Source organism: Lissotriton helveticus, chromosome 8 (assembly GCF_964261635.1).
Source record: "Lissotriton helveticus chromosome 8, aLisHel1.1, whole genome shotgun sequence".
Classification (NCBI taxonomy): domain Eukaryota; kingdom Metazoa; phylum Chordata; class Amphibia; order Caudata; family Salamandridae; genus Lissotriton; species Lissotriton helveticus.
This window is the reverse complement of record NC_136069.1, coordinates 1,569,429,150-1,569,571,522: the sequence shown is the minus strand read 5'-3', so window position 1 is coordinate 1,569,571,522 and position 142,373 is coordinate 1,569,429,150. Positions and strand designations below refer to the sequence as shown.

General features: G+C 44.0%; 1 protein-coding gene across 1 annotated transcript; it reads right to left on the bottom strand.

Annotated features, from left to right (window-relative positions):
• Positions 1–23,773: 23,773 nt before the first annotated feature.
• On the bottom strand, positions 23,774–111,041 carry WDR73 (WD repeat domain 73). Its single transcript, XM_078658569.1, has 8 exons — positions 110,919–111,041; positions 108,683–108,750; positions 86,399–86,487; positions 83,188–83,276; positions 80,639–80,706; positions 69,822–69,986; positions 27,808–28,179; positions 23,774–24,085 (listed from the first exon to the last, which is right to left on the bottom strand). Exons 1-8 carry the CDS (start codon positions 110,978–110,980, stop codon positions 23,850–23,852), a joined length of 1,149 nt encoding a protein of 382 aa, XP_078514695.1. The 5' UTR covers positions 110,981–111,041; the 3' UTR covers positions 23,774–23,849.
• Between the last annotated feature and the right edge of the window lie 31,332 nt (positions 111,042–142,373).

Sequence of the window (142,373 nt, the reverse complement as noted above, 5' to 3'; positions counted from 1 at the left end):
TATGAACAAGTAATGTTACACCTGAAGCAAAAGGTGCCTGCGAAGGAAACGGATTGGACCAAGATAGATAGAACCACGCAGGAAAGGGACGAAACTGTGCACTCCTTTTATGAAAGACTGTTACAAGTGTTTAAAACGTACAGTGGTATAGATAACATCGAGATGAAAGATATGACCCACTTCATTTACAGGTTTGTAAACGGTTTAAGACCCGAAATTTGTCAGTGGATAAAGGACAATAAAATTTGTTGGCAGTCTAAGAAAATGGATGAGGTCTTGCGATATGCAAAGTATTGCGAGGACGAGATGGCAAACAAGCGAAAGGCTCTAAAGGAGAAGGTTATGTGGGCACAGGTGAAGCCAGCGGAACAACAGGAAAAGCAATTGAATAAGATGAATAAGAATACCCAAAATCAAGGCTCTGGGGGTGGAGGGAAGCCCAAAGTAAAAATGAGCAGAGAAGAAGCTAAAAAGAAGTTTCCCTGCCACCAGTGCAGAGAAATTGGGCACTGGAGAGACGAGTGTCCATATTTACAGCATGATAATACCCAAACCCCTGATTTAACTCCACAGACGCAGAATGAAAAACCAAGAAAGACCCAGCATCAGGTAAAGGCAAGTCAATTGCCCCGAGCGCCAAAACCAAATTATAAGGGAAAATCACCACAGGGTGATGATATAGAAATCTGGGGAGGCAATGAGAATAGAAATGCAGCAACTTCGCAGTTTCTGTTGAATGACACCTTTTTCTGTGACGATCAATACTGACGGGGCCTGAGAGGGGAGGACGAGGAGTGCGTGCTTGGTGCCTCCTTGCCGGTAGACCAGTCAGGGCCATACATTGAAGGAAAGGTTGACGGAAATGATGTCACCTTTCTATTGGACACTGGTGCTACCCGCTCTACTGTGAGAACAGCGGACGTTCCAAACCTACCCCTCTCGGGAGAAGCAATCCAAGTAGTGGGTGTGTCTAATCAATTGATTAGTACCCCAGTCACTGAGCCCATGGAGATCACCATAGGGAATTTCAAAGAAATGCATAGATTTGTAGTTTGTGATACCAGTCCAGTAAACTTACTGGGACGTGATTTGTTGTGCAAAATGAACTGTACCATCTTTTGCACACCAAAGGGCGTCGAAATTCAGACCCCAGATGAAGATGGCATATACAAATTAATGTTAATCAGACCTGACTCAGAAATTAAACAAATGACTATACAAGACTTACCTGAAGAACTCCAAAAGACAGTGAAGCCAGAGGTATGGGACTTTACTGGAAAGGATGTAGGATTAATGGCAAATGTAGACCCAATCCAAATAGCTATGAAAGAAAATGTAGTTTACCCCAATACCAAGCCTTACAAAATGAGTGCAGAAGTAAGAGCAGGAGTTGCCATTGAAATAAAAAGATTGCTAGAAGCAAACATCATACAAGAAGTGATGAGTAGCCCATGTAACTCACCCATAATTGGAATCAAGAAACCGAGTGGCAAGTACAGGGTAGTGCAGGACCTGAGAAAGGTAAACAAGATCGTTGTTCCTTGCTGTCCTATTGTCCCGAACCCGGCAGTAATCCTGTATCAGATCCCCTGGGATGCTGAGTGGTTCACCGTGATTGACTTGTGTCACGCATTCTTTTCAATCCCATTGCATCCAGACAGCAAATTTCTTTTCTCATTTGCTTTCGACAGTCACATGTTCGTTTGGAATCGTGTCCCTCAAGGGTACACAGAAAGCCCCTCGATCTTTAATCAGATTCTGAAAAAGTGCCTTGAATCCTTAGTTTTACCTGGAAAATCTGTTTTGGTGCAATATATAGACGACCTCTTGGTGGCGTCTAAAAGTCAGAAAGACTGTGTTGTTGACACCATTGCCTTACTGAATCACCTAGGTGAAAGAGGACATAAAGTATCCCCTGACAAATTGCAGTTCTGTACAAAGTCAGTGAAATATCTGGGGCACCAGATAGAAAAGGGCATCAGAAAGGTTACCTCAGAGAGAGTCAGAATAATTCGGAACATGCAGTTACCCCGAACTCAGAAAGAAGTCAGAATGTTCCTTGGGGTGGTAGGTTACTGCAGGCAATGGATTGTGGGATTTGCAGTCCTGGCAAAGCCTTTAATAAAGATGACAAAGAAAGGAGCAAAGGACCCAGTGGAATGGGATGATGAAAGTTTGACCGCATTTACTAAATTACGAGAATGTCTGTGTACAGCCCCGGCTCTAGGAATGCCTGACTATTCCAAGGAGTTTGCATTATTCTGTGACACACGAGATAATTGTGAGCTGTCAGTCTTAACTCAGGAGCATGGTTTGACTACACGTCCAGTGGCATATTTTTCTGCCACTTTGGATTCAGTGGCTGCTGGATTACCTGGATGTCTGAAAGCCGTAGCTGCAACTTGCACGAGTCTAGAACAGAGTGAATCCATTGTTATGGGACATCCTGTAACTGTGTATGTTCCACATGCCGTTGTAATTTTACTGACCAGAACTAAAACCCAGTATCTCACCTCTAGTCGGCTGACTAAATACGAGAGGATTCTCGTGGGTGCTGCAAATGTAGTCATTACTCGATGCAATATTTTGAATCCAGCTTCCCTGCTCCCTGACTCAATGATTGCAGAAGCCAAGGGAGAGAACGAGCATGACTGCATTGACCTGACAGAATTCAGTACTAAACCACGCCCAGACATTAAGGAGGTGCCTTTGCCTGTGGAAGATAAGGAACTGTTCGTGGATGGCTCATGTATGAGACACGAACTTGTAGGCCTAAGTGCTGCTTATGCTGTAGTCTCACTAAACCGCATTGAAGAAGCATCTTGTCTATATGGAGTAAAGTCTGCACAAGTAGCCAAATTGATTCCCTTGACAAGGGCCTGTAAAATTGGGAAGAACAAAAGAATAACAGTATATACTGACAGTCAATACTGTTATGGGGTTGTGCATGACTTCGGCCAATTGTGGCTACAGAGGGAGTTTCTGACTTCTTCGGGTACTCCCATTAGAAATGGAAAAGTTGTACAAGATTTACTGGAGGCAATCCAATTACCAAAAGAATTGGCAGTGGTCAAATGTGCTGCTCACAAAACTGGCACTGATCCTGTGATCTTAGGAAATCGATTTGCTGATGAAGTGGCCCAACATTGTGCCAGAAATCGTATGTCTGTAAATATCAAATTGGGGGGACCTGGAAACAGCTGCCAACTTATGGTGTTTGAGGAAGTGCCTACCTGGGAAGAGTTGAGAGATTGGCAGCATGCTGTGCCATCAAAGGAAAAGGAAAAATGGAGGAAACTTGGTTGTCGACAGAGAAGTGAGGATGGTGTCATTGTGGGCCCTGTGTTGCCTAGACATCTGCTTGCTTCTATGGCCAGACTAATACATGGAGATTCACACATTGGTAGGGATGCCATGGTTCTGGTTTTCCAACAAACATGGTATAATCCGAAGTTCAGGAAGGTAGCAGAGTCACTCTGCCAGAGGTGCTTGACATGTCAGCAGTTCAACGCTGGGAAAAGAACAGTAGTCGAATTGGGAAAAATTAGAAGATCAGGAGGTCCCTTTGTAAGAGTGCAGATTGACTTCATCACACTGCCTCGTTGTGAGGGAATGAGATATGTCCTTGTCATTGTCTGCCTGTTTTAAAAATGGGTGGAAGCCTACCCTGCCAAAAAGAATGACGCCATAACTGTAGCCAAATTGTTACTACGAGAATTAATACCTAGGTTCGGGGTCCCAGTCACAATTGAATCAGATAGAGGAAAACATTTTCAGAATGAAGTAATCGATCAGCTCTGTAAAGCATTCAAGATCACACAAAAATTGCACTGTGCGTATCGTCCAGAGGCTTCTGGAGTGGTGGAACAAATAAATGGCACAATAAAATCGAGATTAGGAAAGATGTGTGAATCTACCGGCATGAACTGGATAAATGCTTTACCTCTTGTTCTGATGGGACTCAGAAGTATTCCAGACCGAAAAACAGGCCTGAGCCCTCATGAAATCCTGATGGGAAGAGTAATGAGACAGGCATGGGTACCAGGATACAAACTGTTAAGCATTTCTGATGATTTAGTACTTGAGTACTGCAAGCAACTGGGTGACCAAGTGCGTTCTATCTCTCGCCAGATTGGGGAAGACGCCGTCGCCAATCCAACAACCCCAGTCCACAAATTGGTTCCTGGCGACTGGGTTGTACTCAAGAAACATACTCGTTCAAGTTGCCTTGCACCGAGGTGAGGAAAGCAACGCCAGGTGATACTGGTGACCACGACAGCGGTGAAGTGTGCCGGCGTTCCAAAGTGGATCCATGCCAGCCATACACAGAAGGTGATTCCAGACGAGAAAACTGACGCTGAAGGTTGTCCAGCTGAGGGGTCTCCAGATGATGGTCCTGAAGTAGCTGACGACGAACAACCGAGCACCAGTCGAGATGAGTGGATACCCATATTCGACCTGACTGACGACCCCATCAGAACAAGAAGTCGAACACAAGCAGATAGAGAGTGGGATAGAGAGGAAGAGACAGGCACAGGCGAAGACTATCAGATTATCGAAATCAATGTGAAATCTGAAAACGAAGAAGGTCAGACAGGGACAGAGCAAGTGATTGATACACCTCCACAAACTCCTGAAGTTGAAAAGGGACAGTCCAGAACTAGTGAAAGGGTTCAAGCAGAAGAAAATCAAGGGATCGAAGTGCTTGAACAGGATCAGACAGAACTAGAAGAACGTGTTCAGGACACAGAAATAGAGACACTCGAATACACCTGAACAAGGCCAGCTTAGTAACCAGGCAGAAGAAAAAGAAGTAAGACCTGGAACTAGTCAGACAGGAAGGGAAGAAACAGAAGCAGAAGTGCCACGAACCAGTGAAAATAAAAGAGCATTAGAAGAAAGCCAAATCACAGTGCCAGCTAAAAGACTCAAGAAAAAGAAAAATATCGAACCAAGATATATTAAAAGACTGAGACTGAGACTAAAAACGGTAGAAGAAAAACTTGAGGAAAGGAGGAGAAGTTCTCGTATAGCAGAACAGGCTGGAGAAAGCTCCAAAAGAAGAAGTGATCGAATAAAAAGACTAAACGAAAAATACCAAGGTCCTGAATGGACTTATCTGATATTGGAGGAGTTTGAGGATCTTGATATAACTGACGACAGTGACGAAGAACAGATTGCTGATCAGTCTGCTGAAGAAGAAGATCCAACCTGAAGTTGCTCAGTGTAAGCTACCTGTGCAAAGTTACAAAGAGGGGTTGAAAACTTCTTCTGAGCGAAAATGTCTGATTCAAGTGTGAATGGAAGACCTAGACGTAGTTGTTGTAAAACATGCTGCCAAGTATGTTTATGTAGTGTAGCAATAGTACTGATCCTTTGGATAGGACTAACTGTAACCCTTCCTTCCCTGATGAGTAAAAACCCAAGTTTGTACCCGAATAATAACTTACCTGACGACACTGTAGAAACACATACTAAGAATGCACCACGAAGAATAGATACCTTGGACAAACCCCTGAGCCTGAAACGGAGACAGTAACCACTTCCATGCTAATGACAAGGTCAGCTCGTCATGCAGTGCCCATTCATTTCAATGGAAATTACAGTAAATGTCTAGGCACTGGCTTAGCACCAAAGGGGTTACATTTAGAAGCACCAGATGAGGAAGCATTACACTTTAATAAGATTAAGAACAAGACTCATTTAAACGTTTTCGCAAACCTATTATTGCATTATGTAGAGACCATGGAAATAGACGACTGTTAAGTCTGCATGAAGCTACCTACTTCTGTAGCTGAAGGCGTGACCTATCATCACTTACCCTTAACCTATGGAATTTCCTGTAGTATACTGACTAGCTTATTTTACAAAAGAGGACCCCTACAGTATCTCTATTCAAATCATGACGTGACTTTTTCTGAACTTCCTGTTCAAAGAACTCTAAACCCTGTAAAGACAACTAGAAACGTAGCTAAGTTCATGAGTGATTATTTTCTAACAGTAGGAAAGATTAACATAGATGATGCACATAAAAATAACCTGACCTGTTCTCTACATGAAAAGGAAAAAGAGTTCCTGGACATGGTAGAGAAGAGAAGAGAGAGTTTTCAAAAGAAAGCCAAAGACAGGAACCATAAAGTTCCTAAATGGGCCGAAAATATAGCGAGTACCTCAGATGGTGGAGCTACTGCTGCTATGCTCCTTGACTTCGAGAAAAAGGGGAAACTCTGTCTTAAAAGGGAAATGACTAGTTATTAGAACAATGTTTTCATCGGTTCCAGTGAGTGCGAACATAATTACAAGGTAATTCGGGGTTGGGGTTTCAAAGATGGGACAGAACCTGTGTTTCCTGGAATCTATTTTATTTGTGGGAACAAGGCTTACTTCAAATTGCCCGACCATTGGTACGGGAGTTGCTACTTTGGTATTGTCTTCCCAAAGATATACCATGTGGGAAAAATCACTGGAAGCAATGAAGAAACTAACCCATTAGTACGCAATAGAAGAGAAACTGCTGGAGAGATTGTAGGAGATATTTTTAGCGCAATAATACCTGCAGTGGGAGTGGTTCTAAACTCGAACAAACTTTGCAAATTGTCTACAGTAGTAGATCGGTTATCTACCGACACTGCTGGGGGTTTCCTGATGGTCAATACCGAAATGGTTGCGATCAGATCAATGGTTTTACAGAACAGACTTGCGCTTGACACCTTATTAGCAAAAGAGGGCGGAGTCTGCAGAATATTGAAAACGCAACATTGTTGCACTTACATACCTGATAAAAGCGTAGGAATTCAAAGGTATGTGAGGAACATTACAAATTTAGAAAAAGAACTTAAACCACTGGAGGTTGACAGTGCCTGGAAAAGGCTCACTGATGGTCTCTCTGCTGTAGGACATTGGTTTGCCCAATTAGGTAGAGGTTTGTTGTTTAAAGTACTGATTCCAATTGCCATAATAGGTGTCATCATATTCCTTATATTTGTCTGTTGCAAATGTCGCAAACACACCAAAAGATACACTGTAAATAAGAGAGGTGTGAAAAGGAGTGTGGATGAACTTGAATTGGAAGAACTGAATAATCAGATTTACAAAAGGGTGAAAAATTCTCACCCTAACAAAGATGTGAAAATGAAATTGAATCGAATGCTGGAGGAGATTGAGATGAACAAAGTGTGAGAAAAAGTTGGCATCTGATTCCATTAGTTTGTGATGATAGTAAATATCATCAAAGAGGGGATTGATGAAGCAAGATTTCGCATATTACGCGACTCGCTTGAATTCATGAACCTCGAATAACATATAATATTGTAACTCAACCTGTACGTCTTACTAATTTCCCTTTTATTTTACACTTGGGGTGTCCTAGCGACGCTTGCCTATGTGTTTTACTAACTCCATAACCCTTGTTCCTAAAAATGGCCGCTGCTTGGCGGGTTTTCTCCTGCGCATGTGTTAGTCACACTCACGTGACGTAGTTGCAGTTCTGGTGGGAATCCTTGCGCCTGCGTACTTGCTTCTGAGATGGCTGTCTGTGTCCTAACGTGGTGAAGCTTGCGCAGATGCTTTCGTGCTATTTTCTGTTTGCACTAATCATACACGCAAATAGTATATTATAAAGTAAGGGGTGTAGAGTAGCTAATCACGGTATACAGTGAATCATTTATTTCTATGTTTTAATTTGTTTTCGCTTACTTTTCATGTACCGCGATATTGGAGGTCTGAGGGAGACGTGAACCATCTTGAAAGTCCCTTCTGCGCATGTCCGCATGGCAGAGAGAAGGCAACCTTGAGCAATGGAACTCAGCCAGCTGGCAGCCACAGTCAAGATGCTCCTGTGAACGCGACCTGCGACCCAGCAGGATGGAGCTACACTGTGCCTCAATCGATACAAATGTTATTTTTCCATTGTATTCAATAGAAGTTCTCATGAGAACCCCAAATTCAAATAGGCGGTTCCTAAGTATGTAAATAGGGGCTTGTAGACGTAAATTCTGATTGGTGTGTTGACCTAGCCTACTTGGGGACCAATCAAAATTGGGGATTCTAACACTTGCAACATTTGGGGGGTGGTACACTGACCCGAACACAGTATAACTAGCCTAGGTTTAGCTAGAGAAATTGTCCGACTTGTCTGAATAGCTGACCTGTCACTGACCCAACGCACTCAATAGGTGACTGATACAGAGGTGCTGCGGAGCACTCTGTCCGAAATATACCATAGACTCTGGAGGTTTTACTGAACCTTAAGTGCTGGCGAAGCACTTTGCTGGGGAAGTCGCTAACCCAATCGGGGTTCTGACTGATAGCTGCAGAGAGGGTGGAGCGCAGGCGTTGCTTCCAAACTGCGGGTGCTGGTCGTTCCTTGGTGGTCCTGTCCTGATCCTAATCTGGTTTTCCTGTCCTGTCCTGGGGTGTCCATTCTGCACCTGCTGTCCCATTGATGACTGTCCTTCCGTGGGGTATTTCCTGTCCTTGACTGATCCGTGGCCAGGGTTGGTCTTCACACCATTCTAGGTAAATATATATAGTGCTGAGAACTCTATACTACACCTTTCTATTTTTCTGTCTTTGCTTTAATAAAGACATACCTTTGCGCATAATTGATTTACCATGCTTTTCGCAAAGCTACTGAATGAAAGCACATATGTTATTGCTATTATTCTAGCATGTTCCTATGTTACCCTTCCTTTATACACCTCTCTCCATACTGTTCATGACATATAGATGTGGTTTATAATTTTCTCCTTTTCAAACTGATTGAAGTAAAGTTGCTAGAACTTAGCGTGTTCCATATTTTTTCCCCTACCTATAGATGCATAGGACTCTCCAAACGCTATTCAACCTTTGTAGTATTTCCCAGTAGTAAATTTCTAGTACGTGCATAAATTTGCCCTTTATAGTTATCCATTCTCGAATTCCATTCCTGAAATCTGCTTAGCATATTTTTCATGTTCTTACCCTCTAATAACTCATAAATGGTTGCCCTGATATTTTTCCTATATGGTTATGTGCTTTTCGTTATCTTGATTATTGATTGCCTTTTGACTGTAAACTTGATGCTCTCTGAATCTGAAATCTAGATAAAATCTTTGAAACTTCCCAGTAGTCCGTGGTTATTTGATGAATACAGAAGAAATAAAGTCGGTATTGTATTTTGCCTGCCTTTCTTTTACAGCTAGCTCCCTGATCCATTGTGGTCATAGGTACCCGTAACGGAGGATTGGTAAGTCGGGTACACTAGAATGAAATAGGAAGGAATCAGGGTTACTGGTAGTAGAGTTGTAAGGTCACCTGATTAATGTATATGGTGAATTGAAGTTTATGGGCCCGAAACGTATATGGTAAAATTGTTGGTCGGGTGACCTGCGATCTCTATCAACATCATAACATTCTATTGAAGTCATGGCATTCCATATTCCAATGATATCAGTCATCACCACATTTCTTCTCCCTTAACAATGAATTGTTATTTCTCTAATTAACCCGGTTTCTTCTTTTCCCAACAAAATTACAGAGAAAGGTGAGGAGGAATGATACAAAACAAAATGAAGAACTAAAGAAAGAGAAAGTAAAAAACAAAACATTGAAACTTCTTTGGTTTACATGAGACACCCAAACTTTTCCTACTAGCATTACTGTTGTTAGATGACATACAATTTCCAACAGTACAGTGTACATTGCCCTTGATCACCATTTTGGACTTCAAGACTGGGATCAAGGGCCACTCGAGTTATGCTTGATTAATATCAATCCCACAGTTTCACACAATTTCTCCATACAACAAATGCCTGAAGAGGTTCTTTGGATTTTAACAATCCCTTCTTCACAAGAATAGCATTTTTGATTCGTACCCAATCACCAACTTTCACTCCGCATATTTCTGTACTCCTACTTGTATTCATTCTTTTAGCACACATGTTATTGGACTTTTTACAGATATTTCCCATAACTCAAACATGTTTTTCTCTTTAGAATTTAACTTTACCCTCCAAAATGGACACAATTCTGTAGAAGCTTTTCTCACTCATTAACTCAGAGGGAGTGTTTTCTGTAGTAACATAAGGTGTAGTACGATAAGACGAAACAAAGTCTTTGATAGCATGATACACATCAATATTATTTCTAAGGGAAGAGTAAAAATATCCTACCAGGACTTTGTTGAAACTTTCTACTTTTCTATTCCGTTGTGGGTGGTAAAGGGGAAATTCTAATATGTTTGATACCACACCTTTTAAAAAATTCTTGCATTTCTGATGAAACAAACTGAACACTGTATTCTGTCAATCTCATCAGAAAAACCTTCATGCATAAAAAAGTTGAAAAATGTAATTACTCTCTTAGTTGAAGGAATACTAATTAGTCCTACAATGGTCTATTAAAACAATAAAATACCTCATTGAGAGGGCAAAATATAAAAAGGTCCTATAATGTCAATCCCTAATCTTTGCCATGCTCTTGCTGGACAAGGAGTAACAATCTACAGTACCCACAGTGATCAGTACGTTATCACTTATGTTGCATTTGACCCACAATTGTACAAAATCATTAATTTCATCATAATTTGTGGCCACCATTAATCATTTCCTATTTTCCATTTCGTAATGGTTGGACTTAAATGTGAGCAGGTTGAATAATTTTGTTATGAAAACACTCATGAGGTATCAATTTATCACTATGTCCTAACTTGTTACCCAAAATAGACTATCAGCTACTTTCCAAAAATCGGAAGATTGGCTGTCAAATGTTGTGCCATTGGCTCATCGAGATCCAACCAGATCCATTACCTTGCTCAAAGTTTCATCCTTACACACTTCATCTGAACATTCATCGTCTTCCCCACAAAAACTAATGCTAAAAAACATTATTCTATTTTTGTTTCCTAGTTTTGTTCCTCAGAGTCCTCTATGGATAACCTTGACAGACAGACAGCCCAAAATTCTTCCCACCAGTAATTATTCAATGTTAAATGTGAATTTCAACAACTGAGCTGACACGCTAGTAATATGTGCTGTAGAATGCTTAACTTTCTTACCAGCTAAAATATCTACTAAAGGACGATGATTCAAGTGGAAGGTCTGCCCCACAAATAATTACTTCATCTACATGCAAGAAGTTCTTTTTCTATTGCAGAATATTTTTGTTCAACTTGATATGAAATTCTGGTAGGAAAACTAATACTACTGTCAGAATTGTTGTCACACTGAGAAAACACAGCACCTAACCCATATCTGCATGCATCAACAGTAGCAATTGTTCTCTTTCCTTTCACAAAGGGTTGCAAAGCAGGTGCTTGTGTTATTTCTTGTTTGATATTTTGAAACATATTTTCACATTAATGGGACCATTCAAATGCCACTACTTTAAAAGCTTTCTGAAACAATTGTTTTAGCAAAGTTTATCATAAAATTTGCGTAAAAAGTGCAAAGACCTAGAAAATAAAGCAATTACTCATTGTTCTTTGGCACTGGAACATCCACTATGCTTTTAACTGAACTAGTTTTAGGTTTTATTCAGTTTCTGACAAAATGTGACCTGTATATTCAGTCTTAAAAACACATTTCTCTTTGCTGAGAGGTACTCCTCTCTTCCCTGATGTACCAAAGACTTAATTCAAAACCTTGTTATGTTCACGTTCACTTTTGATGAAAAATAAAATGTCATCTTGCAACACTACTACTTGAGATATTCCTTGAAACATATCGGACATTAACCTTTGAAGCACAGCTGCTGTAGATGCTAGGCCAAACAGTATCCTGCAAAATTGAGAGAGACCATTCAGAGTCGCAAAAGCAGTCAAATAGAGATTGTACATCAAACTCAACCTGACAGTAAGGTGCTCTTAAATATAACTTTGTGCACAAAAACACACCTGCCCAATTTGTATTAGTTTTCCAATTCTCAGTAAAGGAAAGTTGTCAATTCCAATAGCTCAAGACGTCTCAGATCTGCACACATCCTAAGGCCCTTTGTTTTCTTGCGGGCCAAAATAATCAGTGATAACCATAAAGTAACTGCAACTGTTCAAGGATACCTTGGGTGCATAAATCATCTAACATGACTGACAAATCCTTTCTTGCACTATATGGAATGTGGTACAATTTATGTTTGACTGGCAAAACACCTTGTTTAACCCTTATTGTGTGTGTGAAATCTGTAATTTTCACTAACTTTTCTGAATCACTTGTTTCTCTTCCCATGAAATCTCATTAAAAAGAAGCCTGACCGACTTTTTCTCATTAACATTAGGTCTTTTAATTCCGGGTTTTATTATTGTGTTAAATTCTGCTTGATGTAATTAACCTAACACTTTGATGCCTTTATTGCTATGTATACTTTTCTGTCAAATGCTTTCAACTAAGACTTCAATCTTGGCCCAGAAATAACCTACCAAACATATATTGCAACCTCCAAAAGCAACAGTTAGAACATCAGTTGGTAACAACGTTTTTTCATACCAAAACAAAATAAAGTTTGCCTGAGATACAATACTGATATGTGCTCCAGTGTCTACTAATAATAATAACAAAACTATTTTTTCAATAAATACGTCAATGTCAGGGTCAGAAATATTCTCATCCTTATTCACATTCTCACTTTTCACTACCAGAACCAGTACACTATTCTGCTGACTTCTGTCCTGCTCACTATCATTTTCTTCAGTAACTACACAGCGTACACTATTTGTTTTCCCTGCTCTACATACTCTAAAGAAATGTCCCACTTTACTACAATTCCTACATTGTTGTCCCAAAGGTCTGCAATTTTTAACAAAGAGACATAAGAAGACAACCAGCATCTGTAACAAACTCCTTGCACCTGTTTAAATTGTGTTCTTTGTTGAGTGAAATATGGCAAGCCTTTTATTTTTTTATTTTTTTAGCTGTCACCTCCGCTATTGTTAATAGGCTTATTGGTCACAGCTCCCAAAATAGTGGTGTTAGTTAGATAAAGCAATATTTCATTGTTTGGCATCTTCGTTAGAGCTATTTCTACTTTTTGCTATATCAACTGCCTTATCTAAAGAGGAATCCTTACACGTGAGGAGCCTTTCTTGAAACGTTTTTTATTGGCATCTAGCAATTGATCCCTAACTAATTGGGATATAAAATTCTCAAACTCACATTTTCAAGGCTGTGAAATATAGATCAATAATTTTACAAAAATGTTGTGTTCTTGTAAAAAAAACTATGTGCGACCACATTTCTTGTTTTGGAAAAGTACTTGTCCAACTGAGTAACACTAATTTCAAACATCTGGATCCTCACCTTCAGGAGGTACTTATTCTGGTAAATAATCAAACATGTTTTGACCCTTTACACCTAAATAGTAGAACATTAAGCTTCTCTTTCTGGTCTGAACCTTTGGGGATCGATAGTGCCAAAATAAGCCTTGAAACATTCAAACCATAGATTTCATTTTAGTGGTGCTTCAACAGGGTCTTGGAGAAAAGGAACTGGTGGTGTAGAGTTTTGAATGTTGAAAACAACAAACAGAATATGCTGCCCTTCATCGCTGTTGCAAAATAAAAGCATGTAGATCACTGATAAGATTCTACATTTTGCATGTATTCCTTAAATAAAAACCGATTTGGTAAAATAAATCTTCACGTTGCTGTAATTATTCACGAGTAACATTATACGTTCAAAGTATGTACACTACTGAAAATCTGCACGAAATATGACAGGACATTAGTTTTAATGTTAAGGCAGTGTGCCAATCGCTGTGCTATTATTAAATTAAAATCCACTCAAATGTAATGTGCAAATTGGCTTTAAATAGTGTGTCGCTTGTTGTGAACAAAATATTCCAGAGAGATCCAGTAGATGGCGCTGTTGTGCTACAAGAAAGCTTGTGACGGACGATAAAACGAGCTTCCTCTTGTTCCAGCGTTGGCTTGAAGAAAAGTAATTGGGAAGACAGCATAAATAATCACCAGTCTTACCTTTAATGATTTTTTTCAGCACAAATTCAGCTCAGATGCAAATACTTTCGAAGTTCCTCATGCCTCCCGCTGCTTCCTAGCTTGATAACAGCATCGAACCCAATCCAAGCACCGCTCCCTTGCTTCTTGCAAAGCTAAGCAGCAAAAGAGCAGAGCTAGGATTGGCTGGGGCAGGCAAACACAGCACTCTATCAGAGACTAACAGGGCTAGGGATGTGCTTGTGCTTCTCAGATGCATTTCAGCTGTTGATTGCAGAAGCCTGAACTGCGCATGTCAGGCTGGCCACAGTGAAAACACCAGCCAACTTGAACTGCGCAGTTTAGATGCCAGCCTCAGGTCGTCGGAATAGCTGTGATGTACTGAGGAGGTCAGGGGTCATTGCTCTCACGTCCATATGGACAAATCGCCCCTGTGGGCGTTGTTTGAAAAAGTATGCATGGTAGTGAATAAACAAACTGCAGACAATTGTAGGTGCAACAGGGCACGGTTGTGCTGACGATGCAGTGCGTGACACCGAAGTCCTCAGACTTAAACAGTCCCCCAAAGTGCTGAGAGATTGAGAAAGCAAAGAGAAACAATTTGAACTCTTGCTGATACACACATCAAAAAACCTTTACACAAACCAACGACCTATGGCCTCTGCTATAAGTTAAATACAATAAACATCACACCCTACACACATTTGGAGACCTCGTCCTGGATAGTCATGCTATTAGTGTGCTGCGGGCCACCATCCTGCCATACCTACTGGTCCACGACAAGCCTCTCTCCCCGTTCCTAGTGATCACTGAAGGCAGTCTCTTAGCTGCACCATGCAAGTGTGGCCATATTAGCCCCTTATGATGAGAAGCTTAGAAGTTACTGGGAGGCTGAGATGGGATGCCCACTGACTGACAAGATAAGTATGGTCTGCCTGCTGTGCTCAAACACCTCATTTCGCCGAACCACTGCCACAAACTTATACATTCTAAATTTCTGCATAGAGTCTAAATTGCACACTGCACTCTGGAACATGTTTGACCCCACAAGATCCTCTGATTGCCCCAAATGTCACGCCGCTGGGGCAGACTTTACTCGCATATCATGGACATGTGAACATAGTGAATCCTACTGGCGCACCATATTCTCCCACCTAGCTCAGTTGACAGACATTGACCCTGCTTCCGACCCACTGCTAGCGTTACTGAGCTATGGGCAAGACATATCGAAAGTATCTGACATTTTACTGCCCTCGCCTTACTTCTGGCCAAACGCGGAATTCTCTCCACTGGGAAGAAGATATTTACCAATGGCTAAAGCCTGGCTCATCAGTGTGGTGGACTGCGACACCACCAGTGAATTGCATGCTTCCCTGCAACCTCCAACCTCCAGGCCGAAAGAAATATGTCAACCCCTGCGAAACTACCTGCCAGCAATGGAGGGCGCAAACCTGTACTCTTGTGCATTAGTGTTGTATAAGCATGACTCATGTGCACCTTGCAGCCCTGGTCTATGTTTGTCTTGACGCACTTTACTCTCTGACCCCTTCTGGTCACTTGCCACTCATTTCCTCACCCATGTGTGTCACGATTGATTGTCTTTAATGTACTGCTTACTATTGTAAACAATCTCTACATTGCACCACTATCATGTACTATCATATACACACAACAATACTCCCCCATATGGTGGGCTATTGTCTGCCTTACCGTATCTTGTTAAAATGTTAAAGTTTGTTACAAAAAAGTCCAATAAAATAAAGAGTCTCGCTCATTGAAACAAAACACTCTTGCACAAGTAATTACTCACAGCACCAAAGAGCTTAAGCAGGACAGAAGGAGTCTTGATCACAGATAGTTGCCAATTTTTGTTAAGAAGCAATTCCCCACAAAATCTAAGATTATTAGGTGGATGTGCATTGCCACAAGTAAAACACATCCAGTACAGCAGTGGCACAGAGTCAACTGCCAGAGAGTCATGACATAATAATCTTCTATTGAAGTCATGGCTTTCCACATTCCCACGACATCAGGCATCACCACAAGACACTTATAAAAAAAATCAAAATCAAAAGGAGACAAGAACTCTCGATCAATCATCAATATTCAGGGTCCACGGGCCCCGTATCTTCTTTTTGTTTGCACACCCTCTCCAGTCATAGATCTTTTTAAACATACTACAGTTGTTCATGCCTCCGACCCAGACCTCTAGTGGTGGGGGTTCAGTATTTCGCCAATATCGGGTAACGTCTCTCCTGGCCTCCACAAACCCACCAAATATCCTCCGACGGCGTGAATCAGTCCAGACCTTCATGATCCCCAGTAATGCGACCCGGGGGTCTAGACCAGTGGACATGTGGTGCATACTTGCTACAGTGTTATGTATAGGTTGCCCATGTTTTTGGGGCATGTCCAAGATAATGTGGTAGAAAGTCCCACTGGGTTGTTACAGTGCATATATGTCATGGTAGGGTCTCCGCCCATTCTACAGAGTCGCTTGGGGCTATAGTAAAACCTGTGGCGGTAACAAATCTGGATCAGTCTTAATTTGGAGGGGATGGTCAACATTCGGGCTGACATCTTGGCCTCCTACTATCGTCATCTCCGACAACCCACTTGCATAGTTTGCAATAGGTCAGGAGGGTTGATGAGGCGGGATTTATAAAGTTCCAAAATTCCCCCACTGCCCAGATGATCCAAAATGAGTTTGGCCTCAAGTGGGTTATATTCTGGCAATGCCATCAACTTCCGACAGTATGTAGTCCTTGCATGTCAGATTTGGGGATACTGGAAGATCTGAGATATATGTTAGTCAAATTCTTCAGCAAGCTGAGGAACGGGTAAAATATAATTATGGTCCCAAACATCCCCAATCTGGAGATACCAAATAGATCTCCCAGACAGAACGCGGGCAACTGTTCCACTTGTTTTAATCTAGTTAAGAGCATAATAAAGAAAAGGAGGTTCGGCCTAAATGTATGTAAAGTGCTAATTTTTGGGGCACTTTTGCAAAGATCGCAGGATTTTTTATTAAAGTGCTGATTTTGTGATTATTTTGCTAAGCGAGATATCCTGGGGTGTGACTTGTGACACCAAACTAGTAGGTCGCCCACCATATGAAAGATCCAGCATCCCTCGTTTTGTCAAGGATTTCTAATTCCAGCCTCCAGGAGGAGTCACGTCAATCACCAAATAACCAGTCACCAATCAGTAAAACTTGTGCCTCCCAGTAGTAAAGCTGCATGTCCAGTAGAATCAAGTCTCAAGTCTCCCCCATATGCTGAAAGAGTTTCAGCGTAAAAATTCTAGGGAGCATGCCTTCCCTGAGGAACTTGGACGCCAGTTACTGTAGGTCTAAGAGAAAGTGGGCAGGAAATATGGATAATTTTGTAGGACATAAAGGAAACAGGGGTGTAAAATCATTAATAGAGTGTCACTCAACACATTGGGTTAAAGGGCACTGTAGCACAAGTTTCCAAGTCCTCTTGGGTATGTCGTATTAGTGAGAAAATATTCTGGTCCCATGCTGTTTGTTGATCCCTTGCACATGCCCAGATATTGAAACTGGCCTTCAGTCACCTGCAGGTGGTTGGATTTGGGCAGCAAAGGTGGAGCACCCAATTAACCGTTAGCCTGGGCGCCCCACTATAGACCGTCAGTATCTGTATCGGATGTGGCAGAAATATTTGTGAGTGCTGGAGACACAGCAGCATATCGTTAGCATAGAAGGATACCCTATCTCCTAAATCACTTAACCAAAAGAATCTGACCATTTGCACATTTTTCCTAAGTGACTACGCCAATGGCTGGACCACTATTGTGAAAAGGAGAGGAGACAGCCTTGGCTCGTACCATTGATTATTGGAAAGGGGGGAGGGGGGTGAAGCACCCAGTTAAATCTCACCTGTGCTCGCGGGACAATATACATGGCCACCACGTAAGCCACGAACCTAGGACCAATATTCATGATCTGCAGCAAGTGTAACAGGAATGGCCAGTGCACTGCATCGACGGCTTTTTTATAAGCCAATGTGAGTAAAGCAGCAGTGCTCTTAAGCCTCATATTTGGGACTGGGCCATGTGTGACCTGTGTAAAGAGTGTCTCATACTTCAACCAAGCATAAAGCCATTTTGATCCTCATGGAGCAAAGTCCCGACCACTTTCTCTGATCTAATGGCGAAGGCCTTGGCCAAAAGTTTAATCGCAACATTAAGTAAAGATATGAATCTGTATGAGGCGCAGTCATCAGGCAGCTTGCTGAGTTTGAAAATTGTAGAGAAAGTTGTGCAGTGGAAGTCATCGGGAGGGGAGCCTGTGTGCTCTGTCTCCTGAAAGAGGGTAAATAGATGCGGTGTTAAGAGTGGGGAGAATTTTCTAACAAACCCTACGGGAAAGCCATTGGGGCTCAGAATCTGGCCAGAGGGTGAGGAGGCTGTGGTTTTATGGATCTATTACAGGGTTAGCGGGCTGTCTAATTTGTCTTGGTCTGACTGGTAAAGGGAAGTCATTGCCAAGTCTCTAGTGATGAGATGCAGCAGTGCCAGCGGAGAAGTTCTCTCTCTATAGGACTCTCGACGATAATTTCCAAATCCTGCTTCAATCCCAACTGAATCAATAACTAATTGACCATCGGCTGCACAACTGCAGGAACTATGCTGGTTCCTAGTTCTTTTTGTGACAGTTAGTGAAGCAGCTTACTCGACTTATTCATAAATATTGTATTAGGCCATACTCAAGGTGTATTTGGTAGTATCTAATAGTTACCGCTTTAGAGTCTCAGAGAGATCTTCCAACTGCATCTTCACCTCTTCCATCTGCCTTTTGCTGTTCATGTTCTCGAGGTACTGCGTTTGAGTTTCTAATCCTGTGACCTGCCTTTTTCTCTTTACCGCATACTATGGGAAGGGCCTCACCCGATGATTTATTTTAAAAGCCTCCTATAGGTTTATAGGAGAGGGCACAGAGGCTGCCTTTTTAAGTAGTCCCTAGACAATTCTTGAAGAACGTACACGAATGAATCCTCCCTGGCATTTAAACGCCAAATGCCACATGGGCCACAACGGTAGCCATAGAAAAGCAATTCAACAGGCGCATGGTCAGAAAGACATCTAAAAAAAACGTAGAAACTGACTATTCTATCTAAATTGTCAGTTGGAACTACAGTTTTGTAATGCTAAATAGTATGTAAAGGTGGTTTCATACACGGGCCAGGTTTACCAGACACCCACGAGTTCCATGGAAGCCAACCGTTTACCCAAAGCCTGGGGGCCAACAGTTACAATAGCTTAAGTGGTCTAGTATGCTCTACCCAACAAAGCTTTGACGTTCAGCGTCAGTATGGGGACAATATAAACGAATCACCATGACGTTCATGGCAAATCATAATACATTCCCTCTACATAGCAAAGACCATATTTAAGCACACCACAATGAATGCTGTGAGATGTTCTGATCTCCACTTGCTCAAAGTGCCAAACTTCCTTGTGTACAGTCTTACTTTCATTCACTCCTTCTGCTCTACTGTCTTCAATGGATTTCATTATTTGCATTTCTGAGCTATATACTTATTAAACGACTTCAAATCGATTGCCTCTGTGAAGCCAAATAAACAAACATTTTTAACCGTAGTCTGCCACCAAATTAATGTCCACTCCATTGAGATAACCTCTACTAAGCTACTCACTTATCTGTCAGTGTTCTTCTGAGTTTATCGACATCAGAACTCTCTATAAGCTTGGTGGCTTTTTTCCACACCAGTATCTAAAGTTATATGATGTAATCGTGTGCTATACTGTGTACCAAATAAATAAAATTAATCCTAAACACATAAAGAGCAAATCTAAAAGCCCAAGTTTATACAAAACAGGTAACACATAATCCTAAACAGTTAATTTTGGGATAATTCCATACATTTAATAAACCTATGCAAACCTCCGTAGCCTAAAATGAAGCCTTGAAAACGACATAATTAGCTTAAAGCTAAATACTCATGACTAAGCTTGCATCCCAAATAAATAAGTGTAATTCCCAAAAGCATAACATAAGCATTTGAGTCTAAATTGTGTTAGTGTTTTTTTTACTTAATACAATAATGCCTAATTTAGACATGCTTAAGTCAGCACAAGTAGGGTTCGGCCGCAGGGGTGAGGAATTTAATAAAATATATGCTTGTCCCTGGGACAGGTTGCTTTATAAATGTGCTTGCCCTGTAAACATATCCACTTGCACCTTTAGTGCCAAATAGTGCTGAGACAAACTATGGCAGCAATATCGTTATTTAGGAGCACTGATAATAGCCTCTCTGGATATGCCAGGGCTCATACTATAGTAGGGTTTGAATACTAGCAACCTCCTTATTTTGCCACCTTTCTGCAGATCTACATACTGGGGCTGGAAGTACCGGTAAGCAATACTAGTTCCATTGTTGGAATGCCTTTTTTGAGTCTGCGCAAACCTCCTAACTAGTACGTTTTAGAGGTTTTCCCAGCTCTTCTCTAATCTTTTCCCATTCTGAGAAAGGTTAGAAATGTACTCCTGACAAGGGCAGAAGTCAAATTCTCCCATGGTTGGGGAAAAAAGTGTTTGTAGGTAAATTGAACTTGTAAACGCCCAACAGATTTTCGTTTGAGCAACTCTACACAAGCATATTTGCTTGTGCTGAAATGCAGTTCACAAATATTTTCTAGAAGTACAATTTCCGGGCCTACTTCTGTAAATTTTTTTGAATGTGTGAAAGCCGTATATCTGCACTAATGCAAGAGCATATACCATAGGTGAACTTTTGTGACTTACTTTAAGAATGGGGTCCCCAATTAGGTCTGGCGTTAACCAAGACCTTTTGTTTTTATTAAATTCTCTCTGTATCTGCTGGCTTTACTGTGAGGGGCCACATTGTGCTCTTGCACAAGAAGCATATCAGCACACAATGTAGTTTTGTTCAGTGCCAGTGACTACTGTGGCAATTAAGGATGGGCAACATATTCTGTTCTGCCTGAAGAATTCTGCCTACTGCACGTTACTCTTTAAAACAGAGTTCTGCCGAAATTCCTTTTGGTGTGTGTCGAAATATTTCTTCTGTGAGGCTCCAGAAAATGCGAACTGGCGAGTGCGATTTGGGGTCCCGTAGAGCAAAGTTCTAATGTGGGCAGTGCCAGCGATTGTAAGCGGTCATGGTCAGGAAGCTCCCTCTTGAGTAGATTTGCAGCTGCTCAAGTAGATATACTCGAGTGACAGCAAAAATCAACTCAAATGGGCATGCACTCTAGCGCAATACATGGTTCAGTTTGTGCTGATTTTCAGCGCTGCTCGCGCTACCGCCACAAAATTGCAGAGCAAGCTTCATATTTTTCACCCCTTGGCAAATTTCCACAGAAACTCACTGAGTTTTTCTGTAACCCCATGGAGTTCCGCTAACCCCTAGTGGCAATGTGTGCTTTTTTAGATCAAACATTATTTTTGCTGTTTGCCAATGTTTGTTAAAATGGGGAGGGCTTGGCAGCTCCCACAACAATAAAGTTTTACAAAAACCATGTCAAAACAAGACATGCATTAGCAAAATCAAAAGGCTAACCACCAATGTCAGGCATATTGGCTAGGCCAATGCTTGTTTATCTTCATGTTTCCCATGATCTAGTTGCAACTAGTTCCACTGATTTTTCCGTTATGTATATTTTTTGAAAATACTAGCATCCATTAACACATTTGACTAGAAATGGTATCAAAAATATCACAGTAGTTGAGCAAAACATTTCGTTCTTTGTTGTATTTTTTTGTGAACATTTTATTTTGAAAGCTTGAATTTGAAAGCAAAGAATCAATCTTGCTTTCATGCTTCTGCAAATATTGGCATCTAATCAGAGCATTTTGGGAGCATTACACATAGCCTCATATTGGTAAACTTTGCAAACTTGTGCACACAGTGTATAGTGGAACCACTGTTAGTGGTACAGTCCGAGCTTAATGAACCATAGGTACAAGCCAAACAGCATGAACACAAATATTACCTTAACTGCAGACAATATCCTTCACTGATCCATAATGTGATACTGTAAACTAGCAGCCAAAGGTTTTGTGCTGCATGGGGTTGGGTCTACTTGTCCCAAGGACAAACTAAACATGAAAACGTGTTATCCTTGACCCCACACAATATGTCATTAGTGTCAGGCTATAGGAATTGCGAACCTCTGGTCCAACTTCCATGGTATTTGTAGAAAGAAATGTAGACTCTTATATGTGAAGAAGCTTTTTATGTGCATGTTTCTCTGTGTGATTTTCCATTTCAGAAAATCAGCAAAATAGAAGTCTACTCCAGTCTCTGCATTACATACGTGTATTATTTTGTGTTCCCCTCCAGGGAACCATAGTCAGGATGTTTCTGTAACTTTCAAAGTCCTTTGCTCTAGTCTTTTTTATGGACCTTTCATTAGCTGAACTGTCTATTGTATTTCAGCAATATTTAAACGTCGTCAATTCCTATGGAACCCTCCTTCATTACTATGCAGTAGCGTAGGTGTATCGGGATTGTCTTATCGAATGTTTCTTATGTGTTGGAATGTTGATTAGTTTACGTGAATGATAAATTGCTAGGTCAACTCTATCGTGTAACATCTCACCAATATAGATGTGTGGCTTTTCTGTCTAAAACCCTCTAAAAGATTCAGAGTTGTGGACGAGTCAGTCGTTTCACTTATTTCTTAGAAAGCAGACTATAATAGTCGTTTACTGATTTATACTTACTTTCTTAGCCTTTCTATCTGTGCAGACTATGTTAGACTGTCAGTTGATTTTTACTTAGTTCTGGCTGCTTTTTTTCTTTGGAGTTGGAGCTTATGTTGATCCTCTCATTTTATTTTGATATACTTTTGGAGCATTGATTGCTATTAACTATACACTTTTTGCATTCTGTAACAAACAACATTTTGAATAATCCCTTGAGGTTTAAACTTGGAACTCCGTCTCATGTGGGTCTAAATGGGCTTGGAATTAGTAAGTCCTGATCTTATGTCTTGGTCCTCTTAATTATTTTAGAGTATTAACAAATATATCATCTTAAAAATAACCCCTTAAAGCCATATCCCAAAGCCTAAATTGTGTCACAGAGAAAAGGAGATTTGAATGTACATTTTTGAAGTTTGCATATGTGCTTTAGAAGATGTATGTGTGTGGCAATCATTGCTTAAATTATAAAAGTACTGCTGAAATTAATTATTCTGAAGGCAAGTACTTGTGTCTGCTTGTTTGACAGTTTGAATACATGTTAGTGTGGAGTTTCCATGGGTGATGTCTACGGGTTTGTGAGACTTTCCTAAGTACTGGCTGGGGGTATCAATCCAGATAAAGGATCAACTGGGTTTGCCGTATTTCAAGTACCCGGGCCTTCTGTTGCACTTCCGAGTCTCCCCCTCAACCTATCTCCTCTCTAAGCACCTTAGCCCAAATATGCCACATGAGGGTAGAGAAGTGGCTTGTCACAAGTTATTTGCATCTAAAAAATTTGTCAAGTCAAGTTATCCTCAGCGTATTCCAAAAATCTCAATGTAAGTGTAACTTCACAGGTCAGTGTGAGTGGTAACATACATGCGAGTAAGTCACACAGGCCACCACCGAGTCTAGTATGACAGTTAAATAGTAGTACAGCATGCATTGTACAGTTAAAAGCAATTCAGAAGACCTGGAGTAACAGTAATGCCTTCAAGTGAGGACAGTGCAAGAGAAGGTAAACTTTCGAAGGAAACCTTGGACACTACTGTAAACAGAATGAAGCCTCTTGGCGAAGAAAATGCGGTGGAGTGAGACTTGGCAGATGAAGTAATGTAAATGAAAAATAAATATGATACATCAACAGACTTAGATAGAAAAATATTTTAATTATAAAAATGTATACTTCAAATAAAAATAATATCAATGTCCATCAATTAGCAAGTCTCAGCAAGCACTTTTGCAATCAACCCAGTCCCACACATGCAAAGACCCATCAGTAGCTGCTGATAATAACGCTCTTGGTTTCCAGGGATGCCAAACATGGGTTGTAACTTCTGGAATGTTTCCATCTTCACTCCTACCCTCAATGGCATGCCCTTTGTGCACGAATAATGGCTGCACCTCTATTCCGGACACATTCCAGGACTTTGTGTCATATACCTGTACCGTTCCATCCACTCCTAAAATCCAAAATATTTGTGTTAGTTTAAGAAATGTATAAGCCAGTAAGATGGCTCAATAATGGAAGTGCTTGCTCCTGACATACGCAAGTGATGCGCAGGTTGTACCATTACACTTGGTAATAGCAACACTTATAACAGTAGATCTACAGCAACGTCGCAAATAAGAAGCATTAACAGTTATATAAAAACAAGATATGAACATCCTCAAACCATTGTTCAATTTAGTTAGCTACCAAGTTTACTAAAGAAGAGGCTGGAAATCATATGCTTCGACTACTTAAAGAATCATCTAAATCAATACATCTTCTCTTCTTGAACTAACCTCATTGAACTAAACCAGATAACATAAAATACAATATAGAACTCAGCTAAGCTCAGTAGTTACTTCGAGCTCTGCAACTGCTCCATGTCAAGTAAACATTTGATTAACAGCCCATTGACAGAAAATAAAATAATATTACAGTGTTTGCTATTCTTTGGTGAGCAACAGCAGGTCTCTAAGAATCTTAGTGCGAGTGTTTAGAATGTACTTCTACTGCAACTGTGATAAGTGTAGCATCAGGGATCTAGGTGTGTGTTACAAAGTATAGTATGAGCAAAATGTTTGCATATTGCCAGTTGCGGACACAGGTGCCACATCAAAAAGCCACCAGTGTCAGGCTAGGAAGATATCTTAGCAATAGGGGTAGCAGAGAAGTCATTCAATCCAATACAAAGTTTTAATATATTAGATTGGAGCTAGCTAATGATCCCACCCTTTACAAAGTAACTGCACCAACGATGACAAGCCCAGGACACACTAAATGACTGTCTACGTACCCTTTGGTTGCTACCATGAGGTGCTTCCTTCATCAAACATCATTTGCTGAGGCATAGTCTTCATCGTAGAAGAAGATCCGGGAGTATAGTATGTCACAAATAGTTCTACAAACAGTTTAGCGGAATTATTTTTTCAACATACTGCCCTCACTCCCAGGGTTTAACAAGTCCAACTACTACATCCAAGTAGGGTGTCATTATATTTGGTAAGTAGTACCTGGAACAAGAAATAACTGGCACAACCATTCTATCTACATGACTGGCTGACCATGAAGAATTCCAAGCAATGTCTTGGATTTCTCACATATTCTCTCTATTGACCAGCCTTACGTTCTGTATTAGCCACATCAAGCAGCGATGAGCAAAATGAATTACGTTAGGCACATTTGATCAACTAGTAAATTCAAAATCCACCTGCTATATTTAGCTAAAGCTATGGATTTCTTAGTGACAAGCATCATGCACTGTTACGTCAGTAACATGAAACACATCTTTATCTGGAAACTGGAGTATTAGATTGTTAAAAAAATATTTAAACGAATATACACAAAAGTCTACAATTATATTATTTAGTAGTACTTAAGGGAGATTCTCTTTAAAAGATTTAAGTAGATGAAATAATCTTAACATAATGTCACTTGTCATGGATCAGGTTATCTAACCAGACAAACTCTACTCTGCAGAAATTAATTTGATGTAAACTCCCAAGTCAGTATTAACATTCAACACTAGCCGCCCAGTAACCGCAGATGCAGTATGCAGCTACTATATATTTCTCTGGTTTGCCACTCCTAGCCTAACCTGCTACATTACATGACTTCCTCCATCAGTCCAGTGCCATCCTTTTCATTTCATACACACCTCTTTTATTCTTCCACTTGTTCCAACTGCATTCACCATCAAATTAGCTTTACTGCCTCTTGCTGTATATTTTACTTAATCTCCACTGCCACGCTCTTCCTCTTACCTATACAATGTTATTAATAAATGAATTGATTAAAATGCAAAATATCCCCTTTTTCTGAGTTCAGAAAATTAAGTTGGGGTTTACTTATGTGAAGCTCTCCCCTTCCAACATGCCCACGAGACACTAGAAACATCTACAGTAAAGAGCAGAGTGGTCCAATTAGGCAGTTCTCTTTGCAAGAACCATCGCAAAATTAAAGTTGGTTTTCCTTAAACTGCTCCAATTTGAACACTCCAAAATATCAGTGTCTTCTCCTGACTGGGTTGACAATAGACACACCATAAAAAGCACTTGACAGCAATGTCACTTCAAGGCCCTAAACCTTACATCTAAAAGAAGTACTACCATTGATCTCCCCCCCCCCCCCAAAAAAAGCCAAGGATAAACTAAAAATTTAGAACGGACGATTAAAATCGGCTATTTTTGTCCAGATTAAGACTGCAAAGATCTGAGATTCTCTAGTGCAAGGCCCATGCTGTGAAAGATCTAGTGGAGAAAACCTTAAAAAATGGGTATTTAAGAAAGTGGTAAGCAAAGGTGAAACTACGGTCTTGCCTCCTTTTTAGCTGTTTTTGCGATCTTTGAAAACCTAATGCCTCCTTAAATTCTAAAATGTAAACCTCACTCCAACTTGGTCACTATATCTTAATTTGCTACTGTTCTCATGAAAATAAAGGGAGTTTGCAGTTTCTCAACCTTAATTTAATAGTTTCATTACGCTGATGTATGAAGTGTGTCATAACCTGCTTTGGGGGTGGGCACAAGCCAGATAGGGGTTACAAGACACCAACAGTGGTGTTACAAGGCCCCAACAGTGGTGTTACAAGTTGTTTACCACTGGTGTCCTGGGGTCTATCCTTCATTTCTCTGCAATCTCGGCCAAGTACAAGCCTTTCCAACAGGACTATAGATTGCGTTTTGTAAAATTCAATGTCTTCTGAAGTGGAAATAGCACAACACAGATATTAGTTGGCCCGTGCGTTGTCCTAGTTAATATAGTTATACTACAACAGTGAGCTTAAACATTATCTGGTGAGCCTCTCCGCACCCACCTTGAGTAAAAAAAGATTCATTGAGACTCTAAATTGTCTAAATGGTTACAGATCAACAAACGCTAATCCTGCACCAGGATACTTCCTTCACAGACAAGCATAGAGTTACCACAGCACAGCTACCAACGTTAGCTTTAGAAGACTCGCAGTTAAAGTCGGAAGGTCACAAAACTGCCCCCGACACCATATGCGATAGTGTGGATAACCCTCATCCTCCAAATAATGCAAACAACAAGGTGACTCAGGCACAACAGTCCTTCAGTGGTAAACCTCAGCTGGATGAATCATAAATGCAGTTCACAGTCTAGATACATGCCAAGTAATTAGAGAATGAGGCACTGTATAAATACCTAGTAACATAACAGTCAATATTGAAATGCTAAATATGTATTTCTTGCCTTTTACCCACACTTCCCAAATAGGGCTCCAGCTCCACAGTTTAAAATCCACAGAGCAAGACACATTTATTTCCAGAAATTGCGATATAAGGGCTGCTTGAAAAACAAGTAAGGGAAATTGCTAATTAAGAACCCATCTAAATTAGCTGGCACAGCTCATCTCCAGTACTGTCTGGGTCTTGCCATTCGTAGTTACCGGTACATATGCACCTTACACGTTTGATATTGTGAGACTACGGCACACCCTAATCTCTGCTTTGAGTCTCCAACTATTCATAATAGCCCTTTTAAACACCCCTTTTTTAAGGCAATATATTCACACCTCAATACTTGCATTGTACATACGAGAGTGCTACATATTAGTGTGGTTAGTGATGAACAGAATTATTGATAGCTTTAATTTCTGTATCAGAAAACTAAAAAGTGTGCATAAATAGCAGACTATGTATGCATTGTACAACAGAAGTCTCTGGAGATATGTACCTGAAATGGCGAGACAGTCCTCCAAAAACGGTGCCCAGGTAATGCACATGAACTCCCTTCCAGTGTGTGCCTTGGAAACTTTGCACCTGGCCGCTTTCATTGGTGTAGACAAATTTCGCAAGTCTGTGAGCTCTACTCTCCCAGAGGAGGAGAGGCTTGCGATCATGTGCCCGGTGTCACTAGCATCCTGCTCCCTGCTCTGCAAACAGGCACACCACTGGTCACCATGTCTCAAGGGGGCCTCCAAGGTCGTCCCTCCACGCTGCTCCTCCCGGATGTCCACCAGATACATCTGTCCATTAACGCAGGAAGCGAGAAACGTATTGCAGTCCAAATATTGAAGGTTACTTATGGTGCTGCTGCTATTTAAGCCTACAACCAACAAAAACAGACAGACAAAGTTACATTGTTTTAACCCAAATGTACATTGCCTTAAAGATCATGGTCTTAGACCTTTTTCAATTATTTTGGTCACTTTATCTAGTATGGTTATGATGTACTGGCTGTCCAGCAGCTTGGCAAATCCCAAACCAGAAAAAACAACTGTTGAGTGGTGCTGTTGGTTGAAAAACGTTTCAAGAAGAAATATGAAGGACAAAAAAGAAAAGGCTATAGCTGTAAATATTTGTTTGGTATGACAGTGAATAGTCTGCATCTTGAATATTTGTAAACTGCTAGTTTGTGGTTACACCAACTGGTAACTGGGAGTATTAGGGAAAGCACCCACGTTTATTTGGACTACACACAGGTGTTACTGAAAGGGTATGTGTTGGTATTGGAGAGCTTGTGTCCACTGTTGCCCAGTTAAACTAGGGATGATATACTGAATACTGTTACCCATGAGCATCTGTAGAGTGGCTAAGAATTGGTACAGCAGAGTCTGCAAGTCAAGGTTGTCCGCTAGGTAGTCCTTTATGCACACTGTATCAATGCTCACATGTATGTACTGCATGTACAACCACGTGCACGATGGGCGCTCATATACCTCTGTCAATCATACTGAATTTTATTTAAATATTTCAAGTTTGATATAGCACAAATGTGGCCCAAGGGCATCAGAGCCCTTTACAAGATGTGAAAATACAACAATTTCAGGAGATATACAACAATATGATGTATACAGGAGGTGTAAATACCAGTAGGAAGCATACAGTAAAACTCAATATATAACAAGGGCGAAATATACAATGGGGGAGAAAAGGATAGTGAATACCTTTCTGAGGTAGTTGAAGGAGATTGTGAGGCATCAGAGCGCTTTACAAGGGAAGCATACATGAACAAGATTCATCAGATCATTCACTACAGCTCAGCAGCTGCAGATCAATGTACACTTTGAAGGAACACGACCAGGGAGGGCATGGAGACAAACCGGACATCACGGTAAGAACTGTGGCAGATATGGATATGGGACATTAATGGAAAAAGCGAGCTGGCCTCATAGGGCGGCCTATCCAGCAACCCATGAGGACAATCAAGGAGGTGGGTTGGAAATTTGAGGAATATGGAGACATCCACAATACCATACAGGAGAGATCAGCATGGGCAGCCTAGTTCTGGGGAGTTTGATTTTACTGGGATTTTATTGCAGGAAAAAAAATCAGCCCACCCGTGAAACATTCTACTTTGCTATGTTAAATGCCTTGAAAAAAGCTGAGTGGGCCCAAAACATCTGCTTTTTTTAAGCCTCTGCCATTTGGTACTGTCATCATTCGTATTTCTAGAGAGTTCAAGTGAGACAGTAGCTGGTTCCACATCAACAAACCCAGTGATGCAGATACACTGCCATAAGGTCAAAAGGATAGCCAATTAATGCTCAATTACATTAACTGTGTATCACAGCCAGGCATATCAACGAAGCCAAGAGGTTATTATCTTATTTTTTTAATACATTGGGGTGCGGATGGGGAGAGGTGGTCTACGCCTCTCCTCAAAACATAAGTGTGGCCAGAGGGTGCTTTTTTTAATAAAATTTTCCAGTTATGTTGACTAAAAATCTGCATGTTTGCAACAATGCCCAAGAGCAGATTCCTCCACACCAGCATGCAATGTAGGTGCTCATAAACAATGGCACAACTGATTAAATAAAGACGGATTACATTACCGGCAACAACTATATCGCAAAAAGAATAGTCAGTATAATCAAATAAAACAACGGCCTTTAAAAGAAAAATCCCATGCCAAGGGAAAGAAAATTCTGTAATAAATAATGTGGTATCCCCTAAAACCTCTGGGAGTAAAAGAGTACATCATAATGTCTGTCCAGAAAAGAAAATGTCATCAGAAAATATATTTTATGCAAGGGTGCTTCAATTGAATGCAAGGATTCGTTCTTACCACGTGAATATGAATGTTGCTCCAATATTCCATGATGTGGGAAGGAAAATATTACCCTGTAAGCATCTGTTCGTAGTGTGCATTGCTGTAAATTCACATGTTCTGCATACTCCTGCCATCTAGTGTTGGGCTTGAATATTTGTAAGTTGTTTTTCTTTAAAGGTCTTTTGAGTCACGGGATGCACTAGGCAAATAGGCAAGTTCATGGACTCTCTTCCCTCTCATGTTGCCGAGTTAGCCCTATCCTCACCAAACTTTACGGTGTTGGGAGATATAAACATCCATTTGGATGATCTCTCGGACCATCTAGCGAAGGGCTTTCTGAATAATTTAGCAGCCCTTCAAATTACCCAGAGGGGATTCGAACAAACACACAATAAAGGCCACCTACTAGATGCGGTGCTAAGTAATGATCATAGGCTACATGTAGGCGTTCCAATTCCCCTCCCCTGGACCGACCACCTACTGGTACCATTAGCAATTTGGGAGATCCCGATGTGGAAAATGACTAAAATTAGGTACACATAAGCGGCGTTCATTTATGTTCACCATAGCCACTTTTGAAAGTAAAGTGAAAATCACGAAACAGTGGCCACGCCATCTCGTCCCTTTTAGGCCCCATCATGCACGTAGGTGGCAGCCATGTTGTGTGTCATGACCTCTCTGCCCACTGCCAATAGCCTGCGCGTCTCTCCCCCTCATTCCCCGGCCTCGCAAGCATTCTCCCGCGCCCCGACAGCCCCCGGTCTCTCCTGCCTGGGCCATAAACGCACCTCCAGCGCGACCCTGCCTCAGAGCCACATCCCGTGCGGAACCCTTACACTCCTTTCATCTCCCTCACGCGAGCGGGCCTTTTGATAAACTCTCCCTCCTCGTCCATTGTCTGAACCGTTCCCAGGCCACCACCTAGCCTTGCAGCTGCAGTTTATTGCCCCTACAGTAGGAACTCACCCCATATCAAAGGAGCGGGGGTTAATCGATACCCTCACACCTCCAGATCCGACCGATCGCCCACTTTCCCGTTCCCAGCGAAATGTCCAGCTGCGCGATAACCACCACATGCTGAGATCGGGGTGGGAACTCTACTGTAGATGTGTGTGGGAACGGGCCTGGACCAGGGATTCCGAGGATGTCTTTTCTGGCCTTCAAAGAAACATTACGGATGCAATGTATGTAATAAAACCATAAACCTGTGTATAAGAGGCCAGGCCTCAGAGATGCGGTTAGAGCACCTCGAGAAGATACCCTGTTGTCTGATTTGACGTGTTTTTATTTATTATTTTATTTTGAAAGTTTTATATAGCGCGGACATGATCCTCGCGGATATCAGAGCGCTTTACAAGAGAAGTACATGGGGGAGCATAGCCGGACAGGTAGATCAATAGTTCACATAGTATACATGGTACAAATAAGTGGCTATAAGGCCAGCCTGTGTATGAAATAGCGCAGGTGAAAAGGCTACAAAGACCAACATGTGAATAAACAGGCAATTAATAATAGTAATGAAAGGTTGAGTGAGAGAGGTCGGGCGGGGAGGTGTGCGCTGCAATAGTGGGCAGACATTCTTTCATGTATGAGGTAGCATTCTGGGCATTACACATGTTCAGAATATAGTTAAATGAAAAAATGATACAATTATAGGCAGACATTCTATCACAAGAAGGTGTAGATACGTATCTGAGCCAAGTGTTCAGTAGTTGTGATTATTCTAGAGTGTAAAATTCTTAGCGAGTGTTCAGCTAAGGCAGAGAATGAATAATCCAGGAAGTCCGTCCCTGAAAGAGACTAGTCAAATATGTCCGCCAAGTAGGTGGGATAGAGACATCAGTCCTTTGTTTGTTGCAGTTTCCCTTTTCCTTCATGTCTGCAGGGGAGGTGTAAATATTAGTCCTCTGTCTGTTGTTATTGCTTTCAGCATAGGGGGAGGAGTTTCATTTTCCATCCGAGTCCGCATTGCTACAGCTATCTGGGAGGAATGCTGTGTGGGGGAGTTAAAGTTAAAGTTAGGAGCCTCGTGGACAGAGGTACGGGGGGAGGGTGGGGGGATTTATTGTTACAGGTTTATGGCTCCAGCCATTTTGAACAAAGGACGTAGATTAAAAAGTGAGCAGGCGGGAAGGAGACAAACAAATACCTCAAGTCTCTGTGTGTCCCCTGAGTCCGTCCGTAGAATCTTTCAGTAGTCCTGCATTAATCCACAATGTGCCTCAGGTCCTACACCGCGTAGGTAAACACCCGGTCTCCAACGGATCCGATGGGGGCAGACACTAGCCTTCTGTCACCGAGCCGGTCCCGTTGTTGTTGGTCCCAGGGCTCAGTCGCTCCCCTGGTCAGCGGTGGTGTCATACACACCAGGCTCATCCATCTCCTGAGCCCGTGACATGTCTCCGGTGCTGCGGTGCGATGCGGGGGGGGGGGGGGGGGGGGGGACTGCTCCTTGTTAGCAGCCGGCGTCCTCCACCTCGGAGCGGATGGTGGGGGGGTACTCTCAGTCCTCTGGCGTCGCTCGCTTTAGCTCGCAGAGACTGCAAATCCCTGCGGTGGAGCGGGCGGGCGGTTCCAGCACAGCAGGCTCTAGGGGGGCGCCCTCCTCTGTTGCCGGGGGTGCCCTCCGATGCTGCCGTGTAGTCCTTATGGCTTCCTTTGCAGCCGCTCTCCAGTGCCTTCCTCCGCCGTGTAGCGGGGGACCTCTTCCAGCCCTCCAATGTCGTCAGGCTGTCGGGAACAGGCTCTTGGCGTTTCAGCCGCAGTTTCAGCTGCAGTTTAGGGACGAGACAGCAATCGAGCTCCAGTGCCCTCCTCCGCTGTGTAGCGGGGGACCTCTTCCAGCCCTCCGGAGTCGTCGAGCTGTCGGGACTAGGCTCCTGGAGTTTCAGCTGCCCGTGTGGTGTGAAGTTGTGATGCCTTGGATCCGGTGCCGGGCTGGTGGCAAGGGTGGTCCGCGATGCCGGCAGGGTGTTCCGTGTCGGCTCAGCAGGCTCTCGCGTCAGTGATGAGGGTGTCTAAGTCGATGGTCTGATCGCGAGGCATTTCAGGGTACAGAAATCAATCCAGTTGTAGCTCTTTCATACCGATCTTCTTTTCTTCTTTCGTTCCGTCGTACTGGTAGTTCAGGGCACAGAAATCAATCCAGTTGTTGCTCTTTCATTCCGATCTTCTTTTCTTCTTTCGTTCCGTCGTACTGGTAGGCGCTAACAGGGATAATGCCCACATGGGATCCCCAGCACTGGGAGCTCCTCACAGGAGCTCCTACCAGGCGGCCATCTTGTTCTGCTCCGTCGGAATAAACTCCTGTTTCTAGCCTTCCAGTCTCCAGCGCCTGCCTCTTTGTTTGGTAATATTGAATGGTATGAGAGGCGGCTATCGCCGGGCAAACACTGAAGGTTCTTGGTTGACATCAGCCCTGCCGTTTTACACCGAGTTCTCTCATGGTTCCTTCCCGGGCCACCTCAATGGGGAGAAATTGGTCGAAGGTATTAGCCGACCAATGGTCAAAATCCCTTTCAGCAGTCCCTTTACCGGCAGGGGATGACCCAGACATACTTAATAAGCACTTTATTGAGTGGATTCAGAGATCACTGGACTATGTGGCCCCTTTGAAACTCCTCAAAGAAAAAACCAAGTCCAAAGAGGCACCATGGTATACTCCCAAATTGAAAGAGCTAAAGCAAAGCTGTAGAAAACTAGAGAGGGTGTGGAGACGTACACTAAGGGTACCGGACAGGAATTATTATAGGGACTCAATCAAGAAATATAAGGCCGAAATCACTCTGGCACAGTCAGCGTTCTATGAACTAAAGATAAGGACAGCAGCTAATGCCACGAGGGAAATCTTTCGGATCGCCAAATCTTTGATTAAAACCTTACGCACTCCCCCTGACCCAAAAGAAGCTCAAAACCGCTGCAATAAGCAGGCAGAGTACTTTTTTCAAAAGATTCAATCCATCTCTCTGTCCTTTATTTCGAATGAACAGAATATTTTGGACACAGGAAATATCCCCGCAAACTCCAACTGCCAGCTAGTGGAAATTCCACTGCTTAATGAGGAATCCCTGAACGCATTAATGCTAAAAGTGACTTCAGGCTCTCCTACCGATCCTGCTCCTCCCCGCCATCTACTGAAGGTTGCGGGGACAATTAGACCAACTATCCTGAACATCCTGAACACCTCTATCACTACAGGAGTCGTACCAAAGGCATGGAAATGTGCTCAAGTCAGGGCTTTACTGAAAAAACCTAATCTCGATCCAGCTATCATGGCTAACTATCGCCCAATCTCCCTTCTCCCCTGGGTAAGTAAGCTGCTTGAGAGGCACATTAATTCCACCTTGGTCGATTACTTGGAGTCTAACCATCTACTCCATGACTCTCAAGCAGGCTTTCGCCCTAAGCTGGGGACGGAGGTGGCTTTGCTAACAGTAACAGAGCTAGCCCGGAAGCACATGGATCAAGGCGGCACCACGGCAATTATGCTATTGGATTTGAGTGCCGCCTTTGACACCGTGAACCATAACATCTTAATCTCTCGACTAAAACATCTTGGAGTGGCAGGTCAAGCCCTTATTTGATTGCGATCCTTCTTAGAGGACTGGATGTTTTAGGTGTCAGAGGGTGCCACTCAATCCAAAGTTTGGCCCCTCAATTGTGGAGTGCCCCAGGGTTCCTCCTTAAGCCCTACGCTTTTTAATATATATATGGATCCTCTGGCAGAGGTGGTGCGTCCCCATGGCTTTGAAATTGTAACCTATGCAGACGGTGCCCAATTAGTGGTGGCTCTGAACCAGTTAGGGGACACGTCCAACAATCTGGGTAGCTGTCTAGAAGCTATAACAGAGTGGATGGCCCTGTCCCACCTGAAACTAAATGGGGAGAAAACGGAGCTTATGTTTCTGGGAAAATCCGCGGTTCCAAGAACCACCAATGATTGGCCGACTTGCATGGGTGCTCCCCCAGAACCAAAAGATCAGATCAAAAGTCTGGGAGTATGGTTAAATAACAACTTAAGCTTTAATCAGCAAGCCACCAAACTCTCTGTCACATGCTTTGGTCTGATGAGAATGCTTAGGAAAATCTTGCCTCTTCTCCCCTTTCAAGCACGAAGGATAATGGTCCAGGCTATTATCCTGTCTCGTCTTGACTACGGGAACGCCCTCTATCTGGGCGCCCCTGCCAGTACCATCAAAAAAATCCAGGTCACTCAGAACGCGGCGGCACGCCTTCTCCTCGGACTCTCTCAAAGACACTCAGGTGCGGCCGCCCTAAGGAAACTTCACTGGCTGCCCATACAAGCCAGGGTAAAATTTAAGGCGATGTGTATAACACACAAAGCTATGTGGCAAGAAGGTCCCGCTATGATCTGTTCCTTAGTCACCCCCTACCATCCACGGAGATCGTTGCGCTCTAGTACAACCTTTTTAGCTACTACCAAGAAAATCAAACGAGCCAGGTGAGGAGGCCGCTCTTTTTCGCGGAATGCGGCCTCTGACTGGAACTCCCTGCCGCTCACCTTGCGTAGTGAATCTGATCTCCTAAAATTCTGCTAAAACCTGAAAACACTTCTCTTTCACTAATCCTCAGCTGGTGGTTACTGTTTCCCACCTGTCCTCAGCGCTACGAGGCCTTCGGGTAGTAATGCGCTCTATAAAACCCTATTTCATTTCATTCATTTCACTGTTGGCAATGTCATGGGCACCCATTGTTTTCTGCACACCGGGTGAGAGCAGTATGAGTGGCAAGTGAACGCCGTTTGGTGCTCATGTGTACTGTGAATGGAAGTTAGTTAATAAGAAAGGGAAGAGGGTGGGCGCATGATAATCTACGGCAATACACACCACAAACAAATTCTTACAGGGCAAGCAACTTTCCCATTTGTAGCATGCGTTGCTGTAGATAAACATGCTCTGCATAGACTGCAAAGCAGTACTCTCATATGAGGGGTGGCTAGCACGTGGATGATACAGATATCTGAAATAAAGTCATAAGGGCAGTCTGGCCAAGCATAGCCTGCTGTCGGGCCTAAACATCCACAAAGTAGTGTATGGGAATGACCAAGTGGCTGCTTTACATACGCCCGCTAGTGGGATATTGCCATGAAATGCTTTGGAAGCTGCCTTTTTGTGTCTTGTGATGTTTGGCAAAGGCTACAAACTCGTCAGCTTTGCAAAAGGGCTTGGTCTAGTCAATGTAGTGCATGAGAGTACTTTGACATCTTGGGTGAGCAGGACTCACTTTGCTGCAGTGTTTGGTTGAGGGAAGAAGACTGGGAGCTCTATAGCTTGACTGAGGTGAAATGGGGATGCTTTGGAGAGGAACTCCGGGTTGGTTCTGAGCACGACCCTGTCTCTGTAGACCTGGATGAACGATTCTTGTTACGTGAGGGTCTGCAACTCCCTGATGCAGTGGAGAGATGTTATGGACATGAGGAAAGCTACTTTCCAAAAGGACTTACGAGAACAAGAGTGCAGGGGCTCAAAAATGGTCCCAGGAGCCTGGTTGAGGAGGAAATTGAGATTCCATACAGGCGCCGCTCTGGGAGGATGATACATTTGAGGCCCTCCATGAAAGCCTTCATCACAGGGTGGACAAATGGGAAGAGTGTACCTTCTTTTGCATGCAAGCAACTATAGTGGCTTAATGGAGTCTTATGAAAGTGTATGCGAGGCCCGATGCTGAAGAAGGAGTAGGTAACAGATAATATACTGGACAGGTTTAAGGGGGTCCAGGTGTTTGGGTACACAATAATGGATACATATCTTCCATTTTCCTGTGCAGGAGGCTCGTGGGGTAGACCTGCAGGACTCACCTAAGATGCCTATGCACTCCTGTGGAATGCACAGGTAGCCAAACTCTTGGGACCACTGGTGCCAGATCTCTACTTTGGGCTGTCTTGAGTCTGGGTGTTTGATATGCTCTTAGTTCCCTGTGGGAAAGTCTAGCGTGTTGAGGAGCTTCTCATAGGGACTGACTGTCATCTTAAGGCTTCTTGAGAACCATGCCTGCATGACCCATGGAGGCGACAAGGTTGAGGGTTTGAGATGTACACCTCGTTTACCACACTATATATGAGAGGAGTGGGAAAGGTCGAAAAGCATAAGAAAAGATTACTGACCAATTCACCGATAGTGCCCTGCCCATGGACTGTGGGTACCTAGAGGTGATGTATGGGCTTTTAGCGATTTGGGCTAGGTTGAACATATCTATTTGAGGAGTGCACCAGCGCTGGAGTTAGTGAAGTAGAACATGGAGGTGGAGTTCCCTTGTTGATGGGTCCTGCTGAGCAGGTCCGCTAAGTCATTATGCTCCCTTGGAAGACTTTCCGCCAGAAGCTGTATCTAGTGACAGAGCACCCAATGCAAGGTCTACTGCGTCTGTGATGACAGCGGGAGAGAGCGAATGCCACCTTGCTTTTGGAGATAGTGCATTGCAGCCATGTTGTTTGTTTAGATCAGGACTACCGTACCCTAAATGAGTAGAAGGAAGGCTTTGAGAGAGATGTCCGGCAAGGAGTTCAAGAAAGCTGATGTGGTAGCCCAGGTGAGGAGGGGGCCCTGCACGCTGTGTGGTCATATGCTGGAAGGGCACTCTCAGCCAGTGAAAAAGGTCCCAGTGGTAATGGAGTGAGGTTACAGTTCCACCACTGCAGAGGAAGATGGATGCTGGCCTTCACCAAAGCTAGGTCTTCCCAGTAACCCTCTAATTGTGAACAGTGAGCCAAAATGCATTCTTGCAACCAACTGACGCACATGGAGCTGGGCACTGGGCACTATGGCCATGGAGAAGGCCATCATGCCTACTAGACGCATGCAAATTCTGTCTGGGAGTTGACTGGGCTGAAAAAGAGGTAAGAGCTGCTGGAATGTTGACAACCTTTCTTGGGCTGAATTAGGCTTTGCCTGTGACTGCGCTCAGCAAAGACCCAAGAAAGGTCTGGATCTGGAGAGTTTAAAGGTGCAATTAAGTGGCCTTTATTGTGAACCCTAGACTATGTAGCAGAGAGATGGGTATGGCCTAGACAATGGTGCTTGCCTGTGCAATCGATGTGGGGAAAATATGGATCCGTCTCTCCAGAAGTGGACAGCTACCACTGCTAGGCACTTGTTGAAGACCCTTGGAGCAGTGGTGAACCCAAATGGAAGTACTTTGAATTGGTAATGGCAGCCATTTACCAGAAAGCAGTGGTAGCGGAGTGGAGGGATGGATAGCTATGTGAAATTAGGAGTCCTTGAGAACTAGTGCATCATGCCTTGCTGAAGCAGAGGGATAAAATCTTGCAAGGTTACCATATGGAAATACTCTGACAGTTTGTAGCGACTGAGGGGCCTCTGGTCCAAGGTTGAACAGAGGGAGATGTCCTTTTCGGGGATGAGGAAGTATACTACCTTGCCCCAGTAGTGAGGGAGCACTTGCAGCTCTTCCAGCAGATGTTTCAGATGTTCTCTGCTGAAGGAGTCGGTGGATGCTTGGAGGAGTTGTGAGAAGGTCTAAGTCATAGCCATGGTGAATCAAACCACAGCTAGCACCCATTGGTCTGATGTGATTTCCTCCCAGCGGAGGAGGAAAGGTCAGTCTCCCCCTTAACAGGTGTTGTGTGATCAGGGAACACGGGGGCAGGTCAGTGCTTGGAGGTGGAGGTCTTTTTACTGGAGCCCCCTTTAACCATATCCTTGTTACTATTGCCTCTGTAGGCACCCTTAATGTACTCAATTTCTGCCTGATGGTGGAAGAGTGTTGCTGCCTTTGGCAGGAGGAGGTGGGATCGGGGGGGGGGGGGCAGCCTTGAAATCTCCTCTAGACTGTTGCTTTCGAAAGGAACCTCTGGTAACCATGGTCTGAAGGGCACCATAGACTTAGCAATATGTGTCCTTCTTTATGTTTTCTTGCAGCTAATCAATCTGTGAGATGTTTCCCATTGAAAGGCAGGTTGGGGAGATGCTGTTGGACTACCGGTTTGAAGCCTAAAGTATGAAGCCAGGCTTGTGTTGACCACCCCCAGCCCCCCCTCCCCGAGAAGCATTGTCTGTGGTATCAAGGGCATAACCAATAGTGGCATTAGATATAGTTTTGCCCTGCGAGACCATTTCCTCCCTCTCTTCCTAAATTCCTCCGGGAGATGCTCGACTAGCTCCTACATCTCATCCTACTGTGCCCTGCCATGGTGGGAAAGAAGCCCCATGGAGTTAGCTGTTCTCCAGTGAGTGATGGCCCTTGGGTGGAACATGGTAGAAGGCTCATACTTCTTTTCGTCCCTTAGTGCTAGCACCCTGGCTTTCACTGGTTCTTTGATAGTGTCAGGGACTGACTTTTAGAAAAAAACTGGTTTGTCCATACAGACTTTAACAATGTCTCTACCAGTAAATGATCTTCCTTGTGGAGGCTGTACATATCTAACTTCTGAAAGGTGGATGCCCACTGCATTACTACGATATTCTGCGGTGTCATCTAGGGAAGATACCCCAAGGGAAATAGTCCAGATCTGGCTCTCCCAGTTCATCAACATCATTGTTGTCTCACAAGTTGTCTGTGTGCCACAGGTCAAAGGAAGCCTCCTAACAATAAGCAGTGGTGAAGGGGCTGCCAGGATCATAGGAGGTACAGGGAACCCCTCAGGTGACTATGGAGGCAGTGGGGCTGGTGAACGAGGCATGGGGTGGAAGAGATGGAATATAGGTTAGAAGGCTTTTGCCCCAGTCTATGTGCTTGTTGGATCTCCGAAGCAAGTTCCTTCTCAAAGGTAAGTATACTCTTCCAAGTGAGAGTCTCAATTGGTATCAGCATAGTCTTTTTGTCGAAATCTTCAGAGTCTGGGGATAGATAAAGTGTCTTTTATACCTTACACTGAACTCTTCCTGTAGCCTTTGTAGGATGGGATGTTGTGATTCACTGGGGCAAGCCGGCGATGGAGTCTAGGATAGGTTTGGTGCTGGCATCAAATAAGCTTTTGGGCTTCAAGTGGGCTCAAGGTGCAGTGAGAATCCTCTGGCCTAACAGCTGTAGAGGGTTGAAGCCCTTGGATGAGAACTTTTTCAGCTCAGACTCCTCTGGTCAGTGACATCTAGAGCCCAAAAGCGGGTGAGCTCCTAGAGGCTTTGAAGACTTTGGCACAGGGCCTGATAACCGACTCCCACAGTTGCGGTGCCCTATTTCCATGTGAGGCCTCTTTCGAGGCTTAGCATGTGTGATGGCAAAGATTGTTGCACGGATTTTGCTGGTAGAGCAGACCTGTGTATTAGGACGACAGGACATCAGAATGTAGGAACTAAGTCTCTCTACAACATTCTCATCTGTCGGTCTGAATCCTAGCTAGCTCACAGTGCCTCACCTAAACTCCTAACCTTCCCAGATCAACAGATAAGTTTGGAAAACTCTAAATGATACTCTAGTCCCAAAGAAAACCGTGGAAATCAATCCACCCCTTCCATAACTCACTCATGCATGTCCATAGTATACATAAAGAGGTCACAAAGAAAGTTTTCCATGCATTTATTGAAACTATTGTGGTCTATTATGAAGCAAATGTGCAGTGATCATTAGGCAGATGCAACTAAACAAAGTAATCAGCTTTACCAAGATAGTATAAAAACGAACATCTCAACCATGGCAAATTATTTATCTGACTAGGTCTACCCTTACTGTGTGAGCAAAGGGATATATGCTTGATCTTGGAATTGGCCCCAGACCCCAAGCCTGGTGTATGTAGTTACGTGGCCCGCATCATGAGTGTAAACTTAGTTTACGCAGGGCTGCATGTCAGGCACTGCTGTTGTTCCGTAACAGTCCTCTCTGACGGAATTCTACTCTCTGCACCCAAAGGGAAAGGTAACAATTTAAATGAGCTGGATGTAACTGTGCGGCAGTATTATGTCTAAAACTATGGAACTGTTGTTGAACAAGCAAACAGTACACTATGTTGTTATGTATTCTGTTAAACCTTGTACAAGATGTGCAGACTGATTACCAAGAAGAGTACTTGAATAACAAACAACATGTACAGCGCATTCCTAGAATAACGTTGCATAACAAACGTATTATAGGTGGCTATGCAGAGCAGAGGCAGCCCAAAACGTCTAAGACACGAATCTAAGGGGGAACCAAAATGTGCCCAGAACGAAAATCACTACAGGACCATACTCATAACCCTGGTGGAGATCTTTTAAGGGACGGTAGTTGTGGGAGGATCCTCTTGCTCCTTCTAGTCTGAGCTGTAGGAAAAGACAGCCTGTGGATTAGGTCAGTAGGGCAAAATACCTGAAGGGCCACTATCCTCACCTTCCTTGACAGAGAGAAGGGCCTGTTCTCCAAACACGTTGGGGCCTGGTAGGAGGATTGCTATTGTATTTTCTGATGTGCCCAACACCTCTACCTTCGGTATCAGAGGGTCGTCGTCGACTGAAAGCGAGGTAGGCCTTTAATGAGGCAACCTATATGGTCGGAGGAGAGGCAGAGGCTGCAGACCCTGTGACGGGTGGAGGACAGATACTTTGCATGGCACATGGGGTAGTACTGAAAGGGCATCGGTACCACCACTGTGTGCCTTTCCCTCAATGACTTTTTTGAAGACAAGGAGGCACATGGCTCTTGAGAGGGGTGTGGGGCACTGGCAGTTGGGGAGTCGATAGAAGGGTGTCTGTCTCCAAAGGGTGTTGCTGAAAAGTGCACAGACAACAACGTTTTTTCGGTTATTAGTGTTGATATTCACCTTGTGGGTCCTAATAAAATGTGGGAATATATTTGTTCTTGGAGCCTTGTCAGTACATGTTCAAACCGGATGGGAAAAAAAATCAAAATCTAACATGGAGTCTGTGCCCATGTGCATTGCCAACAAGAGGTGGAGTCAGAGTACATCCCACAACCCGAAAATACATCCTTAAAAGAAAAACATCTCACAAAGATCTGAGCCCAACACTAGATGGCAGGAGTATGCAGAGCATGTTTATCAGCAGCAGTACATGCTTCAAACCTAGGATTATGAAAATGTTTAAAATAATAGGAAACTGCTAACAGTTTGATGCGCACCATGTCAAGCATCAATGAACAGAACAACATGCAATATATTTGCTCTCTGAACAAGTCTGACAGGAATATTGCTGATTAGGTCGGGGCAGTTTTTGATTCACAGGAGCAGCTCAAATATGCCAAGACTGCTAAATATACTGATAACTGTACAAGAGTCCTGCTAATCCTGAGGTACTGCTCAGGAAGCCATAGGTGTTATACGTTTCTGATACTACCATACCACGCCTCATGCAGTAGTTATTGATCAGGTTACAGATTCTGCAGGTTTCCACCTATGTAAAGTAGACATAGTCATGTTTGTTCACATACATCTTCAATATGTAAAGTACAGCCTGTCATAACTGTTTTAGTAAGCACTGGCAAGGCCAACAGGTCTGGCTTGTTTTAACGGTAGGTGTTCTTTGTTGTAAAGACTGCATATTGTTGTGTTATGTTTGGATGCAATAGCAGAAAACACAGACAACAATATGTATGCAGACAGTAGTCAAATGCGCCAACACACAATGACACACATACAGTAATACAATACACCCACATATGGGGGCATAAAGACACAGATGGATGTTGATAGAATGCATGAATGTATTCTGCCAGCTTGCTTGCAAATGGTGAGTCTCGGTATGCTTCCTGTTGGGCTGCACAGTGTTACCTGTGGCTCAAGTACAAGGTCTCACAACATGATGTCTCCTACTATCTTGCTCAGTTACATATAGCCATATGAGCACTCATTGCAGGGACATGTACTTAACAACCTACTCAATGAGTTAGACTTGATTTCAGCCTTGTCCATGATAGACGATTCTAGAAAACAGCGTGTTCCTTCGTTTAAAGCCCATAATGGGGGCTCTTTTATAGACCATGTTCTTATCTCTACTGGCTTACAATCTTCTCTTATGGAGTTTAAAATCAGAAGCAGCATCTTTAGCAACCACAATCCTATATGTGTGCGTCTTGGTGGAGATTTACTGAGCCAACAAGGGAAGAAGGCAGCACCCAGTGTGTTGAAACTTACGGATGGTAGGTGCCGACTTAAGTGGTCCCAGGTGAACCCTGTAGCCTTCTATGATAATATTCAAGAATCTTGTGCTACCGATTTAGCAACATGTGTGTCCCCTGACTCTTCTCCTGGGAACATACTCAATGCCTTTGAGGCTATTGCCACTAAGGCAGGAACCTTGTTGTCTATTGCTTCACAAAAACCATTGCATAGAGACCCTAAGTGGTTTAACAGTTTATGTTCGAGTGCGGCGAGAGAGCTAAAGGCGGGGCTGAGGTCCATCCCAAGAGATCAATCTCGGATTAGGCTTCTCCGCCTCAATTATAAAAGGGCCTTGGAAACTCAAAAATCCGAAATAAAGGACACCATGTTGAAGGAGCTTCTTGAGCCAGATACTTTAGGCAACAGTTCGAAATTTTGGGGTATAATCAACCACCCCTTATTTGAAAGGGGGACGGGTGGACGCTATCAGTACAAATATCACAGAAGATGACTGGGTACATCATTTTGGGTCCATATTTAAGTCCACCGCGACCCAGCTATATCCCAAGCTGGGGGGAAGTAATGAAGCTCTGCTCCCGTTTACGCTGAGTGAGGTCAAGAAAGGCATTTCTGGCCTGTCTTGCAATAAGGCTCCTGGCCCGGACGGCCTGCCCCCAGACCTCTTTAAATCAAACCAGCCCCTCTGGACTCCGGTCCTCACTGCCGTGCTCAATGCAGTGGTGGTGGAAGGTTGCCCAGAGTCATGGGGTACCTCCACTATCATCCCAGTTTTCAAGAAGGGAGATCGTAATAGCACTAGTTGCTACAGACCGATCTCCCTTATTGATTCTGTTGTTAAGGTGGTGGGGGGAGCAGTCCTGAACAGGCTGTCCTCTTGGGCTGAAGATAATAGAGTTATTTCTGACATTCAGTATGGCTTTTGCCCAGGGCATTCTACCCTGGCACAATGCCTCAACCTGTATATGATCCTCGGGAAGAATACTGTCGCCCGGAAGGGCACCATCTACATGGCGTTCATGGACCTCTCCTCCGCATTTGACTGTGTCAATCGGGGGAGACTGTGGCAGTCCATGGACGCCATGGGGGTGGATGCCACTCTAGTTAACTTCCTGAGGGATCTACACAGGGATACCAGGGCGAACATTAGATTCTCCCAGGATCTCGGAGTATCAAGGGATTTTACAGTAAGGCAGGGGTGCATTTTAGCGCCCTTTCTTTTTAATCTATATATTAATGAGCTGGATAAGTCCCTGATTGAAACTGGGGTGGATTTCCCATATGTAGGGCGAAGGGGTCTTCCAGTCCTGCTTTACGCGGACGATGCGGTCCTTTTGGCTAGAACTGCAAGAGGCCTGCAATCCCTACCGAACACATTGCGCAGCTTCATGGCTGACCGCGATCTAGCCATTAATAACTTTAAATCTAATATATTACAGGTTGGGACCCGTACAAAGCAAAGTTATTCCTTTAGGATAAATGATGGAGAAGTGCCTATAACTACAACTTTCTCCTATCTGGGTGGAATATGTGACATTTTTCCGCATACAAATACCCCGCATACCATCCCTCCGCAAAAATGATTCCGCAAATACTATCACTCCGCAAATTAACACAACACAAACTTTTACAACGAATATGCCTTTACAACGCAAAGGCATGCATGTTAAAGGTATACTCATTGTAAAAGTTTTAAAGGTAAGTGAGTACCCTGCAAAAAACACTAACCTACACTACACCAACACCAAAACACTACCCACTACCCTACACTACCTTACACTACACTAACACTACCCTAAACCCTAAAAAACTACCTACACTACACAAACACTACCATACATTACACCAACACTACCCTAAACCCTAAAACACTACCCTAAACCCTAAACACTACCCTACATTACACATACACTACCCTACACTACAGAAACACTACCATAACCCTTAAAACACTACCCAACACTACACATACACTACCCTACACTACACTAACACAACCCTAAACCCTAAAACACTACCCTACACTACACATACACTACCCTACACAAACAACCCTAAACCCTAAAACACTACCCTACACTACACATACACTACACAAACACGACCCTAAAACACTACCCCCTGCATGACCCTACACTACACAAACACAACACTACTGTTACATTCTTATCCATTCTTATGTTATGTTCCTTTAATTTCTTAGAATGCTAGCAATGCTGACATGTTAGAATGTACAGTGAAGCTGAGTCAGTCTAGGATGAACTGTTACCGGAGCAGGACCTTGGGGGTTTTACCACCAATAAACTTGTGAAAGAACTTCTTCATTCGTGTGTGTTTCCACTTTGTAAAAGTGGCGACGAGGGAGAACCCACCTGAATTGACCCCCAAGGTAATTTCAAAAAAAAGAAAAGATGAAGCTTTTAAAAAAATATATAATTGACAGGAAAACGGCTCAACGAAAGCATCTTAAAACGCCTCAAGGAAAGCATCTTACTGAAAGAAAAGGAATTTAATCAATTCCGTGAACTTTTGAACCTGTTTCCATCAATTTGCGCGAATACCTGTCAACAACGTGTGCCTCATTTCTTCAAAGGACTGTGAGTAACTGCATTATCCTTTCTAATTAAATTTTAAGTGAACTTAAATGCTGTGTACTTTAAAAGCCGATGTTGCTGGAGGAATATGACGGGCATTTTGTGCAAGTAAACAGACAGAAAAGGAAAAGAAATCTTCAAGCGATTAAAAATAATTCATCGTTTTTACCTCGGATGTTTAATGCATGTGTGTCGTGGAAGCACTAATTCTTGGATGCGGGACTAAGTATATTTTAATTTCCTGTTGGTTTTAAAGTATGGACAGTGAAGCGCGAGAAAGTGGGAGTCCACGCATTTAGATTTAAACATGAGTAGAGAAGCGCGAGGTAGTGTAAGCCTTTGCGTTTAAATCTACACTGCATGAGCAGCGAAGCGCGAGGCAGTGAGAGCTGTCCATTTGAAATGTAAACATAGCACGAGCAGTGGAGCGCGAGGAAGTGGAAGCCTCTCCATGTGAAACGTAATCACAGTACGAACGAATATTCGCAAGCCGAACATTCTAATGTAAACAATGGAGGTCGAATAGACAGAAAGGGCATCTACTGGAGCAACTTTGTTTAGATAAACAACAAGCAATCGTAATTGTAATCGTACCTTAATTGTAAGAGGTTACACGGTGAACAGTGTGTCATCTTCGGAGGAAGCAGCCTGAGCGGCGCAGTGCATTCTGGAACGTATCATCATCGCATGGCATTCTGGGGCGGATTTCCATGACAACCAGGCACTAATAACTAACCAAAAGCATTGCGTTTCATTCCGGATTATATCGTTTACCATTTAAACTTCCTGTTTGACTATTTTAATCAAAAGACAGCGGTGACTACTTTTATTATTTTATTATTGCTTTACAGATGTATTTTAACAAAAGGTGTTAATCTAATTTATATATTGACTACTAATTGTTACATTATTCACTGGTTAATAATTTTATTTTTATAGTGAATTATGGAAACAAACACCATTTTAGCTCCTCCAAAATTTTTACAAGATCCTGGTGTTCCCCCTATGGTATGGGAGGATTGGCAAGAGTCTTTTGAAGCATATTTAGAAGCTATAGGTGGGGAAGTTTTTCTTCCATCACGTAAATTAGCTTTATTGAAACATAGTCTGGGTGTTGAAGGAAGGAAAGTGTTGAAAACTTTACCTATACGTACATCTAGTGCTAGTACTACCACCTTAAAAGTCAGTGAAGGTGGAGATGAGGATGGTAGTGATGAGGAAGTTGTGTTTGATAGTTCAAAAATTGAGCTGTTTTCGTCTGATGAGTATCTTAATGCATTAAAGGCCTTGGAAGAAAATGTTGGTAGAAAAACAAGCATTGTAGTAGAAAGGCATAAATTCTTTTCAAGAGCACAATTACCTGGCGAAACAGTTGAACAATATGTTGCTGTATTAAGAAGATTAGCTGCCACTTGCAAATTTAAAGATTCGCATGAAGAAATTATTAGAGATCAATTTATCAAGAGGACTAACAATGCTAAGATACAGGAAAAATTTTTAGATCTGAAAGATCCATCTCTTCAAAAGACTATTAGTATAGCAAGAAGAGTTGAGAATAATTCTCGTTACGTCAAGGAATTAAGTGGTGAAGATAGCAAAGATCGCAAACTTTCTGATGGGAAAGATTTAAGTGATGTGTGTGCTGTAGTTAACAACAAACCAAAATATTTAGACAACAAATATAACACAAAGTATGGTGGTGTCAAGGTTAAACCTCGGGCATTTTCTGGTAATAACAAAAATGCTATGCCACAAGGCAAATCTTTTCCAAACAAAACACAAGGTTTTAACAAACGTTTTTGTTTCAGATGTGGGAATAGTAGGCATGTTGCTGAAAATTCTTGGTGTCCTGCATCAAATGTCACATGTTTCAAGTGTAACAAAACTGGGCATTTTGCAAAAATGTGCAGGTCCAATAATCCTAGTGCATGGAAAAATTCTGTTAACTTGGTCGATCAATCATCCTATTTAAGTAGTGACAGTGATGTTGAAGTTATGGCGATTTGGGATAACGAAGTGAATGAGATATCTGAAGAAACCCAACCACCTAAATGTGACATTTGTATCAACAATTGCAGTATGTCCTTGTGGGCAGACTCTTGTTCACCATACACTATAATCGACAAAAATATGTGGGAACTGTGTGGCAGGTGTGACCTTACATGTACTGAAAAAACTCCTGTGGGTTATATGGGTATCAGATTACCTGTAATTGGGTGTTTTGTTGGTGACATTGTATTCAAAGGAAGGAGTACAAAAGGAACTATTTATGTTGTTGGAAAAAGGTAAAGCTTTATTGGGATGGAAGGAACAGAAGAGTTTGGGAATAATTCTAAACCCAAATCATCCTGATCAAGTTCTTTTATATCATAGTGATGTGGAATTCAAAGGGCATGCAAAAAATTCTGACCAAGTTTTATTGACTCAAAGTGATGCGGGGTTCAAATGGCACAAAAAGTTTCCAGAATTATTTAGTTCCAAATTGGGATGTCTCAAAAAATTTGAACACCGTATAATTCTCAAACCTGATTGTATACCTATAGTTCACAAAGTACGTAATGTTCCGTTGGTGTTAAGATCGCAATTGAGGATTGAACTAGATAGGTTATGCCAACAAAACATCATTGAGCCTATTGAAGCGTCAGATTGGCTTAGTCCAGTAGTTTTGGCACGCAAACCCAATGGCAAATTACGCATGTGCATTGATTTAAGAGACTTAAACAAAAATATCTGGGTAGATCGTTACCCTTTGCCTACAATTAATGAGATGGTTGCATCAGTTAAGGATGCTGAGTATTTTTCATCCATTGATCTATCCAATGCATACCATCAGATAATGCTGCACTCAGAATCTCGTCACTTAACATCTTTTATAACTCCTGAGGGGGCTTTCCAATTCTTAAGGATGCCTTTCGGGTTATCCTCTGCGTCAGCTGTTTTCCAAAGAGTTATGTCCAGAATCCTTGAAGGCGTGTCCAACATGTTAGTATTTCAAGACGATGTACTTGTGTGGGGAAAAAGTAAAGTTGACCAGGACAGGGTTTTGGATGAAGTTTTGTCCAAGCTTCAGAGTGCTGGTTTGACTGTTGCCGCTGATAAATGTAAATTTGCAACAAAGGAAATTGAGTACCTTGGGCATATCTTATCTGCTGAAGGCGTTAGACCTAAAAAAAAATTGTTAGATGCAATTAAGAATGCTCCATCACCATCTGACAAAGACCAATTGCGTTCTTTTTTAGGTCTAGCGGAGTTTTACTCCAAATTTGTGTTCAATTTTGCCTCAAAAGTTTTTTCTTTAAGGTTATTGATGAAAAAAGGGGCACAATTTTTGTGGGATGCTGAGTGCCAATCAGTTTTTGAGAGTATTAAGAGGGACATCGTGAATGCTGTGGCACTAAAACCCTTTGATCCCAACAAGAGGTCAGTGATTGTTGTGGATGCGAGTGCGTATGGTTTGGGGGCTGTCTTAATGCAAGGGAAGGACAAATTTGAATGGACAATAGCATTTGCATCACGTACTTTGAAAGGCGCTGAGCCTTCTTACTCAGTCATTGAAAAAGAGGGGCTTGCTTGTTTTTGGGGTGTAAATTATTTCAGGAATTATATTTGGGGAACTAATTTTGAATTAAGAACCGATCATAAACCCCTTGTGGATATATTTTCGACTAAAGGTGCTGGCAGAGCTACCCCTAGAATTGCGAAATGGATTTACAAATTACAAGAGTATGATTTTCAAATAAAATATGTGCCTGGCATTAAGAATGTCAATGCAGATTGTTTATCTCGCCTTCCGGTGTGTGAAGGTGACATCGAAATGGATCAGGATGAAGATTGGTCAGTAGCTACGGTAAATGAAGCTTGCGATGGTGTAATTGATTTGGAGGAATGGAAGCAAGCTGTACAGGAGGATGTTGTATTAAAGCAAGTGATTCCACGGACAACGTCAGTGTGCAATTGTCTTTCGTGGAGCAATTGTGAGTTATCTGAGTACAAGACGGTATGGTCAGAACTTTCATATGATCCTGTTGTTGGTATTGTTAGGAGGGCAGACAAACTTGTTGTACCATCAGGTTTGCGTACTAGGTTCTTAGGCCTTGGTCATGAGGGGCATTCTGGTATGTCTGGCATGAAGAGAAGGTGCAGGAGCGATTTCTGGTGGCCTGGTATGGATAAAGATGTTGAAAGATGTGTTAGGAACTGTACGGCGTGTACTTGTAGTGACAAGTCTCATGTCTCTCAAGAATCACACATCAGTCCTGTTCCATTTCCAGATAAACCGTGGCAAAAATTAGCTATGGATATTTGTGGTCCATTTAGTGTTGGTAACATTGCAGGGAAATTTGCCATGGTGTTAATGGATTATCACAGTAAATGGCCTGAAGTAGCATTTGTTAGAGAGATCAAAGCCTCTAACATAATTAGTTTTTGTGAAGAGTTGTTCCATAGGGAGGGATTTCCAGAAACTATTACTACTGATAATGGTCCACAATTTGTGGCTGAAGAGTTTCAAAACTATGTACGGTCGTGTGGTGTAAAACATATTACCACTGCAGAATATTGTACAAGGGGAAACGGTATGGTGGAAAGATTTAACCATGTTTTAAAAGAATGTATCCAGTTGGCTGTGGGAGAGGGTGCAGATTGTAAAATTGCTGTCAAGAAGATGATTTGGAGCAATCGCAATACTCCTCATTCTGCCACATTAGTGACCCAGTTCAATCTTCTTAAGGGTCGTTCTGCATGTAACAAGGTGACTCCAGCGTGTGGTGTGCTGCTGCAAGTCGGGCGGACTGCTTGCCTGTGTAACTTTTGGCAAATCCCTCATTGACCCAGCATACTTTGTCTACCTTGCCCACTTCTCGCAGCCCCCGCTTCGCGGGAGCCGCTCGAGTTCACCGGACTGTCACAGGGCTTACAACATCAGCGAGAGGAGCCTTGCAGAGGAGCCTAACCCCTGCGGGACTGCGAGGACCAGCGGGCGTTGCGGCTGGAGACTCGCCACAGCTGGTCCTCTTCCCGCCCCCCTCCCGCTCGGATAAATCTGCGGAGGGCTTGGGTGCTGTGTGTGCTGCTGCAAGTCGGGCGGACTGCTTGCCTGTGTAACTTTTGGCAAATCCCTCATTGACCCAGCTTACCGTGCCTGCTTGCCGGTGAGCGGCTGACCACCCCCTTTCCGCTGCGGGACTGCGAGGCGATTGAACCAGCTGCAGCCTCTTCCCGCAACGGCCACGCCCCCTTAACTGCTGAGGGCTATAAGAGCAGTCTGGGCTTTCCGCGAAGCGGGACGCACGCGGGACGAAGCGCGGGGCTAAGCCCGGGCAAAGGGTGGGCCCTCTGAGGCCCTCGTAGGCCAGTGTAGGCCGGGCTGGGCCTACTCTCTTTCGCCTGCTTTGTACTGGATCTGTGGACTTTGATACAGGCGACGGACATGGCATCGCCAGCTGTGGAGGGAATCACTGGGAAGGTGGGGGGAGCCAGAAATGGGACTTTGGACAATTATTTTTCTAGGGCACCGGGTGATGGGGATAAGGGAACCTCCCTGGCTGAGCGTAGGGCTGAGCGTCGTCGCTCTATTGAGAACATGAGAAATAGGCCCCTTATCGACACCGCTCTTCATCTTGTCGCCCAGGAGGGAGGCTCATCAAACATTAGTGAGGACCTATTATCTCAGGATGGCGTCCCTCTTTTATTGCGGGATTGTATTCCCAACCCCTGTTTGCCTCCCGACCAGGACTCAAGTGCCTCCCCCCTCCCCAGTCTCAGTTGTACGGCTGTTGATGTAACCACCCAGATCCCCACTGCAGTAAAGCCTAAGAGAACAAAGTCGAAGCAAGTAGTAGTGGTAGAGATGCATGGCCCACCTCCAAATAAGAGAAGAAGGAAGTTGAGGGGAGGGCAGGGTAAAACCAAAATCCCTCACTCCGATTTTGGGAAAGTTTCAAAGCCCCCTCCCATCCCTGATAGGGTAATAGTGGAGGTGCCAGAAGTTCCATCTGTCAGGGGTACCAACATCTTAGACCATGACAATGCTCCTGGGGATACACCACCGAATGCATTACCCCCCGTTACTTCTTTAGGGAACCTGGAATTTTTACTGAGGTCATTGCTCCTGCCCATCTGTGAGAGCATAAAGAAAGTGGAGGTTAGACTCACCATCCTGGAGACTGCCATAAGTAGTATGAAAACCTCGGCTATTATCCTAGGTAGACTCTCTGAGTCTAATTCTCCCTCTAATCCTCCTCCTAACTCTCAAATCCTTCCAACTAACTTAGGACCTCCCTTAGTGATTACTGCTCCCCCCCCTCCGCAACCTCTTATGGTCAAACCCAGCCCCGTTACAAAATAGCAAACCTATTATTCCACCTTTGCAACTAGTAGGTCCAGTCCACCCTACGACCGCTTCCAATGGGGCTATATCCAATGACTATATAGCTCCCCCACCCCCTGAAAAGCCTGCCCTTAGACCACGTAGACCCTACCTGCCCCCTGAGGCCAATCGCTTCATGGTAGTCATGGCTGGGGTCCCCCCTCTTGAGGCGGGCGAAGGTGAGAACTTTCACTCACTTAAAAGTAAAGTCATTAAATGGCTGAACTGGAATAGACCTCTCCCGGCCCATTTTAATAATGAAATTATCATGGTGAGAAGGGTACCTTGGCTGGGTAAAACAAGAAAATCTATAACTGGGAATTGTATTATGGTGAGCTTTCGGGACCCTAGGACAGTTCTACACATATGTGCCGGGTTTAATAGATCTCTCGATTCCACCATTCAGACATTGCCAGTGTCTTTCTTCTTCCCCCCTACCCATATGCACCATGACCAAGTCCTAGGTAATTGGACGAGGGTTGAGCGGAGGGTATGAAGCAAGACCGTTTTTTCTGCCCCCGGAGACCCCCTTCTATGATTATAACCGATTCAACTGCCTTAACGGGCTGGATGGTGTTGACTGACTGCCTCCAGCCCTAGTTCCCACCCCCCTCATTAGTGGTAATGGTCCAGTTGTAACATCGGGTACCAGCTCTTCTTTCATTCCCCCACCTGTAATGCCTCCTACTGCTGTCCCGGTGTACTCACCCTCCCAGGGAATAGAAACCATCGATAATAATTTAGTTGCAGATATGGGCCAATGTCTAGTAGCCGTAACACCTTCCATCTCTACACTGGTGCACATACACTCTCAGGGAGCTAATTCACCCGTCCCTGCCCATTTTCCCGCTACGATGGTTCCCCCAGTTGCCAACAAGCCCCCAATCTCCAATGTACCCGAGACCATTGAACCATCTCCCTGTTTCCCTGGTTTTAAATTTGCCAGTTGGAATGTTGCAGGTTGGAGCCGGCAAATGTCGTCCTTGGGCAGGAGCGTAATCCTTTCTGATTTTGATGTTTTATGTCTACAAGAGACTTGGGCAACCACTGATATCAACCTCGATGGATTTGTGTCATATAACAACTCGGCACAAAGGTCCAATATGGGCAGGGCCAAAGGGGTGCAAGTAATTCTACTTTCTGTGAATCTCCCTGTTTGTATGAAATTACACCAGTCTGTGGGTCACCATTCACACATTTTAATTCTGGAACATGTAAGGGGCCATGTAACCATGTTGATTAACCACTACAACAATTTGTTTGATGCTTCTAATACTACTGTGGTGGATGAGTTGGGTTTAGCTGTGAGTAACATTCGTAAGGGCATTCATAAATCTTTCGATATCATCTGGGGAGGGGATTTTAATATTCGTACCTGTCCCCATTCATTTACCAGAATTTGCGGATATGATGGGGATAATGGGGAAAACCGGGCACATTTTATTCACTCACCCTATGGTGATTCTCTTAATTCCTTTATGTTAAATATGGACCTTATGATTCACCCTCCGGCTGCAGATGCTGATGGTAACTCTGTCCCAACCTTTGTAGGATTGAATTCGGCCTCTGTTATCGATCATTTATTGGTTTCTACACATTTTGTCCCTTTTTGTACGGTTCCCATTGTTGCCGACCTTGGAAGTAGCGATCATAATGCTATTACCATGTCGATCTCTGTCTGGGGGCTACCAGTTAACACTCAACGCTTGATAATTGAAGATGTAACCCCCTGTAGGCAGAATGGTATCCGTATTAAGTGGTGTATGGGTAACTCCGAGAAGCTGCAGCTTAAAATCATAGAAGCAGGGTTTGCTGCAATATATAAATGTTTGGATCCAGAGGCATCTCTTGAGTGCATTATAGTTGATTTTGTGGAGTTAGGCACAATTATAAAAAGATGTCTTACCATTACCAAAGGCCAAATTAAGAAGGAAAATGTTGGTTGGTTTGATAGTATGTGCACTAAATCTCACCGGGAACTCAAGCAGGCACTCACTAAACAACCCAGAGACAGGGAGACTATTATATCTCTTAGACTGACATACAAAACTCATCTTATACGCAGAAAACAAGAGCTAAGGGAACAAGCTTGGGATGCTCTTAATAAAGCAGTTATATTGCACGATAGTAGGCTCTTCCGGACCACGGTTAATAGCCCCTTTCTTGTAAAAGAAGACTTCCCTATATTGTCAGCCCAGGTTAGAGAAGCGAACTGGGTTGCACACTTTTCTGAAATTTTTAACCCGACTAGGGAGGATTGCGCCAGTTCCCCCCCCCCCCCCATGTTCGAAATGAAGTTATCCTTGGACATTACACTACAAGAAGTGGAAACTGCTATTAGTCAGAGTAAAGGGGGAAAGGCACCGGGACCTGATGGGGTCCCGGTTGACCTGTATAAATCCAACCCGACACTTTGGAGTCCACTCCTAACACAGGTGTTTAATGCCTCAGTCATGGAGAGTACACCACCTACCTGGAGTGAATCCATAATCCTACCCATCTACAAGAAGGGAGATAGAGGAGAGGCCAAGAACTACCGCCCTATCTCCCTTCTGGATTCCTCCCTTAAAATTATGAGTAGGGTTCTCCTGATGCGTTTGGAGGAATGGGCGGAGGAAAATAAAATTCTGGCCGAGTCCCAATACGGCTTCCGCAAAGGCCTTGGGACAACAGAGCAGTGTATCAATCTCGACCTCCTCATCGGAAAGTACACGAAAGCAAAACAGGGCTCTCTAGTTCTCTGTTTCGCTGATCTCTCGAGCGCCTTTGATTTAGTGGACCATACTTTGTTATGGTCCACTTTATTGGACATGGGAGCCCCCCCAGCAATTATATACTTCCTGGCCAGACTCTACAATAACTTATCGGCTCAGATCCGTTATGGCCAGGCAGGTGAATGCACTGGGAAAATTAGGGTTATCTCAGGCATAAAACAAGGCTGTGTGCTGGCCCCTCTGCTTTTTTCCCTTTTTATAAATTCTATGGAGTCCGAATTGAAGAGGGTACAGGCTGACTCTCCGCAGGTTGGTGGTTACCCTGTGCCAGTCCTGCTATATGCCGATGATACGGTTCTACTCTCGCGTACTCCAAATGGGCTCCAAAATTTAATGAACTATTTTTATGACTTCATTAAGGGGAGAAAACTGAAAATTAACAACTCCAAGACTTACATTATGGCTTGTGGCAAACGGATGAAACTTTCCAAGCCGTTTCATTTTAATAATCACAAAATTGAGGTGGTGGACAGATTTTGTTACCTTGGAGTAACATTTAATAACAGAGGGACTTGGGCACCCGAGATTTTAAACGTGAATGCTAGGATGGGCAAAAGCTCCTCCGGAGCATTCCGCTTTGCATCTATGCTAGGTAGTCGCCGCATACCAGACATGTTAAATATCTATAGGCATAGATGTGTATCCATTGCTCTATATGGTTCTGGTATATGGGACTATTGTAACCACAGGGAACTAACTGCAAGTCACTGAGAATCGGTTCCTCAAAAGACTCCTTTGTCTACCCTCCTCGGCATCTAATGAACTGTGCCATAGCGAGGTGGGCATGAACCATCTTACAGACCTAATGGGAATGAGACCTTTAATGGTCTGGAGGTCAATCTGGGTTAAAGATGAGACTGATTTTACCAGGCGGATTATTTTAGATTGTCTCCATTTGGACAACGCCCGCAAGATTTCCTGGTTAAATTATGTCTCATCTTCCTTTAGTGAAATCTTTAACCTTGACATTGTTAATGACCCCCATAGTGCTGTTACTGTACCAAAAAAGGAACTCAAAAATGTCTTTATAGGGACCAAATCTAACTTACGCAGGGCTAAATGCAGCCTCATGTCAACTCATGTATTTTATTATTCTAATATGTTGGAAGACAGGGGCATGCCTATGTACCTTAAAACTATTACCAAGCAATCGCACCAGTTTGTTCTCACGAGGTTGAGACTTGGTATTGTACATAATCTAGTGGCTTTTCCAGAGATGAAAATTCATAGCCAATCCCCCTGCCCCTGTGATGGCCTAACTAGGCAAAGCACTTTGCACTTTATGCTTATTTGCCCTCTTTATATGCACCTTCGTCGTTACTATCTCAGACCTGTCTTTAAGAAATATTCTGTGTATACTATAGCCCAAGCATTGAAACGGTTATTTGCACTTGATACCATGGATATTTGTTTTTTTACTGCTACTTTTTTACTTAAAGCTGTTTCACATAGGAAAAGCCTGGTGTTTTAATACTTTTAATCTCATTATTGATGAGCTGTCTTTTTCTACTGAAATGTCTGTAGCCTGTGTTTTATATTGTGCTTTTGTGATTGTTTTTAATAATCGAATAAAGCCTTGAAATTGAAATTGACTCCAGCGTGGATGCTAAAAACTTCTTCTAGTAGTATTCCTAAAGAAAGTCTTAGTAAGAGAATAAATACATATCAGGAAAAGTATATCAACAGACACAATTGTAAAATTAAGAAAAGTGTGCAAACATTTTGTGTTGGTGATTGGGTGAGGACTTCCCGTGTGGGTTTGTATAAGGATGGTTCTTCCAAGTGGTCTCAACCTAAGAAAATTTTGGAGGTAAGAGGGAATTGTGTGTTGTTGGATGATGGTCGCAAATGGAACTTTAATAGTGTCCCTTTGTGCAATGATTTAGAACGTAATTACTGGTTGAACAAGAAAAGTGATGTATCTGTTCAATCGAATTTTGGTAATACTGGGAAAGTTCAACCTGGAAATGTTCAATCCAATACTGACATCTTGCATTCCGTTTCGCTACAGAAGACTGTTCCTAAAATTAGAAGGTTATCTGGGCGTATTGTGGCAAAACCAGTTAAGCTGAAAGATTATATTTTATATTCATGAGTGTATATTGCATATATGATATTTACTGACTTAGACCATTTCAAACCTTAAGCTTCATTTTTTTAAATTTATTTAATTATTTTTTGTTGTTGTATTTTGTTTGATTGGAAAGGGAGATGTGTTACATCCTTATCCATTCTTATGTTATGTTCCTTTAATTTCTTAGAATGCTAGCAATGCTGACATGTTAGAATGTACAGTGAAGCTGAGTCAGTCTAGGATGAACTGTTACTGGAGTAGGACCTTGGGGCTTTTACCACCAATAAACTTGTGAAAGAACTTCTTCATTTGTGTGTGTTTCCACTTTGTAAAAACTACCCTAAACCCTAAAACACTACCCCTGCATGACCCTACACTATACAAACACTACAAAACTACCCTAAACACTAAAACACTACCCCCAGCATCACCCTACACTACACAAACACTACAACACTACCCTAAACCCCAAAACACTACCCCCAGCATGACCCTACACTACACAAACACTACACCACTACCCTAAATCCTAAAACACTACCCCCGCATGACCCTACACTACACAAACACTACACCACTAACCTAAACCCTAAAACACTACCCCCTGCATGACCCTACACTACACAAACACTACAACACTACCAAAAACCCTAAAACACTACCCCCGCATGACCCTACACTACACAAACACTACACCACTACCCTAACCCTAAAACACTACCCCCGCATGACCCTACACTACACAAACACTACAACACTACCCTAAACCCTAAAACACTACCCCCAGCATGACCCTACACAAACACTAAAACACTACCCTAAACCCTAAAACACTACCCCCAGCATGACCCTACACTACACAAACACTACAACGCTACCCTAAACCCTAAAACACTACCCCAAGCATGACCCTACACTACACAAACACTACAACACTTCCCTAAACCTTAAAACACCACCTCTACATGACCCTGCACACCACAAACACTACAACACTACCCTAAACCCTATAACACTACCCCCAGCACGACCCTACACTACACAGCCACCACAACTCTACACTACACAAACACTACGCTACACTACACAATCACTACCCCAGCACAACCCCCCCACCCCTAAAAAATTAACCCAAACCCCCTTACCTCTCTCGTCGTCGTGGTTCCACACTCCTCCTGGTTCCACACTCCTCCTGGTTCCATCTTCTTGAAGTCTATTTTTTTTTCACAACGCATGTGCATTTACCATACATGCCTTTACAACGTAATTTGTTGTAAAGGTATGCGTGGTAAATGCACAAGCGTTGTGAAAAAATGCGGAGTCATGGAATGCGAGGTCAAAGACCTCGCGGAGTAATGGTATGCGGACTGAAAGTCCACGGAAAAAAAGATTCAGAGTAAACGTGCCATACCATCTGGGTGTCCTGTTTGAAGACCACCTAAATAGGGGTGCTTTAGTGGAGAGGAAAAGAGGGGAGATCACACGGGCGAATGCCGCTATCTTCAGTTTTGCAAGCAAAATGGGCAAACGCCCAATTGCTGCAATGCTGAAGATATACCAGGCAAAAAGCGTTGCAATTGGCAGTTATGGCAGTGAGCTATGGGGAGATGTAGCAGTGAAGGGCATTCAGGTGGCGGAGAAAAACTTTCTAAAACAGTTATTGGCAGTACCCAAAGGAACATCAAACTTAGTCACTCATGAAGAAACTGGGCTCCCTTTTATTGGTGACATTTTAGCCATGCGCCCTTTGCTTTTTTGGCTTAAGTGCTGGCTAAACAAAGATCTTACCCTTAATCACCAGCTGCTTAAAGAGGCCCTGACCTTGGATAATATGCTTAACATCCCGTGGCTAAAATATTTAAAAACCTGCTTTAGTGATTTGGGGCGCCCGGACCTTTTTTTAAGTCCAGACATGATCACCGTTGGGGATGTGGCCTATGTTAAAAAGACATTCTCGGGGGCGTGGCCAAGATGGCGACGGAGTAGGACGTGCTTCTAGTCCCCTCCGGCGCCGGGCCCTACAAAGCTCTGTCCAGCGTTGGCCCCAGGCGTTCCTCTGGGCTGTTGGTCGCTCCGGAGCCTTCTACGAGCGGTGGCCGGCGGAGGTGTGAATTCCGACGCTCCTTGAGCCCGTGGTCGTGGGACCGGAGCCAGCGGCGGTGCCGGAGACCTGTGCGGCGCTGCGAGCTGAGGCGCCGGACGGCGATACGGGGAGCTCTGGTGGTGTCCGGCGGACAGTAGCAGTCGGAGGCGCCTGGTCATTGCTGCAGGGCGCTGCGGGGGCCAGGCGGCGGTGAGGACGGACCTGGTTGGCGCCGAGACCTTGAGCCCCGGGAGGGGGCGGGCCTATCGCCCGTGGACGGCTGGTCCTGCGGCGTGGCCGGCGGCCTACTCGAGGCCGTGGATTGAGGCCTAGTCCGGGAGGCGGTCTGCGCTGCTTCCGGGACCCGCTCCTCTGCACAGCAGCCCGGACAGTGCATTGCAGCTGGGACGACCTCGGGGGGAAGACGGTCGTCCCCCACAGTGGTGAGCAGAGGCGGGCACGAGGAGGTGCGACCCGAGGCCTCCTGCTTGGTCCCGAGTGTGCCTGGTCGGCTTGGCCCGGCTGCTGGTGGCAGGGCGGAGGCACAGGGCAGCGTGAGCGCTTGGCCCATCGGCGATAAGCACTGCTGCAGGACGGTGATGGTGCATGCTGCAGGTACGCCGATCGACCGGGGAACCGGTGAAGAGACGCTGTGGCTGCCCGGAGAGGCATTGGGGCCCCTCTGATGGTCTACCTGGTGGTCGGGACCCCTAGAGAAGTGTCGTGGCCAGAGGGCGGCTTTCGGGACCTCGACCGGGCCTAGCCGCAGGCCTGCGTGACGTGGAGGGGGCACTTCGATCGGCTCTCGAGCCCAGTGGGCCTGGCTGGCGCTGAGGCCTCCGGCGGGACTGCTATCAATACACCGCCACGTGCCTGACTACCTGGAGTGCATCTCCTGTGTGTTGGAGCCTCAAGGAATATAGGCTAGAGACACCTGATTTATCTTGGACATTGAGGTACCGGGGGACGGCTGGTGATCGTTGGGCGGTGTCTCCGCCTGGCTCTAGCGGCAGGCTCTGCGAGCTCCGCTCCCCTACGTGACGCTCTTTCGACCTGCCGCCGGCGGTGGACTGCGACGGCGATGGCCACCTCCCTACGCAAGGGGAAGCCTGGCAAGGAGGGGTCAACTAAGAGCTCCCAGCCCCCGGCCTCCCCCGGCCCTTGTGCATCTCCGGGGAAGTCTGACGATGAGGCCCCGGCCACTAAGGCCTTCATGAAGGAACTCTTCACCTCCATCAAAGTTGATATCTCCGAGCTCCGAACCCAGCTGGCCTCGGATCTCCGCGAGGTGCGGAGGGATGTCGACGGTCTTGGGGAAAGAGTGGCCACTCTGGAAGACCATGACCTCAGCATGGCCAATGATGTCCATCTACTGCAACAGGACGTGCTCCGTCTCATGGAACAGAACATAGACCTGCAGGCCCACGCTGAAGACCTGGAGAATCGTTCCCGCCGGAACAACATCCGCATTCGAGCGGTACCTTGGGATGGTGAAGCGGGAGACCTCCGAGGATATGTGCAGGCGCTCTTTCTTCAAATCCTAGACGAGGAGGACTTGCAGGAAATCAGAATGGATAGAGTCCATAGAGTGGGGCTACCCAGGCGGAATGGGGGCCCTCCCCCTGACATACTTGTATGTGTGCACGATTTCCAAATCAAGAAACGAATCTTTAGGAAGGCGCGGGACATTCCCTCCCTGCAATTCCGGGACCATCGTCCTCAGCTTTATCAGGACTTAGCCGCTTCGACGCTCCAGAAGAGGCGCGAGTTTCGCCCGGTCACTGCCTACTTGAGAGAGCATAACATCTCCTACTCGTGGGGCCACCCTTTCCGCATAGTCTTCCGATGGCAGAATAGACTGGCACAGATCCGATCCCTCCGGGAAGCGAAGGAGCTCCTGGGGATTGAGGAAGAGACCCCTGCGCCGGAACATCGCAGTCCTTCACCACGGAGAAGACGCCGTTCCTCGTCTTGGCAAAGAGTGGGCCCGGAGACGAGCCGCAGGAGGCCTGATCACACGACTAGCCTACAGGAGCGTGGGAATGCAGTGGCGTCTGTGGCCTCTGCCACACTGCGTCGTCACAGCAGAGCTCTGGGGCGGCCTGATCTTCGGGCAGCTAGCCTTGGTGCCGGAGGGGCACGCACATTCAGGTACCGGGGTTATGTATGTACTTTTCGAGAAGACACCCCGATCTTCGGCCTTGGGAGATCCGATGTTGGGTCCCCGTCCACACCCCCTGGGAGGTTTCCATCAGGGTATGTTTCTTTCAGGACTCTGTTTGTTTTTGTCCTGGGTCTTTGGGGAGTTGGGGGGGATGGGGGGGGGGGGCGGGAGGGGGGGATGAAGGGGTGGTTTGATTGGGGAGGGTGTTTGGGTGGGGCTGGTGGTGGTGACGACGGTTGGCTGTTTACTTTCAGGAAGGATGGTTTGCGGGTTATGTTCTACAGGTTTTGGACGGCATCTGTCACTCCGTATTGTGCTCCGGGGAGCGGTTACCAGTTAGACTTCCTCCTCTGTGTCTGGAGGAGTTGGCCACTGGAATCTTGGAGCTGGGGCGGGCGGAGGTGTGGGAGGGACTTGCCCCGGGGTGGGCTGGGTGGAACGCCTGTCGTGAGAGAGAGTGGGAGATGCACGATCTGGGGAGTGAAGGGAATTGTGGATCTAGCTACTGGGAAGCGGGGGGGGCCTGACATATCATTATGCCTCTTAGCATCTGCACTTGGAACGTAAAAGGCCTTAACTCCCCGCAGAAACGCCGAAAGCTGTGGAAATATCTGCTGGATCATCACTTAGATGTCGTGGGCCTCCAGGAGACCCATCTAGTACGCAGGGACGAGCTCCGGCTCCGACATAGGCAGTATCCCCTCATCTATAGGTCCTCTGCCTCTACTAAGCACAGGGGGGTGGCTCTGCTATTTCGGGCTTCCATTCAATTCCAGCCTATGGGAGTGTGTTGTGACAAAGAAGGCAGGTGGTTGATGGTCAAAGGGATGCTTTGTGGCCGTCTATGTACATTTGTGGTTGTCTATGTGCCCAATGCCCAGCAAAATAGCTATGTCCAGGGCTTATTAGATAAGATGGGGAGCTTTGTTGAGGGCCATCTGGTTTCCATGGGGGACTTTAATATGGTGTGGGACCAAACTCTAGATAGTTCCCGGGCCCAGAGGACGGACTCTGGTGTTTTTTCCACCACGACTAAAGACAAGGTGGGGGAGTTGGGGCTCATAGATGGCTGGCGCGCTGTCCACACACAGACTAGGCACTATACATTTTTCTCCCACGTACATCATACTTATTCCCGCATAGATTATGTGTTTTTGAGCCAGGCACTCAGGGGAGATGTCCGCGATTCTAAGATCTTCCCGCTCTCGGTCTCGGATCATAGCCTGTTGGTACTTCTGCTGCAATGGTCGCTGAGGGGGGATGGATATCGGAAGTGGTACTTCCCGGCGGCGCTTGTACGGGATGACACCTCCTGTAGGGAACTCAGGAAAGCCATTCGGGAGTTCTTGGCGCTTAACCCGAGCTCGGACACTTCTGTGTTCAACACCTGGGACGCCTGTAAGGCCTCCCTGAGGGGCACCTGCATAGGTCTTAATGCGGCCCTTAATCGCTTGCGGAGGGTTGAGCGGGAGAAATTGGAGGCGGAACTTGAGGGACTGGAACGGGCTCACAAATTGAACCCTTCTCGCGCGACACTTCGCCCACTGTCGGCTGTCAGGGGGAAGCTGAAGGCGCATTACAACAATCGCTCTGAGCTTGCCCTCCTACGACTGCGTCGAGGATCGTACGCTCAGGGGAACAAAGTTGGCCGACACCTGGCACTCCAACTTCGAGAGAAGAGGGAGAGGGAATATGTAGGGGGGATCCAGGACTCGGGAGGCTCGGTGCATCACCGGGATGGGGATAAGGTGGATATCTTTGGCCGGTTCTATGCGGCACTCTATGATGGTGACTCGCTCGACCCGAGTGCGCAGGACGCATTTCTGTCGGGCCTCTCCTTCCCGCAGGTTTCTGTTAGTAGCAACGAACAACTGACGGCTCCCTTCACTAAGGAGGAGGTGCTCGAGGCGATTAAGGCCTTGAAACCTAATAAGGCCCCCGGCCCGGATGGGTACACCGCCTATTTCTACCAGTCGTTTGCATTTTATTTTATTTAAGGGATTTTTAGAGCGCATGGCTGCCTGTGAGCGTCCCAGCGCTGACAGAAAATCTGAAAGGGTCGGCGGGAGCAAAAGATGATTAAGGGAACAGCCAGGTCTTTAAAGACTTACGAAAGAGCAGTAGGTTGGATTGGGCACGGAGGTCCAGTGGAAGAGCATTCCACATCTTGGACGCATGAAAGGAAAACCGCCGGCCTCCAGAACGTGCTTTCTTAATCCTGGGAATTTGGGCAAGGCGAGTATAAGAGGATCGGAGTGTTCTAGTCGTGATGTGGGGAACAACCAGGTCCTTAAGGATAGGTGGGGCTTTTCCATGAAGGATTTTGTGGGTTAGGCACAGAGTCTTAAATTGTACCCTTTGCTCCACGGGCAGCCAGTGTAGTGCTCTAATCGCAGGTCTAGCTGAGCAGCGATTTTTGGTGCCCGTAAGAATCCGAGCGGCAGCATTATGCACAACCTGCAGCCTGGCTGTGACTTTCTTCGGTGCACCAAGATATAGGGCATTTCCATAGTCCAGTCTGGAAAGAATGAGGGCCTGTAAAAGGAGCTTTCTTGACTGGAAAGGAAGCAGGGGGAGAATCTTACGAGTAGTCCGTAGTAGGCCAAAGCAGATTCCCACCGTTTTCCTTGCCTGGGTATTTAGGGTGAGTTTATTGTCTAACCAAATCCCCAAACTTTTGATGTCCGTTTTGGGGATTGGGGGAGGGCCCATACACGGGGGCCAGAGAGATTCCGGACGGAAATGGGACTGGTTGCCCAACACCATTATCTCCGTTTTTCCCCATTGAGTTTTAGATGGGAGGAGTTCATCCAACTCACGATGTTTTTCAGGCATGAGTGCAGGTCGATAGCAGGATTGTCTTGCCGACTAAGGGAGACAACTAACTGAGTGTCATCCGCGTAGGTCAGAAGTTTGATACCATACGGGATGACAATTTTTTCAAGAGGCGACATATACAAGTTGAAGAGCGTCGGGCTCAGAGATGAGCCCTGTGGCACTCTGCAACGTATAGGGGTCTCTCTAGAGATAAAGTCGCCTTCTGCTACCTGGAAAGAGTGGTTATGAAGATAGGATTTGAGCCAAGAGAGGGCAGTCCCTGAAATACCAAGGTCTTCAAGCCGCTTTGCCAGGATGATGTGGTTGACGGTGTCGAATGCCGCGCTGAGGTCCAGGAGGATCACTGCCACTGATCCTCCTGCATCAATGATCTTCCTAGCCTCTTCGACCACCGCCACAAGCGCTGTTTCGGTGCCCTGGCCCGGGGGGAATCCAGTCTGGGATGATTTTAACAGTGCATTGGCTTCCAAATAGTTTGAAAGCTGACCATTGATGAATTTTTCAGCCAACTTGCTAATACCGGGGAGAAGAGAAATCGGCCTGAAATTGACCAGATTGCCAGGGTCAAGGTTGGGTTTTTTGATTAAGGCTTTGACCACAGCCTTCTTCCAACTTGCGGGAACCAATCCACTTTCTATGGAGGTGTTTATCAGGTTCACCATTGGTGCCAGAACGTTGGACGCAACCTGTTTCAGATGTCTGACTGGCGCTGGATCATGCGGGGACCCACTTTTAAGCGATTGAAGAATGGGCCCTAAAGTTGCCTCGTTGATGGGAGCGAACTCAATTAGTTCTGTGTCAAGGTTCTGGCACTGCAGTGAGTGAGGGGATGGGGGATCCACAGGAAGAAGGGGGGGGGAGATGTTGAAGTATATTTTGTATTTTCAAGTCAAAGAACGTGGCTAGCTCATTACAGTGGTTGTCCAAGAGATTATTCATGACAGTTGGATCCGGGATTTTTACAAGTTTTTTCACGATTTGAAAGGTTTCTCTGGACGCCCAAGAGGCCTCGCTAATTTTTGCCGTAAAAAACGATATTTGAGCAGTTTTTAGGGCCTTTTTGTAGATGAGAATAGTCCGTTTATAGTCATTTTTACTGTTAGGGTCAAAATCTTTCCTCCATACTCTTTCCGCTCTCTTACAAGTTTTCTTTAAGAGGCGGATCTCGTGAGAAAACCACGGGGAGGTGGCTTTTTTCCTCGGTTTCCGGTAGGGTTTTTTGGGAAGAACTGTATCCAAGGAATTTACAATCCAGGACGTGAAAGCCACGTCTGCTAGAAGAGGGTTCATTTCGGGTTGCGGCCTGGTGTCCTCTAATGCTTGTTTCCATTTGTCGATGTCAAGTTTCGCCCATGGGCGGGAAGGTCTGCTAGATGCTTGGATGGAAGGAGGAGAGGCCTGAATTTGCCACCTGAACGGAATGAACAGATGGTCAGACCACGGCACAGGGATCGGTGCACCTACCACCAGATCAGGAAAGTTGCAAAAGATGGGATCAAGCAAATGCCCACGATTGTGTGTGGCAACATGATTTTGTAAATGAAGTTGGTGGGCTGCTAGATCTGAGATCAGTTCTGTGGCTATATCATCTTTGCTATTGTCAAAGTGGACATTAAGGTCCCCTAAGACTAGGAGGTTGGGCAGTGTACTGGCCAAAGCCAAGGAGCATTCCAGAAGGGAGTTATGGAATTGCCCCATGGCTCCTGGTGGGCGGTAGATAAGAACTCCTGAAAGAGAGATACTGGGGGATATTTGGATGGTAAAATGCGTGTTTTCACAGTCCGACAAGGGGCTGTCGAAGAATCTACATGAGAAGGACTCCTTAAACATAACAGCAATTCCTCCTCCCCTGCCCTTAGGGCGGTTCAGGTGTTGTATCAGGAACCCGTGAGGTAGTGCCTGTACTATATCCGCATCTGAGTCAGGCGCAAGCCATGTTTCAGTAAGAAACAGAATCTCTAAATGGTGTTCCTCAATGAGTAGATGTATTTCATGAGCGTGTTTGGGCAGAGACCTGCAGTTAATCAGACCCAGATTGATGATCGTTTTAAGGTGATCCTCGTTTATAGACGGGGTGAGTTTGAAGGGACAGTGGGGGCAGTGAGTGAAGCAGGATTCTCCTCTCAATGATTGGGAACATAACGGAAGAGCGGGCAGCTTGAGATGACATAGGGAGTCTCTGGAATATGAAATCCTCGGCCGAGCCCCCGGGCCTGGTTCCTGGCTCGGTCTGGCGCGGACGGGAGCAGACGGGCTTGCCTTAGGCACGCCTTCGGCGCGCCATCGTCGCGCCCGCTGAGCTCGTCCGCTGCGCTTCCGGCAAGTGAACATCTTTATGGGAGTGGGGAATCTGATTGGAAGGGGCGTGGCCTGCCCAAGTGGGCGTGTCCGGTGGGACCAGGAAATGGCGGCATCTGAGCTAGTCGATTACTTGGTCTCTCTCTTCAACGAAATGGCGGCCACTGGGGAGACCTCTGGCACTATGGCCAAGGCTATGATCACCGTGATCCCCAAACAGGGGAAGGATCCCTCCAGATGTGCCTCATACCGCCCTATAGCCATGTTGCATGTGGACGCTAAATTGCATTCCTCTATCATCGCCCGCCGGTTGCAGGATCTGATGCCGGCCATTATTCACCCGGACCAGTCCGGTTTCATTAAGGGTCGGCAAACCCATGACAACTTACGGAGGGTGTTGCATTTGGTAGAGAAGGCCTCCAGATTCCGCCTTCCAGCCGTGCTGGTGGGTCTAGATGCCGAAAAGGCTTTCGACCGGGTCGACTGGGGATTCCTGTTTCGCACCCTATCCGCCTTTGGCTTTTCGCGCCACTTCCTCACAATGATTCGGGCGAACTTTAATCGTCCTACCTCGAGGGTGCTGATTAACGGTCATCGGTCTGCCAGTTTTCCTCATACCAGAGGTACGAGACAGGGATGCCCACTTTCCCCTCTCCTCTTTGCCTTAAGTATTGAACCCCTGGCCCTGGCAATACGGGAGAATGACCGCATCAAGGGCCTTCCCTTCACAGGGGAACAGCACAAAATATCCCTTTTTGCGGACGACGTCCTGTTGTCCCTAAGGGATCCAACCCAGTCCTTACCGCCTATTCAAGAGGAGCTCTCCCGGTTTGAAGCGGTGGCGGGTTTCAAAGTCAACTTTGACAAGTCACACATCCTGAACCTGACCCTGTCCTCTGCGGAAGTCGACCGGGTACGTTTGTTGACGCTCCTGCCATGGGCTCCCACCTCCCTAATATATCTGGGAGTGCGCCTCACACCTACTGTAGGATCCCTATTTGCGGCCAACTTTCCCCCCCTGCTGGATTCGATACGATGTGACCTGGATCGATGGAAGCCGAAATTCCTTTCATGGCTCGGCAGGATACATGCTCTTAAAATGGTTGTCCTGCCTAAATTTTTATACCTTTTTCAGGCCCTCCCTATACCTATTGATCTGGCCTTCTTCCGCAGATTAAGGACGTTGATGCTGAAATTTGTCTGGCAGGGTGGCCGGGCTCGTATTCCCTTTACGATGCTGCGCCGGCCGAGGGGAGAGGGAGGCGTTGGGCTCCCTGACATGCTCCTATACTATAAAGCTGCGCAGTTGCGGGTGATAGTGGAATGGTCCCAGCAGCTCTCTGAGAAACACTGGCTGCATATGGACAGGGCCGTGGCGGGGAGGTCAATCTGGGATTTGATCTGGAAGCCCAAAGTGGACCGCCCGAAGAATGCTTACATTAGCACTCCCACTAGCACGGTTCTGAAGGTGTGGGACACGGTCTCTGGCGACGACCGTTGGACCACATTTCCGTCTCCCTTCACCCCCATTCACTTTAATCCGGCCTTTCCACCGGCCTTACAGGAAGGACCCTTTCGGCAGTGGCGAGGGGGGGGGATGTAGGGCGCTTACGCATTTGTTTCACGGGAGGGCTCCCCTCACATTCCACAACTGCATGCGCGACTATGGACTTCCGGCCACGGATCGCAATTCAAAGGAATGGAGGGGGAATATTGGGTGGCTTGGCACAATCTATGGAGCATCTTGCTTGATTTGTCTCTCCATTGATATATTCGACTCTGTGCCCCCAGCCAGGAGTGCTTGGCCTGCTCCGCCAGCATCTGCTGATACCGCTGCTGCACAAGCCCCAGTTGCTGCTGAGCCATATGCCAGTTTACCCAATGGTTCTGTTCCTCTAGTGCAGGGTTCTCCAAAGTCAGTCCTGGAGGGCCAGATCCATGCCACATTTAGATAAATGTAGTTATCTTAAAAATCTGGCATGGTTCCGGCTCTCCAGGACTAACTTTGGAGAACCTTCCTCTAATGTCTGCATCTGCAATTCAGAGTCTACGAGGTCCTGTGCCCGATGTCTTCATTCTCCGTCACAGTAACTAATGTCTTCAGCCCACAATGTTGCCTGAAATGCTTCCCACAGCGTCCTCGCGGATGACGCCCTGTCAGCATTAAGGACACAATACTCCTCAATGGATCATATGATGTGCAGTCCGGGCTCTGTAGTAGCCATGGTGAGAGATGCCAATGGCCCAATGTGAAGTCTAAGGGTTATCGGGGGTAATTGGACAGTCCCTGAGCTAGCATGGTAACTTCTGAGTCTCTCTGCACATATTGAGAATAAAGAAATCATTAAGACAGGAGAGGGAGCCATGTACTGTGGAGAAATAGGTGTCCCCTTCCCTATAGGGGTGATGTGTTCTCCACATGTCTACCAGCCCCAATGAGGATGCGATGGAGGATAACGAGGACCTGCAAGTATCAGTTGAGGGACATCGAGAGTGCCATCTGTCAACTTCAGAGATTCATTACGCTGTTCCAACCCTCCTTCCCCCAACCGTCAACTGCACCAGGAGATCGCCCCACAGTGGAGCAACTAGAGCAACTTTCCAAGAGGGAGAGGGGCATATATACAAAAAAGTGTGAGGGGCTCACCATACACAGTGCCTGTGACCATTGTGTACCTACCCTGATGGTCTACCCAGGTCCTATTAGGCATGATGGGGACAAAGCGCTGAATCAGAATGAATGTACCTCTGGAACCCACCGCTAACCCGAAATGGAACACCTGATAGTAATCATATATGGCCAGGCAGTAAACTTTGGTGCCTAGATGCGTTTCCTGTAGTAGCAAAATGTCAGCTTCCATTCCCCTAGAGTGTTTAAGCCCCCCCTTTTCATCTTATCCAAGATGCCTCGGACATTCCATGAAATCACATGGATGTGACCCGTGGGATCATCCAGTACCGTAGGACTCATGGTGTGTCAGGGTGAAAGTTTCCAATATCACAGTGAGCATTCTGGTGAAGGGGCGTGCTGCAAGTCCATATATATGAAACACAAAGCGACATATATACCCCCCCCCCAATACTTCAGCAAACAATAAGTAGCTGTCGCAGGATATTCCAACACGGGGCCCAAATAGGGCGTACCGCTCGTCCCGTCCCAATGGATCCCCATACTCAACCTGCTCAAACCGCTAGAGACGAAAGAACAACTGCCTCCAAGGTGTGGAGTTGGAAATATTGTAGTCCACACCTCAAAGTTTGTGGCGATCATCAGACTCACGCTTTAGTACCTATATCTTGTGAGGGGAAAGCCACTTTGGGCACAAGTTTTGGAAATGTTCACTTCGGGTACATGGTAAATTCCTTCAACTCTACTATGTAGCTACTAAGCATTCAGTGCCTGCAAATGCAGCTATACTCAGACATACAAAAGATAATACTGTTTTTTGAAGAAATTAAATGTCAAATTTAGGACCTACCAAGTACATAAAGATGTTTGTTAGACTCCAATTCTGTAACCCGCACATTGTTGACCTTAGACCCATGAAGCACACAAGGGATCCTTGTACATATGGTATCGATTCTATGCCACAGGTTTTCGCCTCCATTCTCTGTGTGGATTGGACTCAGAGGCTTTATCACATCTATTTAAAAAACAGCACAAAAAAATGTTAAAAGAACCTATAAAAGCTTTTTTAAAGGGGATACACCATTCAAAAAACAAAATCATACTAGATGTTAAACAATCATACATCAAAGCAACAATCTCAAATAATTTTACAATTACATTTTAAGTTAAAGAAAACCATGTAGCAACTGTTGTTAAATTGAACAATTTCAAAATTGTACAATTTTTCTCTAAACTTAGTAAGCATTATTATAATTCTGGAACACACTCATTATGTAATATTGAGAAATTACATGCCACAGATGAATGGTTCTTAACCTTTTGACTTCTGAGGACATCCACTTAATCATTACTGAAACCACAGACCCCCACTAAATCATTATTGAAATCTGGGGACCCCCAATGAGTGGGTACAGCAACTGCCTACTTGCGCTTTCATGCATTAAAATCAGGGGCAAAACTGTCAATGGTGCAGCATGTGTAGTGGAACTACAACAGGCCAGAATCAGGCCTCTGCATTTTACCACCTAACTGGGGGAAAGAGGTGCAATTTTCATTGCCTGTATTAGGGCTCATTTCACATTGTTACACCACTGACGTAAACACTCCGTATTGCTTCAATGAAAGGTAAAATGTCTATTTTAAAAGAACAACTTAAAATCGTACGCTTAGTATAGGTTTGAACACTCACTGACCAAAAACCAGGAAGGCATGAGTTAGAATACCAGCAAGGCAGACTCAGCCTTCCATCCTAAGGTCAGTACGATGAGTACTATTACATTTAGTGAAACATATCTGGTAGAAGTGTACGGTAATAGCATTAGAAGTGAAGATTCTTATCAACCTTTGAATGGAACACCAAGTTCGGCAGGGCCTGTGACAGGTAAACTGTGCACACGTTGCATACATCTTTTGCAGGAAGTAGAGCCAAAAAGCAAAACTGTAAAGCTTTTACAATTAGTAGTTTGTAAATAGTTCCCATTATATTAAATTAGTTACAGCTATTCTTTTTCTTTTGCAAGATTCTGAAGCTCAGAGGACACATGGATTGCTGACTATTTAGTGACGAGCAGGCAGACAACAGGCAGAGAGTGCAGCAACAATGACAGACATCAGGTTGCGGATGGGAAGAACCACTGGAGCTAAAACGTCACTGAATAACGCGAGAGAGTTCAGCAATGTGGAAAAGGAAGTCACTAGAAGAAATCCACAAAAAGCATAGGGAGTATATTCAAACAAAAAGACAGAATTGTACAACAGAAATGCTGTTAATATTTTTAGTGGGCAGTGATTGAAGAAAAAGTAACCAACTGAGCTGTCCTAGAAGAGACCAGCTTAAAAAAAGTCTCAAGTTTTAGATTGTGCAGTTTGCAGGACGTTTCCTAATCTTGCGGATACTATGTCTTCTCTATATCAACAAAAAGACTTCCAACAGCGGCTGAACAAAGGTTCAGCACCTCAATCCCTATATACAATCAATAAGTGTCCTGTGCATCCACTTCTTGAGCTTGCCACAGTTAAGCTCAACTGGTGTCCAGCGGGACCGATTCTGTTGCCGAAAAGAAGGTGCACCAGGAATGAAATCAGAGTCATCAAATCAGTCCAGCAGTTTCTTTTATTGTAGAACATATCTAAAAATTGGACATGAGCCAACGAGTTTCGTTCCCTAGGCGGAACTTCATCAGGGCTGAAAATATACACATAAAACAAAACATAAATACTAACAAGACATCTGAGATAAATAACAAACACAACTCATTCACAATATAAAGATATACATGAAATGACAAACATGAACCATATATAATATCATACAATAAGAGTACGCAGGCAATCACTTTGAAAAAGACATACATTTAAAATATTAATAGAGCTATGTTATTTAAAAAACAAATGAGTGCTAGTTCTAAATTTCTGCAATTTACAGAAATGCCATCCCAGACCTGTTACTAATGTCATCGTCACTTATATATTACAATAATTTTTTTAAAGGATTAGACACCGAAGAAAATCAAATATCAAGATATCACAGCTAATAACAGCCAATCTTGATATGTACATTGGCTGTTATTAGCGGTGATATCTTGATATTAGACCTGCATAATCAAATTGATCACAAAAATACATGAAAGCAAATATCGGGCACGTCAACATTCTATTCAATACAACCCATTATGTTTTATTAAGTTTCCAAAACTGCACACTGCAGAAAAAGATCAATCCTGACTGGAACTAGGAAAATTATACCAACGATCATGCATGCTGTAAGTCTGTAATGCAATTTCATGGACCATAAAAATTACAATCCGATCACAGATGGAAAATGCTAGGTTCCTCAGTGTTCTGTCAGATGGGTCAACTGACAAAGAAAAACCAGAACAGGAACAGTTTTATGTACGATTAGTTTGTGAAGGCACCCTGGTTACCCATCTGTGTTATATTGCCAGCATGAAAAGCTCCACTGCGTCCGGAGTGAAAAATGCTATTATTGCTTGGTCTGCAAAGCACGGGTATATCACTGGATATTCTCAGTCAGAAATGCATTGGTCTGAATACAGACAGTGCTGCTGTGAACCTAGGCACTAAATCTGATGCTGTGAAGCAGCTACTGGGCGAAGTCTCCACACATCAAGGGGGGGGGCAAATGCGATCACATCGCAGTTGTGCACTGTGTAGCTCACAATCTAAAACTTGCTGTGAATGATGTTATCTGGATGTGAAGAGGTACTCAAAGGATGTTTCAAATTATATTATTATTCACCTTAGCGGAGAAGGGAACTTAGAGAGATAGCTGAGAATCTTGAAGAGCATTACATTTTAGTGGATTGCAACAAATCGGATGGGTAGCAAGTCAGCACTGCAACAACGCTTAAGTCAAACTAGGAGTCTACAGTACTTCATCTTGAGCATCTTGCTGCTGGTAGTGATGAATATTCACACAAAGCAACATGATTGATTCATGACATGAAGTCAGAGACATTTCTTTATTTCTTGCACTTCATGATAGACTTCACAGAGCTGCTTCAGCAAGTGTCTAAGGCATTTCAACAGGAACACAGTCTTATATTCTGACGTTGCAAAAAGGATTGAGTTGCTTCAACAGAAGGTAATACAGCTGAAAAAAGCCAGGAAAATCACAAACAATTTCACAAACTTTTTAAAGAGAATCATTTTGCAGGGGTCCCACTACTAACACTGGCAAGCCTGCTGGTAAAGGAAGCTCTAGTGAAACTAGGGTTAAGGAAGACACTGATAAGTTACTAGAAGGTGCTGTTGCTTTAAAAATGACCGGTTTGGGGCGTAGCCAAGATGGTGGCAGAGTGAGATGCTTCTCTCAGTCTCTCCAGCTCGACCACCCATATCAACTGCCATAATCTTGCATCCTTGCCCTGCTGTGGTCACCAACGGACGGCAGTGGAGCGGGGAGTGCGGAGTCCCTCTCCCCCGGGTGCTTTCTGCGGCGCTGCCTAGGCTCCAGAACACAGCTGATAAAGCTGCGGCACAGACGTGAAGGTAGAAGCCTGGAGAGGTAGGGGCCAGCCTGACTGGCGCAACCGCCCGCCTTGCAAATTCGAGCTGTCACACCCCTGTGGACCAGGGCGGCTCTGACTGTAGGCCTGGAGGAGGCTACGAACGGCCCAATAACAAGGGACACTAGCCAGTGAGCAGCTGCATGCGCCTGTGAGGTGAAAAGGCAGCGGCCCAGTGGGGCCTAGCGTCTGCCTGAGTCACCCGACTTGCTAAGGAGGGGCATACCACCGGACAGCGCAGTTATCCCGCAGCAGCCCTTCGGCCCACAGCACTAGATGGGAAGACATTCACATTAGCGGGGGCTCAGCACCACAACTGGAGAAGCCCTCACCTGGCTACAGCGCCTGCCTGACCGGGACCAGCCCTGGGAGCAGGCTGGACAAGATTTAGAACATGGGCCCTGAAGGGCACCAGGCCCAGTAATTACTACATTCCGGCTGACCAGAAGGCAGTGGAGGAGAACCCCGGATCGGCAGGTTGAGACAGTAACAGTTACTGCACTGTAGAGGTACAGCACAGTTCGGCAGACTATGGGGGCACCCCCCCCTCTTAGTTGCTCTACCCCCACTAAGGTTTCCTCTGGTTGTGTAGGACAGCTGGGGGGAGAAGCAAGATCAGGGAACATTCACATTTGGCATGCAAGGGATGGCACAGACAGCGCCAGAGAGAAGGGGCGCCATGCAGGAGATCACTTCTGTTGGAAGTGCCCAGAACATTGAGGATTCTTGCGCACCACCACCAAGGCGATAACCCTGGCAGCCTGACTGGCCTGCCTGGCAATGTCTACGACACGCACCAAATAGGAACGTAGCGTCAAGCAGATGCACTTCAAGCTGACTGGGACAACTCCTGGGTACCGCACCTCTACAGCTCTCACACCGCCCCATGATGCAGAAGGAAGATCAGGAAGAACCAGTAAATTGCTCCTTCCTTGAGTCACTGTTCACTTCTCTTCGGGAGGACTTCAGGAAGTCAAGAAGAAACTCTATAGGGACATCAGACAACTCAGGAGAGACATGGACTCCTTGGGAGGTTGTGTAGCTACATTAGAGGATCATGAAAATGGACAAGTGGAAGAGGTCAAACTGCTGCAACAGGAAATCCTCTCTCTGCCTCTATGACCAAGAACTGGACCTCCAGGTGCATGCGGAAGACCTCGAGAACAGATCGTGCCAGAATAACATCCAGGCCTGGGGCATTGACTCTAGGGCGGAAGGCAAGGACCTTGTTGGCTATCTATGGACCTCTTCCGTGCTGTGCTCGATGCACCATAAGCCACAGAGATAAAGATGGATGGGGTTCACTGGGTCGGCCCTCCATGGGTAGAGACAGCTCCTCCAGCTGACATCCTGGTATGCATTCACAATTTCCAATTGAAGGAGGACATCCTTCACAAAGCCCGGGAGAAACATCCCATCACCTTCCAGGGTCAGAACCCTACTATCTTCCAGGATCTGGCATCATTCACTCTGCAAAAGAGACGGGCCTTCTGGCCGGTGACCCCCCACCTCAGGAGTATAGGAGTGGCGTACTCCTGGGGTCACTTTTTCTGCCTTATCTTCCTCCTGGAAGGAAAAACTACAATCGGTGGAGGAGACATGCAACGTGCTGGTCATCAAACCACCATCAAAGGGTGTCGCCACGAACATCCCTGACCCAAGCAGCTGGACGTTGCCATGGTGGAGTACCCTGGGGTCGAGGGGGAGGTCAACCCGTGCAGATCCAGTAACATTTGCCAGAGGCCAACAAGCTGCTTTGGTTTCGATCCCTGGAGCTCTGGCTAAAGCAGACTCCTCTTGATGCAGAGGGGCAAGTACAATCGCACTCTGTACAGCGGCGGTGGAAGGACCGGGGATGGGGCCACAAACTGACTCTCTTGATGTCTTTTTGAACTGTTCCCTTTATTTGGAATGCACACAGTTAAGGATGCCTGTTTGGTTGAAGTTTTCAATGGGATTCTAGTTATCTTAGGGGACACACTCGAATTTCTAGCTATTATGATGTGGGTAGCACACTTGTTGGATTTGTTGGGGCACAACTCGATGCGCCACACTATGCAGCGGAGACTATGGGGACGGCTGCTCATTCCCTCCTGGTAGAATATGAGGGACACTCCAGTTAGGGTCCTTTCCCTTAATGTAAAAGGCCTCAATAACCTAGTTAAGTACAGAGCATTTCTGACCCACCTGGAGGACTTGCAGATGACCCCAAAGTCTCCAGACTAGATCACTTCCCTGGATCTTGAGATCCGATTGGAAGAGGTGATATCCGTGATCTCCCGACTAAAGGCCCCAACGGCTTCCCATCTATTGTTTATAAAACATTTTTCCAAACCCTCGCCCCGGACCTTTCACGGCTGTTTAATTCCTTTTCCACTCCCGGAGCTATTTCCCACCACACTCCTCTCTATGCTTTCAGCCTTGGTTTCAGATATTCCAGAGCACGGGAAAGACCACTGGAGATGTGAATCATACAGACGGATTTCGCTACTGAACGTGGATCTCAAACTATTCATGGGCATCTTAGTGTCCATGCTAAGCCCCTGCATGCAGTCCATTATTGACCCAGATCAGGTGGATTTTATCCCCAACGCCAAACCATCGACAACACAGTGCTGAGCCAATTGCGCGCCGGGGAGTACATGTTCTAGCTATTGAGGCAGAGAAAGCCTTTGACAAGGTTCACTGGCCTTTCCTAAAACATGTTCTAGCCCATTTCAGTATCACTGGGAGATTCTGATCCTCAGTGCTAAACTGCTATCATCTCCCTGTGGCATCTGTCAGGGTGAACAGTTGCATCTCCACGCCGTTTGCTATCAGCAGGGGGACATGACTGCCTCCTGTCCCCCCTGCTGTTCGCCTCGTACATGTAGCCTTTGGCTCAGAGTGTCCAGGACAACCCCTGCATCATCCAAGCCACCTTCAGGGGCAGCCTCATAAGATCAGCCTATATGCAGATGATGTACTGGCAACTCAGGAGCGGCGGCCGGTATCCCTTACCACCGAATTACTTGACCGAATTAGAATCCTTAGGCCTTGCCTCAAGATTCAAAGTTAATGTAACCAAGTCCCAAACTCTAAATCTAGCTCGATGTTCCCAGCACTCGAAATACACCTTGCTGTGCAATATCCCATTCAGTGGGCAACTTAGTTGGTTCCTTATCTGGGGATCAAAGTGGCTTCCACCCTCCGAACAACCTTAATCATGAATTACCAAACACTACAAAGCCACATTAAATCTGAGTTAGCCCGTTGGAGGCCACATAGGATCTCCTAGTTAGGAAAATGACCATTCGACCCAGGGTTTTGTATCTCTTTCGCATGCTTCCTCTAGCTCCCCCAAAAGGGATGAGCCCGAAACTACAATCTGAATTGCACTATTTTGTCTGGGCTGTGATGCTATCACCTCCCGGGCTCTGGGGGCCTTGGGATACCAAATCTGCAACACTACTATTAAGCAACCCACCTGCGAGTGGAACAGGGCTGAGTCGGAGCGACATTGGCTCTTTAAGGACCACGCGGTCGTCGCTGGTACATCCCTATGGAAGATCCCCTTCTTAAATAAGTGCCCAGGCCCCAGAATCTTTCCTCAATCACGTGGGGGACGATGGAGGCCTGGGACCGCTGTAGCACAACATATAGCTTATCCTCCTTTCCCTCTCCTCTGACACCCCCTTTAGATAATCCAGATTTCCAGCCAGGCAACACCCCCAGAGCATTCCCCAGGTAGCCCCAGAGTATTCCCCAGGTAGCACCAGCCATCCTGTCGTGTCAGGGCTATCCCTGAAAAGCAAGTAGTGGGAGGACAATCAAGGAGTGGGAGGACATTTATTCATTTATTACAAGGCCCGCCATAACACCTGCAACATGGCTCTTACTGAAACACTCACTAAAGTAATAACATACTGGTATTTAACTCCAGAACGCTTGCACAGGATCGACCCAAATACACAGGGGGTTCGCTGGTGCACTTACTTTGGGCTTGCCCATATATCCAAGCCTAGTGGTCACAAATGCTTGTTATTGACCTACATCTAGACACACAGCTCCCTAGATTACTGCCATACACGCTCCTGGGGTTGTCCAATCCCCTCACCTACCCCCCTTAGATCTAGACAGGGGAAGCAGATTTGCATAGCCCTGGGCGCAGCGATCCAAAACATCTTACTGCACTGGGTGACAACACACCTTCCCACTCACCTGGTTCCATTGCCTTTTGCTCACCGTAGGGATGGAGAGGATCACCCTTTCCCTCACTAATCAAGGGGCATCTTTCAGAGAGCTGTGGCACCCGTATATGTCTCTTCTCACGCAAGAATTTCGAGAACTGACCTGTCTCAAATATCTCTGAGTCCTATGATTATCAGAACCAGCCCCAACCACCGACAGTATCAATGTCTCATGAACGCACAGAAAACTTACACATCATTATGTAGCCACAGATCAGTTTGAGTGACTTGGGCGGAGCAGGGAGGAATCTGGGAAAGTTTTGTTTTATATATTTACTTTTGTACACCAAGATTTACAGTATCATACAATTGCTTTGCCTTTATTACCCAACTGGGATCAGCACTGTATTTTCTGGTGTTGAAGAATAAAAATATTTAAACCATAAATGACTGGTTTCTGAAGCATATGGCTAGCAAGCCGCACTCTTTAATATTTTTGATTTCACTTTGTGGCCAGACTTTAGTGAAGAGATTAGAGGTTTTGGCGATCAAGAATTTGAGGAGCTGTATATGTACTACAAAAAGGTACTTAATAATTATGAAATTCAGTCTGCCCTGGAGACTTGCTAGATTTTAAATTGTACGTCTTTCTTTGGGTGATGCATAAGCCAGTGTCCGTCTTCACTCAGCTAATGAAAAAATGCCTTTTCCAATTGTAGAAATCATACTTTCCATCAGTCCAACAATATGTGAACGTGGGATTACCAGCATGAACCAATTCAAAAACAAGCTTTGTACCTGCCTCAAAAGTGACACACTGTCTGCTTTAATGCAAATCCAAGTAAATTGACTGGAGGTAGACACTTTTGATCCAACCCCAGCAGTTTTGCAATGGCCGTCAAGAAACCCAGGACAGAGACATATAGGTCACAAACCTCATTGAGTCAGAAGCTGGCAACTAGTTTATTGCTATAGCCTATTTGCTCAAATTAGCACCATGTTCCTTAACAAGCAACTGCCTGTAGCTCTGTGTTATTTTACCATCCACTATTTGGTATTTGATTTCTTGATACGAGGCAGTGTATCTCTCTTCTCTCAGCAGCTACTTAAGACTGCCCACAGGATGTTAAAATACATGCTGCCAATCATTTACCACTACAGAAAAGTAAACAAAAATATTCATTTGGCAGCACAAACTGATTAAAACATGGACTGCACCCGGCATCAAAGCTAATATGTCATCATTAACGCAAATACAAGTGGATAGCGCGAAAGTTGACACTTTCATCCAAGCCGAGCAGTCTTGCTTTAGCTGTAAGCAAACCCAGGGCAAAGACACATTACTGGAGACAACATTCCAGGTCAAAAATGCAAAACTGTCCTTATTTGAAAGAACATGGACTTATTCTGTCTATAGTAGTCTCTTGTCTCAGTCGGCATCTGAAGGTTGACACTTCTAATTCACACCAAACTCCTGTGTTTGCTACCTGCTAACCTAGATCAATGACTTAGACAAAGTATTCCAAGACAGAATGTATTCCAAAGACAGAATGTATTCCAAAGACAGAAAGTGTTGACTCTGTTGAACACAACCTCTATTTCTATGTTTAGCTCAGAGCATCAGCATATTCACTAACTACTAAGTGCCTGGTATGTTGTTCAGAGATGTTATTTAAGTGATTTGTTACAGTTTAAGGTTTTTTGTGCTATATTTAATATGTTAGTATCCTTGCAAACTTCCACCACCTCTGATACACACATCTCAGAGAGGTATTCAAGTTGCACATTGAAATGTGTTGTTTGCTATCATTTGGTGGCCCAAAGTTTTCTTGGGTTGTTATGCTGCTAATGTTTTGATGAAGATTTATATGAGACAAGTTTGTGGGTCAAGTATATTGATGTTAGGTGGAGTAAATAATTCTGGGCACTAGACCCACAGGTCTAGTAATATTCTTAAGATTTTTTCAAGGCCTGAAATGTGATGAAGTATTTTATTTAATTTACAAACAAATGTTATAAAAAAATCTAAATTCTAATCAGAAGGTTAGAACTTTTCTAAATGCAATTGAGGCCACTCATCATCCATACTATATTCTGTTTGATGCACTTACACCGGTCACCTGAATCAGTTTGAGGATACCAACTTAATTTTTAGTCTACTATTTCATATTTCTTCGTATTCACAAAAGGTTTTAAAATTTTCAATTGTACATTTTACTTCTTTATTTAAATACACTTTACACTTATAAACTTTATTAATGTTAATATATTTAATTTTCTAAGCAGTTGCAGGCCCCCTGAGTAGGCTTTGCGGACTCCCAGCGGTCTCGGGCCACAGGTAAAGAACCTCTGACAATCACTCTGTGAAGCTAATACACAGATTGATTACATGAACAACACGTATCTGGTCCCTACAGGAAACATCACAATGTGTTTTTCCTGTAATCATCAATGCATCCCTGTAACCATGATACTCGGGTGGTCCTGATGTTTTTTCCTGTTCATTTATTTATCCGCAGGAATGTTAAAACCCCAAATATCAGATACGAGGTGATGGAGTGCTGCTAGTTGGATACTTACACCGAGCATATTGCAAGTATCATTTCACATAGATTGTAGTGCACAGGTCCTAAATTTGGATCCACGAACCACAATACACGCTGGAACCTTCTGACTCCCATTGAAGGGTAGAGTATTGTAGACCTCAAAGTTTTAAACTACGCATCAGATATTTCAGCTGCAGTTAAAACTATTCCTACAAGAGTTGGACATGGTTTTAAAGTTCCTTACTAACCCTTTGACCTGGTTTTCTGTGCACCGCAGGCAGGGAACGCAAACGTGTAACTAGAATCATGTTGATAACTATCATTGCCCAGATAACTGCAACAAGAAGTGGCAACATATGATGCAGTTCTGGGAACTAAGAGAGAAGTGTGCAGAGTGAGGTTACCAAAATGAGCAGTACTTACCACTATCATCTGCTGCTATCTGCCAGACTTGCAAGGACCAACTGGCAGGTCCGCTTGTTAGCAGTAAACTATAAAAACATAAAAAGAACTTCAAAGTCAAACAATTTGTTTTCATTTCCTTTTCTCATAGCATTACATTTTTTCTTGACCTTTCTTCCTTTTGGTTTGTTTATTGCCTGACTTTGTTGTTTTCAGATGCTTTTTATTCATTTGCTATGGTGTTTTGGTTGACATTCTGGTACGCCTCTGATCCCAACGAAATGGTTGGTTTTCAATTAGGTGAGAAGAGACAGGATGGCAGAGAAGCATCCACATTCTTCAAAACCTGTATCCCAAACGTCAGCTTGCATAATTGTGATTATTGTGATATTTTTAAAAAAAGGTATGTTTCTTTCTGAAGGATAATCTTGAAGTGCCGGGCACCAGCACTCAAGACTATCAACAGAGTGGAAAGCTGTGACTTCTTGGTAGAGAAGTTATCAGATTTAACAGACACCCTTTACATGAAAGCAGTGCCTTTTGCCCTTTGATCCTAATTTGTCATACTATTATTTTTCTTCCTATACACAAGGGTAAAGGTGTAGGAAGGGGTCAACCAAATATCCATTTGGTGAAATTTGATCCACAGCAGGATGAAACAATATTCACTTACAGTACCAGGCCATGCACAGAATCGTCAGAGAGACATTGTTTTTTAAGAGGAGAAATATAACAGTTTTAAAGGAAAGACAGGCATTGTTTTTAAGAGGAGAAATATAACAGTTTTCAAGGAAAGACAGGCATTATGCAACAATTAGTATCCCAGGTCAGTTGATGTGGGAGACATTTCTCTGAAAACCCAGGTGCGAGGTGGGCAATCTAAAGGGAGCTTCTTTAAAAGAAGAGCTTAGTAGACTCAGCAGTCAATCCGAGGAGTAAAGGGCATTTTGGTGCCTTTGGTTTGGCTCTGGGACTTTCGCTGAGGACATCTGAAACGGGAAAACACTGTTGCTGGGATTTTCCTTCTTAGGCATGGGACTTTCTCAATATTTAGCTACACTCTGGCAGTTGTCTGGCAAGAGACATTCAAAGTGAAGTAGGTGATCGAATGGCATGATGAGCAATGTAGTAGACCCACTAATAAACTAATGAAGCAGTTGAATATTTCAAAAACTAGTCCAGGAATATTAGGACTACTTTTCTTCAGAACTTGATAAAGGGCAGCCAGGGGCTGTAATAAAATATTCCATGCACATGGCGGGGCTAAAATAAACACATTTTAGGGCTGATAGAATCAAGGTTAACCCCTTCCATGCTGCCGTCGCCCATTGGCCGACGGCAGCACTACCTGCCCAGTGCTGCCGTCGGCCAATGGCCGACGCGGCCCCGCCCGTTTTGCGGAAGTCCCGCACTTCCGCAAAACCGCGGGCGCATGGAACGGGTTAAAGAGTATTTGAGCTGGAAAAGATGAGGTTGCTGAAGCTGCAGGCAAGAAGGTGTGTGTAGCATTAGGGAACGGATTTCCATCTAGAGATGGGAAGCTGTAGGATCTTCAGTTAGAGTCGTGGCATGAAAGTAGGAAAACAACAGAAGAGTGAGTGAGTGTTGCTAGCCTGGATAGGTAAAAACAAAGAAGGAGATAATGTAACTTAGTGACTGCGTAAAAGAAGAAGAGGCCAAGGTCGAGAACTAAACTTTAAGGAACTCTGAGTAGTAGGGAGCTGGTGAGGACAGAGATGAGACAAAAAAACAGGTTAAAGGAAAAGCAGTGGAAAAAAATTACAAAGGCCTTAAAAAAATGGAAATTGAGAAATAAAGGAAATTTAAAACAAGTAATGCAGATAAACAACGAAAAAAGGTGATTGAAATAAACGACAAGAGGTACAACAGAATAGGGCATTTTAAAACAAATGAAGGAAAAATTAAGGGGAAAAATCCCAAAACAAGGAAATATGATATAAAATCAAATGTAAGTTGAGGGAGTAAAAATCAAAAATGAGACCAAAATAAAATAAAAGTCAGACTAAAGAACACATGGAAATAAACAATGGACAAAAAACGAAGAGCAAAGAAGAAGCATTACAAATAAGGAAGGAGGGGAAATAAAGAATACATCATGAAAAATGGCACAGGGGAAAATATAACCAAGAAGGGGGGTAATATATACTGGGAGGTCTGAAGAAAGAAAAGGAAGCATATTAGGGGGTAGTGCACCCAAATGGTAAAGGGTGTGAAGAAAGAAAGAAAGGGCTGGGGTTTTATTGGAAAAAGTAAAAAGACTTTAAGGTACAGTAAATAATTATAAGCAGAGGAGAAAATGATGAGGTGAAGAGTGATAACAGAGGGGGTAAATATGAGAAAGAAGCAACACACTTAACTGATGACAGAAAGCACAAAAACTATAATTAGAAACAAGTGAGAGCCAAATAATTAAGGGAGTTTTGGGAGAATGCAATTTAAAAGCACCGATAGCAAAACCACAAGGCTTTTCATCTGCAATGCAAAAGCTGTTTGCAGATACAAAATATTCAAAGAGAGGCTGAACAACGTGTGCATTAACTGGTACCCACCTGGTGTTGGGAACATGTTTTAGGCTCCATACTGGCTGATCTGACAAACACCCATGCTGCACCTTGAAATCTCGTTCTGGGCACAACCCCTATAACAAATGTTAAATAAACATATCAGGTAGCAAAAAGAGAAGCAAACAGCTGTAGATTCACATGCTGTGAAGACTTCCGACACCTAGTAGATGGGGTCCCAGTTACCACTCATTTTTTCCATGGGAAGTTTTTGAATGTTGACCATAGCTGTGCCAGAATAAAAAACCCTCTAATGTTTACACGAGCCTAAAAAGTCACTCCTCTGTGTATAGCTTTTGGAATCAATTCATGAGAATAAGAAGTTGTGCTACAGGATAATATTTCACATACTCCTAAATTACGTTATGTGTTGGCCCAGTTATATCCAATTCCCTATTGGTAAAACGTAATCAGGGCTGTGTACTTTTTATTTGCACTATTTCAAATACTTGTACATTACTTTATGCATTGGCCCAGTTTTGCCCAATTCCCCATTAGTAAACGGGCAAAAAGGGACAAGTCCTTTTTATTTGTACCATTTCACATACTCATAAATGACTTCATGTGTTGCCCCAGTTATGTTCAATTCTGTAGTAGTAAAAGAGCAGAGAGAGCACAGTCCCGTTTATTTGCACATAAATGTTCTTAGAATCTTTCAATTTTCGATTTTTTGGGGACTATCTACTTAGGCAATTCAGAGTTATACTTTATGTACTTATGAAAACCTGGAATAGTATTACCAGAGTACTACTGATAGGCATACAGATTTATTTCAGGCACTGCCTGGATACGATTGTGGCTTTGCATTATGGCGGCTGTAGTAGGGTTTTTGACTGAGGTTGAGGGGTAGTAGGACCGGATAAATAAGGGACCCTTGAACTAACATAATTAAAATAAAAGTTACTTTATCTCTTTGACTCAGTAAAAGTTGACATAAACATGTTCACTTTTCAAATCTACTGTTGGAAGAATAAATATTGTAGTTACAAAATTTCAGCATGGTTAAAAAAAAAGATTGGTTGAGAAACTATAATTTTCGCAAACCCTTACCAAACTTTGAACCACAGCAGCAAGAACAAGATCTAATTAACAGTATTACAACCACAAATTCACCCACAGCATGTTTTGGTGCAGCAGGCAAAATTAGGGCCTTATTAGGATGTTGGACGGACCGCCACCGATAAGCCGTCTGTGGCAGTCCGCCCAACAGCTAGGGAATAGGTCCGACTGCCGGATTATGAGGCCGGTGGTCTGAGAAATTTGGGCAGGGGATAAAGACTTCTCCATCAAACAAGCTCAAGGAGCCTGTCGAGGCGGTGGTCGGAGTTTAATCCCTACAATGGAGGCGGTGCCCGCAGAGGCACCGCCGTAGGGATTAGGATCTCAGTTTTTTACAACCTTTTTATAGCGGTCTGACCGCTATGAAGAGGCTGTTGTAAAGAGACTTTGGTGGCCCCTAGCAAGGCCCCGTCACCCATGGGTCTCTGCTATGTGTCCACGGGGTCACATTTGGTGCTCCCCCCAAACATCTAGGCACCACATGGTGCCCGGCACATGGTGCATGGGTGTTTGTAGACATGCATTTGCCCCAATAGTAAACTGCATGTTTCCAACCGCTTTCACGGTGGTCAGATCGTAATTTGGTGGTTGGAGCCACTGACTACATGTTTTGGCGGTATACATCCTGCTGCAATGGTGGTCGGATGCTTGTCAGGCTGCCATCGTAATGAGAGCCTTTGTTTTTTTCTCCATTAGGTTTGCTTACTTTGCAGGCTTTATTTCACAGTATCTTAATATTTTTAAGTAATAAGAAGTATTGCAAGGGGTGCAACCCTCAGGACTGTATGCTTTGTTAAAAGCATTCAGAGCTAGCGCAAACTTTTAATGTCCAATTTTTTTGTATTTCCTTAAAACTGTCTTTCCTTAAAATCTGTGTTACACAATGCGGCTTCTCAGTTTTCATTTTTCCATTCATTCACATACATCATGTGCATACACGTGACAGATTGCCAAGTTGTACAGCAGAATACTATGCTATGGAGCAAATTCAGGTAGGTTTTTAATTCATTTCTCATAAAGCTAGAACAAATTCATAGAGTAAGATGCAAGTGGTTCTTCAATCTGACTTTCTCTCCTAGACCACTCTACAGGAGTGTGCCTTGACTGTTTGCCCTTACACCCCACAGATTCAAAGTATAAGGTGGCGGCCTGGGTCCTGATGTTTGGAGCACAACTGGTAATACTTTTCCTAAAGACTGCTCAAATATCCCAGTCTTCTTTAGGGATAGGAGAACAAGCCAGACATTTGACCCCGTTTCTTAATCTTTAAACTTGCTTCTGCAAACTGGAGGTCTCAGCTTTCAGGGAAAATGATTCTTGACCTTAAAGCATATACAACAGAAAGTCCATTAGAGCGATATCTCACAATAAATAATCATTTTTCACCAAAGATAATATCAAATAGCTCAATTGTATCAATCCCACTAAAATTCAGAACCGTTCTATTTATCAGCACTTTTTAATTAACTGAGGACATCACCTGCTGTAAACTCAATGTAAAGTGCACTGTATTCAAATCCATTTGAAAACAAGGTTTTATCCACGGTCTCCTCCCATTTAATCCCTTTGAGCAGCTTCAGGTCCAGCAGAATATCTAATCCGCACTCCCAAATAAAATAAGGAAAATTATCGAGTTCGGAGAGCCATCACAGTTTAGGATACCCGTCTTTGGAACTCCTTGGGCCCTCACCAGCAAACCTCTTCCAGAATGCTAGCCTTGAGGGATCCGCTTCATCCCATCCTGACTTTTCTCTCATCCAGTATACACAGAAATGTGTTCTAAGAAACCTTCACTCCTCTGTTAACTCCTGCCTCAGCTAGTCTCTTAACATTCCAATGTTGGTTTACTAATGAATGCACCCACCCCTGCATACTTCCATTCTTTATGTCTGATTGTTCTACTACATTCAAGGCCTCCATTTCCCACTCTGGGCTCAAACCTTTTTATTCTATTTATAAAGGGAGAAGCAGTGATGAACGCAAGAGTAAATGGGTTTCTTTTGCAGTGGGTATTACAATTGTGAAGGTGACAAGCACATACCTCGCACAAAATTGCGTAACACTATTAAAATTGGGTGGGACTAAACATCATCTGTTTAAAACACTGAACAATACACCAACCGCCAAGATGTTTTCTTACCTGGTTCTCTTTCGCATACAGTTTCTGAGGTAACTGGAGCTCAAGAATTTCTATGCGTTTCCCAATTTCATATCCTGCAACGCAGACAGCTTGTAAAAGAAAGAGAGATTAAATACTTTTACAGGTTGAAATGGTGCCAGATTAAAAAGAAACGCAGGCGAGGTGTCAGAAAAAATGCCCAGACCATAAAAGGAGTTGGCAACCAATATCCAGCTGCTAGATTTCTAGGCTGTTTAGAAATGATTGACTTTATCTTCTGCAGGGACTTGGTTTCATGCTTTCATTGATTCTGTATGTCTAAGGTAGTTTAAAAGCTTGACCACCCAAGGATTCAAAGATAACAAGCACATTAGAAAAGGATATGGGCGGAATGATCCATTGGTCCCTTAGAAATCAGTCAAGAAACCAACACGTGGACAGCATAATGTTCACCGGGACTAACAAGCTTGTCCTTTTCTTGTCTCTTGTTAATACGGTCCTTTCATAGCCCAAAGAGTGCCCTTTTTTACTAAATATCAATTTTGGGATGATTTTTTCCAGGCCATTTAGAAATTTTGACATTTTAATTATTTGAAAACAGTGTTGCATTGGGCCAGTTGGCTGATGAGTTATGCTCTGTAACAAACATATGCAAATAATGCTCAAGAACAACAGTTACTGACCTTCCTTTCACATCACATACTCTACAATTCATTGCATTCTTTTAGCACATTTAAAGATATTACTTAAACGCTAGACACCTTCCAGTCTTAAAGTCATCAAAACATAAATACACTGGTAATGTGATGGTCACATAGTACCACTGATAGGTTCCCTGTTCTTTCTCTTCTGTTCCGCCACTGTTCGACTTATTAACATTTCTCAGCAACAGATCGCCAGGCGAGGGCTTAAAGATCTACACAATTCTGTTGAATTAGGATTCCAACCAGTTTTCACTGCATGTGACATCAAGGGATGGATTAATGAACAGATGTTATTCCTTAAAAGTACAGAATCCCTCACACATGATCACTGCATTATTTTCACTGTGTTGGAAGCGTGTTTGCATGATGCCTCATAATCCCATTTTCCATTCAGTCAAACACGAGGTGCAGTCCCCCTTAATAGGGTGTAATCAGGTTTATGTAAAATCTCCTAAGCAGCTAAAAGAATATCTTTAACCCCTTCGACGCTGATGACGAGCTGGGCTCGTCATGGCGTAGCCTCCTCGCACGCTCATGACGAGCCCAGCTCGTCACGTAACATGCGATTTTAAAAATCTCAGCGTACGAGCGGAATTCCGCCCGCACGCATGCGGTTAAGAATGTGATTGATTGCCATGATTGGTTGCAGATCTGCTACCACCGGAGTGTCTCAGGGTATAGAGGCTCGAAAGTAAATGTACGCTGTGGAAGTAGATTTGCAACCGGATCACAGCAATCAAGCACATTAGCATTGAGACCACACACATATCACTCGGAGCAAGAAGTAGGTTATGAATGCACATATGTACGTATATTATGCTTGGGGCACTAACGCACCAACACTAGGGAATGTGTGTCTGTTTGGAGTTGGCGTTAATCAGCCTTATCCATAATACAGTTTCTGAATGATCAAATAACAGTTAAGAAACAGAAAAACCATGCCAAAAAAACGGGCTTGCTTTAAAAAAAATATATTTTAACAGGCCTTGACGCCTGGTAATCATGTTAATTGTGAATTCCCCTGGAGTCTGACAGGCCAGAAGTGACTTTTCTGGCAGTATGCACAATTGGTTGATATATACAAAAAAAGCCAGCTTCACTTTGGCTTTCAATGTCCACCCTTTGATAGACAGGCCTGTGAGCAGATATAATATTATATAACAGATAATCAGATTTTCTTGTTCTCATCAGATTGGGAGTATGACCTCTGATCTTGTTTTCTGTTTGTGTATGTCGTTTATGTGTTGTGTTTTTTCTTGTGTCTACCCCACTCTTGATATGTTCAGAGTGTGACTCCAAACGGTACCATCCACTCCCTGACCAGCCTACCGGTATCTCCTAAAGTCTAGGCTAAGGTGTATGATCTACAAATACTGTACTTTAGCTATATTAAGTATTAAATTCGCTTTATTTAGAAGGTTTTCCATTCAGAAAAGTAACATACAAATCACGGTCAACGTTTCATTCAGTTTAAAACCCACTAGATGTTGTCAAAAAGTTAAAAATGCAAATAACATCTATTAAAATTAGATAAAGAGCCATGTGACTTCAAAGTATATCATGAAGTCTACAGGACTATTAGTTTCATTTTCCAGATAATTAAATAAAAAAAATACATAGCTCAACATCATTTATCTAAGAAGGAAAGTGCTATGTGCCCTAACTGCACACTTAAAAAAATAACCTACATGTAGGCATGTTTCATGGTCAGACAGAAGGATAACATGTGAAAACATAGCTCTACACTGTCTGAAGTCACTATATTCCTTTTTAAAAAATGGAAGAATAACCATGTTGAAAAATAATAACATTTGCAAAACAATAAAAAATGTAACATAGTTTGACCTGACTTATCATCACATGGACTGGGGATCGTAGCGAGGTTTGGTTGGTACCCAAGTGGGAAGCACAATAAATATTTTACAGTGTTGGCACAACATCTAAATACCAAGGAGGATGCCCATCTCCCACAAGGTTGCTCTAAATAAATAACATGAGCTGGCATAGAGTCACACAAGAACAAATAGGCAGTGATGAGTGTTTTACCTTTCTTATTTTATAGGCGATTTTCCTGTGCTAATTTATTAAAAGACAGTGGCTGCTTCCTTTTTAGGTCGAGCGACCTATCTCAATGCGCATGCGCATTGAGCGGGAGCGAGATATATAGGGGCTTATCGAGAGTTTACCTAACTGGCGATTCCACTGGCGATCCCATGCAGTGCATGTGCTTTTTAGGTCATTGCGCAAGCACAAGCCCTAAAAAGCGCGTGCACAATGCTACCAGCCGCCTGCCTCGCATTACCACATCAAAGGCAGCCCTCCCAGCGCATTTCTCACCCCCTAATTATTCACGGCCGGTCGGCCGTACTTTCAGTTTCACGGCCGCGTCTCAAGCATGCCAAGTTACAAGCTTCATTTCTTTGTCTGCAATTTCACATTTATTTTCATTTATAGAGTTTTTTTTTTCTTTAATGTGGCTATTTATGTGCATTTTTATTTTATCAGCAAGTTTATATTGTTTAATTTTCAAGGACCCCCTGAGTAGGTGCTGCGGACCCCACTTTAAAAATCGATTTTACATTAAGCAAATGATGCTCGAAATTCCCAAATCTAAAATAACCCAAAGCAAAAAAGTAAACCATTTCTTTTCTCTCCTACTCTGTGGATCTAATGTCCCCATCTCCGGGTGACACATTGCTTTGAAATGTTATAATCTCAAATATCTGTTTTTCTCTGTCAAATCCATCACTACATTTGAGGTTCCGGGTTTTTAGAACCCGGTGGTGCCAGGGGGTAGCACCCGAAGACCTCTGAGTTCTCCCTTGTTCCGGACCACAGAAACACTGAGTCTTCTAGTTACCGTCAAAGATCAAGTTTTATTGGTAGCTACCAAGTAACACGTGTCCCAGAAGTACACCACACGGAGAGTAGGTTCTCGGGAGACTGTTCGTTTTTACAGAACCAGCCGTCTCCTTATATACAAAAATAATAGCTGCAAGCAAGAATTCCTGAGTTTATGATATGGCTATACACATATTTCTACAATAATACAAAGAGCGAAGTCATGTAAGCAAGCCCATACTTTAGATGTCCAGTTCGTTGATAGATTACCCAGTTAGGCCTGGAACTCCCATCAGATATCGATGACACCTCAATAAAGAAAGGTACAACCCAGTCATAAAACTGGCCATAAACAAGGAACGTGGACAGGTGCATGTTTGCAGAAAGCATGGTCTGTATGTAGTGAATGGTTTGTGGAATGTTATGTATTGATGCTATCGTATTCGGCCACTGGGCGGGGAGCTGCTAAAACAGGTTTGGCTTAAGGCAATGGAGTCAGTTGGGACAGGTCAGGGGGAAGTCGCGCAAGGTGGACGTGTCCCTTCTGATCAAGCTCGACCTTTAATTGACTTAACATGAGGGCAAGATGCAAGATGGATGCCGTTCACAAAATGGAGTTTAAGGGATGGGGACGGAAACTACGATTTTGGGGTGTTGGCAACCCTCGATTGTGACGCAAATACATAGGAATGATGTCCTAATTATTATCGGTTCATAGACGCCAAAATCGTCTTGGTACGTTGAGGTTTTGGGACACGGGTATTGGACCTCGATATCGGGAGAACAACAGGGTCCGGATTTTTAAGAACCACAGACCCTCCTTTTGCCCTCATATAAGGCAATAACTCAGGCTAATCGGAGTCAAAATCGGTATGAAGAAATTCGTGGAGATGTTGCTGTAGCATCATTCTGTTACTCAGCTCGTCCTGGGACACAGGCTTCCGTACACAAGAGGTAGCACAGAGGCCACATAGTGCAGGAGCACACTGTATACACAGGCAAAACATGAACAGAAGTGCCAAGATCGTCCCAATGAAGATCAAGGTTTTCCATCCCCAGGCAGTGATCAGCTCCCAGAACCACCCCAGCAGGGACCAATCCCCTTTCTCAACGTGAAGGGAACCAGATATTTCGTGTAGTTTGGAGATGGCCTGGTATACTGTCGGTGCGTTATCAGGGATGAAAATGCAACAACTGGATTGGATGACTCTACACACACCACCACGATCGGCGAGTATGATGTCTAAGGCAGTTCTGAAGGGTCATAAGTCGATCCGACTGAAGCTCGGTTGTCAGATTGCCAAGCGCTCCGGCCGTCGTAGTCACGGCGGATTCAACTATCCTCGATAACTGGCGAATATTTCTGCTGTTCACCATAGGCCCCCAAAATGGCAGAAAACCCTTTGCGAAGTCTGCGAATTCCTGACCCGCGGTGGCGTCTTTACTCACGACACCCCTAGCGGTCCTTGTCCGATGGTAATCTGCTCTGGCCGTGTAGGTGGGAGGCAGCAGAAATGAGATAAAACATGTACCTGAGAAGTCAGGGGGCAACCACGTGTAGGCTTGGTCGTGGCAAACGAAATACGTGCCTTTGGCTGCCAAAAGTATAGGAGAAGTTCGGGAAGCAAATACATAGGTTTCCATGCAAATGCTCTTTCCTAACTGTGCTGTGGGGTCCCTACCAATACCCTGTAAGCATAAGTGACCTCGGTGGGGCACTATCCAAACTGGGCGGGATTTCCTTGCTGCCTGGCTCTTGATCAGGTAAACCCCATGTTTAGTCACATTCCAACGGGTGTAGGGACTGAGTGAGTTCATCTTTGGGGATTGTCAGATATGTGTCGATATCCCTACTCATATTTCTTATCCCTGCAATCAGTGCCTTGTTACTGGAATCGCTCGCAGTAGAACGGGTCGGGTATGGTTCTAGGGCGAATAGGAACATGGTCTGGAAAGCCCACAGAGAACCATAGTAGCTGAATGGCAAAATGAAGTATGGGATCCCCTTATCGGTTGTGTGTGGCATGAGTCCGCATATCCAGTTTTGAAAAGAAATTATAGCAAACAATTAATAAGAAAATGCCAGAACCTCTCATGAAAACACTCGTGTGTATAGCTACGACATTCACATAATCTTATATATTTATGATCACAAAGAGATGTATATTTTTTGTTTTTTAAGAATATTTTATTTTTATTTTATAACAATAGTTGTCTGATATAACCTGTTTTAATTTTGAGTACGGTCGCACAAAATGTCATAATTTCCTCAGTTTTGCATGCAGCTCAGACAATACAGTTGTAGAATATACATTAAGACATATTTATTCGTTGAGGTATGTTTTATTGGAACATATATAAGAGCTAATTCCAATCGTGTCATGAGCTACTGTATGTAAATATTGTATATATTTGTATGTAAACAATGACCTATACCCTCTCGAACTGTAAATTGTAAATACCATTATGCTACGACTTTTTAAATTTCTCAATATAATTATATGTATGTTTTTGTATTTTCCATAGTCTTTGTTGTCCTGTACAGTATACACGTGAATGACGGTCACCTGATGAAGGCAGAATGCCGAAACGCGCGTAGTGCCAATACTCACCGCTTTTGCCCACTACAATAGACCACTGACCAACTTGTCTCTGTTGGTTTTTGTGATATGTGTTTATATATTTTTCAAGTTTTTTTGTAATTGTGTATACCTTTATCAAATGAAATATTGATTTTTATACTATAATCATCTATTTAAAGAGCCTATATAGGACACCAAAAATAATCAGACAACTATTGTTATAAAATAAAAATAAAATATTCTTAAAAAACAAAAAAATACATCTCTTTGTGATCATAAATATATAAGATTATGTGAATGTCGTAGCTATACACACGAGTGTTTTCATGAGAGGTTCTGGCATTTTCTTATTAATTGTTTGCTATAATTTCTTTTCAAAACTGTTTTTGCCCTACCTATAGCAAATCTATTTCGTGTAGGGGTCCCCTGTTTTTCAAACTATATGAGTCCGCATATCCAACAGTTTGATGTGTTCATTATGGACTGGTGTTGGTGTAGAAGCTGAATGAAAGAGTTGTTTACAAATTCGAGTCTTCGGGCAGACTCGTGTTCAGGTAGAGGGTGAAAGTAGTGTGGAGAAATAGTGGGAGGAGGTGGTGTCTGGGTGTCATTCGAGAAGGTAACTTTAAATACGAATAGGGTATAACCAGTAAAAAACACAAGTATGCTACATAACATTAAAACACATAGTATCAGGAATCTTCTTTTGGACAGTATCGTGCATAACTGTTTTCCGAAGTTTGTGAGTCTGATAGGTCTCTCTACCCTAGGAAACTCCATCCTCTAGTTGCTGCCCGCGGTGGTTGATTGATTCTCCTAGGGGGTGCGCTCTGCTCAGTCCGGGGTAACTCCCGTCGACCAATCAGAACCGTGGACCTAGAACTTCCCAGTTGCACTCCCCAGACTTCAACCGCGACCCTAGCAGCAGAACCGGATGGCGGTTCGAAAAATCAAAAATGAGCTAGTTCCCCTGGGACGAGAGAGCTGAAAAATCTAAAAATAGTTCTTAGGGGGAAAAGGAAATCACATTAGGTCAATCGTTTATTAGTCTCTTTGTTTAGACCGCAGGTCGTACCGTCGTTTCCCAGGTACGGTGTGGTCTTCAAACAGCGTCTCAGGTTCGGTAGTGTCCAATTGCATAGATGGCGACACAAGTCCCTGTAAAATATGATCACTCTCCTTTTCGGTACTAGTTTCTTTCAAACGTGCATCGCTGAAAGGGATGAAGCGAGGTACGGATTCTGTCTCAGAGTCGGCAAGTCCTTTGGTGACCCACCGGTCGTATGGAAGGGGTAGAGGGACCCGTTTACAGTGGGTCCCATGTACCCAGTTCTTCTTGCCTTCCACCCGAACAGCAGATCTCGTTGAAAGCAGCACTAGGTGCGGTCCGGTCCACCTCGGCTGTCCGTTGTTGGTGCTCTGGAAATTTCGCACCAAAACCCACGAGCCGGGTTCGATGAGGTGACCTGGATCGTCAGAGGCTGGTGGAGAGGAACTGTGAACCTGTTGGTGCAAAACACGTAATTTAGTTGTCAATTCGCACAAATAGTCAAGCAGTACGGGGTGTTCTATCTCGCTTAGTTTCTTGGGTCTTGGCACGCCCCAGACGTTGGCTGGGCGGCCAAACACGATCTCATGGGGGCTAAGTCCTAATCTGGAGTGGACAGTCATCCTGGTTGATAAAAGTGCTAGAGGCAAGGCGTCAGGCCATTTAAGACCTGTACTGGCTTGGATCTTGGCTAGTTTGAGTTTTAGAGTGCCATTGTAGCACTCTACTAGTCCAGCCGATTGGGGGTGATTTGCAGCGTGGAATTTTTGGTGGATGCCTAAACACTCACACACTCTCTTCATTACGCATCCTACGAATTCACTTCCGTTATCACTCCAGACAATTCTAGGCATACCGAACCTCGGGAAGAACTCTTTGACAAGGGCTTTGGCAGTTGATAAGGCGGTGTTGTCCTTAAGGGGGTATGCTTCCACCCACCTTGAAAAGGCGCAAACAACAACGAGCACGTACTTTAGATTGTTGCACCTCTCCATGTGGATGAAGTCGAGCTGCAAAACCTCGAACGGATACGTTGGAGGCGCAAAATGACCAGCTGGAGTTGGGGTTCCCCTACCGGGATTGTACTTCAAACACACCATACACTTTTCGACCACATTCTTTGCATATTTTGGGATATTGCTATTCTGCCATACTGGGGCCAATAGTTTACATATTCCTTTCGAACTGATGTGCGCAATTCTGTGAGCCATCGTTACTACTGCAAGTACGTATGCATTAGGTAATAGCCATCGCTGGTGTTCTGATAGTTCGACCCAACAGCCATTCGCATCCAATCTACCTGTGCTTTCTCTCCATTCATTCACCTCGTTCTCAGTGGCCTCGGCTTGTATCGATTTTACGCTTTCAATGGTGTCCTCACACATTCCTACATCAGCAATCCATCTGGCGGGACCCATAACATACATCCGACTCATTGTGTTCCTTGCAGTTTCTTTCGCAACCTCATCTGCCAATGCATTCCCGCGGCCAACATCATCCTGAATCTTTTTGTGTGCACTGCATTTTATAATGGCGACTTGTAGGGGTAAGGTGAGTGACTCAAGGAGCTCATTGACTAGCTGGCCATGTTGTATCTTTGCACCATGGGACGTAAGGAACCCACGTTCACGCCACAATCTCCCAAAACTGTGAGCCACACCAAAGGCATATTGGCTGTCAGTGTACACATTCACTCGCTTTCCTTTCGCCAACACACATGCTCTAGTAAGCGCAATCAGCTCTGCAGCTTGCGCAGAATTGTGGGAAACGCGTGCAGTCTCTACAATGGTGTGTAATGTCGTTACGGCATATGCTGTAGTCGTATCACCATTCGGCAACTTGAAACATGAACCATCAACCCATAAGGTATCATTGCATTCGGGAAGGGGAGTGTCCTGTAAGTCTACTCTCCCTTTTGTCTCTTCTTCTGTCCTGAAACAGCAGTCATGTTTGTCAATCTTGTCTGTCTCTGTCGGGATGGGTAATAACGTAGCAGGGTTGAGTATATCACACCTCTTTATGTGGATGTGACTTGCTAGCAGGGTAAGTTCGTAACTGGATAGTCGAGCGCTAGTAAGATGTTGTGTCTTTGTTCTATTTAGCAAAATGTCTACTGCATGCGGAGCCATAACGATCAGAGTGTTATTCATGACTAATCCAGCAGACTGTCGAATGCAGACAGCTGCTGCGGCGGTTGCTCTCAGACAACTTGGCAGTGCCTTAGCCACAGGATCCAGAGTTGCCGAAAAATACACGCATGGGCGCTGTTTGTCCCCAAAGAGTTGCGTTAAGACTGATAATGCACAACCTTCTTTTTCGTGGACATACAATGTAAAAGGCTTACTGTAGTTGGGGTTTCCCAACACAGGAGCCGAACACAATGCATCACGCAACTCGTGGAAACTCGTCTGACAATCTTCAGACCAGGGCATAGGATTAGGCGTGTCTTTGCGGAGTAGTGCCAGCAAGGGCTTGGCTAGTAGTGAGAAATTCGGTATCCATTGTCTACAGTACGATGTAATGCCCAAGAAGGCTCGAATCTCTCTCTGTGTCCTTGGGGCACTTAGTTCTGTAATTGCCTGTATTCTTTCTGGTGTCAGTCTCCTTCCCTCCTTCGATAAGATGTGACCTAGGTAGGTTACTTCTTGTCGACAAAATTGCAGTTTTGAAAGGGAGACTTTGTGCTTCATGTCACATAAGTGACGCAATAGCGACAACGTAGCTTCCTTGCAAATCTCTTTAGTGTCTGCAGTGATCAGTAGATCGTCTACGTACTGGATCAAAGTTGACCCATCTGGCAGCACAATGGTGTCTAGTTGTGTTTTCAGAGCCTGACTGAATATTGATGGGCTTTCGCAGTAGCCTTGAGGAGCGCATTTGAAGCGGAAGCTTCGTCCTCCTAAATTGAAGCCGAAAAGGTCTCTACTCTCTTCGGCGATCGGGATGCTGAAGAAAGCGTTCTTCAGGTCAATCACCGAGAACCAGTCCGCTGAAGCTGGAACCATTGTCAATAAAGCGGTAATGTCGGGGACCACTGGAAACTGCGGGATAACTACCTTATTTACTTCTCGGAGGTCAATAACAAACCTATACACAGGGGGCTGTGAAGGATCGGTACGTTTTAAGACCGGTAGAACTGGACTGTTACAAACGTTCCCTGTTGTTTCTTCGATAACATCTTTATCGATCAAATCATAAATGATCGTTAACAATGCCTTCTCGCATTCGTTAGATATTTTGTATTGGGGAATACGTGGCAATCCGACGTTGGCTTTCAAAGTTATGACATACGGTGCTATCTCCAAACGACCTACATCATTGGAACCATTAGCCCACAGTATATCAGGAAGTGATGACAATTCGGTTGGAATACCTTCTTTTGACAAGTACATTGGAGAAATGACTTTTTTCCCTAAGGTAAGTTGTACTCCCGAGGGAGAACAGTACAAAGTCGCATACAACCTCTTTAGCAAATCCAATCCTAACAAATTTTCACCGCAACCTGTTGTAAGAATGAGGGGTGTTTCTAATTCACAGGGGCCAACAGAAAGGGATATAGGACTAGAGATCGGGTTTCTAACAGGGGCGCCAGAGAAGCCTACTGAGACATTCATTTCGCCAGACAAAGGTGCGCCAGGAAGTTTTGAGTGCATAATAGAACTTTTTGTAGCACCAGTATCCAGCAGAAATGGCTCTGACACTCCTGAGGTAATTACCTCGACATAAGGTCCATCCTGATCTACTGGAACTGAAACAACTCCCTCTCTTTGTCCATGGCTGTCCTAGCGATCGTTACCCTCATTGTCGTGTTCGGTGTAGTAGTCGTCAGCATAGTACTGAGCTGACCTAGACGATGCGTTATTCTGTTGGTCAAAGCTATTCATGGAATTCTGAGGCGGAATAGATACTGTGCTCTGGGAGAAATTTCCAAGGCCCCTACCTCTGGGGGCATGTTGAACACCTCTCCCTCTTACACCTGAAACACCGTTTAAGCGCCGCGCAAGAGCCGGGCAATTACTTTTAAAATGACCCTCTTCCTTGCAATACGCACATTGATTCGGGCCATACGGAACACGCTGATGGGGAGACTCGTTTCCTTGCGCGTCTCTAGAATACTGCTTATTCTGTTGATAATTGGGCTGGCTAGCCATACGGGGCGGATAGGCCTGTTGGAGAAGAACTTTAGTTTTTAAATCTTTCGTCTTTTTGTCTGCCTTGTCTAGCTCGTCTTTGCGCCTGTTTTCGTAGTACTGAGCTGTTGCTAAAATCTGCGCTGACGTAGAGACAGCCCAAGCACTCTCTGAATCTTTGAGTTTAGCACACAGTTCGGAAAGCAGATTGTGTACAAACTTGTCTACAAACAATCTTTGGCCACCCTCGGTAGCCATATCCTGACCACTATGGTCAGTGAAAGTTTCCTCAAATCTTGTGAAAAAGTCAGACACATTCTCGTCTTTCTTTTGCTTGCACGCGGATAGCTTGTCCCAGTTCACGCGTACTTCAGGCATAATGGTCTTCATGTACGTAATAATTCTACCAGGAAGTTCAGCTATTAACGGCTCAGGCTTGAAACCACCGACTTGTCTAGCATCTGTAGTCGCAATGTTCGCCCACGAGTCACCTAATTCTTGGTCATGATCTGTATGACGTATCTTACTCCATAAAGGATGTGGAACTACGTTCCCAAACAACATGTCTATATCCGCTAAATTCATTATACATGAGCTTGCAGTTTGGGACAACTCCTTATAATACCCAGTCGGGTTTTTACGGGGATCGGGTAGTGTCTGTTTGAGTGCTAAAACTTCGGATCTTTTCCAGGGGACATGTACCCATACACGCTGGAAATGAGGCAGAACCGGTGGAACTGCAGTTGCGTCACCTTCCCTCCAGACCGGAGGAACCTCTCTCATGGGGTACTGTCTCGCCCTTTTCCTGCTAGATGTACCACTGTCAGAGGATGACCCAGAATTACCACCCGTACTTCGATGTGATAATAATATCTCAACCGCTTTTTCAACGTCGGGACCAACTATCATACCCTCCCCAAATTTAAATCGTACACTACACAACTCTTGCTGGTTGCTCTTCTGACCATTATCTTCCAAATCCTCACACAGAAAAACACACATCTGCTCAAAGACGTATCTTTGCGTTGGTTCATCCCATTGACGGAAAATGTTCAAGACAGACTCTACATCATATCTTGCTGTGTCAATAGCCCAGTTCCGTGCTAGCTTATTCAATGATTCCCTTTCCTGATAATCGGGCATTTGGCTTCGTAATTGTCTTCGTTCCGTGTTAGGGGTCGTTTTAGGCGACCGAAAAAGTGGTGAAGGAAAGTTAGTAACAATGCTGGCCATTTTATGCCAGACGGAAGGTGAAAGTGGGGGAATAACTGGTGGTAGAACAGAGTCACGCAAAGTAGAAACAGAAATGTTCGTAGAACGAGTATCAGAGAGACTAGAAGGTGCGCTAGGCGAAATTTTAGAAGTAGGAGAAGTGGATGTGATCGGTGAGCCTTGAGGAGGCTGCACCAGAGAAACAGGAGCCAGCTGAAGAGCAGCTGGTGAGTGCTGTAAAGGAGCCTGTATAACAGCTACCAGAGGTGCAACTAAAGGTTGCGGAGGTGCTGTGGCATTTTGTGCATAGGGTGGTGGCGAATTTAATAAGTGGGACATTAATGGATCTTTCTCGGATCCTCTCTCTTGACCCTGTCCCTTATTTGGTAACATCGGGTAACATTTATCTACTGCTAGTTTCTTGCTCCTAAGCATTTGTTCGCTTTCCTGCTCTTCCTCGTTATCTCTGTATGCAACGGCAGCTTGCACCATCGACATACCTCTTTTATTTCTTTTTGCTAATTTTATTTCTTTCTGTTTGGCTTCTTTGCGCCATAAGCGGAAAGAGTCAAACATCGCCGGTCGGGCTTTCTTCTTGAACAGTTTGACCTCTAGGTTATCTAAAACTTCTGAGTCGAAACTACCATATTGGGGCCATTTTAAAACACCATCCTTGCGGGTGTATTTTATCCATACTTCGTTATATGTTATAGGACCTACGCCGTGCTTTACATAGAGCTCATACGTTGGAGTTCCAATTGGAGGAACCGGACAAGAATCCTCTAATCGGGAGTCCTTACTACAACCAAGACAAAACAAGTTTCCAAGTCTGCTAAAACCAGGCATCTTCGCTCACTAGTCTAGCTTCAAACTTCAAAGGATTATCTATTACGATATTTCTCGTGAATACACGAGTCCTTCGGCTTTGGGGCTTGCAAGTACCAGATCAAGTCGTATCTCAAGGATACCAAAAACTAAGGACAAACTAAGGACTGGGAGACGCTCCACTTATACTTAACTGAAGTATTTGAAGATCTGTGACGTCGCTAGAAGACTCGTCTATCGTTTCGCTCTACCAAGGATCACTGGGTCCAAAACAAGGCGATAGTCAGGGCAGCAGTCCTTCGTAGCCGCCGGGACGCGGGGAACCTCGCAGCAAAGACCTTCGGAACCACGTCGACATACTGGGGTCGCTGAAGTGGCTGGCCGTCCTCCGGAATTTTCACACGAAGCTCCTCACGAACATCTGGCTTGGACCGTCACCGCTTGATATCGCCCCACGTTGGGCACCAACTGAGGTTCCGGGTTTTTAGAACCCGGTGGTGCCAGGGGGTAGCACCCGAAGACCTCTGAGTTCTCCCTTGTTCCGGACCACAGAAACACTGAGTCTTCTAGTTACCGTCAAAGATCAAGTTTTATTGGTAGCTACCAAGTAACACGTGTCCCAGAAGTACACCACACGGAGAGTAGGTTCTCGGGAGAACCAGCCGTCTCCTTATATACAAAAATAATAGCTGCAAGCAAGAATTCCTGAGTTTATGATATGGCTATACACATATTTCTACAATAATACAAAGAGCGAAGTCATGTAAGCAAGCCCATACTTTAGATGTCCAGTTCGTTGATAGATTACCCAGTTAGGCCTGGAACTCCCATCAGATATCGATGAAACCTCAATAAAGAAAGGTACAACCCAGTCATAAAACTGGCCATAAACAAGGAACGTGGACAGGTGCATGTTTGCAGAAAGCATGGTCTGTATGTAGTGAATGGTTTGTGGAATGTTATGTATTGATGCTATCGTATTCGGCCACTGGGCGGGGAGCTGCTAAAACAGGTTTGGCTTAAGGCAATGGAGTCAGTTGGGACAGGTCAGGGGGAAGTCGCGCAAGGTGGACGTGTCCCTTCTGATCAAGCTCGACCTTTAATTGACTTAACATGAGGGCAAGATGCAAGATGGATGCCGTTCACAAAATGGAGTTTAAGGGATGGGGACGGAAACTACGATTTTGGGGTGTTGGCAACCCTCGATTGTGACGCAAATACATAGGAATGATGTCCTAATTATTATCGGTTCATAGACGCCAAAATCGTCTTGGTACGTTGAGGTTTTGTGACACGGGTATTGGACCTCGATATCGGGAGAACAACAGGGTCCGGATTTTTAAGAACCACACATTAATCTCCTTAAGCCTCGCGTTCCTTTTCTTCTTTGCCGTCAGATTTATCCCTCTGACCACTTGTAATTTTACAAATCAGCCGATCGATTCCAAACAGTGTTGGAGAGAAGGGTTATGTGGCGGATATTTCTGGCTCAGTAAAACATGCTGAATTTCTTCTGGTGTCGTTTTCGGACGCTGGGACATCATTCAGCAGTGCCGGCATTTGTCTGTATTAACCTACGTGGAAGGGAGGGGGCTTTATTTTAACATCCAGCTGGGCAGAAACAAAGGCCTGATTTAAAAGACCATCAGCCCGTCTTTTGTTAAAGCCATCTGAGCCTAACACCTAGATGCCAGTGCAATGGAAAAAAGCAGAGGCAGACAGCTAATTACTTCACACAGACTTAAGCAAAACCTTTGGAGCCAGTTGTTTTAACTTTGTTTAACTCCCTACGAAAGAGATGTGCTTACACAATTTTAATCTTGCCTCCCAAAGCAACACGACTTAAGATACCACGCCCCCTCATGTGAGACCTTCACACCCTCATCGCCGCTCTCCCCGCTCCGCCCCCTCCCCTGCCCGCCGTGTCGCATTTCTCCTCCCCCCAGCAACGCCCTCCGTCTTGTTCTCCTCCGTCGCTTGTTCCTTACCCCAGTTTCCCTTCCTCCTCGCCTCTCCTATTTCTTTATCTAAGCCCCTCGTATTCACTAGAATACAGTCCACGTTGATTGAGCACAGGGTCAAAGAAAGGATTATTGTCATTATAATGGAAATGAAAACAAGGCATGCGCAACCCACCATCTACAACCCTTACATTAACATCGGTCAGTGATTGGTACAAAATAAGTACCCCTCTGTATATAATAAAAATGTCATACCACATCCACCACCACATCCACCACCACATCCACCATCACCACCACATCCACCACCACCACATCCACCACAACCACATCCACCGCATCCACCACCGCATCCACCACCGCATCCACCACCACATCCACCATCACCTCCACATCCACCATGACATCCACCGCCACATCCACCACCCCATCCACCACCACCGCATCCACCACCACATCCACCGCATCCACCACCACCACATCCACCACCGCATCCACCACCGCATCCACCACCACATCCACCATCACCACCACATCCACCATCAGCTCCACATCCACCATGACATCCACCGCCACATCCACCACCACCACATCCACCACCACATCCACCACCACATCCACCACACCCACATCCACCACCACATCCACCACCACATCCACCACCACTTCCACCACCACCGCATCCACCACCACCGCATCCACCACCACATCCACCACATCCACCATCACCTCAACATCCACCATGACATCCACCACCACATTCACCACATGCACCACCACATCCACCGCATCCACCACAACCACCACCACATCCACCACACCCACATCCACCACATCCACCACCACATCCAACACCACCTCCACCACCACCTCCACCACCAAATCCACCACCACATCCACCCCCACATCCACCCCCACATCCACCACCATCACCACCACATCCACCACCACCACATCCACCACCACCATATCCCCCAGATCCACCACCACCACATCTATGTGTGTGTGTGGCTGTGTGTGTGGCTGTGTGTGTCTGTAGGTGCAAATGCAATGTTCTTGGATTTTCGTCACAATAAAATACACTGAACATAATCTTCACAAAAGTTATTTACAAACGTTTAAGCTATTGCCATTATAAATTACAATAAATTTTATTTAAGTATTAATTATTTACAAAATTAAAAGCCATTGTTATTTGCAATATCAATACATCTAAGTCACGTAAATACAACACACATTGCATTACAAATGCTATAGGTGTCACACTTGCGAAAGTTAAAACTATTGACATTGTAACTGACAAAGCTATTAATTTTGCTATTTTCAAAACCAACACATAAATAAAAAAAGTGTCATTTACAATACCAATTGCTCAAACTTTCCTAATGCGGGACCTATTGCATTTCCAATGCTTGTTATCAATAGTAGAGCATAGATCTTTCTCTATAAATGCCTTCTGCATATCAATTTTTCCTGATTCCAATTTGATATAGGTCAACCATGGAATTCGGAGGCCGTTATTCAAGGAGGGGAAGTCATTTATTATATCTCGTTTGTGCGGCCTTCTCATTGGTCCATATCGATATCCAAAACAATAAGGCCCTCATTTTAATAAAATCATTTATATACATTAGGGTTAGCTCATTATGGCAAATAATGTTAGGAGATAAGATTGGTGCTCCAAGGAGTCGCCTAGAAAACCTGTTTTTTTCATTTTGTATAGTTTCACGGTTCACAACTCCCCTAATTTCAGAACCATAAGTGGCAGTAGGAACACATTAAGATTCATACATTTGCATCACAGCTTCCAGCTTTTCGCCACCACGGGGTTGGGGGAGGGAAAACAGTGATCCAATTGCCTTTGAAAATTTAGTTCTACGATATTCAATATTATGAGACCATGCCCCCGAGGCAGAGAACATGACACCCAGATAAGGAAAGGTCTTTACACTGGTGAGGGAATGTTCGCCTATTTGTATGCTAGGCAGTTGAATACAGTGTGGGCCAAACATGCCATAATGTGTAATTTAGTAAACTTTGTTCTAAGATCAACGGTAGTCATAAAATCTGTAAACATAGATTCTAAAAGGCGCAATGCATTTTGGGTTCGGGACATAAACTCAGCATCGTCTGCATATGAAAGTGTGGGTGGAGGGTTCCCCTTAACAAAAGGGACATCGCTAGTTATCTGAGCTAAGGTCGGGTAAGGAACGTTAATGTACAATATAAATAAAAGCAGAGCCAGCACACACCCTTGTCGGACACCTCTACCAATCTCAATATCTTTACTTACTGTCCCATTGTCACTTAGTCTCACTGTTGCTCTCATATCCATGTGAAGATATGCGAGAAAGTGGACAGGGGTAGATCCAGGCCGTATATTAAGTAATAGATTCACTATAAATATCTATTGAGTAATGTTTTTGATGTTCGGAGTCACATATTAAATGTAAATACACCTTTGTTTTGTGCATGCAGAGTTAGCTGCTCCTATTACCCAAATGGGGATTCACCACAGTATTTGACTTCAAGCGTAAATCAATATCACCTCCTTCCCATATTTTTATTGCAGTAAAGGGTCCTTTCCTGTATACCTGGTTGCATCGAACGCATGCACAGATTATATAACCTTTGATTCCCCCCTGCAATAGTTTGTCTTCAGAATCCACTAATTTAGAAGCCCACATAGGATTCACCTGAGAATATGTTTTGTGGGTAGCACTCACATCACTACCTAGGGTTCACTGAACTCTTAGGCCAATACTATAGGGATCCACTAGCCCTGAAGATGCCCCAGAACTATTAGACTAATCATCAAGGGCAGAAACATGGTGTTGAAATAAGAGATTGGCTTGAGTCATCGAACTCTATGATACCCGTCAACAAGAATTGTTTTAATATACCTAGAGTCCTCATGAATAATGGTGACAATCGAGGAACTCTTTGGTATTTCTAGTTTGCCTGGATCCCGATTTTGTTCAGTAGATTTATGAAAGAACTCCCTCTTACCGCCAAGTCGACTTGGAGGTCGAGTCTGCCTTGGTAGTACGATTTTACCGGGGTGGGGAGAGGATGCCGATGATGAAGCATGATACTATTCTGTGTGTGATGCATCCTCTCCCATTAAGGATGACCTCCCTGTTTGAAACAGTCCCACACTGTACACAGTAAGAATTTATTGACTAACCTGCGCCTCTATACCTTCTCTGTTCCCGCTGGCACCCTACCTTTTTGAGAATTAAGAGTTGTGTTTTGGAGGAATGTACGGGTGCCCCTCTCTTTCCTCCCCCTTTCTCTTTAATGGTATTCAGTGTTACCAGTCTGGAATAATATATGCTATATGATGTTCGCATGTAGTATTTTACCTACTTAAGGCCACTGTTGTTCAAATGATTTCTATTAGATTGTTATATCTAGTGCTTCTACCAACTTTTGCATTTCCTGTGCTTTTTTCTTTCATTTGGAAAGGGTTCATATAACAGAGACCTGGTGCTATGTAATAACGTGGGATATGGTTGGTTTCTCAAAACTTGTGAAGTCTCTGGATGCTGCTTTTTCTTTGGGTGCATATCCATTGCCTTATTTGGAAATGTTTCATTGTTTCTGATCTCTCACTACAAAGTTTCTCGACAATGTTCAAAGGCCTTAATTAAATTTACCTCAAACGCATCTGACAACATGGTGGAAAATTCCTAGATTATGTTCCATGTTGAGCTACCTGCAACTGTCTGGGCCTTAAGTGCCCAAGGAGTTTTCAATTCCAATTTTAAAATAATATTTACCTTGGACGAACATTGGGAGACATTTGGCATGGAAAGGTTGCCTCTTTTTTAGGTTATTGATTTATTTCAAATGGATTTCTGCCTTCGTAGTATCATTTTTAAACAACATAATTCAAACAAAATAGAATTTTAAAGTGGATTTATATTTATTATTGGTATTTTGTTTGTTTTTAAACGCGTTTCATTTTTGTTATTGCTCTCTACTGCCTTTCTTAATAAGTCACTTTTACTTCATGTGAAATAGCATGGGTCATAGTGATCTTCATGTCACCGCCTTCAATCAAACCTACTGCCACACCATACATCCTTCTTCTCTGCAAGGACTGACCTGAAGATTTTGCATAAAGAGCACACATAGCAGGCCCCATTTCCAAATGACCACCAACATGGTAAAGAAAAGAAACAAGCTAGCTTACCTTTAAAGGAAAATGAAACAATTAAAATAAACAGACTGAATGGTAAAGGAGAAGAGCGAGCAGATTAAGAGCTGGAGAGTTGGAATGAACGCCTTTTGGCACTGCACATGAAGGACAGGTCTGAAAGCCGCCTACTACTTTATCCACCACATATATCAGTATTTATTAAAATACAATACCGGTTTCTTCATCACTTTCAGTTGATGTTAAGAAAAACTTTTCTTTTTTTTTTTTTAGAGAGAATTCAAAAATCTCTGGCACGGTCAGATGCTCTGCTTAATTAAAGGAGGTGACAAACGAACCACAGGACTTGCCCATATACCTGAGCTGAACCCAGTTTACATACTCGATTAACAAACAATGGTACATTAAAATTCATTCATTAGGGCGAGTATCCTAATACTACACATTCAACATCCAGCTAAATCTGTGATCATATTTATGAATATGTATGTTTGCGTTTTGTATGGTATTTCTATAGCGCAAACCTAGCCAAAGAGCATCCGAATGTAAACTCTCAAGAAACATCTAGTGGAAGTAGTGAGAATGGCATGGTGCTTTGTGATGCATAACATATACTCTTGAAACAGATACGTCAACGATAAGGAGCAGCCCAGTATAAGTGAAGCAGAAGCCATTCATTCATTGTAATATCACAATAGCCATATGTCTAGAGACCGGCTAGAAGCATAAAAGTGGTCCCCATTATTAAGAAATCAATCCACTGAAAATCATGATGCAGTGGGATTAAAGAATTATATACCAGAAAAGATGAACAGAGGATAGAGATGTAATAGGCAATGGGCCAGACTGGAAGAGATACAAAGAAAGACGATTTCACAATAGGAGAAAACACAAAACAGGGAAGTGGAGATGAGGAATGGAATTGGATAAACAAGGTGACAGATTACTGGATAAGATATAAGGGAGAAGACCAATGTTAAGAGGGTTACAGGTCAGAATACTGGTTGCCAAAATACTATCCTGCGACAAAACTGAGTGCAGGATATCGACTCCTGCTCTATTGTCAAGATAATTATATAGAAGAGTAGATTTACTGTTCTTAAATCGATATCTAATATACACATCACATACAATAATTATAATAATATCATCCTGGTACGTAGATAAGGTGTTAAGAATGGTAAATCTATACTTGCCTTGACCATATAATGTTAGTGCATATCCTGCACTAGATATAACAATATCAAATAACTGAACATTGATCTACAACAATGTTACGAGAAGATAACCATATTTCTTTCTGCCTTGGAAATATGATCCATGTGCATGCTTTGGATTTTGTGAGATCCTCAACCATGTTCTTTAGCTCACTGCAAGTTTATAACTCAGTGTTTGTCTCTCTGCTTCATTTTCCGCTCTCCTTTGATCATTTTGTTCACCAGCAATTCATACTCTTCAACGAGTAAGATCCTGTTGAGTTCAAGTATCTAGTTATGAATTAGGTTTAACAAACTATATGTCACAGGTACAATTCCTGAAATGCACAACTCTCCCATTCATGCTTCCAGGGTTGTTTGTTAATGTTAAAGGAGCTATCACGCAAATGCTTACAGACAATTATTTTGTATTAAGTGAAATATAAATGAGCATTTTGTTATTTAAAGAAATATAAAGCTGTCAAGCATGGGCTACATACAAAAATATATTTGTGTGGCTCTCTCTCTAAACTTTTCCTTTTCATAACCCTCTTTCCAGCCTATTGGTCTAACTGTTTGATAAGCAAAGGAACTTTAACGTCTGAAATCTACATACAGTTACACTTCACTTAAATTTAAAGTAGGTATCTCAGTTTTTAACAAATCGTGAATTCTAGGAATACTCCAGGAAATCTACAACTTGTTTAACTGACTAATAAACTATTATCTGCTCCCTGGACAGATGCCTTCTGATTCTCCTTCTTTTGGAGGTGTTCACTCCACTTTTCCTGGAAAAGAGCATAACCATTCCTTTGACAGGAACAAATCTGAGTTTGTTTGCAGGGTGTGAAATTACTTGGACAATAACTCCCAATAAAAGCAAAGGATACCCATCAGACCACCGCCCTCTGGAATACCCGCAATCCAGCCCCACTCTTAACTTACAATTCTACCATAATGGCAGATTTACCAAATGTTAAGTGTAAAAGCATACCAACCCTGAATTTGGGAATCAAATTGTAGATTTTACTTTTCTAACTTACTGAGGATACTCTCTCTTCCCAGACACCCTCAGTGTCTTGTCGCTTGCCTCATGTATGTATGTATGTATGAGATATCGGTATAGTCCAAACTTAGCCAAAAGGCAGTGGAGTGCCTCTTATTTTCCTACTTCCTGTCTTTATCTCCTTCCAAGTGATTGTGGTTCCTTTTTTTCTCTAACCACACACCAGACTTACTGCCACGTTTCTCCTTGTTAGCAATATCTTTGTGGCAGAGCTTTAAAAAATAAATATATAAGTTGAGGCCCAGAATTTGCGTTGGTATTGCGTCATTTTTTGACAACTCCGACGCAAAATATTATTTGTTAGTATTCGAATGTACTCATGGTAGACCTGCTATATATAAATATGAGGTCTTAAGATCTGATGTCACTTTCTGTGCAGCCATGGGCTGCGATGCCACTTCCTGAGATGCCACGTGTCTTGTCAAGCTCGTGAAGTCATGTGCAATGATGCTATGCGCCATATTGCCTAGCTTGGTTAGTCCTTGCACCCTACACATAAGTGATCCTTTGAGTCAATTTCAGATTGTAAACAGTCTACCTCTATAAAATTATTTCTAAACTTTCTCTTTTCAACTTACTTTTTTCTCCAGTCCATTCAATTACTCTGGTTGGATCCTGGAGTTCAAATGCATGGAGATCGTTATACCTAAAACAAAGAAGCAAATGATTAAAACTGGTAGCATACTTATACTAATGAAAATCCCATAGAAGTATTCAAGTCTTTTATGTGGAATGCTGGAAGACATTGGACTCTTGGACATGGGTTTTCCCTGGAGGAGTTTTGTTTAACAGTTATACGATATCCCTGATGCAGATGCTTAAAATTGTCCTTTTACCCTTACTCCGCTGACATCCAGATACACAATCAGATAATTTGGAGGACAGAACAATTATCTAGGGTCTATGTGGCACTAAGTATCTAGAAACATTAAAAAAGAATGTCGCAAAACTACATTGAGATAGAAGTCTGACTTATCCGGCAGAAGCTAAAATCGCCTTCATCCTACCCATTTCCAAATTTCTTTCTTTCTTAAGGCTATGAAATCAGTCAACAAAACACCTGAGAAGGACTGCACTATAAATACGACCAGTAAAATCACCAATAAAGACAATTTGTTCTTTCGTTTGAAAATCTTTTTCTTTTAAATCTTTTTCTTTTATAACTTTTAGACGGCATCATTTCTAAACACCAGGTTCGACTCCAACAATACCCTTTACATGGGCAAACTGGTTCAGTAAATCAACCACCTCCAGAATACCCAGAGCATAGCAGACTACTATATAGCTAGTGAAAAATTACCGTCCTCTCAATCTGAAATATTCTTTCATTGTTTTTAATTTTTTGCCTTTGTTTGGATGAACTGTCCATAAAGGCAATAGCACCTGAACCTCTATACAAAGTTAAAGAAATAGAAATATGTTTTTCTAGAGGTCTAAAGTTGACATCGAAGAGTTCCAGTCACAGAAGCTGGTGGATTATGTTGAGGCCCACTGTATATAATTGTCAGTAGCCTCAGCTAAATCAAGAGTAGGCCTAAGGGATTGGTAGCTAACCCTCAAAGAACAAAAATCTTTGGTGTTGTGGGGATTCTTAATCAATTTTCCAAGGCCACAGGAGAAACAAAGAGAAGCAAATCCTGTGTCTTAAAACAGTGCAGGATTGTCTCGCTTGAGACATGACCTCTTGTACGTAAAGTCTAGCGACTGCAGACTATTGCATCTTGATTAGCCTGGTTATACCTAGAATTAATCCACGATACCCACCATGATGTGATTAAGATTTAAAGGAGCCAGACATGGTAACAATACTTATTTTGAAAAGTTTACATATTCATAGGTCTCTATGCAATTACATTAAGTACAGAACACAAACAAAATTACTTCTTGCTCTTAGCCTTAAATACTACACAGCTCAGTGGTCCTTATTTTATTTACCTCAGACGAATGACATTTTGAGTACATACTGAAAAGTTGGAAGAGCATGGTCAGGCTACATTCAGATCCTTAAAGAAGTTGCGCTAACATGAGGTACCTTTTGCGCAAGGGTGTAACGCTGTGGAGCATCACCCCCAAAGCTCAAGAATAATGAATGTCTGTGCGATATGGAAGACAAACCCTAATCATGTTATGCGGTTTTGCGTTTAAGGAACTCTAGACCAAGTGCAATAACATACCTTTACTATCATACTCTCTGGCGCGAATCTACCAACTACATGTCACAGACAGGCCTCAACATCAGAATTGCTAAAGTTCTGTTAACAGCAGATGTAGCAAGCCAGCAGGTATGCTTGATTAGTTTAGTAATATTTATATTCTGGAATTCTACATAGAACCTAAAGGCTCTTGTGGCCGAATTAGCCTTTTATCCTAACACTTATAAGCAACGGTTTAAAATAATGCAAAACTGAAGAATAAAACAAAAAAACACATATACACTTGCACGTATGGGTTAGGGAAAAGGAGGACTTTAATGAAGCGTGACAGTTTTGACATTTTTTCGGTCTAGGAAGTCGTCAGTACAACCAACAACCCACTTCATCACATCCACTTTTTTTTGCAGTTTAATACGGTGCTAACTCGACCCGAGCACCAGTTACGTTACACAAGGACACATTCATTTTTGATAGGCACAGGTAGATTAAGTGATTTGCCCAAAATCAAAGGCTGTTGAGCCGAAGCAAAGACTTAAACGTGGTCCCCCAGTTCCAATGTCAGCAGCTCTGGCCGTTACTTCTTCGGAGCCCCGCCCCCAACCCCACTTCTACTAGCATCCCCTCTACGAATGTTCCACACCGGGGCGCCCTCATCACTCACAGCCGGATAGACTCCACCAGCCACTCTTCATACTCGTCCTCATCAGAGTTGGCAGTTGCCATCCCTCCAGCAAAACACCTGAGTGTGGACACAGAAGAAGGACTATAGGGCTGAACAGTTCGAGAGCCCTCCTGCTTCCACTACACAAGTACTCCATCTTTGACAACTGCTGAAACGAGTTCTAATAGCGCGGACATCTTGGAATCACTTCCAAGAATCCTCACGATATACTTATGCTGGTATACTCTCCCAACATCTTCATGAATTAATACACTATTTTGTATTATTACGTATTTTAATGATAATAGCACCCGTTAGGAGGAGCTACTGTATGAGAGAAGTCCGGACCTGCGTAATGCACAACGAAGTTCATATTGTACATACTGGCTTTTCTCTTTAGACTGACAAAGAAAACATATTTGCATTTAGTGCTAAACTGTTCTGCTGTCGAAGCGTGAAACTGCTCCTCTACGCATGAGCATTCCACACACGGAGTCACGGAAATAAAAGCACGTATACATGCACGTGAATCACCAGTATTGTATTGCAAAATTGCAAACACAATGTTTGTTTAAGTAGATGGGAGAGGTGAGGCACGCACAGCGACCAGGGCAGCTCACTCCAGACCGTGGGCACCACTTAATAGAGCTTATCTCTAGGCAACGTGTATCTTCCTCTTACCACGTTTCTCAGTCAAATGCATCGGCCATTTGTGCGTGATTTGGGTTCTGGAAGGATTGGTACAGGGACAGTATTATGAGTAAAATACCTTGTATTCTTTTAAACACATTAATCTGCCTTTATTTTCTTTTATAAATATTTGTGATTAGTCTAGACAGCATTACGTTTCTTAAGACATTTTTATCTTTGCTGCTTTCAGTTACATTTCTATAGGGATAAACACATGATTTTAATGAGTCTTTTGTTTTTGTTTAATGGAAAGTTTTTAGAGCTTGTGCAAACAGTGAGAGCTGGCTCACAGTATGTGGCTTTTGTTGTGCCTTCTGTCTCGTTGTAAGAGGGTCTGTGGCACCGCACTACTCGATGCAGCGCTACTCCAAAAATAATTTCTGAAACCATATCACTTATCCCTGAAGCATCAGAACATACATTCACTCACCAGTGGGGCCCATATCACTGTGAGTTCCGTTCACACAATTTCTATCTCACTCTTGGGATCAGTGAATCTCAATGGAGAGCTGCTGTATCATAGCAAAATGTCTAAATTAACTAAACATTTATATTATATACATCTGCAGTTTTGAAGGTTTACCATGGTTTTATCATCAGAAAATATACACTTAGACATATCGCCATAAGGGTCGATGAGTCTGCTAGTAAGAAAATTAGGCGTAGGAAAACTCGAGACCAGCTTTAATTTCCCATTTATCTAATTTTATTAGAGCAATTCAACATGTCTAAAAGTTTATTTTCTTTATGTATTCATTTTAATCTTTTAATGACAATTAAAACAAAAGTTTTTAGTTCTTACAGTTAATTCCATTTATTTTAGAAAAGTTCAGAAAATAATTATAGCAATTTTAGGTTCAAAACGCAAGTATTAGCAAAGACAGATAGTCCCCAAAGTCCATTCTCCTAACTCCCTAACTAAAATCCCTCACTAAAGTGCTAATCCTGAAAAGAAAATCATAAGTCAAGAAAGAGGAATCTTACATCACAGGAACATCAGTAATCCGGCAGCATCTCGGGAGGAAATTAAGAAGACGTTTTTTACTCTGTAAAATCAGCACTTTTCATACCTTTTTCACTAGCTCTATCTATCTAAAAGAGTAACTTTTAAAGCAAAGTCGAGTCCTCATTGGTCAGTTCAGGGGTGGATGAGCATAACCTCATCTCCACATTATACGATTTCTCCCTGTCAAGGTTTTTTTAATGCCCCCATTGTTTCTCCAAGTCCGGCCTAGTCGAGTTTCCTTAACTCACAACTTCAAGCAATATTCTCACGTTCAGAACCATTGCTCTCATCATTTGGCAGCCATCTAGACTTCCAGGCCATGGTGGCCTTGAACTGCCTACCGCACAGGCCCAAGCAGCTCGGATTCATTCTCATCTCTTCGGCTGCGCATGCGTTCTGTCTTTGGCTGTCACAGTAAACTAGTGACTCCATTTTGTCACAGGCCTCTCGAGTCAGAATGGGAACTATCATAGAAACAAACACAAATAAACGTTAAATGTTTAAAAATAGCCTTTCTGTTTCCCTCCCCCTTACTTAGGTTTTCCCTATTAGTAGTTACCTAGCAGATAAGCAACACTTATGCGTAATATACTCACTTTAGGTCCCGTTTCTGGCCACAAATACATAAACAAAAGCACATTTATGTTTCATTCCATTATATCAATGCAGCATATTAGTACAGGACATGACAAAATTACATAGTTAGTTAATTATAATTGCAACATAAGCAGAGATTAGTTTCCTAGGTGTGTAAATGTCCAAGTTTTTATTCTAGGTTGGTTATTCTCATGCACCACTCTATTAATTCAGATTACATGTTATCGAAGTGTGACTTCACAAGGGGTATACAACATTTTGTTTCTCCACCATGCTCCATCACGAATGTAGGAATGCGTATCTCTGGGGTGTCTCCCACAATGAGATATAGAACTCATGCTCACACAGGTGTAGCTCTAATTAGAAGAATCTACCACTAATAGGTTCCCCGTCTTCCCTTTGTAAGAGGGCCGATGGCACAGCACTACTGGAGGAAAGCCTATTTTTAAGACTCTTGAGTCTGTAGAAGGAAATGCCTATTGAAATAAAAAAAGTGAATCATTCTTTGGTGGATTTGGAAGGTATTTAGGACAGGTGTATATAATGAAGTCTTGGGAGCATTAGACTTGCGTGTAGGTGAAGATGAGTCTAAAGAGTGTGAGATGAGGGATATTGGAGGTCACACTATTGAAGACAGTCTATGGCACTGATGAAGAACTGCCAAGAGGAGGCCAACACTACTGGGGTCCTGCAGCTCATGGGACTGCTTTCACTGCTAAATTGTTGTACCACCTACTGGGCTCCAATGGTGGAAGCTTAGGCTTCTGGCTGAGGACCAATGGCAGTGACGTGTTTTTTTGGGAGAACATGCAAATTGCTGTAATACTTTATTGGCACTGCACTGCTGGGGGCTGATTTCATTGATGGAGCCTGGAGGGCTTTCAATTTCAGTACACAGCAGCAACAATGACATTCCTACAGACGAGGCACTGCTGAATAGAGGTTCATAATGGCAGGACACGACTGAGAAACATTCACACTAGGAGTATATTGCAATGAAAGGACACTGCTAGGAGAGGAAACAACTTCTGGGATGGGGTCATGCTGACACACTTGGAAGGACCCTTACATTGCCATACTGGTGCTCATTGCTAATTGACAGGGCACTACCATTCTGAGGTTCGCATTGAAAGGGCACAGCTGGGAGGGAGCTCACACTTAAGGTATTGCTGGAAAAGGAAGCGCACACTATCAGGACACTCTGGATGGGTATTCATACCTACAGTACAGTTTAGGAAAGAAGAGAACTGCTCCTTAAAATCACTCTGTAGTAACCTGTGTTGTATTTATCTGGTTACTTACTCCCTAGCTTATCAGTCAGTGTGAATGTGAATGCGATGCATGGAATGTTGGTGTTAGAGTCTTGAATGGAATGTTTGGGTGCCTGGATGCTTGAGTGTGTCAGTTGGAGTATGGGCTGAGCAGCAGGCAGACTGCTCCTGGTGGGGCTGTATCTCTACAACTCAACTACTTGCAACTGGTCTCAATAAATCTACATGAAACTACATCCTCGCTGTGGACTTCATTACTACAGATTTTTGGCGCCGATTCTTGAAACAAAACTACGCGTGTTTTAAAAAGGTCTTACTCAAATAAGAAACGTTCAAAGGAAAGCTACAGAAACTAAGAAGAAACCTCCAGTCTTAAGTACAAGACGTGCCAGCCCCACCAGTGTCTCTTACACCGTACAAGCAATCTGCATGGTCTGGACACGCTTCATCAGTCCATTGTGATTGTTCTAATGCAGATAACTGGTGTGACACTAAGCAAATTCATCTCATCTATTGATATCTGCATTACTTGGCTCTGGGGAGAGCATGTTTTTTTCTCATCGTCAGATTGTTTTGGTCATTGTGGAGCCTGTCTACCTCCACATTTTACCTTTGGTACATTTATGGTTATGAGGATGGCTGGAAACTTATCTTCACAACAAGTTCTAACTTTCTTTCAGCCTCCTGGGTTAAATTATCGCTGCTGCTGCCCCCTGGGACTCTAACTACAATGTGTGTTTCACCCAGCAATCTCCATTCTGTGTTGGGATACTATTTGTTAGATACTTTGGTCAAATGTCTCTTTTTATTGACAACCGGAGCACGAGATTTGCGATGAGTCAAATGTGTGTTTACAATTGTAATTGTTTTTTAAACTTTGTCAAACCACCCCATAGGCCAGCAGATGAATTGGGCTTTTTGCGGTCATGCAATGTTTGCCATTTAATGATTTCTTACTCTGTTGCAACACCATCCGGATCAATGGCAGTTTAACTGCTGTAGTGCGTACTCAAACAAAGGCACGAGTCAAGTAAAGCCAGCGCACTCTTACCAACACCTTGATCTCACGCGGATTCTCTTCGTAGACATCGTGATTGCCATGCAGCATCCCAGCAGATTTGGGACGCTTTCAAACACAGACTCGCCTTGAGCCATCCGGCCCTGGATTGTCTGCGTGCCGCCATCTTGTGGGAAGCACCACTCAAGCATCGGACCTCCGGAATTCTTCGTGTTGTTCAGTTTATTTTCGGAGCTCTCTGACGCAGTTTTGTTTGGGACTGTCTTCCTTCACATGGGTAATGCCAATTTCTCGTTGCCATTCTGTCACTGCATTTTGTTTTTGGGCTCCACGGAAGACCAATACACTATATCAGCTGCGACCAACATTTTCTGAGTATTCCGGTGGTTATGCCACGCTCCTTTCTTTAACGTCACACGTTACCTTCGGTAAAGTCTTCATCTTTAATGGTATGACAGTCCTCATTTTTGTTTTGTTTCAATGCCAAGCACTTTTGTGTTCAAATTATACAAGGATTTTGTGGGGTTTTTTAAGCCTGCATGGACATCATCTATGGGGCAAGCAAAGTGTGTCTTTTCTCCTGCTAATCTACGGTGACAAGTACACCGGATCGCATGCACATGGACATTTGGATTGGATGTGTTGTAGTTTGTTACACACACATATGTTAATGTTTGATGTTTTTTTTTCTATTCAATTTTTTGGTGAGGTTCTCACATGTTGGCCACATTATTGTTATTAGTAGTGTCTATGTAGGGCATGAATGCCACATGGTACAGTGTTCTCACTTATGTTCTCTTGTTAGGTATTTGTTCCATATTGGCAAATTGTTTCGTTCACGCTATTTGCCTGTTCACTGGGGTGTCTAATGGAAATTAGTCCCATCTTTGTTCATTGGGTTTTCACAATATCAACCTCTTCACTGGGGTGTTTAAGGTGTCAAATGGGTATTAGTTCCATCTTTGTACTTTGTGTCTACACAATGTCAACCTCTGCACAAGGGTGTCTAATGGGTAGTAGTCCCATATGCTCACGCTACTAACCTTCACTTAGGGGTTCTAATGGGTACGAGTCCCATGTTTTAGTAGTGGGTTTTATTCCCATCTACACAGTTTGTAGTGCATCTACGTGGTTCTAATGGGTACGAGTCCCATGTTTTCTATTGTTCCCTGCATGTTTCTAACCTCCTCACAGGGGTTCTTATAGTTACGAGTCCCATGTGTTTTATTGTTCTGTGCACTTTTCTAACCTTCATTTAGAGGTTCTTATGGGTATTAGTCCCATGTGTTTTATTGTTATTTACACTTTTCTAGCCTTCATTTAGGGGTTCTAATGGGTTTGAGTCCCATGTGTATCATGGTATGTGCGTACTTTGTGCACACTCGTTGGTTGTCTGCTCCTAGGCCTGATTAGCTGTACGGTTAGCAGTCAACATTTCATTCCCCTTAACCATTTTTTGTTGTTCTTGAATTGGTGTAGATAACGGGTACTCATAGTACGGCCCGCGGGCCGCCAGCGGCCCGGCAAGCCTTCCTGTGCGGCCTGCGGACCTTGCAGACATCGTACCTGTGTTTTGTTTTTTAAAAGTGTCTCGAAACACCGCTGGTTGCTGCTCTATGGGGGACGGGCGATTCCAGGCATAGTCAGAGTGGAGATGTTTCTCTACTTTTCCATTTTTCTTTTTCTTTGGGTTCTCTTTGTTTGAAACTTCCTCTCTTGGTGGTTGCTATTTTTGTGTTTTGTAGAAGAAGGGAAGGTATGTAGTAACCTGTGTTGTATTTATCTGGTTACCTACTCCCTAGCTGCTCAGCCAGTGTGAATGTGATGCATGGAATGTTGGTGTGAGAGTCTTGAATGGAATGTTTGGGTGCCTGGATGCTTGAGTGTGTCAGTTGGAGTATGGGCTGAGCAGCAGGCAGACTGCTCCTGGTGGGGCTGCAGCTCTACAACTCAACTACTTGCAACTGGACTCAATAAATCTACATGAAACTACATCCTGGCTGTGGACCTCATTACTACACACTCCTGGGCGGGCTCTTATGCTTATGCTACAGTTCTGTAAGGGCATTCACACAGTCAACGCTCTGCTAAAACTGAGCTCTCAAAAAGGGAACTATTGGGAGGGAGCTCACAGTGACACAGGACTTACTTGACATGTATAAGGAAGCCTGCACTGTCTGGAGACTGTTCAAGGGTTGTCTGACCTGACAGGACAGTCCTGAGGGGGAGGGGAGCACCAATTGCTCAGGCTAAGAAGACATTTCTGGGAGGGCGTATTTGCCAACATGACACAGTCGGGAGGTTGATCCTAGAGTAAGGCACTGCTGTCATGGTGTGTACACTATAGAGAGCTACTGGGAAGGAACTCCGGGACCTGGCACTATTATAATGAGTTCACTCACCCACCCCAGGTTTGACAGAAATGCTGGTGAGTAGCTGAGACATTGTTAGAAATTTGGGTATCTAGTTGGCAATGGTTTGCACCTTTGCCCAAATAGGCACCTTTCCTTCTAGTCAAGATAAGGGGGATAAGCTACTGAAATAACCCCTGCGCACCCACCTGCTAGCTTGGCTTGAGCTGTGAGACTTATCTCAGAGGCAGTGTGTGAATCATTTGCACATAACATACAGTAATACAGTGAAAACACTACAAAAGGACACCACACCACTTTTAGAAAAATAACCAATATTTATCCGTGCAAACAATACCAAAATGATAGAAGACCAACATATAGTAATCAAATATATGTACATTTCAGGAAGGACTTTAAAATAAGGGGCCAGATGTAAGACCATTTGCTTTTGCGACTCTCAAATTGGGAAAAATTGTGAGTCCCAATTTGCAAGTCGCAAAAGCAAATGTACAACAGTGTCAGAGACACTGTTACCAATTTGCAATGGGGTCGCAAAATGTGAGGCTCGTGAATATTAATGAGCTACTTGCAATTTGCGACCCCATTGGGAATGCCTAGTACTGCAGGGGTCAGCAGACCTCCAAGTCTGTGACTGCTTAACAAGAAAGCAGTTTTTTTTAAAGTGCAGCCCATTTTTCTTAAAGGAAAATTGGATGCATTTAAAAAAGAAAAAAATGAAATGTTTTTGTTAAATTTTTTAAGGGCAGGTAGTGGTCTCTTGGACCACTGCCTGCCCTTAAAAAATATTTCAGAGCCAGTCACAAAGGGGAAGGGGTTTGCCTGGGAACCCCTTTACATTTGCGACTGCATTCATTTGCAAGTGTTTTGCGACCGCCATTGCGGTTGCAAAACATTGGTACATGGCTTGTGACTCGCTATTAGGAAGGGAACGGCCCTCCCTAATAATAAGTCGCAAAACACTATTTTGCGAGTCGCTAATTATTTTGTACATGGCACTATGAGAATTAGCACGCACAAACGGTTCGCAAACCAGTTTGCGCATGCTGATTCTCATTGCACATCTGGCCCACATTTCCTTAAAGCCACAAACTCCGTCTGGGGCTACCCCACTGCTGGAAACAACAGATTCCAACAGTTCCGGCCGACCACGTCAATGCGGACTAGTTTTTGTGTCAGTAGACTCATAGACAGTACCTTTGGTTCTGGCCGACAGTGTCAGTGCAGGCCGGTAATGGCAGCTGTTGCGGTTGCGATGTGAAGTGCAGTGGTGCAGCATGCAGTGCCCTTAAGTCACGATGCAGGCACCGGCTCAGTGACGGTCAACCAGGACTGCGGTGCCAAGTGAGCCTGTGCTTGTGGCAGTGCTGACAGGTCACGAAGCAATCGGCGGTGCTGGTTAATGGGAGCTGGTGTCGGTTGGCCCAGACTACGAGGTCGGATGGGGCCGTGCGTTCTGTGACTTTCGAGAAGTGCCCCTCAAACCACGGTGCGGTCATGGGTGTCGAGGTCAGCAGGCAGCGTGGTCGTCAGTGAGCCCACGATGGTGGAGTGAAGCGAGGTGGTGCGGAGTGTGGTGCCACAGGTCGCGGTGCAAGCAGCGGCTCATTGGCAATGGCAGTCGTCATTGTCGGTTAGACCAGTGGTGCGAAGTACGGCGGTGCCCTCTGCGGTGCCTTCAGGACACGGAGCTCACAGCAGTGTCAGTTGCTTTCCCCCTCTGTGGCAACGGAAACCTATGGTTCCAGATGCGGTACCCAAAGGTAATTGAAGTCCTTGCTGTCTCTGAGACTTTGTGAACAGGAGGCAAGCTCTATTTCAAGCCCTTGGAGATACTCAGCGACAAGTGAAGAAAGTTCAGTCCAGTCCTTTCACTGGCCAAGGCAGAAGCAGCGACTACAGGCCAACCCAGCAAAGCAACAACACAGCAAAGGGGCAGTACTCTTCCTGGCAGTTCTTCCAGCTCTTCTTCTTGGCAGAAAGCAATACCAAAGGGGATGATGGACGGAGTGTTGAACAATGCAAGCACTCACCCCCAGTCAACTGATCTGGGTTTAATCCATCATCATTCTTTAGCTCACTCCGCCATTCCAGTTAAGACATGGCCATATGCAAATCAGTCTGACCCTGTGCCTCATGGGAACAGTCCAGCCAGAACTGCCAGGCCATGTCTTCCCTGGACCGGAAACAAGTATCCTGGGACTGGTTTCTGGCTAATCAGCCGTCATCAGCCAGGCTAGCTTGAATCCAGTGGCAAAGTGAGCATGGGACCCACATCTGGGCATACCCTGCCAACTTAGGGCGAACAAAGCAATACCAAAGGGGATGATGGACGGATTGTTGAACAATGCAAGCACTCACCCCCAGTTAACTGATCTGGGTTTAATCCATCATCATTCTTTAGCTCACTCCGCCACCCCAGTTCAGACATGGCCATATGCAAATCAGTCTGACCCTGTGCCTCATGAGAACAGTCCAGCCTGAACTGCCAAGCCATGTCGTCCCTGCACCGGAAACAAGCATCCTGAGACCGGTTTCTGGCTAATCAGCCGTCATCTGCCAGGCTAGCTTGAACCCAGTGGCAAAGTGAGCAAGGGACGATGGATTTAGGCCAAGATCTCTGTACTGGGGTGAATGTATGACATTGTTCTGCATTCTGTCCATCAACTGTTGTTTTTGCATCTTCTTCTTGGCAGGTTCCTTGGTCCAGGTGTGGTCTGGGAAGTCTTTTATCTCCCTGAGACTTCCAACAGGAGGGAAGCTCTATTTAAAGCCATTGGAGAAACTCTAACAGCAGGATGGTGAACGAACAATCCAGTCCTTGACATGCCCAAGACAGAAGCAGCAGGTCAACACAGCAGAGCATGCAGAAAAGTGGCAGTTCCTCCTGACAGCTTTTCCAGCTCTTCTTCCTAGCAGGTTCCTTAGTTCAGCAGTAATCTCATGTTATGGGGTCTGGGCCTCAATATTTATACCACATGTTTCTTTGCTCTCTTGTGGCAAAAGACTCTCAGCTCAGTCCAAACCAGTTCTGTCCTCTCTGGCCCATCTTCCTGGCAGGAGATGGAGACAGCATTTTCCAAGGCAGACCAGGCCCATTCAGGTGCAATGGAAACCTCCTCCCACCACTCTAAATGCAGGCCAGGCCTATTTAGCCCAGCCCTGACTCATCCAGGAAAGGCAGAACACACCTCGACCCCCCCACAGTGGCTGTCTACAGTGAATGCACATCACCAGCCTCTGTCACTCCAAAGCTAGACAGTCAATCCACAACCCCGCAGAGACACACAGAATGGCTAAGCAAGAAAATACCCACTTTCTAAAAGTGGTATTTTCAAACACACAACATAAAAATAATCCTTCCTAAAAGATGCATTTTTCAACTCTGAGTTCAGGCATACTAAACTCCATTTCTCTATATCGTCCCATTAAATCCTATAGGTCAGATAGCCTTTCAATAGTGAAAAACAAAATGCACTGTATTTTACTATCAGGATATGTCACACACACCAGTACATGCCTTACATTTCACATACTCTGCACCCTCCCCTCAGGGGTACCTTGGGCCTACCTAAGGGGTGACTCATTTGTAATAAAAGGTGCACTTGCCAGGACAACATGGCAGTAACAACTGCGCACAGACACTGCAGTGGCAGGTCTGAGACCCTTTGAAAGGCTACTTGTGTGGGTGGCACAATCAGTGCTGCAGGCCCACTAGCAGCATTTGATTTACAGGTCCTGGCACCCACAGTGAACTGTACTAGGGACTTATTAGTAAATTGAATGAGCCAAGTATGAAAACACAAATCCATAATAACAGTTTACATGGACAGCATATGAACTGTAGCACTGAATAGCATTAGTAAAGTGCAGAGTTCTAAAACCAACAAAAATAGGGTCAAAAACATGAGGCCGAAAAGCACAAATTCTAGGGGTAAACCCGCTGAAAAATCTAAATCTAACAGACATAAATCTACTTTTATAGGAAGACCTGTTTTTAGTGGGAGTTTGACCTCCCAGCCATTGTGAAGAGTTGTCATCAGCAATGTTCTCTTTAATTTATTTCCTCTGTGTGCGGCAGTGTAAGATCCCTGTGCACTGCAGACAAGTCTGTGTGCACTGAGGAACTGAGCATGCATGTGAGTGATACATTCATCTATACAAATCTGTAGCAATCACCACTCCAAACTTTGGTTTACAACAATAGTGAAAACAGGTGCAGTTCACACATGCAGCTGCATTTAATAAGGTCTTGAGACAGTTTTGTAATGTCAATACCCTTCGTCATGACATGTATCGTTTACTCTACGGGCACCTGCACCCCATGTTTAGAAAAGGATAGGACTAAGAAGGCTGTCCCATTATCAGATGTTGCTGAAGGTAAAGTGCTGTCCTGGCGACAATGACATAGAAGGGTTAGTGCTAGTTAATACAGCCTTTATGGACACAGAAGGGGGGTTGGGTTGGTGGTGTTTGCATATGACTCGAAATCATTCCCCAAAGCAATCCTAATGGTGAACATGTTATAAGTGACTAACAAAGAGAGTGGTGGTCATCTTACCTGCAGGAGCGTGAGCCACTTATTGGAGTTCTGAATCAGGGTGATCATGGCCCAGTAGGAGAATGGGATCTTGGCATGACGTCTGTTGTTTTTCTTCTGCTTTACCTTCTCCTTCTAGCCTTCTAGCCTTGCTGCCCCCGAGTCTCTTCCCCTTCGCCCCCCTTCCCAGGTTCTCCTTCACAGAAACCAGGACCTCCACCGGTGTTAGGTCTGTGGATTTTAAACTTCACACTATCTACTTATTAAATCTGTCCAGCAACATTATCAGCGTCCCCTCACTTTTGGACAGACCCACCATACCACTTTCTTCAGTGGCATTGCTATCTGCTGATCCACCATGAAGCTGGGACCACAGGAGGAAGTATTTTTTTTTAATCAAATTTATTTTTATTTTCAGTAACACAAAACATTGCAGTCGTCGGACAAACATCATACAAAGTGCATCTGTTTCCCCTGGTTATTACTTTAGCATCTGGAAGCTGCCCCCGGAGCAGTAACGTCATGAGTCCGTGCATGATGGCGTGGGTAGCACCTCGCGAAGCTGTGCATAGAAGGGCTCTGGTAGCGCGCCCCTTGCCTAAGTCGCCCCAACCCCCAACTATTCCCACCCGTGCCCCGCCCTCCCCCCCGCCCATCTCCCCCATTGTGTTCCGCTGAGTAGTCGTAAGGTTTGCGGGGGGAACTCCCTCATACCTTCGGGATCCCATCTGTTGGTGTGGCGTGAAACTCATCTACTAGTCTAAGGACTCTGAGATATTTTGGGCAGGTAAGTTCGTGAAATTCGTGAGACAGTAGGGAGACCAATGGCGACCATATTTCTCTAAATGTGTCTGAGGTTTGCGTAAGCGAGGCTTGTATGCGTTCCATCCCCATTATATACCACAGCCGGTGAAGCCAACCTGTGTGAGTGGGTCTCCGTGTAGTGCCCCAGAGTGCCAGGATGTGGTATGTCGCCGCCACCAGCGCCAGCCCCATTTGCCTCCCCCTAATGGACTTAAGTGGGAAGGTAAGTTTGTTAGGCAGACCCAGGATCGCATATGCGGGGAATCGGGGAATCTCCGTTCCAAAATACCCATCTACGTCATTAAGGACCTCCTCCCAATACCCTTGCACTTCTGGACATTCCCATAACAGGTGGAGCATGGTCCCTGTGAGTCCACATCCCCTCCAGCACTTGGGGTCCCTACTAGGATTGCTTTGGTGGAGTCGCTCGGGAGTCAAATGCCAATAGTAAGCCACTTTGACCGCCGACTCCCGGCTGGCCATTTTGCGAGCTGTGTGGTGCGCCCGGTAGAAGATGTCCTGCCATTCCCTGTCCGAGAGCGCTCGCCCCAGCTCCCTCTCCCACCGTTTCTGCCCTGCCGATCGAACTGCTGGAGATGGGGGGGTCAGCAACTTATACAGTTCTGTGATCGCCCGTTTATCCGTGGATTTGGACAGGAGCCACTTCTCATATGGCGTAAGGAAGCGGCTCACCTGTGGGAAGGTGTCCTTCTGGGTAAGCCAGTGTCGTAACTGAAAGTATTGGAAATTCTGCGGCTTATCGATGGAGTACCCTTCACCGATATCCTGTAGGGTCATAAAGCCCTGCAAATCAAACAGGTGCCCGGCCGAGCTGCACTCCGTCCTCCTCCACTGCGGGAAGGAGCCAGGAACCATTCCCGGCGGGAACGCCGGGTTTTTAAATAGCGGTGTCATGGGCGAGGGAAAGGACGTGAGATCCCTGGCCACTGCAACCGCGTCCCAGACCTGAAGGAGGGTCCTAGTGATGGGTGATTTTTTGATATATGCCGGTCTATCTTGGCGCGCTAAGAATGGGATTCTCCATAGTGGCATCCCCGCCATGGCCCTGTCTTGGAACAGCCATCGCTTCTCCGAGGATGGCCTAGACCATTCCACGAGGTAACGCATCTGTGTTGCTCGGAAGTACCGCTGTAAGTCGGGCACTCCCAGCCCTCCCTCCGCCGGGACGTGCGTGATCAGGTCTCGCCTCATCCTAGAACGTTTACCTGCCCAGACGTAGTGCTGTATCGCATCTTGCAGCTTTTTGAGCATGCCTATGGGAGGGGTAACCGGGAAGGTCTGAAAGAGGTATAACACTTTTGGCAGCAGGGACATCTTGACCGCAGCCACCCGGCCAAGCCAAGAAAGCGGCTGCTGTCGCCACCTCCGATTATCCCCTTGGATGCGTGTAAGGAGCTTGGCGTAGTTCGCTTCGACTGTCTGAGCTGTGGCCGGCGTCAGTTCGATCCCCAAGTATGGGAGCGCCAGTTGTGTGGACAATCCTCCCAATTGCAACGAGTCTTTGTTGGCAGGACGAGTGTTGCACCCCAGGGGGAGAACTACCGATTTCCCGACATTCATTTTGAAGCCCGACACTTTCCCAAACCGCTCCATTTCCTCCAGAAATGCCGGTATCAGGTGGAAGTATTTTTCTCATCATACTCGTGTGAACCAAATAGGGCAAAGCGTGCCTGTGATTTTAAACAATTTGGAGAAGTGCTTGACTTAGGCTATCAAAATCAAGTATAAACAGGTACTAGCCTCAGACTGTGACACTGAGAACCTTTGCTTGGAAGTCTTGAAGCTGAAAATTGGGCATCTCTAATTAACAGTCTGCATAAGACTTGTGAATTGATTGTGGGGTGAAATCCCGCAAGATGATAGATTGCATAGATATTCACGAGAAGTGCCATTTTAAACCCAACATGAATCAGTTGTGTTCCAGTATTTTGAATCTCATTGGGGTTAATACGAAACCAAAGCAATTGGGATTCTAGCACCCAACTGCAAAAATAAAATGTTAATGATCTCACTTATAACTGCCGTATCATATACACACGATTTAGTGTTGTACTTATTACATGTACACACATGTATTGCCCCTGTAGGCAGGCCTAAAGCAAAGCAGACAGAGAAGACCTGCCAACTCATACGGTGTCACCATGTACCACACAGTATCAGCTCCATTCACACGGCCAGCCAGTGAGGAGCCAATATCAATGGTTGGCAGAGAAAACGAGCTGAAAACCACTGTAAACAGTGGATTTCCAGCTTGTTTTTTATTTTTTTTTATCCTCATTCCGCCAACTTTCTTGCTGGTGTTACTCTCGTCCCTAACAAGAAGAAAGGAGGGGAAGATGAGTGCAACCATGCAAAGATTATTGCTGTTTCTTCATTCCTCTCCCTTCCAATAGCAACCTGTGGGGGGGTGGAGCCGAGACCTCCAACATATGTGGCTTAATCATCGGACCCGCTTACTGTTGTTTCCATTCTACAAACATTGCCCAAACTTTCTCCAGACTTTTAAAATCACAAATAATAGCCATCTGGCTCATATAATTAATTCTTCTGAGGCAGTCAGCAAACAGTGGGGTATTTTCAGATTTCCAGAGCCTGCATATCTCCCTCCTCGACAACAAGATCACATAAAAAACAAATTTAGTAGTAACCGGATTTGATCGTAGACAAACTTCTCGATACAGCCCAAACATATGAGTCGAGGACTTACCTTGATCTGTTGACCAATCACTTCCTTTAAAAAGTTACATACCGATGTCCAATAGGGCATGATCTTCGGACACTGCATTAGCATATGAAGATCATCCGCCGAAGCAAACATACATCTTGGACATGCATATATATTCCCAGTGACTCTTGAGAGCTTAGACGGACACCAGTATATCTTGTGTGTAGTAAATAAGTGATTTTGCTTATGTAAGGCGGGTTTCACCACTGCCCGTAAGGTGGAAAAGGAAGCATGCCACACTTGCTTTAGGTCTCTTTCCCCAAATCCATCTGCTCACAGGTTCAAAATATCTGACATGCCCTTATCATCCGCCTCTAGAAGGGCCCAGTGCCAGAATGCAACTTCCTTTGTTTGTGGGCGAGGTCTCATTACCTGTTCCATCCAAGACTCCTCATCCACTTTGACCCACTCTTGAGTGGCTCACCAAGGGTGTAACTGGTAGTATTTAAATCTCATTAATTGACCCTTGCTGCAACTACTTAAAACTTCCCAGCTCACTAAACCTGGTCCCATTCTGAGGTCTGCCCAGTAATGTAACCCCACAGATTTTAAGGGCTGACTGAGCTGCTCCATCAGACAGGCAGGAGTAGCTGAGGAGTCTCAAATCGGTGCCCAGGATGAATATTATGATATTCCCAACCTCCTCCGAAAATATACCCATGATCTTAAGGCGGTTCTCAAGATCTTCGACCTCACCTTTTTGAAATATTTCGGTTCTCCATATTTAAATAGGAAGTGACACTGACCTTGACTTAAATCCCAAGCATTGCCTCAAAAAGTAACCCCAGTGTGAGAAAATTGCAATAATACAGACCGGCCTAGTTATCATGTGACATTTGTGACCCCCAAACAAGCACTCTATAGGCTGTGAGTTACTTTTATATGCTGTAATGTTTGCACCCCTGCAAGGTCAGGATGGAGGTGGGTGTTTATAATGGGCCACGGAGGAGAGTTCTAAATTTGAGGCTGATAGAAGTGTGTGATTCGCACCATGCCTGTCAGTGTTTCTTAACGATGTTCACAATACTGTGCATCCAATTGTTAGCCTCTCTGCAAAGCGCACCAAGCAATGGTGACATTGTAACTGTGATCATATGCAAAAGCATGTGAATGAGATACAAAGAACCTTAAACAGGTTGAAAGTAAATGAAAAGGCAATCCTTACAAGGGATCACTGAAACAATATCGATGTCAAGAATATCGATTTACAAAAATATCGAGGAAAAAATATAGAATACCAAAATATCGACCTCCTATCTCCAAACAGGTAAGTACAAAAATATCGAATCAAAAATATCGATGTAAAAATATAGTTAGTCAAAATATCAAACTTTTTAAAATGCTTTAAATTTATTAAAAATGAATGAAATAATAAATATAATTGACTTAAACATACTTAAAATACTTAATTAACCTTAAAAATAATAAATAATTAATGTAACTAAAAACAAACCATACAAATTGATTTGTTAATACATATATATATATAAACGTAATATTAATTAAAACAATACAATATTTTTACCGTAGGATAGCGGAAAGGGTCAAATTTATTATTACCACTCCAGTGAGTGCAACAGTAGGGAAAGCGTTGGATAGCGTAGGGGTAAATATTACTATTCCCACTCCAGAGAGTGCAACGGTAGGGAAAACGTTGCATAGCGGCAGGGTAACATTTACTATTCCCACTCCAAAGAGTGCAACAGTAGGGAAAGCGTTGGATAGCGTAGGGGTAAACATTACTATTCCCACTCCAGAGAGTGCAACAGTAGGGAAAGCGATGGATAGCGTAGGGGTAAAAATTACTATTCCAACTCCAGAGAGTGCAACAGTAGGGAAAGCGCTGGATAGCGTAGGGGTAAAAATTACTATTCCCACTCCAGAGAGTGCAACAGTAGGGAAAGCGTTGTATAGCATAGGGGTAAAAATTACTATTCCCACTGCAGAGAGTGCAACGGTAGGGAAAGCTTTGGATAGCATAGGGGTAAAAATTACTATTCCAACTCCAGAGAGTGCAACAGTACGGAAAGCGTTGGATAGCAGGAGGGTAAAAATTACTATTCCAACTCAAGAGAGGGCAACAGTAGGGAAAGCATTGGATAGCGTAGGGGTAAAAATTACTATTCCAACTCCAGAGAGTGCAACAGTAGGGAAAGCGGCGTTGGATAGCGTAGGGGTAAAACTTACTATTCCCACTCCAGAGAGTGCAACAGTAGGGAAAGTAAATACTTCATATATAAATAAAAATACATATACTATTAACACCAATTACAAATTAATTAAAAGTAATTAACAATTTTATATAATATAATAATTAATCAATTAAAAATACAAATCATTAAAAATTATTACCTATTAATACAAATTATTTACCAATTAACACTTAATTAATTAACAATTATAAAATAATTTAAAATTAGAACAACAAAAAACCAATGAATAATTTACATTTTTTAATTAATTACAATTAAATTACTTCCCACCCTATTCCCCTATAAACACACAACCCACAATAGAAAATAAATTAATAAAATTAACATAATTATCAATTAATCAATTTAAATTAATTACCAATTATATTTTAATTTATTACCAATTAAAAATTTAAATAACAATTAATTCAAAATAAATACCAATAAATAAATAAAATAAAAAAATTATTTATAATTAAATTACTTCCCACCCTATTCCCCAATAAACCAACAACACGCTACAGAAAGTAAATTAATAAAATTAACATCATTATCAATTAATTAATCAATTAAAATTAATCACCTATTATATTTTAAATAATTACCATTAATGACCAATTAATTAACAATTAATAAAAAAATACCAATCAATAAATAAAAAAATGTAATTCATTATAATTAAATTACTTCCCACCCTATTCCCCTAAAAACCCACAACCCGCTACAGCAGGGGTACTCATAGTACGGCCCGCGGGCCGGTGGCGGCCCAGCAAGCCTTCTCTGGCGGCCCGCGGACCATCCAAACATCGTATCCGTGTTTTAATATGTATATATATTTTTAATAGTGTCAGCAAACACCCCTGCGGCAGCGCGAGTCAAGAGACTGCTGCTCTGTGGTGGCCGGGGCCGGGCCATTCCGTGGAGCTGCAGGGGCCTACGAGGTGAACAATGCCTCATTAACATGGGAATGGTCTTTAAAAGACCTGTTAATTGCTCGGGTGCAGCTGTGTGTCTGTGTGCCCGGAAGCTGTCTCAGCCCAGGCACACACAGACAGGATTTGAAGACTAAGGTGTGTATAAATCTGGTAGGCTTTGTGCTTTAAACAAGGGGAAATCTAGTTGAGATTGATGCTAGCTATACCAACTATAGTTTGGCTTCTGAATCTAAAAACATCTATATTTGGTATTTTTGAGTAAACCGGCACCAGGGGGAGGATGGATGGCTACCTGGTCTTAAAGAGGTACGATTCATCCCCGTCTGCCAACCTACCAAATGGCGCCATTTGAAAGTCAGGGGGAGCTAGGGTAGTACCAGTCACAGGTCAACCTTGCATCTCTAAGGGAATGAGGGCTTTGGACGAGTGAGACCCTGTAAGGCCGACGGGGCTGGGCCAGCGTCAGCCACACTTGTGCAGCTAAACGATGAAGAAAGACTACTAGGCTGTTCACTGCATTTTAAAAGTGCAGAAAGGCAGATGTATGCAGCAACATTATATCTATCGTCTCACCTTTAACACCTTCTCGGTTTTTACTGATAAATGACAACTCAGCCGCACTGTTTTTGTTATAGACATGCACGGACTATTTTCTCAGTTTAGGTCCTATCTGGAAATCAAATGAGGCGGGGCGGAGTCAGTCACGTCAAGTTATTAGGTTGGCATAGAAGGGTTTGTCATTCTGTTTGTATCTGGAAGAAAATGAAACACTATTTAAAAAGGGAAAAAGTGTTCCAAGAAATGGCACACGTTTTTAAGGGAAGACAAAAGCAAATATATGTTATATTAAAATGTCTATATATGGAGAGGCATATGAGTTTGATCCTTAGTCTAGATGGGGCTAATGAGTTTTAATTAAGGGTCTCAGTTAAGGTTTGGCGGGTTGGGCACTAAACCATTGGGCTGGGGCTTAGGACAGATACACATCTCCTTTCCCCTGACATACACTGGGGTGAGTGTTGGGGGGCTTAGGACAGACACACATCTCCCTCTCTGAGGGAGAGCGAGGGAGAGCCAGACAGAGGGAGAGCGAGGGAGAAGCAGACAGAGGGAGAGCAAGGGAAAGCGAGGGAGACAGAGGCCGAGGGAGGGAGACAGAGGCAGACAGAGTTAGAGCGAGGGAAAGGCAGACCGAGGGAGAGCGAGGGAGAGGCAGACAGAGGGAGAGAGAGGGAGAGACCGGGAGAGTGATGGAGAGCGAGGGAGGGAGACAGAGGGAGAGCCAGACAGAGGGAGAGCGAGGGAGAAGCAGACAGAGGGAGAGCAAGGGAGAGCGAGGGAGGGAGACAGAGGCCAAGGGAGGGAGACAAAGGCAGACAGAGTTAGAGCGAGGGAGAGGCAGACAGAGGGAGAGCGAGGGAGAGTGATGGAGAGCGAGGGATGGAGACAGAGGCAGAGAGAGGGAGAGCGAGGGAGGGAGACAAAGGGAGAGCGAGGGAGAGCCAGACAGAGGGAGAGCGAAGGAGAGCGAGGGAGAGCGAGGGAGAGGCAGACAGAGGGAGAGCGAGGGAGGGAGACATAGGCTGAGGGAGGGAGACAGAGGCAGAGAGAGGGAGAGCAAGGGAGGAAGACAGAGGGAGAGCGAGGGAGAGCAAGGGAGAGGAAGGGAGGGAGACAGAGGCAGACAGAGGGAGAGCGGTGAGGGAGGCAGAGGCAGACAGAGGGAGAGCGAGGGAGGGAGACAGAGTGAGGGAGGGAGACAGAGCGAGGGAGGGAGACCTCAGAGTGAGGGAGGGGGAAGGAGAGATAGGGAGACAGAGGGAAGGAGAGAGAGGGAGAGGGAAATAGAGTGAGGAGAGGGAAACAGAGAGGGTGAGGGTAACACAGAGAGGGAGAGGGTAACAGGGAGAGGGAAACAGAGAGACGGAGACAGAGAGAGAGTGAGACAGTCAGAGTGAGTGAGACAGAGGGAGTGAGACAGTCAGAGTGAGTGAAACAGAGGAAGAGCGGGAGTGAGAGGGAGTGAGACAGTAAGAGTGAGTGAGACAGACGGAGACAGAGGGAGAGAGAGGTAGAGAGAGGGATGAAGAGGGAAAGAGAGAGGGAGGGAGACAGAGCGAGAGAGAGAGAGAGAGAGACAGAGAGAGACTGAGAAAGAACAAGAGAGATGTGTGTATGTCGGGTCTGGTGGCTCAGTGGACGAAGGTGTCCGCTGCAGGAACCAGTGATCAACCTCATGGTACCAGTTTTTTTGTTGCTCGAGCCCCGCCCCCTCCCCCACTGACCCCGCCCCCACTGGTGCAGCCCTCGGCCACAAACCACACTGTACATTTGGCCCCCGAGAGAAAGTTTGTGAGTACCCATGCGCTACAGAATTATATTACGCAAAAATTAAATACCATAAAATGAATTAATTAAAATAAATTATAAAATAAATATACACTTTTCACACATATACTAACATAAAAAATCACTTAAACAAATTAGATATTATTAAAAAATTGAAATTAACTTACTTACCTCAAATTCGATATTTTTGTTGTCTATATTCTGTCCATTCTATATTTTTGTTGTCTATATTCTGTCCATTTTATATTTTTGTTGTCTATTTTCTGTCCATTCGATATTTTGTCCATTCTATATTTTGAATTAGATATTAATGCTATTCTATTCGATATTTTTGTAGTCTATATTCTGTCCATTCGATATTGTGTCCATTCTATATTTTTAATTCGATATTAATGCTAATCGATATTAAAAACTCGATATTTTGAGTGTATGCCCTTACAAGTGAGCAGGTGATTGTGACACACTAAAGACCACTGCGCCTTCAACAAATGCCAGTACCAGTTATGCTACTTTTTGCTGCGCCCCTCTTAGAGCCTCCCCAGCTTTTCATCCCACTTAATGCCATGGTGATAAGTAAGATTTATCCTCTTCTGGCAGCACACTTGACGCATGAAACAGACTGAGGAGCGGACACTCTCTGTTATAGAAGGGGATGGAGAACAAATGGACAACGGTCTGCAGTCCAATGCAGAGCGGGGAGTGAATAGAGGTTGGTAGCCAACAAATTAACAGGGAGAGCTGAGCCAAGGATCTGCTCGGGCTCTAAGAGCTGGGCACAAACCAAGCCCTGAAAATATTTGACATCTAAATTGTGCAACAAACACTATGCCATCATACTATGATAAGTTGTCTTCAAGATTCAAGAAAGTGTATTTCGTTAACACAGAGAAGCATTTCACCTTAGCACATCAGTTTATTTACAAAGTATTTGTAAAAAGAGATCATTTTTAAACATGAAATGAAAAACCTTCCTAACTGGTCCCTGATGACCATGCTATAAGTGAACAAAGAGGAGAGTCGGTTATCATATATGCAGAATATGTGGCCTAGATTCTTATTTCAGACAGAGCAAATTTATAAGCAATTAAATCAAACACAAGATAAGTTTTTTGTACAGCACACATCATGAACTCAGTTATATGAACATTGTCTTATATGTGATAACAAACTAAAAAGATGTTCAGTGAAATATTGTTTTTGCCTAGATCACACAATTTGGTCAAGCATAAACTGATTCCGGTTCTCCAGTTTCACGCTGTGCACTTCAGCCACTAGATTCACATCTCTTACTGCCATCTAAGGTTAATGCTCTGGGCTTAATTCTTAAAAGATGTGATTAGATTTTGGTGACAGGCAGAATCCACCTTTTATTTTGCGCAGTTTTACCCAGTTTTTTACAACGGATACCATATAAATTAAGTTTTTTCTGCACCACTGCCAACAATGCCTTCATCCATTCCTGCATCAGGCTCCCAGAGGCCACTGTTGCTGCTGAATCCTTGCAGGCCCCCCACTCAACAATAATAATGAAAGCAGCATACAAACAACTGCTCTGTCATCCACTGTAGCAAAACCCATGCAGATAAGAGGAAGACTTTGCAAGTTCTTTCACACGGATTCAGCTCCTCTACCCCACCTTGTAAGCTCGATGTCACTGCAATTCAGCTCCAAGAAAGTGAGCATTTTGATGCGCCGTTCACAAACCATCTCTTGGTCTTGCATGGAGCAGTGTAGTGTCCTCTTTGGGAGAGTGTGGAAAGGCAATGGGCACGCCCGCTCACACGCACATCCTACAGGGAACATTGGTCATCAGTGAGGATGTGCTGTTTGTTAGAACTATACATGAAATGTGTCCTGTGTGGCTCATTCACTGCTAACATGTAGTGTGCCTGTCTGCTATCTCCCAATTTCCAACTAGGTAGCTGGAAGGAAACACTCGTGCGGTCTGAGAAGAAAGTAACCAAGGCTGCTGCAATGAGAGTGTGCAATTTTAACACATGATGGAATGTTCACTACTTAACTATTCAGAGAAATATGTATGATGGTGATATTAAGAGTATTAAAACATGATCTGGCATAGGAAGTACCTATGCTATAACTATGTGGTGTGCATATGAAACATACACAACAATAGATTAATGGTCCTATTAGGAATGGCTTGTAATTTTCAATAGCGTCTGTAACTTGTGAAATTACAAATAACACAGGAATGCTACTGGATTTGAGTCTGACCCAGAGATGTTGCTGGATTTAAGCAGTATTCCAGCAATCTTGACTTACTGATACCTGTGGTTTTGGGATTTCAATCCAATGTTACCATGCCAGTTGAAATACAGTGCTTCAGTCTTGGTTGTTCATTCATAGATCATTGTAATTTACTGTATTAATGTACAGTTTGTTTGACTCAAAACTTCAGTTCCCAAAATGAATTTGTTGTTAAATGAAAGTGCCCAATGAGTATTTTGTGTCCCTGAGGATATTCAACAATAGGGTAATTGAATGGTTAGTGCATGTCTAAATAATCCATACAGACAATTGTGCAGTGAGCAACACTGAAAAGTCATTATTGAAACATTTAGCATTTTTTTTATATTTGTTTACAAAGGATTCATGGTGACCCACAGAAAATAGGTAGGATGTGACATAGTTGATGATTTTGTCCTACCACAAAGGGCCGTTCCGCAGGATCAGTGGTAGGAAAAGTGGAATCCAAAACTCTGCTTCAGAAAAATCCATCTAAGGGGCTTACTTGATGTTTTCATAATATTAGATTTATTCTGTGAACGTAATTAACATTTCAGTAGTAATATAACCAGCAAAAATTGTGACAATCATTGGTAAAATAGTATGCTCACAGCACATAAATTGCCCAAGAAAACAATAAGCAAGCAAATTAAAAAAGCATAGCCAAATTACTATATTGAGCAAAAGAGTGCTTTGGACAAGACCAATGGGTTCTCAGTGAGCCTATAAAATGTGCTTGTAAGGAAATGCCTCTCTTTGTAGGTCACCCCCTAGTTTCTGGACTGATGCTATTGTATTTAGATTCTGAGAGGCTGCTAAGTAGACCTCAGCATTTGTGCTCTTACCCTTAAACTGTTATGTTGAATTGGCCCATACCCAATTGGGTACGGTAACTAGCGTGTAAGTCCCTAGTAAATAGTACCAAGAGTACCCAGGGCATGTAAGTTAGAGGGTCACACCCAGAGACTACAGCATTTGTTGGCCCACCCTGGGAGTGACATGAGTAAAACTAGACCCGCAGTCTGCCATTTGCAAACTGGAAGAGCAGTTGAAACTGCTAGTCCAACTTTGCCATTTAAAGTAATGGCAAAGCCAGACTTCCCCCTGGTTCATGTATAAGTCACCCCTAAGGAAGGCCTATCGAGTCCTAAGGCAGGGTTCAACATATATCATGGGCAGAACATGTATTTAAAAAAACGCTAAACTGACGCTTTTATTGTGAAAAGGCTTGGTCGCCTGATTGGCAAGGACAGAGTTACACGCTGACCCCTCAGCTGTGCTTACTCTGGAATGATGTGACCTCTGGGTTGGGATGGGATAAGAAGCTCCATACACCAGGAGAGGGGTCCTGCCATATTGGAAGCATATATTATATATATAATATGTATAATAAAATATTAATTAAATTAATATAATAAATAGAACAAATAATTCAAACAATTCTAAAAATAATAAAAGCATTAAAAATATCAAAATGTAAAAAATAGAAATTAAATTAAAATATTGAAAATAGTATAGATCCACTCTAACCAACAGTAGGGAAATTGTTGTAATTCGTAGGGTTTGAGATACTATTCCCACTCCAATATGCATTAGACTTTTGAGGGGTTAGTGTTGCCATTCACACGCCAATCTAAGCAATAGTATGGAAACAGTTGGACTCCAGAGGGTTAGATTTACTATTCCCATTCTAGTCCAAACAACAGTAGGAAAAGTGTTAGACTTTGGATGGGTTTGATTTACTGTTTCCACACAAATGTATGCAACAGTAGAGAAGACGTTGAACTTCTGAGGGGTTAGGTCTACTGTTCCTATCCAATGCATGTAACAGTAGGGATAACTTTGTAAGGATTACATAAACCATTCGAACCCATAATTAGGGCTCCCTGTTTTATGGTATTTCTTTTTGGACATTTCTGTCTGTATTTTTCCATATTTATTTTTTGCCAATTTTATCTGTATTTATTTTTACAAGGTTCAACCTCCCGTATATATTAAGTGGTTAACTCGCCCAGCCTGACAATAGGCAGCCCACCTCCTTGGAAACCTTCTCCGAACTGATCCTTGATGTATCTATCAGCTTCTGCGCTAAGTGGATCCCCAGGTATCTCATCCGACCTTTTGCCCCTGATATTGCATTCACACAATTCCAACTCATTATTTCAGTTTTTTCTCTATTAATTTTGTAACCAGAGCTTCAAGTCAGCGATCTTAAACGGCAAAATGAGAGGATCATCTCTAAGAGAACAAACAAAGGGTTCAATATATAAATTAAACAATAGTGGTGACAGGGGGCAACCCTGTCTGGTGCCTCTTGAAATATCAAACCATTCAGATAGAATACCATTGACTAAGACCTTCGCTCGTGGGTTCGAATAGAGAGATTTGACAGCCTCAATAAAATTCATAGGAAAACCAAAACTATGCATAGTCTCCCAGAGATAATTCCAGCTGACCTGGTCAAATGCCTTAGCGGCATCGATTGCAACAAGGGTTAGTGGGCGCCTATTTTCAATTGCAACGTTGATAGCTTGAAAAGTAAGCTCATTGAGCTGTCTTCCCGGTATGAACCCCCTCTGATCCGACTGTATAATAGTTTTGATAATCTTTGCCATCCTAGCAGCCAGAATCCCGGAGAAGATCTTAAGATCAGAGTTGAGCAATGAAATAGGCCTATATGCCTCAATTCTTTGGGGGTCCTTATCTTGCTTAAGATTCAGAAACACTGTTGCTTCCGACCATGAGGAGGGGATCACTTCTTTGTGTAGATATATTTTATTAAAAAGAGTTTTTAGGACCGGCACTACCCTGTCTGATAGGCCCAAATATATCTCACCAGGGAGTCCATCTGGCCCGCAGCTTTACCCCTGCTCAATCTTTTGAGTTGTTCTCTGATCTCCCCCTCTGAGATACTAGTTGATAAATATGCCCTGTCAGTCTCGGACAGGCGAGGGAGATCTCTCTGGTTCAGCCATATTTTAACAGCATCTGGGTTATAAACAGTGTCCTCCTAATAAAAATCGTACATGAAGGATCTGGCCTCCCCCCTGATCTCATCATCTTCCTGCAACAGAGCTCCTGACTCTCTTTGGACATAGTTCTTAATATGGTTCCTAGCCCTATCCACCCTGGATTTCCACGCCAGCAGAGAACCACATTTTTCGCCATAGGCGAATTGCTGTAGTTTACTGGCATCCCATCTGTCCTTCACAATTTTAACCATGCTGGCTTGGAGATCGGCTTGCAAGGAGACCAAATCTCTCTCTAATTGTGGTATAGGACTTCTGGACATCCGAGCTGCTTGTTGCAACTCTTTCTCCTTTTCCTTGATTCTCCTGAGACTATCCATTCCTGCCTCCTTAGCTATTCTGCTTTTATTGATCATTAAGGAGCTCAAAAGCGCCCTAAGATATGATTTGAAGGTCTCCCAGTAGCTAGTAGAGGCTACATTAAACCTGAAGAACTCTTCTGCTTTTACATCCAGCTCTCCCCCACCCTCTCCTCTAATAATAACGTCCTATCCACAGTCCATCTCCTCTGACACCCCTCATATTTGAGGTTAAGCCTCAGCTCAACTGCGGAATGGTCAAATATTAACGCAGGAATATAGGCTATGGACTTAAGATCGGACAGCAGACTTTGATCTACTAGAAAATAATCGATTCTTGAGTATTGCCTATATTTCTTACTATAAAAAGAATACTCTCTCGCATTCCCTTTATCCACTCTCCATATATCCAGCAGCCTAAACTCTTTAACCAAAGTCTTAAGTGTGGAGAAAGTTGTAGGAGGCACATTATATTTTACCTTAGATGTGCGGTCTAATTGAGTGTCAAACACTAAATTAAAATCTCCGCCAAGTATTACTGGAGCAGATATTTCTAACAAACTAGCCTGGAGATTCAAAAGAGGGCCCAGATTGTCCTCATTAGGCCCGTAGTAGACGGCACATACTCCTGATATGCCACAAAGAGAAAGAGTTGCAACCAACCACCTCCCAGAATGATCAGTGCCCCATTTCTCCACCTTGATACCCATATTACGCCTTATGATCATACCTACCCCTCTTGAACAACCCCTTTGATTTGAGGACATCACCTCCTGAACCCAGCTGAACTTATTAAAACCTTGTTTACAATCCTGGGCTTCCAGGTGGGTTTCTTGCAATAGATAGATGTGGGCCTTGCTCTTATTTAGAGACTCACCCACCCGGGATACCTTCCTAGGGTTCCTAAGGCCATTAATATTCCAGGAGAAGAACTTAATCTCCCGTAGCCTACTCATACCCAATCCGGAAAGGAACTACCCAACTTGAGCCATTGAACATTGCTATTATTTGTATGAGGACGATTTTCCACTTCTTCACACTCCCCCTCCCTCCCAGCAGCAACACCCCACACCCACCCTTGAGGAACCCACCTTCCATCTCTCGGCGCCTAGGAAAGGCGCCAGATGGGACCCACCATGGAGCAACCCAGCGTCTCACTATTCTTCCACTATTCTTCCACCAACAAACACGTCTCACCTCCGTTAAATACCCTATAGATGTGGCACTGTGATTAAACAAAACTCACAATACATTCTTAAATTTCCTACTCACTCCCCTCTCTATTTTTATTTTTTATTTTCCCCCAAAACATCCCTCTTACCACCTTCACCATCCCCTTGATTATTACTTTTGCACTTTCGCACTAATCCGAAAACCATGATGATCCCTGCAAATCCTACTACCATAAGAAATACTGGGCAGGCCGGCCATATGCCAACTAAGCGGGGCTGTACAGATCTACCCCCTCATCTGGAACAAAAGGGCATCTACGTCCTCTGGGGAGCTGAAGTTAATCATCTTGTTGTTCCACATTACCTTTAGCAATGGAGGAAACTTAATTTGGACCTGTGCTCCCAAGCTCCTGAGTTCTGGCATTCTAGAACCCAGCTCCCACTGCCTTTGCGCTGTTCTGCTGCCTATATCTGAGCGGATCTGATAGGCCCCCACCTCATGATGTAATGTCGCCCCTTTCAGGGACCTCCCCAAAATCAGCTCTTTAACTGCATAGGTCTGGAAATTAACTAAGATTTTCCTCGGCGTTTTCCTGTCTGGGTGAAGCTTAAATGGGTTCCTGTGGTCTCTCTGAATCTGTGATTCCAAGTCGATATCCTCTCTGTCTTTCAAAACTCTCTCCCTCAGCAGTTTACATATGAAGGCCTTAATATCCCCCTTCTCTACTCCCTCCAGGATTTTAAGGACCCTCAGGTTGTTTCTACGGGCATCCATTTCTAGCCGCTCCAAGTCCATCTGTAGAGCTTGATTCTGCAGTTTCAAGACCTCAATATCCTTCGTGTTCCCCTGGACTGAATCCGAGAGGGTTTTAACCTCAAGTTCAAGGGACCCTGTGCTCGCACAAATATCATCCAATTTGGACTCTAATTCTCCGCATTTGTCATGTATCCCCTTCTGATTTGCCTCTGAAATTGCAAACTTAGAGAGCAGGTCGCACCTTAAAGCCTGAAGGAGAGACCCCAACTGTAACTCATCTCTGCCTGTTCCCTCTCCCCCCGGGGGTCGAAACTACAGGGCCTTCATGTACTGACTCTAAGGGCAAAATGTAGGGGGAGCCAGCATAAGCAGGTTCCAGATCTTGTGAGGTTGATGGAAGAGGCAATTGAGTAGGTGCTTGGAGGGCTGGAGTTACAGTAGCAACAGCCATTTCTGAGGTAGGGGCATCTAGCTGGCAAGCAGGGCTAGTGAGGCTTGCAGACCCAATACTAATTTCCATTTCCTGGACCCCCACCAGGGGGGTGAAACGATTCTCAAGGTGGATTGGGGAGGGCTCCTCCGTGGAGCTGGACCTATTTCTTTTGCGGCTTGCTCCATGATTTTAAAATAAGATTTAAGGGGTGGAGTAGACTTTACAGAGGGGCCACCACCCCCGGGAATTTTAGGTTTCACAGTACCCCCAAGCTTAGCGTTTCTCTTCCTACGGGGGGTCGTTGGTACCACTCTTTTCGAGCCCTCTATGGAATCCAGAGTGCCCCTGATTTGGTGCCCAAACTGGGTCTGGGACCGCAGCTGGTATCTGTTCTTTACTACGGCGATCCCAGAGGGAGACACCTCTTTTCTCTTCCCCTTCCTGCTTACAGAACACAAATCTCTGGGTATAGTAGCCCCCCAGCTGGAATCGAACCCACTTCAACTTTGCCGGAGAGCGAAACAGAGTCTGATGCAGAGTCTGATACAGGATTTGAAAAGACAAGAGCCATGCACCTCTGCTCACCTCCTGCTAAAACCCCGCTTACCGGATGCAAAAAGTAATCTGGGAGGCACTGCGGGATCGAGGCGTCTGAAGTTATGCACAAAGTGTGCAGGGTGTTCCCACCGTTTAATCTTTGGGAGCAAATGCGTGCCGCCGCCGCCCTTATCCGTGTCCACGGCCTAGCAGGGCTGCCACCAAACCCACAGTAGGATACCAGTCCTACCTCAGGCTCCGCCTCCGCCTCAACTTCCCAGACCATTTGAGCCTCCCGGCCCTAGCGCCCAGCGTCCAGCCGCCGCCTTCAGATGCCGATGTAATCCCAGGGAGGGGATTGGAAAGAAAAAGAAAAAACTGCATAGAACAAAATACACCGCTTAAACTCCATAAAGACGCCACATTCTTACAGGGGAAATTTTCATGCTGCTACGCATCAGTATATCTGTATATCCATGAATAAAATGCTGCGCTGCTCCCGAAGCTCCCGCGAACGGCATTAGCCCGCCGCCATGTTCCTCTCCAGCCGATGCTCAAATAATATAATAATTCTGCCTAAATTGACTTTTTTGTTTAACTCAATCCCACTTTCCTTTAATGTTAGAGATCTTGCCACCCTTCAAAGTAAAATTGGGTCTTTTATTTGGGCCACAAAAACCCTGAGAATAGCGTGGAAGAAGCGTGGAAGAAGCTCAGGAGAGGGCTAAAACTGGGAGGATTAGCCCTACCCGACTTGCTCTCCTATTGCCATGCTTTTCAATTTAAAGAATGTTAACCAATATGGTTGATTCTTCCTCTATGGACCGCTTATTTCGGGCATTGCTGCATGATGTTCCGCAGGGACAGGAGTTTTTCCTTTATAAATTTGGGGACCCCAAGTTTTACAAAAAAGTCCGACTCAAGGTCCTATTGGCTGCACTACAAAATATTGGGGGTACATCAGAATATACTGCGAAGACCATATTATGCGCCACAGGCCCCAATATGGGACTCCCCAGGTACCCCGGAATGCCTTCAGGATCAATTGTCACAACCACTTAGATTAGCAGGTATCAGACTGTGGGGAGAGCTCCAGGACGATTTACAACTTATTAGCTGCGACTCAATGTCCAGAATAACCAGTGGGACACTGACAAGGTTTAAGTTCTATCAGTTATCTGCAAGGTGGGCATCATAGTCGTGGAGTAATGAAGATTTGAGCACAACCGTAGACTCTATTTCTAGAACAGGACCATGGAAAAGTGGTGTCTTTTTTGTATGGGGCATTTATAGATACAGACGACTGTCTAGACTCAGAGTTGGTGAAAAGCTGGGGCAGTGTCTTCTCCGAAAATGGGGACGATCTACGGAAACTCTGATGTGACTCCTTTTCTATGTTACAGGCTGTGGTTAAACCAGCTAATCTTAGGAGAAACCATCTGTACACAGTTTATAGAGTGTATTGGACTTCAGGCAAACTGTCTAGGATGTCTACAACAATCTACCATTGCCCAAGATGTAAGTATCCAGCTGCTGATGACCTGCATATATTTATGGACTGCCCGAAGATCGGCTCCTTCTGGACTGAGGTATGTGGTTTTCTGGAGGATGTACTGTGTATGCAGTTTGAAGTAAGTGCAAGGCTAATCTTTTTTGGTCTTTTGCCGGATTATAGTATGAATGCTCCAGCCTCGAAGTTTACATTGTATGTAGTAATCATTGCAAGGAGGGAAATTTGCAGAGCTTGGAAGCTTGAGGCGCCCCCTTCCTTTGAGGATTGTCTAAAGAACATCATCATGACTAGTCAATCGAGTATGGCCTGTGATAACTCTAGTGCCGATAAAATCTGGGCAGCTCTAGAGATTTGGAGAGAGAAGTAAGATTAGTCCTATGATTATGCCAGAGGTCTGTCGGTCCGGTCCTCCCTAGTAGCAGGCGGTCTCTCAGGTGTGGTGAATGGGAGTGGGACCAGGATACAGCCGCACCTCTGGGAAGAATCTATCTCTCCTTCAGGCCCACCACTAGGGCAGTCTCTAACAAGGGCCTTTATGAAGGGAGTGGAGATATTCCATCTAGAGCGTTTTCCGATGGCATGTATGAGGACAAAAATAAAAATTATCTGTATTTAGCCATATTTATTTTGGGATCTGTGAAAAAAATTACGCTGAAACTGATATAATGCTACATTTATTTAACCACTAAATATTCACTCATGCTTGAATGTCTGCCAGGGTTCAGTGATATGAGCACCCGCAGAAGATAAATGGATGCACTTATATGAAATTATACACATTTCAGTAGCAACCTTGTGCATATCTACTGGTGGTTTAACCCCCTTACCTATCAATCTATTCAGCTATTGTCATGACCGAGGGTATTTAGAATCACTCAAGAAGCTACCCAATTTCCATTTTATCCACATTTAAAAATAAATACAAACAAGAAAATAAATGGTTTTCTGTCT

Coding starts and splice junctions, on each gene's coding strand:
- WDR73 (XM_078658569.1), bottom strand. CDS start 110,980: ATGGCAACTGCCAACTCTGATGAGGACGAGTATGAAGAGTGGCTGGTG. Junction 28,180..69,821: donor CAAACATCTTTATGTACTTG/GTAGGTCCTAAA, acceptor TGTTGGTTGTAG/GCTTAAATAGCAGCAGCACC. Junction 24,086..27,807: donor GGACTGTCTCGCCATTTCAG/GTACATATCTCC, acceptor TTTGGATTTTAG/GAGTGGATGGAACGGTACAG.